Source organism: Calonectris borealis, chromosome 30, assembly GCF_964195595.1.
Source record: "Calonectris borealis chromosome 30, bCalBor7.hap1.2, whole genome shotgun sequence".
In the NCBI taxonomy this organism is placed as follows: domain Eukaryota; kingdom Metazoa; phylum Chordata; class Aves; order Procellariiformes; family Procellariidae; genus Calonectris; species Calonectris borealis.
The window spans coordinates 1,972,659-2,095,354 of NC_134341.1; the positions used below are offsets into that span (position 1 = coordinate 1,972,659).

At 55.1% G+C, this 122,696-nt stretch overlaps 3 protein-coding genes and 2 long non-coding RNA genes across 20 annotated transcripts; 3 read left to right on the forward strand and 2 right to left on the reverse strand.

The window, feature by feature from the left end:
* Nucleotides 1–34,272: 34,272 nt before the first annotated feature.
* ATP5MC2 (ATP synthase membrane subunit c locus 2) lies at nt 34,273–36,627 on the forward strand. Its single transcript, XM_075133827.1, has 5 exons — nt 34,273–34,372; nt 35,230–35,303; nt 35,828–35,905; nt 36,111–36,271; nt 36,358–36,627. Exons 2-5 carry the CDS (start codon nt 35,265–35,267, stop codon nt 36,470–36,472), a joined length of 393 nt encoding a protein of 130 aa, XP_074989928.1. The 5' UTR covers nt 34,273–34,372; nt 35,230–35,264; the 3' UTR covers nt 36,473–36,627.
* Nucleotides 36,628–37,259: 632 nt separating this feature from the next.
* Nucleotides 37,260–103,485, forward strand: LOC142073706 (cyclic AMP-dependent transcription factor ATF-7). Of its 10 annotated transcripts, XM_075133793.1 has the most exons (14): nt 38,183–38,835; nt 52,391–52,467; nt 53,633–53,819; nt 58,268–58,336; nt 83,606–83,702; nt 86,858–86,976; nt 89,655–89,789; nt 90,438–90,595; nt 93,164–93,263; nt 95,054–95,167; nt 96,305–96,451; nt 97,803–98,000; nt 99,314–99,422; nt 102,102–103,485. In XM_075133793.1, the coding sequence occupies exons 4-14, from the start codon at nt 58,289–58,291 to the stop codon at nt 102,320–102,322; spliced, it is 1,446 nt and encodes a 481-aa protein (XP_074989894.1). In that variant the 5' UTR covers nt 38,183–38,835; nt 52,391–52,467; nt 53,633–53,819; nt 58,268–58,288; the 3' UTR covers nt 102,323–103,485. The 10 variants fall into 10 exon arrangements, with proteins under 10 accessions (XP_074989893.1, XP_074989897.1, XP_074989902.1 ...); XM_075133794.1 differs by lacking the exon at nt 53,633–53,819; XM_075133792.1 differs by lacking the exons at nt 38,183–38,835; nt 52,391–52,467; nt 53,633–53,819 and adding an exon at nt 37,260–37,363.
* LOC142073713 (uncharacterized) lies at nt 75,956–78,760 on the forward strand. Its single transcript, XR_012670455.1, has 3 exons — nt 75,956–77,638; nt 78,184–78,397; nt 78,645–78,760. It is a non-coding gene; the product is annotated as an uncharacterized LOC142073713 (long non-coding RNA).
* TARBP2 (TARBP2 subunit of RISC loading complex) lies at nt 102,420–119,453 on the reverse strand. 7 transcript variants are annotated; one of them, XM_075133807.1, is made up of 9 exons: nt 119,362–119,453; nt 117,766–117,947; nt 116,002–116,107; nt 115,259–115,342; nt 114,990–115,062; nt 113,110–113,227; nt 112,836–113,020; nt 111,137–111,326; nt 102,420–107,493 (listed from the first exon to the last, which is right to left on the reverse strand). In XM_075133807.1, exons 1-9 carry the CDS (start codon nt 119,412–119,414, stop codon nt 107,429–107,431), a joined length of 1,056 nt encoding a protein of 351 aa, XP_074989908.1. In that variant the 5' UTR covers nt 119,415–119,453; the 3' UTR covers nt 102,420–107,428. The 7 variants fall into 7 exon arrangements, with proteins under 7 accessions (XP_074989908.1, XP_074989904.1, XP_074989907.1 ...); XM_075133803.1 differs by lacking the exon at nt 102,420–107,493 and adding an exon at nt 110,439–110,930 and having other exon boundaries at nt 112,893–113,020; XM_075133806.1 differs by lacking the exon at nt 102,420–107,493 and adding an exon at nt 110,439–110,959 and having other exon boundaries at nt 112,893–113,020.
* Nucleotides 112,069–112,617, reverse strand: LOC142073712 (uncharacterized). Its single transcript, XR_012670454.1, has 3 exons — nt 112,460–112,617; nt 112,297–112,397; nt 112,069–112,255 (listed from the first exon to the last, which is right to left on the reverse strand). It is a non-coding gene; the product is annotated as an uncharacterized LOC142073712 (long non-coding RNA).
* Nucleotides 119,454–122,696: the final 3,243 nt, after the last annotated feature.

Sequence of the window (122,696 nt, forward strand, 5' to 3'; positions counted from 1 at the left end):
TCCCGCCGCGTTGGCAAGGGAAGAGGGAGCGAGGCCAAAGCTGGAGCCCTGGGTTTGCAGCCAGCACCGGGCAAAGAGAAGAGCCTGGCTCCGGCCGGGGGTTTGATGCTAAAACCTGGCAGCGCCGGGGTGCTCGGGCTGCGCTGGAGGGTCCGGGGGGGGGGGGGGCGGAATTTGCAGGGTTTTTTTTTCATTTTTGGATTTTGCAAAACTTTGGAAATTGAGCCTGGAGTTTGCAAACCTCAACGTTTCGACGCGGAGAGCTCCAACATCTGCAATTACCCCGGCTACGGCGTGCGGTCCAAGTCGGACTGGTGCCAACAACCAAGAGGTTCTGGGGGGGCTGAGACCCACCTGGGGGTGCCCACCTTTTCCCTCCCGCTCTCCTGACGATGCCTCACGACGCCGGTAGAAAATTCCCTGTTCCTTTTCTGCTTGGCACCGCCATCCATCCTTCATCGAGCCCATCTATCAATTAGCTTGGCGCGCTCTCCCTCGCAACTGCCTGTGTCATCTCGCATACCCCCATGGTGTTAAATAATTAAACCGTAGCACGTTGTAAAAGAGAAAAAAAAAATCGCGATCTGTCTTACAGCTGCGGAATAAAATCATTTGGCACCGACGTCGAGATCAGATATCGTTCTGGCAGGCGACGGTGCCAAGGCTGGGCGCGGGTTGGGGCTGGTGGCCCGGCAGATTTGTGGGATTTCGGATGACCCCGGTGCTGGATTTGGCCCCCATGGCAGAAGGAAAAGCTCTCCGGCTCTGCCACGGTGGAAGGGGTTATTTTTTTTCAGGAGATGGGAAAATCTCTTCAAAAATAATTATTGCCCAACATCAGGCGATATTGTGAACTCGTAACTCAGCGTGGGAACGCGGAGTGGTTGGGTTATTGCTTTAACCAGCCTTGCGGGGTGTCGATAAGGACACGGGGTCTTATTTATTGCGGAGGTGAGAGCACGTTTCGGCTCTGGGCCGGATCCTGCAAACCTCCCGGCGGGGCAGAGCTCCACGTGCCTTCGTGGCGAGAAGCTGAGCAGCGTCTCCGAGCCCGTGGGAGATGTACGGCCACATCCAAACACCGGCGTGGGTGGAGCAGGGGACACAAGATGGGTAAAAACCCCAAGAATTTGGGATTTTTATTTTTGCTTTGCAGTTTTACCCGCTAAAGAAACTTTCTGATTTATTCTTGGCCCCCATTTTTCACGCTTAAGGGCATGACACACATTATCATTCACCACCTTCGTTTACATGTAGCAAACATAGGTCAATTTATTTCTAAATCCCCTTTTTTATGGCTCTATTGAACTATTTGCCACATTATTTATACGTTAATGCGATGAATCCCTCTGGATATCACACTGTCTAATAAATAACGCGACAAATCATTAAGCAGGGTGATAAAATCAAGCCATTTAAAAATACATCAACCTGTGTTGCTTTCGTGTAAAATAAGCTCCAGGGGCCCATCAGCGCGAGAGAGGAGGCGAGAGACGCCCGCACACGTGCGCGCACACAAAAAAAAAGGCAAAACACCTGCTTTTACCGAATACCCTGGAAAAGGAGGAGCCGGTCGGTTGGGGGTGGGTGGTTTTTTACGTAGACGATGGAAGGGGAAGGATGAAATGAGAGGGGGGATGATACGGGGTTGCGCTGGGGGACGGATGGGTGGTTGTGGGTGCAGAGTTGAAGGCAGCCGGGTGAAACTCACCCCCAAAACCACGCGAGACCCAAATCCCGCGGTCGGCGGGACGGCGCATGCGGGCACAGCCCGGCTCGGCCGTCGGCATCTTCCCGAAACGGTCACGTAGGTAACGCAGGCAAAGCCGGCTTGCTGCAACACGCCGAGGCGTTCGCAGCTCCCGGCTTTGGGCGAGGAAAGGTGCCGGGTGGGAGAGCGGACCCGCAGCGCCGGCACCGTGTCTGGGATTTTCCGGAGGAGCCGTGGCCGTGGGATCCCAAATCCCGGGCGGCCGAGGGATGCAACGGTGAGCGGGGAGGAGAAGTGGCATCTCATTCACCATCGAGCAACCGCGAGGCGGCTTAGATAGTAGGTGCTTTCGCAATCGCATCCCTGATAGCACCCAAAATCCTTCGGAGGATGAGGGAGGTGACCAAGGCCAGCGGGAAGGCAGTGTCGGAGGAAGGACAGCTCCCCTCATCTCACCTTCCTCACCCACCTCTCAACATCCCCAAGAAGAGATTTGCATCCGCAGAGGTTCCAGCCTCCCCGTGGAACGGATCTGCCGGCTCCATGTGGATCCCAAACTGGAGGTGCCTTTGCTGGGCACCATCTCACCCAAGCCCGAGGAGAAAACCCGCATAACTCGCCTGCTCGCTGCTCCAGAGCCATCGCTTGCCTCTGGCACTTACAAATGATGTAATCCACTTTATTTGTGTGACAACAAAACGGTTATTATAGTAATAAGTATAATTAGCACGAGACAATTACCATAATAATACATTTCCCTTGTTCCAGAGGTACTTTTAAAAAACAGGTTTATTTAAGATTTGGAAGAAATAAATAAAAATTGCTCAGCGAGGCGCAGCAAGAAAGTATTTTGTTGTGCTGATGCGTGGGGGAAGAAAAAGCAGCTTCTGCCAGAGGCGAGCGTGGACTCCGAGGTCATCGGGTTGCTCTTTGCCCGGAGCTCTGGAAAACCTTATCCCAAAGATCTTCTCCAAGCGGGTGATGCAGCTGGGGAGAAATGGGAAATATGTGGGATAACCTGGAAAGAGCGCTCCAGCGTCATCTCCCAATGGATGCAGCCTGTTAAGCTGGGGGATGCCCCTTGGACGTGCCACGTGCAGGTGATGGACCTCCAAAAGACCCTGGCTTGGTGGCCACCATGGGAGGAAATTCCCCGAAAACATTTTCAAGGCTCGACGCTGTCGCTTTTGAAGATGCTGCAGGGAAGTGGAGCTTGAGGAACCACCAGCTGCAGCCAGGACTTACGGCGGGATAATTACATCGGTTAAAAACCTGCTTTTTTTTTTTTTTTTTTTTAATTTAGAAAACACACCCTTCGCGTCCATCCGCAGAGCAGGGAAGCTTTTCCAGGGAGCTTGGGTCTGGAGGTGCTTCAGGGCTGGGAGTTGAGCATCACGCAAAGGGCTTAGCTGGGGTCTTTAGGCTGGGTTTTAAACCCAGAGTGGTTAAAAATAGTCCGGGAGACGTGTTGCTGCCGTGACACCCTTGTCCCCAACAGCGATGGGACGCATCCGGCTTCAGTCGGGATGAAAACGTCACCTTTGCTGGACCTCTTGTCCCTCCACTGGGTTGAATGGGAGACGATGAAGCTGTGGGAGTTGCCTGGTCCCCTGCTAACCCACCCACCCCAAAAAATCCTCCCCTGCTCAGTCCCCCGTATCCCAGTGTCTCTCCCTGCTGTGGATTCTCTGGTGGCTTGTAGGGTTGTGCAGCTTTGCCTTTGGTCAGAGCGGCCATGTCCACGGAGATGGGTCAGCAAAGGGGCATTTTTTCACCCAAAATGAATGGTGAAAAAGTATCCAGCTGGAGCTGTGGGCACAGCAGAGCCAGCTGCCAAGGATGATAGCTAACAAGCCCCTTGTTGCTGCCCCTCCTTGCCACCGCATGGCCCCATGGGCAGCATCTCCCCAGCCACCGTGCTCAAAAACCAGTTCCAGTTCAACCAGAACCAACCAGTTCAAAACCAGTCCCAGGCTCAGCCTTTTTCCCTGTTTCACCATTCCTGCCTTTTCCCCTTGGATCACCCAACGTTGCATTGGCAGGACACCTCTTCCAGAGCATCACTCCATATTTTGGGGCAGGATTTGGGGATTTTGGGTGGAGGTGGCTGCGTCGGAGCTGCCCAAGGGCTGAATCACCTTTTTCTTGGTCTCCTGGCCAAAAGGGATGGGTGTTCCACCTAGCCCAGGAGAAGTTGTTGCCACTTCAGGATGGCGTTTGTAAAACCATCCCGAATTTCCCGAGCCATTAGCATTTTTGCATTTAAACCCTTCCAGCTTGACCCGGGGCTGGGATCTGCAGGACATCCCCTTTTGCTCATCTCCTTTCCACAAAGTCTCCAGGTCGAGCTCTGACCCGAAGACGTTTTCTCTTCCTGCCTTTGAAGCAGACGGCGTCTCCCGACCGTGCAGAAAGCCTTGAGTGTAAACACAAGCCTGGCCTTGGTATTTTTAAAAGATGCTTTGAAAAATTCACTTTAGGACTATTATTCCCGCAGCCTTATTATTTTCAGATGCAAAGAGCGAGCCGTTTGGCAGCCGGCAGCCGGAGTTAATACGATGCAAATGCGGCGAATCCACCGCAGCTGAACTCCTTACATCCCGGAGTAAGGCTGCGCCCTTGATTTCTTGACAATGGCTCTTTGGAAAGACACCAAAACATCTTCTGCAAAGAATTTTCTCTTCTCAAGTCTGGTTCAACCAAAAGTTTATTAGTGGAAAGGGGGTAATGAAAATAACGTGAGCTGGCATCGTAAACACGCACACTCAGACGGAGGAGCCGAACGCAGTTTGGAACAAGCCGTGTAAGCACCACGGTATCGTATTCCTGCAATCCTCCCAGCCAGCCAAATGCCAATAATTAGCCATAAATAATACCTAGGCTCCTCACAGCAGGTTAATCCACTATAAACATGAACTGAGCTGGAGAAATAACCCGAGGATGGAAAACAGCCTAGTAGCCAAGTGAAAAGTTTTGCGCAGACGGAGCCGTTGCCAGATTTCGAGTTGCTGGATATAAACAGTTTCTTGGCTCATCCCGCGGCTGCTTGGCCACCGAGCATCCCTGCCTCCGCGGGGGGTTCGGGCTGCTCCGTGCTCCGGCAGGGACACCCGGCAGCTGCGGTCCTTCCTCACGGTGCTCCCGAAATCCCGGCGGGATGCGGGTGGGGGTTGCTGTGCCCGCAAGGGTGGGCATGTGGGGGCTGCTGGGGACCCTGTTGTGAATGAGCAGCCCAAGATCCATCCAGATGGACCAAAGCATGGAGCGGTTGGAGGGGATTTCACCTGCCACGGGCCCCGATTTCAGCCTGGGATGAGTTTCAGGAGACATCAAGGTGGTCATTTGATCTACAGCCCACCAAATTATCCAGCGGCGGTGAAGGGAGAGGAGACCCAACCCAAAACACACCTTTTCTCATGGCTCTGATGATGAAGATGATGAAGCCTGGCTGTGGGTCATGGTCATGGGTGGCTGGGAGGTGCCAGAGGTGCCACCAAGCTGCTGAGATAGAAACTCAACCTGCCCCCCTGCCCCGGACCCTCGTCTCCCACCGCCCGGACAGGCTGGGATCGGATCACCCGGGACGCCGGCTTACGCTCAATTCCCCTTCGCGGGAGCTGCCAAAACTTAGTCTAAACAGAGGACTGTTAAGTCAGACAAATTCCCATCCAGGACCTCTCAGCTGCTATTTATAAAAGCTGCTGCTTTCATTCGAGCCGAGCGGGAGGGCGAGGAGGGCTCTCACAATCTGGGAGAGGCGAGGCAGGGCGGCTGGAGCAGCGTGTCTGGTTTGAAGACAGCACCGTGTCCCTAACGCTGTGCAGATGTTTAACCCGAGCAATTTAGTCATCAGTTGCTTTCATTTTCCTAATGGGGTTTTTTCTTTTTTTTTTTCCTTTTCTTTTTCCCCCTTCCTCTTCCCTTCCCATATGCATTTTTTTTTCCCCTTTTCTTTCCAAGCTACAAACCCCACATGCTCTCTCCCCCCTCGCAGGGATAACCCCAGCCCTCCGTCGGGGATAACCTCCCTCCAGCCCTGCCCCAGGCGGTTCCCGTGGGCCAAAACGTCTTTTTAAAATGTCACGGGGGTAGAAACAAGTCAGGACCCCAAATCCACAGGTCACGGAAGTGCCCAAGGACCACGACATCCCCCAAAGGTCCCTCCATCCCAGTCCTCCCAGCATGGACAGGGGGCCCTGGGCTGCTCAGGGTGGGGGAGGCATTAGGGAGCCATCCCCTGCCAGCAACCAGCTTTTATTTTTTAAGAGAAAAAGCCTGGATCTTTCCTGCTCAGGGGTTGCTTTTCTGCTCAGATGGATTAATTGAAAGCAAAGCAAGAAATTTGTAGCAAAAAGCCCCTGGGAAGGGAATAGGGGGTGGAAAATCTCCGACGGTGGCCCCATCCTCAGAAGCAAGTGGTTCTCCATGGCCAGCGAAGGGACGTGGGGCTGGGGCTGGGGTTGGGGGCAGGAGGGGGGCTGCTGTGCGAGGACAACATGGGACAGGATGTCTGGGAGGGACGATGCTGTCCCGGAGCAAACCCATCGCCTGCAGCCGCAGAGGTGGGACCGCCCCGGGAAACGCAGGCGTTCCTCTCCTTAAAAAAAAAAAATAAAAAAATCTTGGGTGTCAGCCCTGATGTGAGCGGGGCTGGAGGGCGAAGAAAGGCCATTTTCTGTCCCGGCATAATTCCTTCTTGTCACTCGCCGCGAGGAGCCGCATTCCAGCACCACCAGCCGAGGCAAACTTTCCAAAAATATCTCTTTCACGAGGAGTTATGGTTTTCGGCTTCCTCTCTCGGGGCAAAGCCATTCCCTACCCCCACCCCTCCATCACAGCATCCCTTCCAGCCAGCAGAGAAATGAAACACATGATATTTTGCCCCAGATCTCTCCGGCTGCAGCCAAGAAAAGACACGGCTCCGTTGGAACCAAATGTGGCCCCTTTCCAGCTCCCATGAATGGGATGTTTGGAAACCAGTTGCAGTTTTTTTTAAGGGATTCTCAAAGAGCAGAAGGAGGGGCAGGAGGGCTGCGGGGTTGGTTTTTTTTTTTTAAGAGACATCTCCGACGTCATTTGTTTTAAAAGTAGAAAAAGGGAAAAGGTGAAGGGGTAAAAAATGGCTATTTATGCAACTGTTCTTTGCATGTGAGTGTGTGTGTCACCTAATAACTTCGAACCTGGAGGCCAATACCAACTGGATTAGGCAGCGATGCTCAGATCTGCCAAATTCCATTGAACCAGCAAAGAAAGATCTTCAAAGGAGGACCCTCAACCCTTTGTAGACATCAGAGAATCCACAAGGCAGCTCATCCTCCGCAGTCACTTACCGAGGACCCAGCGCTGCCCCATCTGCCATTCAGGATCCTCCTCCTTCCACCCAGGATGCCTTTTTCCGGCTGCTGAATTTCAGAGAGAATTCCCTTGCCCAATCCCCTCCGGATTAGCCCCAAATCGCTGCTCTCTTGCATAAGCCGCATACCTCGAAGATGACACCACCGCCAATTAGGGATCATGTGTTCACAATTAAGCACGTTGGTATCGTTGCGAAATAAAATAAAACTAAAATATCAAGTGGAGCCCATTATATCGGCTAATTGGCTGACGGCATGGAGAGGGTGTTAAAATGGGTCTTTTAACTGTGCGTTAATCTCCCCGAAGACAAACTGTTTGTTTTCACGTTTTTATGACTCTTACTCCCACACACATTGTATATTTTGACCCAGATGATGGACAGAGTTATGGGAGAGAACTGTAAAAAAGTAATTACAAATTATGAAAAACATATATAGCCTTTTCAGCCTGGTGGATGAGGCAGTGTGGCCGGTGTCTCGCGAAGATTTAATGCTCTCGGGCTTTATTATCTCTATCTAACCATCCATCCTTATAAAGGGATTGCGGAACAGTATGCTACTGTAATAGCCCCAAACACCACAGCCTGCAAAAGCGATAAGGCAGCCCGCGCCCGGCCAATCCTCAAGCGTCGTTTTATCCGTTAAGTCCATGTGAAATGGCCGGTTCTTCAAGGTCAAGGCATTTGGGCCGATACCAAAACCCCATCAATCCCCCCTGACGTTAACGAGGTGGGAGATTCGGGCGCTTGGCCAGGCTGCTCTTTGGCTGAGGATGAGGAGTCAGGCTCTACGCCGGGAAGCTGAGATGCGTCCCCATCGCGGGGGGCTGGCACAACCCCCTTAGGGTTCCCCAGGTCACCGAATCCACGATGATGGCTTGCGGCCACCAAGTCAACACCGTTGAGTTGACGCCGCCGTTGTGTTTGGTGCCAGGATCACCCAAAGGTGACCATGGGCGTGGTGCAACACGTGTGTGCAATGACTGCGGCACCCGGCAAGTCGTGGTCCCACCACCCGTGCACCGTCCCAAGAACTCCCCATGTCCTCGGTGGTCATAGAGGTGCTCCGGGACCATCCAGACACCACGACTCAACCTCCAGAGCCTGCCTGGGCCGTATTTCTGCAAAAAACAATAAAAAAATGGCACATGGGGGAAACCAATCAGTAGGGTAGCCCAGGCTGGGAGGTGCTCAGCAGCAGTCAGGATGATACCACCACCCACCCTGGCAGGTCTCTCCCACCCGACGCACGCTCCCCCCCCGCGGTCAGCCGCTGCCGGAGAGCCAATGAGGCCGGATGCTGGCAAGGAGCTGACAACGAAATGAAAAACATCAGGTTGGAGAGGCTCCAGCTCCTTGACAAGGCGACTACTCACACGCAGCGATGCCAGATGAGCCCCGGCCAAGAGGCGAGGGCCAGCTCCCCGCGGGGACACTGCTCCGCGCCGGCCCCAGCCGCAGCCGCGGGTGGGAAGGGGGGGTTGTAAAAACACCTCCGTGCCTGGGATTTTACGACTTGCTTCCAAAAAGATTTAGGTCCTCCAGGAGGAGGTCCGGTGGCAGGCGGCAGGATGCCAGCTCCCTGTCCGCCACGACGTGCAGGTGAGTCAGAAAACCTCCCAAAATTGGCCAATTCAAGATCAATGGTGAGGTCTGCCCCAGGCTGGAGAGAAGAGGACATTATCCAAGCCCAAGATGCATTGGTTGGGTCTCACCTCCTTGATCTTCGGCAGCGGTGTCTAGCCAAGGGCATCCTCCAACTTGTCCCATTGGAGGGGTGACATTGAAGCCAGGTCAGAGGAACCACCATGGAGGTCCTCGCACTCTCCATTGACTCTAGCCCAGCCCTAGGTGCCTGCATGGGAAAAGGAGGATGGGAGCCCTGGGGCAAATAGATGAACTCCATCCTCGGCATCTCCATCCTTGAGGTCTTCAAACCTTGGTCATCTCCAAGGGTCCAAGGTTGGCCAAGAGTCCTTCAGGGTCCCTTCCAGCCAACACCTTGCAAGCTCAGCTGAGCCCAATGCCACTGTGACACCCCAAAGAGCCTCAACTAGAGCCCAGATTTGTCTCTCAGTTGACACAGAGGGACCAGAGGTCCCTTTCTACCTCCTGCTACCCTGCGTTGGCCTTCAAACCCTGCAACCGCTCTCCAGGCAATGCCAGAGCAACGCAGCCACAGCGAGGTGGGACCATCCGTGCTCTCCAGCCAGGAACACGCAGGAAAACCTTAACTCCTCATCTCCCCTCCGGGTTGCACCTGTTTAATTCGCCGTCTGATTTTGATGCTGATTTACGGCACCCGGGCCCTGGATCTGGGTGTTTTCAGATTGATTGGAACCTGCTTTCTATTGATTTAGCTTAAGGCGGTAGACGATCGCTTTATGTTAAGCAGCCGTAAGGCGCTTTTAAATCAACGCCCCTGGCCAATGCAGCGCTGGCACTGGCAGCTTAATAGGGAGGTATTCCCGTAAAGTGTCGGTCATCTGGAAGCCAAGCGTCTGCGCCATTGCTGGGCTGGAAGCAAGCGTAATGGGATTTTTATTTAAAATTCAAGACGAAGGTGGGGTTTGGAGGCAGAGTTTTGCAGGGTGGAAGGGGTTGTGGAAGCCTTTTGAATTTAAGGGAGGGAATCTGGGGGTCCAGCCCAAGCTCCGTTGCTTCGGGGTGGGTAGGGGGGACCACTGTGGCCACACCACTGTGGTCGTTGCTGGGCTGAGAGGTGTCCCCACCGTGTCACCCTGTATATGGAAGGATGTCCCGATTGGTAAAGCTGCAATGGCCAAATGCCCAGGAGGGAAACTGAGGCACAAGGACCCACATCTCTCATGGCCAGTCACAGTCTTCTGCAAGATGCTACCAAACATCTCCGGGAGGTGATTTGGATGGGTTAAGGCTCTGTCCCTGAGCCTTTGCTTTCTCACACGGGCGGCTTCAGTGTCCCAGGTCCCTGACTCGCCTCCTGTGACATCCCCTTGCTCCCCCGCGGCTGGAAAACCTCGCGAAATCCTCTTCATTGTGCAGGCTTTATTGCGCTATAAAAAGGTGTGGACCTTCCAGTCCAGCCTGGCGAAGGAGGGAGAAAAAGATAAATAACACATCCCCGTAAATCACGCCGAGATTAATGGAGAGAGCCGAAGATAAAGCAAATAAGGGCACGTGCAGGAGCGGCAGCGCCGCGGCAGAGCCGCCGTGTCCTTCAGGGAAGGGTGGACGAGGCTCTTGGCGATGGGATGATACTGGTGATGGGATGATGCTGGTGATGGGATGATACTGGTGATGGGATGCCGTTGGTGATGGGATGTTACTGGCGAAGGGATGCCATTGGCAATGGGATGATGCTGGTGATGGGATGGTGCTGATGATGGGATGATGCTGGTGATGGGATGATGCTGATGATGGGATGATACTGGTGATGGGATGATGCTGATGATGGGATGATGCTGGTGATGGGATGATGCTGGTGATGGGATGATACTGGCAATGGGATGCTGTTGGCGATGGGATGATGCTGGTGATGGGATGATGCTGGTGACAGGATGCCGTTGGTGATGGGATGTTGCTGGCAAAGGGATGCCATTGGCAATGGGATGATGCTGGTGATGGGATGATGCTGGCGATGGGATGGTGCTGGTGATGGGATGATGCTGGTGATGGGATGATGCTGGTGATGGGATGGTGCTGGCGATGGGATGGTGCTGGCGATGGGATGCTGTTGGCGATGGGATGATGCTGGTGATGGGACGATGCTGGTGATGGGATGATGCTGGCGATGGGATGGTGCTGGCGATGGGATGCTGTTGGCGATGGGATGATGCTGGTGATGGGATGATGCTGGTGATGGGATGATGCTGGTGATGGGATGGTGCTGGCGATGGGATGGTGCTGGCGATGGGATGCTGTTGGTGATGGGATGATGCTGGCGATAGGATACTGTTGGCGATGGGAGGCCATCCAGCGCTGCCTGAACACTAACTGCTCTGTGCCTCAGTTTCCCTTCCCCACCTCCATCTGCTCCTGGGGCTCTTCCTGCTTCCTCGTCCCGCGCTGCAACACACCAGCCCCCCCCCATTCCCATCCATCCCTGTGCATCCCCCAGTTAACGAGAGCCCAAACGTCCTTTGGCTCCTTCAAAACACCAAATCCAGCTCCAGGAGCAAAACCCCGGTAACCTGGATGCTCTGACCACTGAGCCGCGCTCCCACATGCGCTGAAAGATTTATCCCTGGGTAGTTGGCTGAGTTTCTAATGAGAGCCAAGACGGATGCTCCACTCACCAGTTAATAGGCTGGGTCTTGGATTAGTCACACTAACTGGCATCAATGCACTGATTTTCTTTTTATTGCACATTATAACTCATGCCTGGGGAGGCGAGATAGAGAGGAGTCTCGTGGCGCGGGGAAGATACGGCTCCAGCCGCTTGTTCAACGCTCACCGCCAAGGATTCGCCGCTTCCCGGCTGCCGCGGGTGGATGGCAGGGAGGGCTCGGGGCCCCCATCCGGGCACCCTCATGGCCTGCGAGAAGGGGGAGATGGGGAGGAGGAGGGAGGGGAGGGTGGGGAAGGGATGCTGGGTTTGAGCATCCCGTCTGGGGTGCTGTGCAGCGGCTTCAGCATCCTCTTCGCCTCCTGGGGAGGAAGGACGCGGCACCGCGCCGCTGCTGATGGAGCCCCCATTGCATCTCCTGCAGCTGCTCCCGTTGGGTTTTGGTGTTGGGCGAGACGTTTAGGGACTGGGGGGGATCCTCCATCATCTCCCACCCCCCGGAGCAGCAGGATCCAGGTGGCCACCGGGCCCAGGACAAGCCCTGGACCACAAATCCCCATCTCAATGGACCTGGACGTGGTGGGATGAAGCTCAATGGGTCCCCATCGCATCAGTTCAGGGGTGCATCTGCAGCACCCATCCAGCTCCATGGCTGGAAATCCCAGCTCTGCGGGGCTGGAGGAGCTCCGGCAGCCAGGCAGGAGCAGGCAGCAGCTCCGCGCGCTCATGCTAAGCTGTTATCTCCCCATCTAGTGACCACAGCACGCATAGCAAGACGCACGATGCTACAAATTATTTGGGATGTTCCCAAATGATTTAGGAGCCAAATAAACACCGGACGGAGCTCCTGGAAAATACCTCCTCCAAAATCCAAACCTTTTGGGTGGACGTTTGGATGTGCCACCCGTGCAATGCCACCCAAAAGCCGGACAAAGAAGGGGGTGGGGGGGTGGGTCGCGTCCCTTGAGTGTCCCCAAACCAGGGACGCACGGGGCACGCCGAGGCATCCCCGCCCCGGGAGGCCTCGAGCACGAGGCGGCTCCAACCGCAGCCGCCGTGGGGTTTTTCCTCTGCTTTCCCCACTCAGCAGCTGGCTGTGATTTACGGCTCTCGCCTAAACGCTGCCATGTGGCCGAGCTCCCGTGGGCGCCCGCTCCGAGCCCCCGAAATCCCGGCGGATGCCGATGGGATGCTCAAGGGGGATTTTTTGGGTGGTGGGTTTTTTTTGGGGTTTTTTTTTTGTTTTTTTTTTTCATGGCGCACGGTGCTTTTTTTTGGCTTTAAAAAGCAAGCAAGAAGAAAAAAAAAAAAAGCACAAATGTGCTTGGATTGCAAGGATTGCTGCTGTATCTGGAGGGGGCAGCTGGGCTGGGAACCGGCTGGGGATGCACCCGCTGGCGCTGGGCACCCCGGGCACCCGGGTGAACTCTGATTTTAGGCTCTTTCACCTCAATTTGTCCCCTTTAGGGTGACGTGGGAATTGAGGGAGCGTTTTTGCTCTGGGTTGATTCATCCCAACCTGCTGCGGCGAGGCTTCCCCATCCCCCAGCCCATCACCAGGGCATCAGGGCACCTATTTTCCCTCCCAAACCCAAGCCTTGACTCTCTCTCCAGACAAACCTCGTCCTCCCCCTTCCCTTTCTGACCTCATGGGACATTTCAAGCTTTTACACCCCAAGACACAAAGGCTCCGGCTCTCCCCAGATGCAACGCGGCTGCCGATGCCGGTGATTCACAAATCCCTTTTTTTTCCAGACACTTCCATAACTTTCCCAACCTTTCCAGAGGCAAAACGCGGCCGATAATTGTTTTCATGCAAATTAGAGCCAATTAAACCAAGATAGAGTTTACTGGAAGACGAGACGGACTTTCCGTGGAGTGAAACCTGTTTGAATTTCATCACGGCATTAATTACAGGTTAACGCGGAGGTGATTGCACGGCCGCGGCTCGGGCGCACGTTGGCCCTTGGCGGGTTTGTTTTCATGGTTCTTTAAGGTTTTTATTCATTTTCATGCAAAAAAAAGCAAGCCACAGGACTTCTCCTGCCTGCCCGCTGCAGGGGGGGGCTCATCCCGGCTGCAAACGGGGTGTAGGATGGAGGCAGGATCCAGCCCTACTTGGGGCAGGCAGGGAAATTTGGGGCCGTCTTTTAGCAGGAATGCTGAAATCGCGGGAGCGAGGAGGGGGGTAATTGCTTTGCAACCTCTGGAGCCTCGCGGAGCCCCAAAGGGAGGCAGAATCTCACCGACGCATCCGTAAAATATGCAGGGAACAAGCCGCAACAGGTCGAGCCGCCCAGGCTACAGCCGCCCGCTGCGCCCGGCTCGCCCCGGCTCCGCTCGGGATGGAGCACAAGGAGAAACGTGCTCTCCCCACATTTTTTCTCCATTTGTTTTTTTTTTTTCCCCTTTGGCATCCCCATGCAATTCTTGCAAAGAATCGCCCAGCGGAGCTCGTGGAGAGGTTGGTGCAGAAGGGTGAGGTCTTTGCTCGGCTTTGCACCAGTGGTTGGGTGCTCCCGCGGTGTAAGAGCAAAGCCAAGGTGGGGATGGTCCCGTGGTGCAAGAGCAAAACCACGGTGGGGATGGTCCCGTGGTGCAAGAGCAAAGCCAAGATGAGGAGGTTCCCCTGGTGCAAGAGCAAAGCCAAGGTGGGGATGGTCCCGTGGTGCAAGAGCAAAGCCAAGACGAGGAGGTTCCCCTGGTGCAAGAGCAAAGCCAAGGTGGGGAAGCTCTCCTGGTGCAAGAGCAAAGCCAAGATGAGGAGGTTCCCCTGGTGCAAGAGCAAAGCTGCAACGTGGATGCTCCCTTGGTGCCAAAGCAAAACCAAGGCTGGGGTGTTCCCCCAACGCACAAATCAGGTTGGGATGGGGATGCTCCTGTGGTGCAAGAGCAAGATCAAGACGGGGATGTTCCTGCGGTGCAAAACCGAGACAGAAATGGTCCCCCCATGCAAAAGCAAAACCGAGGCGGGGATGTTCCCCCATACAAAAGCAAACCTGGAAAGGTCCCGCTGGTCTCTCCGCACCCCCAGCCCTACCCAAACCCAACCAGCGCCCACCGCCACCCGTTCCAGCATTTCCCCGGGTGCCCTCGCGCGTTTACCCTCGGCCCAGCCGCTTTGGAAGGCGTACAAAGGAGCCCAACCCGCCGCAGAGCCCGAAACGCCGGCGCGGCAGCAAGCTGGGACTAGCAGAGCCCAGACGGGAGGCGGCTGCCCAGAAAATGCACCCTGGAGAGGTAAAACCCTCGCGGATTATGCAAACCTTCAGACGCCGCCTTTTCCACCGAACGCCCTTACAAACCCCGCTCCCTCCTTGCCTGCAGCGAGTCGTTTTCCTTTTGATCAGCAAATAAAATATAATTAGTCGGGGGGGGGGTGGGTTTTTTTGGTCTTTTTTGGTTTTTTTTTCCCCACTGTCAGCACAGAGACCGAGAGGGGGATTTCAATCTTTTTCATTTTTCTTTCCCCCCCCCCCCCCCAACCTTTTTCTTGTCTTTTCTCCGCTGGGTCCTGCGTCCGCCAGCGATGCTCCTCTGCGAACGGCGGAGGATTTTGCAGGATTTGGCCCTTCGGTGAGCGCCTGCGGCAGGATTCGGCCAGGCTGCAAAGCGCCGGCGGCTGGGGTTGCCTCCCTGGGGCTCGCTGCCTTCTGCTTGGCTTCTCTGGTGTCTAATACGAGGTTGTGCTCCGGCCCTCCGCAGTATCTCCCCTTTTCCCAGCTGCCTCGTTTGGGCTAATTTAGAATTTTTCTCCCTGCTATTCACATAGAATTGGCCAAATTCGCTTTGATTTTGACGAGGGATGAGCTACCTGCAAGAACGCTTGCTCAAAGTATTAAGAAATGCTCTGAACTAAGAGCTGGGAGGGGGGGAGAGGGGAACTAGGAGCACCCCAGGGTGCTGGGTGCCACGGGGATGCTGTGGGTACCGACGGTCGCGGGATGCCGGCGGCATCCCCGCTGCGAGCAGGGACACGCAGGGCTGCGGATGCACGGACACAACGCTCCCCCTGTCGAAGACGGGCTGGAAAACCGGGATCCATCGGCGCTGCCGCAGAGCCAGGGCTGCCTTTTCCAGCCGGGAGAAAACGGGGCTGGGAAGGAGGGGGAGGAGGGGGGGTTTCACCCCTAAAACCTCATCGCCTCCATCGTGATGTGCTGGATCGGGCCCCCCCAAAGCCCTTTGCAAGCTGAGGGAAGGAAAAAGCTGAATTGCAAAAGTGCTGCTCAACCCCGGGGGCTTCGGCACGGCGTTTCCGCACCCCCAAATTTTCAGCGTTTCCACTCTGCCCCGTCTCACGGATATTTTCCCCCAAAGAAATAAAGCTTTGGGGGGAGGCTTGACCCCGGGGAAGCGGCTTCAGCCCGGGGAAAAGCGGCTGAGGGGGGATGCCGGGCTGGAAAAAGGGGATTAATTCAGCTGACGGCCCCTTTTGGGGTGCCTGGAGGGATGCAGGGCTGTTTCTCCACTGATTTGGGGTCCCCACCTCCCTATTCATGCAGCCCCACAGGTTGCATTTCATGAATTACTTAAATTTAATTAATTAATTAAATATTTTCCCCTCGATACAACCATTTCATTGCTTTTTTGCCCCAAGCAAGCCACCCTGGGGAAAACGGGGACGTCCCTCTGCCACTGCCACCACGTGCGGCCACCGTCCCCTTCCCCAGCCACCGCCACCGGGGTCCCCAAGGGGAAGGACCCTCCCAGGGGTGACATTTTTCAGCCGCTTTATCTCAAATAAGAAGCTTCTATGTCCGGGAAATCCATATTTGCCACCGTGCCATTGCCGCGCCGGCGAGGAGCATCTCATTTCCTACTTGAATTTATTTACCTGCAGCTCCCCGGCCTGATTAAAGAGCCCTGGGCTAACGGCTCCTTTCTCCCCGCGCAGCTATTTATAGACGAGGATATTTATAAACAAGCCAGAAACGCTCCGAACGGATCGAATAAGCCATAAAAATAAGGAGATTTGCAAGGTGGACGCGGCAAAGCGGGGGGGAAAAACCCACCGAGGTCTGCGGGGCATCGGGAGATGCTCCTTTTCCCTGGGGATTTGGCTTTTCAGGTTGGAAAATGATGGTTTTCCACCCAAAAATGCCCCCAAGGGTCTCAGCGGCTCTTGGTTATGGGCGTCCGGCTGTGTGGCTACTGAAAGCAGAGCGGTGGCCACCAAAACCGCCCCCGTTCTGCCACCTCCCAGTCCCCAAAAGGGCAAGTTTCACCCCAAAGGACGCCCCAGGATGCGGCAGCTGAGCCAACGGTTGGAGCCGCACGAAAAGGAGCACAAAACGCAAAATGGGGCAATTTTCAGGGATTTTGGATCATTCCTGACCAGGGCGATGGGAAAGAGCCGGTTTCTCCGTCCATCCCATCACGTACACGTGTCCAAGGTTGGCGCCGGACTGGGTGGATGGGGATGGGTTTGTACTTCGAGTAAACCCCCTGCGATTAAATCAGGTGCACAAAATCCCCCAAATCTCCATAAAATGGGGCAAAAACCATAGAAATAGGGGAAAAAATTACCCCGGGGGAGCATCGCAGGGAGCCCGGAGCCAAGCAACCGCTGGCAGCGAAGATCAGCAAGAGCCGTAGGAGGGTTACAGACCAGGGGAAAAAAAAAAAACCTCTTTTTTTTTTTTTTCCCCATTTCTTTTTAATTTTATTAACATTATTTTTTTTCCAAAGCGGCGGATTTTCAAGCGGAACGCGGCCAACGGGGTTTTTCTCCGGGGGCAAATAAATAAAGCGAAATGAAACCTGCGGGAAGGAGCGTCGCCTGACCTTTTCAAAGACAATTAAAATCCTGACGGAAACGGCGTTTTAAGGAGAATAATCAAAGCTTTGCGTGAAAAAAAAAAAAAAAATCAGTTTTCTTTTTTCCCAAGGAGGTTTTTTTTTTTTTTTTTCTTTTGCCGGCTGAAATGATGCAGCGAGCGGTGCTGGTTTATGGGGAAATAAGTGGGTTTTTGGGTGCGTTTGCACCTGCTGATGGTAATTGGGCGCAGTGCGGGGGTCGAAAATTTCCCCAGTGTTTTTTGGAGGCGATAACGGGGTTTGAGGGGGGGGATTTCTGCCCAGTGGCTTTTTATTCCCCCTCCTTCCCCATCCCTGCAGCCTTGCTCAGGTTTATAGAGCATCTCTGCGGTGCTCATTACCGCCGTATCTGTTCTTTCGGACTATTTTAACTTTTTTTTTTTATTTTATTATTTGATTTTACGACTCTTTTTTTTTTTTTTCCTTCTTCCCCCCCCCACCCCCCAGGTAATACCAAAAAAAAAAAAAAAAAAGCACATCCCGCAGCCCCTTTGCCTGGAGGGATCCGATATAAAATACAGAACAATTTGTCAGTTACAACAGGAAATAAAAATGATATATTAGAGGGACAGAGCCAACCTCCACCCCGCTCCCATCGGCAAAAGGTTTCACCTCCTCTTGTCGTGAGGAGCAGAAATGCCGGCTAAAAAGAAAAAAAAAAAAAAAGCTGAAGAAAATACGCTTTTGGGTGAATATTTGGGATTTTTGGGGGGGATTTTCCAGGTTGGGGAATGTAAAGCCATTTGCAATGGGGATATTTAAGCATGGAAAAATAACTCAAAAAGCAGCAGCCGGACCCTGAGAGGCTTCAAAAGGCTCTGGGGCAAAATCTAGGACCCAAAAATATCTTATAATTCTCTTTCTATCAATAGAAAATGTAGATTTTGGGGCTGAAAATACACCGTAGGGGTCAAGGCTGCTGTCACCGGACCTGGACCCATGGCCAAATTTTCTGAAATTTTCCACCTTGAGGCTGAAAATGGCCAAATTTGGGGTTTATTCACCAAAAATGAGTCTTCTCTCTTGGAAGCGGTGCTTCCAACATAAACACCCATGCCGAAAAATGAGGCGGAGGGAAAAAATGGTTGAAAAATGATGGAAAAAAATGTTATTTCGCTGTCGTCCTCCTGGGTTTTTTGATCCTGGCGTCTTCCCTGGGAGCGTCGCTGCGGGAGATGTGGGAAGGGAGTTGGTGCAAGGAAATAAGCTTGGGGTTTTTGGGGAGAAAATGGAGTATCCCGTCTCGGAAGAGGGGGGATCTGCCCGGGAAGTCCCGCTCCCAGGGGATGGAGCCAGGCATCCTGCCCAAAATCCATCTTGCCTCATCCAGGCCTTGCCCGTGCCTGGGGAGCACCCATGGGAGATGGTGGGTTGAGGGGGGGGGGAAAGAAGCCTCCGAGGAGCTGCTGCCTCCTGGTTTGGGCAAAATGTGATGAAATCCGAAGCCTCGGGAGGAATCGGGGTCTCTCACCCATCCCACGGCCGGGATGTGGGGGCCGCTCCACGGGCATTTTGGCCAAGCAACCATTCAGAAGCTCTCCTCTGCTGTATTTTGGGGTGTTTTTAACCCAAATTGATCCTATCGGACATTTGGTCTGGGAAAGACATGAATTGGGGGAGGGGGGTGGAGGCGGCAGGCGCCCCTCACCGTGGCGTCTGGGCTGCCTCCCCCCAACATCCCAAGGCGAAACCCCGATCCCGGTGCTTCGCATCCCCGTATCCCTGTTGTCCTCATCCCTGTTTTCCCGGGTGAAGTTGTAGGGAAAAGGAAAACCGCTGTGGGAAGATGAAAAAAAGGTTAAAACCCGGCATTTTGGGAGCGCGGGGCGGACAAAGGACGGCGGCGCCCGCGCGGAACAAAGCCCTGGGGGGGGGTCGATGCCTCCCGGGGAGCCGCCGTTCGTAAATCACGGCCGTGCCGCTGCATCTCCCGATCCCCGGGGCTGGAAGCGCAGGGGACATCTGGGGACATCCCAGCTGGGTGCCACCCCCTGCAAAGCACCCGCGGTCCCTGGGGTGGGGGGGGGTCTGTGGCATCACCCACTCCCTGGGTGGGGTTTGGTCCCTGTCCTGGCATCGCTGGGGGATGGAGGGATTAATCCAGGTCCGTGTGTCCAGGTCTGGGTGTGTCTGTCCCACCCCCCCCGGTCCCCGCCCCGGCTGGTTCAGCTCACTGAACCTGCAGGAAACTGGTTGGAAACTGGGATGGGACAAATCCACTGGGATAAGGATGGGGCGACTGGGAAGCTCAACCCTGCTGATAAGGATGGGGGACTGGGAGGCTCAGCCCCACTGGGATAAGGAGGGGGGACTGGGAGGCTCAGCCCCACTGGGATAAGGATGGGGGGACTGGGAGGCTCAGCCCCACTGGGATAAGGAGGGGGGACTGGGAGGCTCAGCCCCACTGGGATAAGGAGGGGGGACTGGGAGGCTCAGCCCCACTGGGGTAAGGAGGGGGGGACTGGGAGGCTCAGCCCCACTGGGGTAAGGAGGGGGGACTGGGAGGCTCAGCCCCACTGGGGTAAGGAGGGGGGACTGGGAGGCTCAGCCCCACTGGGGTAAGGAGGGGGGGACTGGGAGGCTCAGCCCCACTGGGATAAGGAGGGGGGACTGGGAGGCTCAGCCCCACCAGTCTGGGGCACCCTCAGGGCCATAATCTGGATTTTGCAACCCAAAGGGGGAAATCGCCCTCGGGGCCGGTGGATCCTGGTGGGGGGCCCGTGGGGGCACCCCCGGTGCTGGCCTGGGGCGTACAGGGAGGGGAAAGCACAAACTGGAGGGACGGAGAGGGAGGGAGGGAGGGCAGAGGGAGAGGGGAGGGAGGGCAGAGGGAGAGGGGAGGGATGGATGGAAAGGACAGACAGAGCGTGAGGACAGAGAGGAAGGATAGGGGGTAGGAAGGACAGAGGGATGGAGAGGAAGGACAGAGGGATGGAGAGGAAGGACAGAGGGATGGGGAGGAAGGATAGACGGAAAAGACGGATAAATGGATGGAAAGGACAGACAGACGGCTGGGTAGGCTGGAGGATGGATGGAGGGAAGGGACAGGTAGACGGATGGAAAGGGTAGAGAGACAGAAAGGATGAATAGGTGGGTAGAAAGGATAGAGAGAGAGGAAGGATGGATGGATGGGTAGGAAGGACAGACGGATAGAAAGGACAGACAGACGGATAGAAAGGACAGACGTGGGTAGGAAGGATAGGTAGGAGGGATAGGAAGGCTGTGTGGGTAAGACAGATGGAGAGAAAGGAGAGAAAGAAGAGAAAGGAGATGAAGGCAGACGGGTAGATAGGCAGGTGGAGGATATGTAGGTAGGAAGGACAGATGGGCTAGGAAGGACAGACGGCCAGAAGGATTTCTCTCTCCTCGGGCACCTCCTTGTGCATCTCCATCCTCCCCGGCACCCGTCTCCTTCACCTTGGCCTCGACTGCTCCCACACCAGCCCGGCCACAGCGCCTGGACCCCTCACACCTCTTTGCTGTCCCCATCCCTGTCCCCATCCCTGTCCCCATCCCTGTCCCCATCCCTGTCCTCCTCACCGGGGACGGCACTAAATAACAGCGGGGCCGCGCCGCTCTCCCACCTCCCGCATAATCACCCGGCAGCTACGCTCCTGCCTTCGCCTTTTTGATTTTCTGCTTGAATTTCAAAGGCGCCGCGCGCCCGCCTGCATACAAATGACAGCCTTTACCCCCAAATGGAGAAATGTAGATTTTTTTTTTTTTGGCCGTTGCCATGGAAACCTTCCCTCGGCTGCTCTTCAACTTTCCAAGCATCCCTGGCCAACGTGGCGGCCGTTCAGCTGGAAAGTGGTCCCCGTGGTACCCCGCAAGGACTCACGGGGACGGGCAAGGACGTGCCAAGCGCTGGGTGACAGATAGGGACCCAAGGGCAGCCCCGGACCCCTGGGTCCCTGACACAACCGTGACCTTGGGTGTCCCCCACCCCGAGGATGAGAAACGGGGTTCAGGGTGGAGCGGATCCCCGCAGCATTCCCAGGGGATAAACCCCTCCAGGCAGCTTTCCCGCAGGGAAGGATGAGACAGCGGCGTGGGCACCGCTCCCTATTTTGCCCGTTTTCTCCCCAAAATGGGTGTCCCCAGCCATTTTGCAGCGCTGTTCATGTCAGCTTTACGACCTGCTTCTATTACCCAAAGTCCTGATGTTCGGCATCATAAAAGTGGCCGCGGAGCCGGTGGTACCAGGGGAGCTCTGGTTTTATCGGGTTTGGGGTTCAGGCGGCACCACGGTCTCGTGGCCGTGATGTTATTGGGGTTTGGGGGAGCCATTTCCAGCCCCAAAATGCAGCTCCCGACTCCGAGGCAGCTTCATCCCCACTAACCCTGAATTTCCCCTTCGGGTGGGAAAACAGGGAGAGATGGAGGGAGCTGGGCGTCCTCCCCTGGGTTTGCACATGGGGAAACTGAGGCAGGGGAGGGAGGGAGGTGCTGGAGGGGGCCGTGTTGCCGCAGGTCTCCCCAGGGCAGAGCTGGTGGCCGAATTTGTCCCCCTTCCCAGTGCAGGGCTGTCCCCCCTTTTCGCCTCCCGCAGCCGCCCTGCCTCCGCCTGCCCCAGCGTTGATTTAATGGGCTGTAATGGGAATAAAAATGAAGCCGTTTTAATGGGTTTCCTTCTCTTTTAAATATTCATTTTCCAGCAGCTTTGGCGGCTCTTTTCCCCTCCTTTTGTCGCCGGGGCTGGTGGAACGAATCCCATTTCCCAGCTCGCGTTGAACACAGGCAGCTTTCAGAGGCAGCGCCGGGGTGGCCACGGGACCCAGGAACTCACCGCTCCCCCAAAACGCTGCCATGGGGGGGGGGGGGGGCAAAGCCTCTGCCCTGGTTTTGGGGTAACCCAATACGGAGGCAGGGCTGGGGGTGACGGCAAGGGGGGGTGCAGTGTGTGACCCAGCCAGCCCCGCTGCAACCCCCTGACCCAAAACTCAGCTTTTTTCCCCCCTTAATAATTTTTGCCCTTTTTTGGCTTTTCTCAAGCAAATTTGGGAGGGAAGAAAAAAATGCGGAGTTCACCCATTTGGCCAAATTTGGGGGGAATTAGGCAAAAAGCCGGTGTGACCCCGTGGGGAACAGCCCAGCGAGCACAACCTTTATTAGACATCAGAGAATCCACCGCAGCCGGGAACTGGAGGGGTTGCGCTGTGCCTGGGGTCACTGGGGTTTTTCTTGGGGGGGGGTGTGGGATGTTGGGGAGCTTGGCAGAGCCCTCGGCCTCCCGTGGACCCCCTCCTCCCCCCGCCACGGGTGGGTGGCAGGGCCTGGGGTGGTCCCAGGGGTGGGGGGCGGCCGCCTCGCTGCGCTCCTGGACGAGCCCGGAGGGTGGAGCAATTGTCCCGAAAATGGGAATTGCCGGATCCTTTCCCCCCCCTCCCCATTTCAGGGGACTGACTCCAGCCCAGGAGACCCGGCTGAGGGGCCTGGCGGCACCCGAAATGTCGGCTCTGCCCTGCGCTGGGTCCTTGGGTGCCACCTGAGCACCCCTGGGTGCCCCGGGGCTACCCCCCCCCAGTCCCTGTGGTGCCCCTGTCCCACATCGCTTCCCCTGAGCACCCCTGGGTGCTCTGGTCCCCCCTGAGCCCCCCATCCTGCATCGCTTCCCCCGAGCACCCCTGGGTGCTCCGGGTCCCATCCTGCATCGCTTCCCTGTGGGGCACCCATGGGTGCCTGTGTCCCATCCCGTGACACAGCCCCATCCCAAGACCTGCTGCGCTGGCCTGTGGTTCTCCTTCCCATCCTGGAATCCTGCATCCCACTGCACCCCACGGGGGCCCGTCCCACCCTATCTCACCCCGTCCCATCCCCTGGCTCTCCATACATCCCATCCCACCACCAATTTTCCCACCCTGTGACCCACCACCCCATCCCATTGCTCCCCACCCATCCCACGACCAACCACTCCATCCCATGACCCACCGCCCCATCCCATGTCCCACCACCCCATCTTATGACCCACCACATGACCCACCACCCCATCCCATGACCCACCACCCCATCCCATGACCCACCACCCCATCCCATGTCCCACCACCCCATCCCATGACCCACTACCCCATCCCATGTCCCACCGCCCCATCCCATGTCCCACCACCCCATCCCATGACCCACTACCCCATCCCATGTCCCACCACCCCATCCCATGACCCACTACCCCATCCCATGTCCCACCGCCCCATCCCATGTCCCACCACCCCATCCCATGACCCACTACCCCATCCCATGTCCCACCGCCCCATCCCATGTCCCACCACCCCATCCCGTTGCTCCCCACCCATCCCACAACCCACCGCCCATCCCTGGGCTCATCAACTCCATCTTCTCTCCACCCTCATCACGCTGCCAGGGATGGGGGCTCCAGGGGGGGACAACGGGGGAAAAAAATATCCCAGTTTAGAAGGAAACCCTTAAGGAAAAGGGGAAAAGACGAAGACCTCGCGGGCGGGGCGCTGCCCGTCCTTGCAGCGATGCTCGTTTCAAGATGCTCGTTTCAAGACCTTCGTTAGGAGAACAAAGGAACGGCAGAAAATATTGGGAGAAAAGACGCCGGATTGATTCGCCCCCCCCCGCCAAGTCTTTTGTCGCAGGTTCACGGTGCGGGGCGGGGGGGAGCTTTGTGCCTATAAATCACTGCTCCTCACTCGGCTGCTGTAATTGGGGCCTCTAACGAAGATCTCCCCCCCACGCCAGCACCCCGACACCCGGCCGTGGGCACCCGATGACACCCAAAACCAGGTCTGGTCCATGGTAGGGGGGGGATATTTATAAGGAGCTGGATTCTGCGGGGGCAGTTTTGGGGCTCTGTGGGGTTCCCAGCTGCGTGGGAGAAAAAAACAGGGGTGTGTGTGTCACGATATGGCTAAGGGAAGGACCCGACTCGTCCCCAAACGGCTCTGCCCGGAGCGGACGACCCTCCCCAGCTCTTCCGCCCCCTCCCCTCCCTCGCTCCTGGCTTTTTTTTTTTTTTTCCCCATCTTTTTTTATGTTCTCCCGCTCGGCGCTGCGGGGATGGTATTTTCCGTAGCGTGGTGGTGCAGTGCAGAGCAGCGGGGGAAGAAAGAGCCGAGGCCTCGCCCCCCCCCGCAAAGCAGCACTGGCAAAGGGACCCCCCCAAAACCCCCTTCCCCCCCCCCCAAAAAAAAAAATAAGGGGAGCAGAGCTCTGCTGGGCTGCGGTTGGGGAAAAAAATACCGGTTTGGGGGCCCCCCCGCGCACCCCCGCAGCGGGCGAGGAGGAGAAGGGGTCGTAAATTGTAAGGGCAGGCGGGGTTGCACCACCCTGTGCGTGCACACGCATGTGCATGTGCGCACACACCCGACCTGGGCGTGCGTCCGCACCTCTACACACGTGCACACACGTCAGTCCATGCAGACGTCAGTCCATGCACACACAGGTGCCTGTGCACGCACGTACATACGTGCACACACACGTACATACGTGCACACGCACATACCTGTGTAGATATGCACACCCACGCCTGCACACACCTGACCCGTGCATGCAACTCGTGGACACGCACCTCCCGGCGCACACACGCCTGCACACACCCTCCCCCCCCCCCCCACTGGCGCCCAGGTGCACGCCTGCACACGCACCCACGTGTAGGCTTGCATGGATGTACACAAGTGACTGGGCTGGCATATACACGCAAGCACGTATATGCACCAGCACAGACGCACACGCACACACGCACACATTCGTGCACACGCACGCACATGCATGCACGCACACGCGCGCGCACACGCACGCGCACGCACACGCACACACACGCGCACACACACGCACACGTACACACGCACACACACGCACACGTACACACGCACACACACGCACGCACACGCGCGCGCATACACACACGCACACGCACGCACACGCACACACACGCACGCGCACGTACACGCACACACACGCACACGCACACACGCACACACGCACACACGCACGCACACACACGCACGCGCACACACGCGCGCGCACACGCACACACGCGCACACACACGCACACGCACACACACGCACGCGCACACACGCACACGCAGACACGCACGCACACGCGCACACACGCGCGCACACACGCACACGCACACACACGCAGGCACACACACGCACACGCACACGCACACGCACACACGCACGCGCACACACGCACGCGCACACACACGCACACGCACGCACACGCACACGCACGCCCTGACCCCCCCCCCCCTCCGCCCCGCCGGGGCGCCCCCTGGCGGCCGTGACTCACCGCCCGTCCCGCCGCCCGTCCCATCAATCTCCCGGGGCCGCCGCTCCCGCTCCCGCCGCGCCGGCCCCGCCGTCGCCCCGGCAACGGTCGCCATGGAGCCCGCAGCATCCCCCGGCCCCGCCCGGCCCCGGGCGCGCCCTCGCTCCGGGACCGGAATGGGGGGGGGGGTCATTCACTTGGGGGGTCACACTGACATGGGGGGGTCACACTGACATGGGGGGGGTCACACTCACACGGGGGGGGGTCACATTCACACGGGGTCACATTCACACGGGGGGTCATTCACATGGGGGGTCACACTTGCATGGGGGGGGTCACACTCACACGGGGGGGGTCATCACATGGGGGGTCACACTGATATGGGGGGTCACACATGGGGGGGTCACGCTGACATGGGGGGGTCACATTCACACGTGGGGGGTCACACTCACATGGGGGGTCACACTTGCATGGGGGGGGTCATCACATGGGGGGTCACACTGGTATGGGGGGGTCGCATTCACATGGAGGGTTCCCGCTGACATGGGGGGGACACTCGCATGGGGGGGTCACTCTGACATGGGGGGGTCACATTCACATGGGGGGATCACAGTCGCATGGGGGGCACACTCAAATGGGGGGGTCACGTTCACATAGGGGGGGCACACTCAAATGGGGGGGTCACGTTCACATGGGGGGGGCACACTCAAATGGGGGGTCACGTTCACATGGGGGGGACGGAGGAAAAAGGAAACAGGAAAACGGGGGAAAAAAGGCAGGAAAAAGGGAAAGGGAGGAAGGGGAGAAACAAATCCTGCCGCGGTTTTAGGGAAGAGAAGCAGCAAATCCCCGTTTCCCTCCTCGCCAACACTCGTGTGACGAGCTGGCCGGCCTCAGCCTCCCGCCCCGCTGCCGCCCCAGTGGGTGTTCGGGGTGAAGACTGGGGGTCTTGCCCCATTTTGAGGGGGTTTAGCCCCAAAATTTCACCCCTGCTTCCCTGGCGCGGCTGGGAAAGTGGCGTTTGCTGCTGGGAGCCTGGGGTTATTGCCCCAATACTGGTAGCTTTTAACCCAAAATTCAGTCTGGCTTTGCTGGTGGTGCTGGGAACGAGGTGGGTGTTTGGGCTTGGAGATGGCCCAGTTTGGGGGGGTTTGTCCCCAGATTTCACCCTGTACCCCCAGGGCTCTCCCGGCCTCGCAGGGCGGGGGCAGCTCCGGCTGGGATTGGGCAGGGCTGAGGCTGGATTGGCCCAGAAACCAAATACCCTTCTTAGGATTGGGCCGGGGGGGGGCTGCTGACATCATCGACTTGCTAGAGAAAACTGATGACATCACCGAGGCAAGCGGTGACATCACTTCTTCTACCCCCCCCGACTGCAGCTCTGGACCAGACACCCCGGTGATGGGCGTTTGCCGCTTGCTTTGCCGAGCAGAAGGGGAAAGGCTGATCCCCCCCTGCTTCACAGCACCGTTAAAATCCCCCCCCTCGGAATATTTGTGCTCCAATGCAGCAAATAAAGAGGATGGCGGGGGGGGGGGGTCCCCAGGGGGGTCCCCGGGACCGCGGAGCCGGTGGTGGCCTCCCACGCAGGGGAAATCTCCTTCGTTAGGGGTGGGAAATAGCGGCGCGGGCCTGAAAAGGCGACGATAATATTTTATTTGTGCCTTTTTTTACGAGGCGGGCTCTTGAAAGCCGCCCTGGCCCGAGGAGGGGAGCGTGATATATTGGTGGCTGCTGGAGAGGTGGAGCGTGACGGTGCCGGAGGAGAAACGCGTGGCTCCTCCGTGTCCCCCCCTCCCCGTCCCCGTCACTGCAAATCCTGCCGGTGTCCCCAGCTGTGAGATGTTGTCCTCAAACGTGTGTCCCCAAAGGGTTGGAGACCCCAGCCCTGCGCCCCAGTGTGTCCCCAGGTGTGAGGTATTGTCCCCGTTCTGAGACAGCGTCCCTCACCCAAGGCATGTCCCCAGGTCTGAGACACTGTCCCCAGGTCTGAGACACTGTCCCCAGATCTGAGACACTGTCCCCAACCCAAGACACCATCCCCAGGTCCAAGACACTGTCACTCGACCCCGGACATGATCTCAGGTCCGAGGCACTGTCCCAAGACACTCTCTGAAGGTCCAAGACACTGGCCCTCAACCCAAGACACCATCCCCCATCCCCAGATATCATTCCCAGGTCCAAGACCCCATCCCTTGACCCAAGACCCCATCCCCCAAGCCAAGCCATGTCCCCAGGTCCAAGACATTGTCCCCTACCAGAGACACCATCCTCCGGTTCAAGGCTCTCCCAAGGTCTGAGACACCGTCCCTTGACCCAAGACAAGTCCCCAGCTCCAAGACATCATCCCAAGATACCAACCCCAGGTCTAAGACATGGTCCTCAACCTGAAAGACCATTCCCAGGTCCAAGATATGGTCTCCAAGTCATGTCCCCAGGTCCCCCCAGAGACCATCCCTGACCCTGGACATGTCCCCAAGCTCTAGATGCTGTCCCCAACCCAAGGCATGTCCCCAGGCAGGAGACACTGGAGAGTTGAGGGACAAGTAGGGAAGCAGGAAAGCAGCAGGCAGGGGTCTGGAGGGCAGAGAGGAGCTGCAGGGTGACATGGAAAAGCCAAATTTCTCACTTTCAAACAGCTAAACCCCTCCAGAAAGCGGCACGGTCACCCCAGCACAGCCCCGTACCTGCCGCCGGAGAATCCCCACCGGGTCGGTATGGGCCCGGGCTCTCATCACCTTCCCCACAACCCTGCTCAGGGGGACTAAAACAAGCCCCAAGCCCCCAATAAATCGCTGTCCTCTGCCTGCGGCGCGTCCCGCGGCACCGGCGTCCCGGCCGGACAGACGATATCTATAATCCTGCCGCGCTGTCGGAGTAAATCTCACGGCTCTCCCAGCATCGCCGAGACCCCAATAAATATCTCCATTTCCTGCTGTCCTGGAGGGAAGATCTGATCAGCTTTTAAATGTCAAACGTAAAGTAAAGTTTGTCATAAAAAAGCCTGTAAAAAAAAAAAAAAAAAAAAAGAAAATACCCCATCGAGGCGGGCCGGGAGCCGGCGCGAAGCGTGGCAGCGTCTGAAGGCGCCGGGGGATGTTTCGGGTACCCCGACCCCATCGTTGTGGGGTGGGGGGGGGGACCCATTTTAACCTCCTCCAGCCCAAAAAGCTCCGCCAAGCCCCTGCTCAAGGGGACGGGGACGGCTCGGGCGCGTGGCGGGGGGGCGGTTAAACATCTTTGCAACGGGATTTGACCCCAAATTCCGGGGGGATAAATTGGGCGCATCCCAACCCTTCACCAGCATCACCAGGGAGGCCAAAAAAAACCCCGAATCCCCCCCAAAGGATCCCTCCTCACCCCCCGCACCCCCCCCCCCAGGTTTTTCTCCCCGCCTGGCTCGCCAGCCGCTAATTCCCCTCCATTTTAATGCCTCCCATGACGCCATCCCATTTGGGCTCTCCTGAATCATGTCGTTTCATGTACTAATTAAGCAATAAGACACAACAGGGCATGGATTTATGGGGCCGTATTTCACGCGTAGGTGTGCGGTGGCACCGCGCGGCCGCGAGCGCTTCCCCACAGCAGCAGCACCCTCCTTGGGTGGCTGCGGCCACCCCAAGGGTCCTGGTTGTCACTCTGGGGGTCCTGGTTGCCACCCCGGAGGTCTCGGTTGCCAGCCCGGAGCTGGTTGTGCCCCGTGGTGCAAATGCAGGTGGGGAAAGTCCCACCGCGGAGGAGGCAGGAGGTGGGAGATGCAAAGGGAGGCGGTGAGCACCCAAGGGTGCTCCTCTGCTGGCAGAGGGTGGGGGTCTCGGGTGCTTCGTGGGGGTGGTGGGTGCTCTGGGGGGTGGTGGGGTGAGCGCTCCCACTCTGTTCCTGTGCAGCATCCGCCTGGCTCGGTGCGTGCTGTGTCCCCCCGCCTGGATGCCACCCTGGGGACACCGGCGGGGCACTCAGCCTGGATGCCACCCTTGGGGACACCATCTGGTCCCCTGCCTGGATGCCACCCAAATCTGGGGAAAGCAGAGCCGGGCTGGATGCAGGACCACGCACACACCATGTAGTGTCACCCGCAGCCCAATGTCACCCACAGCCCAATGTCACCCACAGCCCAATGTCACCCGCAGCCCAGTGTCACCCACTGTCCGGTGTCACCCGCTGTCCAGAAATGGGTCTGGTCCCGGTATGGCTGGACCGCCACTGCCCTCTACCCTCCCACGGCAAAACGGCAGCCGGCCCCCGGCACCGCACCCACCCCGCTGCACCCCGACACCCCGGGCCAGGCCCTGGGGACAGGGGGACCAGGGAGGGAGAGGTCCCCAGGGCTGGGGTGGGAGGTGGGAGCTGGGGGCAGTGACCACTGGGATCCAGCTGAGGGTGTGACAGTGACCCCCCCCATGATTCAGCTGTGGGTGTGATGGTGACCCCCCCAATCCAGCTGTGGGTGTAACAGTGATCCCTGGAATCCAGCTGTGGGCGTGATGGTGACCCCCCCATGATCCAACTCTCCGTGAAATGGTGACCCCCCCCGATCCAGCTGTGGGTGTGACAGTGATCCCTGGGATCCAGCTGAGGGTGTGACAGTGACCCCCCCCATGATTCAGCTGTGGGTGTGATGGTGACCCCCCCGATCCAGCTGTGCGGGTGTGGCAGGGCCGGGCGGTGCGGGGGTGCCTGTGCTCCCACCGCGGGGGTGAGCGGTTGTGCCCAGTGTGTGTGACTGTCCCTCCGCCGCCTGTCCGGGATCCCCCCGGCCCCCCAAATCCCCCCCCGGGCTCCCCTCAAACCCCTTCGGGGGGCTCCATCGGGGCGCGGAGGTGGTGGGACGCAGCCCGGCCCCATCCCTGTCCCCATCCCTGTCCCCATCCCTGTCCCCGTCCCCCGGGGTCTCCGCGGGGCCGGTCCCGTTCCCGCCGCCGCCTCATTAGGATGCAGCGCGGGAGGCGACTGCGCCAGCGCCGGGCCGGGGCCGGGGACCGGGAGGGGGGACAGGCACCGGGAGGGGGGACAGGGACGGGAGGGGGGACAGGAACCGGGAGCGGGGACAGGGACCGGGAAGGGGGACAGGGACGGGAGGGGGGGACAGGGACCGGGAGCGGGGACAGGCACTGGGAAGGGGGACAGGGACGGGAGGGGGGACAGGGACCGGGAAGGGGGACAGGCACTGGGAAGGGGGACAGGGACGGGAGGGGGGACAGGGACCGGGAAGGGGGACAGGCACTGGGAAGGGGGACAGGGACGGGAGGGGGGGCAGGGACCGGGAGCGGGGCTGGGCTGGGGGCAGCAACACCCACCCCACCCCCGGTACCCCCCACTCCACGAGCACCCCGTAACCCCCGGCCCCCCCCGGCAACTCCCGTGGCCACCCGCACCCCCCTGCACCCCCTTCCGCACCCATGTGCCACCCACTGACCCCCCCCATCCTCTAGACACCCGTTTCCCCCCCCCCCGCCCTGAGCCCCGCAGGGGAGGGGGCACCCCACGGCAGCCGCCCGGACCCCAGAGACGCCCCCCCCCTCCAGCCATACACACGCACAGGTACACGCGTGTCCAGGCACACGCGTGTCCCACCCCCCACCTTGCAACTCCCCAACACCCACCTGCAACCCCACTCCCACCGCCAGCCCCCCATCACCCTCCCACCCCCCCCAATTTACAGCATCCCTCCAATCTCCACCATTCTCCACGTGTGCCTCAGTTTCCCCACCCAGCACCAACCCCTCTCCACTCCAACCCCCCCCCAAAAAAAAATTGGGGGGCCTTTCCACCCCCCCCGGCCCCCCCAACACCGAGCGGCGGCCGCCGTCACGCCACGGTGGCTTTGCAAATCCCGCTATTAATCGCAAGGTCAAAGCCATTACGGTGATATTAAAACCATCAGAGCCCACGGGGGGGGGACGGTGGGGCGTGGGGGGGGTGGAAAGGCAGGGGGGAGTTTGGGGGGGCCCCCCCTGGATCCCCCCCCCTTCTCCTGGAGCGGCGGCTTCGGAGACGCGCACAGAACATTGCTTTTTAATTTAAGCCGTTAAGGTCAGTGGCAGCAAATGGAGCCGTGGTTTAAATCAGGGAATATATAAAAAAAAAAAAAAAAGGGAAAAGGAGGAAAAAAAAGAAGAGGGGGGAGGAAAGGCGGATAAAGACGGACGGACGGACAGGCTGCGGAGGGAGTTTTGGGGGGCTGAGGGGTTGGGGGGGACCCTTCTGGGGGTTTTAGGGGGTTAAAAGGGGTAATTGAGGGTCCTGGTTGGGATAAATAAAAGAAAATAAAAGGTTTTGGGGGGAGGATGCGGGGTGCCCCGGTGGTTTGGGGGGCCCTGGTCGGTGGTTTGGGGGGGAGGATGGCTGCGGGCTGCGGCTGGTGGTTTGGGGGGGCACCCACGGGGGGCACCCACCCACCCACGCCTGTGCAGGCACTGGCACACGCCTCGCACACGCGTTCCTGCACATCTGCACAGACGTGTGTCCCTGTGCAAACCCCGTGTGCACACACCCGCATGCACACCCATGCACACACATCCACACCCATGCACACACATGTACACACATGCACACACATGCACACACATGCACACCCCCATATGCGCACACACCCATGCACACACATGTACACACATGCACACCCATGCACACACATCCACACCCATGCACACACATGTACACACATGCACACACATGCACACACATGTACACACATCCACACCCATGCACACACATGTACACACATGCACACACATGCACACACATGCACACCCCCATATGCGCACACACCCATGCACACACATGTACACACATGCACACCCATGCACACACATCCACACCCATGCACACACATGCACACACATGCACACACATCCACACCCATGCACACACATGTACACACATGCACACCCATGCACACCCCCATATGCACACACACACCCATGCACACCCATGCACACCCATGCACACCCCCCTATGTGCACACGCACCCCGCCGCGCACACGCGTGCTCACAGCCATGTGCACATACACGCGCTCCCCCCACCCACGTGCACCCACACGTCCACGCGCCCCCCAAGATGCGTGCCCCTCGCAGGCGCCCCCGCAGCCCCCGCGCTCCCCCGCGGCGGCAGGCCTGACGGGTGCCTCCCCTCCATCCCGGCTCCTCGGTATTGATTTTCCTTTAATGAAAGTTAATTATAACAATGATTTAATTAATAGCGGCGCGCTGCCTTTATGGCTTCCCGCATTAGGGCTGCCCATAAATACGGCGGCCTGACAGCCCGCGTGGCACCGCGGCCCCGCACCCCACCTGGGGTGACACCGTCCCCCCGCACCCTGGGGGGCCCCAGCACCCTGGGGTGACACAGCCCCCCCTGCACCATGGGGGGCCCCAGCACCCTGGGGTGACACAGTGTCCCCAGCACCATGGAGTGACAGAGTCCCCCCTGTACCATGGGGGGCCCCCAGCACCCTGGGTGTCCCAGTCCCCCAGCACCCTGGGGTGACACTGTCTCCCCCACACCCTGGGAAGCTCCCAGTACCCTGGGGTGACACTGTCCCCCCTGCACCATGGGGGGCCCCAGCACCCTGAGGTGACACAGTGTCCCCAGCACCATGGAGTGACACAGTCCCCCCTGTACCATGGGGGGCCCCCAGCACCCTGGGTGTCCCAGTCCCCCAGCACCCTGGGGTGACACTGTCTCCCCCACACCCTGGGAAGCTCCCAGTACCCTGGGGTGACACTGTCCCCCCTGCACGAAGGGGGGGCCCTAGCACCATGGGGTGACACAGTGTCCCCAGCACCATGGAGTGACACAGTCCCCCCTGTACCATGGGGGGCCCCCAGCACCCTGGGTGTCCCAGTCCCCCAGCACCCTGGGGTGACACTGTCTCCCCCACACCCTGGGAAGCTCCCAGTACCCTGGGGTGACACTGTCCCCCCTGCACGAAGGGGGGGCCCTAGCACCATGGGGTGACACAGTGTCCCCAGCACCATGGAGTGACACAGTCCCCCCTGTACCATGGGGGGACCCCAGCACCCTGGGTGTCCCAGTCCCCCAGCACCCTGGGGTGACACTGTCTCCCCCACACCCTGGGAAGCTCCCAGTACCCTGGGGTGACACAGTGTCCCCAGCACCATGGGGTGACACAGACCCCCCGCACCCTGGGGAGCTCCCAGCACCCTGGGGTGTCCCAGTCCCCCAGCACCCTGGGGTGACACTGTCCTCCCTGCACCCCGGGGGGCCCCCAGCATCCTGGGATGACACTGTCTCCCCCATACCTTGGGGGTCCCCCAGCACCCTGGGATGACACAGTGTCCCCAGCACCCTGGGGTGACATTGTCCCCCCTGCATCCTGGGGGTCCCCCAGCACCCTGGGGTGACATTGCCCCCCCGCACTCTGGGGCGTCCCCCCGCACCCTGGGGTGTCCCAGTCCTCCAACACCCTGGGGTGACACAGCCCCCCCTGCATCCTGGGGGGCCGCAGCACCCTGGGGTGCCACCGTCCCCCCCGCACCCTTGGGGGTCCCCCCGCACCCGGGGGTGACACAGTGTCCCTAGCACCCTGGGGTGACATTGTCCCCCCGCACCCTGGGGGTCCCCCCGCACCCTGGGGTGACACGCCACCCCCCTGGCCTCCCACACGTGCGCACTCCTTGCACACACACGTGCACACACACGTGCCCCCCCCCCCGCGCCCCGTACACCCCCACGCACACACACACGCCCCGTTGGCCGCCAGGGGGCGCGGTGCGCGGTCCCGCCCCCTCCTTCCAGACCCCGCCCCTCCCCGCGGCCCCGCCCCCGCTACGCCCCACCTCCCCGCGGAGGTCGCGCAGCCCCCGGGCCCCGCCGCCTCCCGGCCCGCAGGCGGCGCCGCGGGGGCGGGCGGCGCTCTGGGCGGCGGCACCCGTTGCCTCTCAGTGGTGTTTCCGGGCGGTGCTTCCGGGTGCGCCTGCGCACTCGGTGCCTCCGCGACCTGCCCGCCGCCGGTAGGCCAGGTGAGCGGCGGCGGGCCGGGGCGTGAGGGGAGGCACCCCCGGGGGGGGAGAGACCCCCTCGGTGGGGGCAAGGGAAGGGGGAGAGAGACCGCCTTAGGGTGGGGGAGTGGGAGAGGGATCGCGGGGGGGGGGGGGAGGCCCCCCTCGGGGGGTAGGGGACGGCGAATAGAGACCCCCCCACCACCACTTTGGGTGGGGACAGGGACGAGCGATCCCCCCCCCCCGACCTCAAGGAGCTGGTTGGGGTTGGGGCACCCCCCCCCCGAGTTTTGGGGTGACCTCCCCCACACACACTGAGTTTTGGGGTGACCCCCCCCCACTGAGTTTTGGGGTGACCCCCCACAGACACACTGAGATGTGGGGTGACCCACACACACAGACACTGAGTTTTGGGGTGACCCCCCCACTGTTTTGGGGCGACATCCCCTCACGCTGCCTTTTGGGGTGACCTCCCTCCACGCTGGGGTCTCGCCCTCCACGCTCTGTCCCCTCCAGCCCCCCACCAGGGCTGGGGGTCCCCAGGCTGTGACCCCCCCCCCCCCCCCCGAGCTGCCCTGTTCTCTGTCCTACTGCCCCCCCGGGTGGGTGAAACCCCCTCCCCCCAGGACTCTGCGCTGGAGCAACTCCAGGATCCCAAAATTCCTGAGCCCCAAACTGTCACCATGCTGGCGCTCAGCCAGGAGCTGTCACCTGGGTGACAAAGACATATCCTCCCCCCGCCATTCCCGCATGGCTCAGACCTCCTGTGTGTCCCCAAGTCCCCTGCCTGTCCCCCGGGGACCACCACCCCGTATCCGTGAGGCCGGATCCCACGTGCTGCGGCTCCTCACGTCCCCGTCTCTGTGTGTCTCTTCCAGCCGTGTCCCACGCCTGTGGCCCGCCGTCCCTCGCCATGTACGCCTGTGCAAAGTTTGTCTCCGCTCCCGCGCTAGTGAGTAGTGACAAACCCCTCCTTCGCCCTCCGTGTCCCCTCTGCGGGACGAGGGTGGCGGGGGGGGGTAACGCGTCACCCCCCTCGGGGACACGGGGAGAGGTTTGGGGACATTTTTGCAGTTTTAGAGCCACCCTGAGCCGCACTGGAGGTGAGCGGAGCCCCGAGCGCCCAGCCGCTCTGGTTAAAGATCGTTTGCCGTCCCTTGATGGTTATTAATTACCCACGTGGAGGCGGATAACGGCGCTGGGAGCGAAGCGCCTTTGGCTGGGTGCCGGCCCCGGCGGCACGCAGGATCCGTACGCCGACGCCTGCGGCCACGGGGTGCCCAAGGAGCTCCGCTTCGGTGGCGGGTGCCGGGACAGGCTCTGCCGTTTGGGTGCTGCCGGCTCACGGGGCCGGTTTGGGGGCTACCAGAGGTGGCAGCGGTGGCTTCAGGGGACCCCAGGGTGGAATTTCGCTGCTCTGGGGGAGCGCGGGGTGGGACATCCCCCCCAAAATCTGAGGGTGGCCGTGCTTTGCAGGTGAGGAGGAGCTCGCGGGTGCTGTGCCAGCCCCTCTCGGCCTCTGTGCTGAGCAGCCCCGAGGCCCGGACGGAGCAGGTAAGGCGCCCAACGCGGACTGGGGGGACACGGCGGGGGCCGGGGGGTGCTGAGCACCGGCCCTGGGAGGGGCGTAGGGAGGAGACTGTGCCCCCTGCCCGCTCTGGGGCTCCCCGAGAGGCTGCGGGGAACTCGTTAGGGGGAAACTGAGGCCTGGGGGGGGGGGGCCGGGTGAGGTTCCCCCACCCACCCTCCCGTCCCCCAGGCGCGGCCGGGCGCCCACCGAGCCATCCAGACGAGCGCGGCCCACCGGGACATCGACACCGCCGCCAAGTTCATCGGCGCCGGCGCTGCCACCGTGGGGGTGGCCGGCTCCGGCGCCGGCATCGGCACCGTCTTCGGCAGCCTCATCATCGGCTATGCCAGGTCAGGGGGGGACACCGGGGGGGGTGGAAATGGGGGGCTCGGGGGGCGGCTGCGCCCCCGCTGACCGGCCTCTCCTCTCCCCGCAGGAACCCCTCGCTTAAACAGCAGCTTTTCTCCTACGCCATCTTGGGCTTTGCCCTCTCCGAGGCTATGGGGCTCTTCTGCCTCATGGTGGCCTTCCTCATCCTCTTTGCCATGTGATGGAGCCGGTGACGGTAACGAAGCCGGTGACGGTGACGAAGCCGGCACCCCGCTGCGCCCGGTCCCGCGCCCAGCCGTGACTGCTGGCTGGGGGGCGGGGGAGACCCCCGACGCCGCCACGGGCAGGAGGGGAATAAAGACGGTTTGATAACGGGGTCTCGGCTCCTCGGGTCTCCTTGGTGGCCCCGTCCTGTGTCACTTGCCCGTGGCTGGCACTGGGGCACGGAGGGGACCGCGCTGCCCTGGGCTCGCTTTACCCCCCCTGGGGAGGTGGCAGCGTCCCCAGAGGGGACACCAGGTGCCTGGGGCTGAGCCCTGCTGCCACCCTGAGCCCTCAGCCACGTCCCCGAGGGGACGGGGACATCGTTGATCCCTGGGGACAGCCGGGAGCCCTCGGGACTGCAGCCCGGGCTGACACCTCCATCTTGTCCCTGCCCGGGGACATCACCCCCCTTGGGGACACCTCAACCGGGACCAGCCGCCTGGCAGCCCCAGGACCAGGAGCTGGGGTTTGGGGTGTTCCTGGGTGTTGGGGTGCGGGTGTCAGGCGTGTCCCGGTGTCGGGGTGTCCCGGTGTCGGGGTGTCCCCGTCTCGTTGTCCCCGCAGAATGGAGGGCCCCCCGGGAGGCCTCTCTGTCCCCCCGGAGGCCTCCCTCTCGCTGGCCACCCCCGAGGAGGCGTGGTCAGCCCCGCCCCTCCGCAGTGAGACCCCGCCTCCGAAGCCCCCCATTGGCCCCGGCGCCGTTACCTCCCCTCGGGTCTCGCGAGAGTCTCGCGCGTGGGGAGCGGGGTGGCGGGGGGGGCTCGCGGAGGGGAGGCGGGAGCCCCAGCGCGAGAGGCAGCCAGCGCGAGGCCCCGGCGGCGGCGCGGCCCGGCCCGGCCCTCCCTCAGGTAACCGGCGGCGCCCGGGCTCGGCGGCCCGCGGGGCCGCCCCGGGCGGGGGAGGCGGCGAGAGAGGCGGCGGGGCAGCCCCCGGGGGGGCCGCGGGGAGCCCCGGCCGGCCCCTCCCCCCACAACTCTCCCCGAGTTTTCGTGAGGCAGCTTCTCTGCCGTCCCTGCCCCTTCGCTGATTGACGGCGCCCTCCGGCCAATCGGCTCGCCGTAAGGCCCGGAGTGGCGGGCGGCGCGGCCAATGGTGGCTTAGGGGGCGCCGCGATGGAGCAAGCCCCTCCCCAGGTGGGCGGGGCTGCTGGAGGCAGCGAGGGGCCCGGGCGGTGCCTGAGGGGGGGAGCCCGGAGGCCAGGGGGGCCCCGGCGTGGGGGAAACCCGGGGAAACGGGGGGTTTGGGGGGCTAGGGGTGGAGGTGTGGGGAAGTCAGCGGCATACGGGGCGTCAGGAGTATGGGGGGGGCACGAGGGGTTGGAGTCTGGGGGGCCTCTGGGGTGGGGGCCTTGAGGGGGGCTTGAGGGATTGCAAATAGGGGGGCATGGAGGGGTGGGTGTCTTGAGGGGGTTTTGGGGGTTTGCAAATATGGGGGACTTTAAAGGGAGGGGTGTCTTGTAGTGGGATTCTGGGGGGTGAACCCTGGAGAGGTATTGGGGAGTCTTGAGGGATTGTGGATGGGGGAAATTGAGGGGTGGGGGAACTTTAGAAGATGAGATATTGAGGGGGTTGTCTTTGGAGGTGGTAGATATGGAAGACCCTTCGGCGTGCAGGTCCTGGGGGACCCTGAAGAGATATGGGGTGTCATGGGGGATGGCAGATATGGGGACCTCAGGGGTTAGAGGGGATCCCGGGGGGGGGACCCCTGAGATGCAGGTGCTGGGGTAACCCCTTTAATTGGGACTCTGTCCCCCTCTGGAGGAAGAGGGGTTTGTGCTCAGTGTGGTGGCTTGTGACTCTTTTGGGGCAGCTGGGGAGGATCCAGAGCTACGTGTGGGGGGCTCCCTGTGGCCAGCAGATGTAGAAGGGATGTGGAGAGGTTGTAGGTGCCCACAGGGGGAACAGGGTGTAGGCTGGTGAGTGGCTGTGGGTCTGCAGGGTGTTGGGAGGTGGGGGGCTCTCAGCCCCATCCCACCCCATGCAGTCCCAGGGGGATCAGTGACTCCCACAGCACTGAGTAAAGGAAGACATGCAATCAGCAGAAATAAGAGAATTAAGTAGTTTCTTCCGAAGTCTGAAACGGTGGTTAATTCTCATTCGGGGACTTTGAGAGCTCAAACTTCTGAGAGCTTGGTGAAGCGGTGAGGTTTCACTGTGCTCTTGCTCACCTGCTGCTGGTGCTGTCAAATCTGTTGCCTCTCAGTAGCTCTGACTTTGCAAGCACGACCCGGGCACGTCTCAAAGCTGGTTTGTTCCTACTGCCAGAAGCGTTGGTATGGAGTCCCTCAGCCTTACTAAGGAAAAGAGATCGGCTGGTTCAGGTGTGAGGTGAAATGTGTGTGACAACAAAAACTCCTTGTTCTTGCTCAGCTTTCCCCGTCTTGCTCTTTCTGCCTCTTTCTTTGTTGCCTCCTCTTCACTGAGTCCCATCGTTATCTTTCTGTACGAAGTTATCACTTTTTTCCCTGCTCAGGTCCCTCTAAAGACAACATTTCAATTTAACGTTCAGGAGGACAACATAAAAGTGTCGTTAACACTTCGGCGGACTTCCCAATTTATTTTGCCTCACTGCAGTGCTTGTTGGGCAGGGACTTTCTTCTGCCAGCAGTGTTGAAGGGCACGGTCGGAAGAGGTTGTCTAGTTCTTTGCAAACTGCTTTAAAAATAGTTGTCACTAAAATGCAGTCATTTCTGGAGAGGAATTCAGCAGCAGTTCTGAACCACTGGCTTTGTTGGACGGTTTTTTTGGATTGGGGTTTTCTCAGCAGAGACTAAGAATAACTTCACTGCTTGAATGTGGAGGAGAAGTTTGTGGGAGGTGGATTCAACAGCCAGATTCCCGTTTGGAAAACGAGTAGGGTTAACATCCTTGCTCCTTGTTTCCTTAAAGCGAGAGATCATATTCACCTTCTGTGACATGAGCGGGGTAATTACGGTTGCCAACTGTAATCACTTTGTGGCTGGAGAGTGCTGGAGTGCTTGTTTGCTCTTAGTGTTAAAAACAAACAAACAAAAAAGGAGAGGGTTCGGCTGGTGGAAGCAGCTAGTCGGCAATCGACCTGCGAGGTTTGTAACGATTACCTGCGGCCGGCATGGTCTTTTCTCAGAAGAATGTTTTATTTCTGATCCTAGAAGTTGGTTGGGAATTGAGAAGTGGGAGACTGTTTTAGTGTCCGATAGACCTCACTGCTTTGAGAACTTTAATGCAGCCATGAATTTCCTTAATTGCGTGCCAATCCTTTGGTTATACCTAACTGTAGTATGTTAAACACTTCCTCTCCCTTTTGGCACTTGCCTGACAACTAACTGTAAAAAATTATCATGTCCACCTTACTTACCGCTTAGCCAAACTAGGCGTCTCGTTATTTTAATCTTTCCTTGTAAATCAATCCCTCCAGCTGCTTAACTATATTTTCCTGAATGCCTTCCAATTTGCCAATATCCTTCTGATACCGAATAGCTTGGAGTTGAACGTGGTTTGCATCAGAGTGCTGGAGATCGGGACTTTCCCTCCTCGCTCTCTGTCTGCTCAGATTATAAGAAGGGAAAGTTTTACCCAAACTTTGTGAATATGTTAAACCTTCCCCTTGCAATTTGTCTTTCACTCTAACTTAACTTTCTCCTGTTGAAGGGTATTTCTAACGTTAATTTCTTCTTATTCTTGCTCATATTTGTTTTCTCGAGGTTCCTTATTTTCTAGTCGTCTTCAGCATTTCCCACCGTATATATTTAATGCTCTGATTTTTTTTTTTCCCTCTGTGTGATTTACCAAGGTGTCAGGTGAAAATGAACTTGCTGTTGACACTCAGCCCACCTGGGTAGGTTGGAAGTGTTGTTACCCTTTTTAAGCTGGTCGATGGGACTGTTGTTAGTCCGAGCTAACTTGGAAGCGCCGTACAATCCGTGTGGCACGACTATGATGGTGATTGCATAGATATGCCGTGTAGGAAGATGGCAAAAATAAAAGGACGTGGCTTAAAAAAATCAAACTTCTCATTAATGTCTTTATTCCCACCTCTTCCGAAACCCCTCGGAGCCCGACTGGAGGAGACGCTGACTGGGGAGGACGTTTTCGGGGTGGCTAAAAGTCGGTTTGTGGACGTGGCATGGGGCAGGCAGGAAATTTCCCTCACCCGTTTTGAAAGGTGGGGAAGTTTTGAGAGAGGAAGCGCGAGTGGATAGGTGTGAGAGGATGGTTGTGGAGAAGAAACCGAATCCTCCTTCCGTCCTCCTTGAACACGCAGGAGCCTGCTTGCGAGGTCCACCGGTTTCACCTGATGAGGCAGCCGGCAGGAACTGGAGCTCTTCTGAGGGTGCGCAGCGGGGAGCAGGGCAACCAGGACACATCCTCGCCCAGAGCCGGTCGCTGCCTCTTTGTGGTGGAAACATTTTTAAAATGGCTTAGTAAAATACGCTCAGCTTCTGGCAGGCCTCGTGGTGCACGTGTTGTTTTTTGCAGCATGTGTTAGTAGAGGATCTCTGGGTTGGATTTTGTTTTGGACTCATTTTCTGCTGCATCACATGTGATGCTTTTTCACGTTCTGTTTGGTTTTATTTATCCTTCTGACTTTCTTGGGGGCCTTTTTTTTTCTTTTTCTTCTTTTATTTTTACGTTCCTAGCACTGAGAATTGAGGCCAGATTTCCAAAACTGTTCTTCCCCTAGTCATTTAGCACCCAACTGCCATGCATTTTGAGAGGGCTTTCCAGTGCTGGGAGAAAATATTTTTTTATAACAGACCTTCAGGATTGAGGACCTGTTGCTTCCTGTAACTTCATTATTATTTTTTTTTTTTCCCCCTTTTAATGTAATCCTGTTTCTTGGTTTTGGTTTCAAGGAACTTGTAATACAATGGGTGGATGCTGAGTAGTGTAGGCTGAGCAGCGATGTAAGCAAGGGGCCTGGGTTTCCCTGGGGAGCTAGAAATGGTTTGTTTGGTGTAGAGGTGCGTAGGAAGCTGCCTATAGAGACTAAATCAAAAGCACATTTATAGCCTCGCTTCCTTTTAAATATAAAACTGAGGTTTTAATCAGCCGCATAATGATCAGCCTTCACATCACAGTGTGTCACATCTTTTTGTCTGACTGACAAATTCCTACATTGTGTCACTTGAAGTCCTCAGCGAATCTCTTAATTCTGCTCCTTCTCCGCTTCTTTGAGTCGCTTTGCCCAGATCCGAAAAGTTAAGGCTTAACCTGCGCGCAGCCTTGCTCTGCCGGCAGAAGCAGCGGGAGCAGGAGTTTGAAGCTGGCCAAGCTGCGTCTGTGGCCTCAGCCCTCCTCCCAAGGATGCGCATGCAGGCGGGTAAGCTGCAAGACGGGGCGGTGGAGAGCACGCGCGTTGGAGGACACCAGGATTTCCTAATTTACAGCCCTTGGAGGTGGTGGTATCCACAGAGGTTCCTCTCCAAGCTGCTTGTTGATATTCGTGCACTCGGGTTTGTTCTCCCTCTGTAGAGCTGATATTTACAATGTGTTTTGCTGCAATTAGTCTTGGCTTGTTGGGAGTTTGGCTTAATTGCTTCTCTGGAGTTAATTTCATAATCTTCCAAGAGGTTCTTGCTTCTTTTTTTCCCATCTCCCAATACACCTGGTAGGGCACGTGCTGACACAGAAGTCAGCCGTACAGTAGCCTTTATATAGCACACGCTGTATTTTAATGCATGCCAAAGTTTGACATTTGTTTTTGAAACATGATAAATTCAGTGCCTTAACCAACTCCAACACAATGTGGTTTCATCGAGGCTAAACCTTATTTTAATGTTGGCTAATTATTTAGTGGAGCGGGATTTTGGGATTGCTCTTTCTTCTAAGCTCTTTGCACGCTTTGCTGGGGTGGCGGTGAGAGGCTGAGCTGGCCGGCGTGAATTTTCCTACCTCCGCGTCTTCCTTTTGCTGCTGTACGTGAGCAGGGGCTGCTGTCCTGCATCGGGACAAGCGCAGAGCTGAGCTCCCAGGCGACAGCAGCCGTTTATTGAAGTTTCCCGACGAAAGCAAGGAGTTTGGCTCATGGGGAGCAGCGCCGGGATTGCGAACGGCGCTGCCGCTCTCGTCGCAGGAGCGAGCCAGCCCGCGGAGAGCCTGCAGCGGTCTGGAATGCCGCTCTGCTGTCCCACCCTTGCGCGAGAGAATAAAGCGGCGGTGGAGACGCGGTGCCAGCCGTTGCAAGCTGGTTCATGAATAAACAAAGCTTCTCTGCCAGCTACGGGCCGTGCTACCCACTGGGGGTATTTCTCTGTGCACGCTCTGCAGAGCTAGCCTCGCTTCTGAGCGCTCTTTGTGAGGCACGGCTACCAAATAAATCCTAAAAGAGAAGCTGTACGAAGACGTTTTCCTCCCCTTCTCCCCGAAAAAAGATGTTTGAACCCCTTTAGCGTGAAACGCATGTTGTGCCTGGAGTTCAAAAGTGTGTAAAGCTGCAAAGTTCACCACTTCCCTGCCTTTTGGGGATGCGCTGCCACGCTTGCCGTGCTGCTGTGAGCAGGGCTCTTGCACAGCTTTCTTTTTTTGTGCTTATGGAGAATGTTTTCAGCCCTGGCTGGCAGAGACCTCGTTCTGAATACCATTGTTACTATTTAAAATAAGAATAATAAAAAAGCAGTCTTTCACAGACTTCAGCGTATTAAGGACTTGGCTAGACCTGGACTTGGCAGTGCTAGGGAATAAGCAATGCCCAAATGAGTGTATTTATACCTGTGTAACTAACCGTACCGAGCTGTCTTATACCCTTTAACTGCTTCCAAAGTGAGTAAACCAGACTTGGAGCAGAACATGGCTTTTGGGTTTTCTGCCAAAAAGCTCTTGTTGGTGCTGAGTCTGGTGAGATGAAGGGAACAAATCTTCAAATCGCTAAGCAGTTGATGCCTGCAATTATTTAAAACAGCCGGCGTTTAAAATAGACTTGTTTCTAGAGGTACAGCTGGTCGTGTCCACGGCTGAAGGTGCTGGAAATCCTTAGAAGTTCTGGAAGTGAGGTTGAACTGCCGCTGGTGAAGTTGAAGTAGGTCGTGTGTGGGGAGGGAAAGCTTTGCCAATTAATCTCCTTGCAGTGAAAAGTAAAATTTTCTTCTACCTCGTGCTGTTCTCATTGCAGCAGGATCTGAAGGTAGGCTCGGCAGCCATTCACGGGCCATTCTTCCGCTGTTCCTGCGGTAGGAATATTCCCTTATTTTTTCTTAAGTGTTGGTAAAATAGAGCCGGAGGAGGAGCAGCAGAGGGAGATGAGATCCAAAGGCAGATTGTCACCAGGGGTGACAGCAGCTGGGTGCCAGGTCTCCTGGGATTAACCGTTGGGTCCCGAAAATGTGAAGGCAGAGACTTAGCCGAGCATCCCGCAGCGCGGGGTAGGTTTACTGTGTGAAAACGGGGCTGAGGAAGTTTATCTACAACCTTAATCGGATTAGAAGTCTTTATATGGCAGAGTGCGCTGTTACAAACCTGGAGAGTTTATATAAGAGCAAGCGTTGCTCATCGTCCAGATCCTCACTCTGAACCATGTGCAAAGCAAACATGACGAAACGTGATTTTCTTTTAACATAATCCTGAGCGTGTTGGCAGCGTTTTAATGAGCAAGTACGTTTTCTGGTGGAGGTGGTGAGAAACTTCCTGAGGGATGCGCGCTGTTCTTCGTGTGGATGTTTTTTCGCCTTTCTGCCCCACGCTGCCTTTCCTTTGTTTTTGGAAAGCTCTCTATTTTTAAGGCATATAGAGCACCCGTTTGTATAATCCACGTTTAGGACGCTGTACCTTCATCTATGTAAGATTTCATGTTTTGAATTATGTAAACTATATATAGGAAATCATTGCTTTGTTCACCGCTAAAACGCAATCATTCCAAAGGCGGAATGCAGTTCTAGTTAAACAACTCACAATAATGTACCGGATTTCTAGACGTTGCTTATATTTGGAATATTTCTTGCTCCCCTCTGATTTTAGGGCTTGCATATCAAATAATGATGCCGTAAAATGTGTGTGCCTTTGAATGCTAAATAAATAAAAATGCCCACATGTGATGTAAATAATAACAGGTGGGACAAAATATTTTTACTTTATGACCACGCGTACATACAAGAGCGTCGTGCCTTTCTGTCCCCTGTCCCGCTGGTGCTATTTCAGTTATTTTAATTCATTGACAAGAGTTTTATCCATAGGTAGTCGCTTACATAAGAGGTTTTCCTGTTCTTAACTCCGTGCAGCCTTGACTTTGATCTTCCTTTAAAACTATTCACACACCATTGTGGGGAAAATAATGTTCAAGCTTGACTTGGGCTCTTACGTCCCATTTTCAGCAGCTTTTTTTCTCACTTTCATTGAAACAAGGGCTCTTAAGCGGCTAAATAATTTCAGGAAATGGGACTCCAGTTTCTAGGTCACTTAGGCATTTCCTAGGTAAAATAATGCATTCTCTAAGGCTTGTCATGGCTTTCTTGTAATTATCTCTACTCAGTAAGAAACAGTGGGTCTCTTAGGTTTTTCCTCCCTTTCTTAAACTTGAATTATTTCTCTCTCCTGTAGTAGATCTCTTGCAATATGTTGTCCCTGCTGTGAAGACGTATATAGCTGAAGATGTATCACCGCTAATGAAGAAGCGCAAGGCGACCCGAGAGCTGTAGTGCCAAGATCCGGAGGCTGCCTGCGTGCGTCTTGGAGTCTGCCTTTCCGAGTGTCTGTTTACTCAGTGTGCCGTCGTGCTACAAATTCGAGCCTGTTGGAAGCAATGCCAGAAAAATTTCCTATCTGGTGATCTCTGCTTAGAGCCTCTTTTTCTGCGGGCTGCAGATTGTGGCGTGAAGGAGGAAAGAAAAGCTTTTTGCTTGAGATTGCGGGGAAGGTTTGTGCCGTGTTGCTTTGGCTAGAGTTGGATACAAGTGTGCTCTCGCCTGTTGTCGCTCTGGGTTCACGCTTAGGTTGTTACCTCGCTCCTGGTGACAGATGTGCCTCTGGGTCTAGCCAAAGATGCGGTGTCTGCTCTGATCTTGGAGGTGACAGCAACGGTGGGAACTAAGTGGAAGCTTGTCTGACCTCAGTGGAGAGGCTCGGGGACTTCCATGAAGTTCCTCCCATTTTGGAGAAGCAACCAGTTGTTGATAAACCATGCCTGGGGCCTTGCTGCTCGTTGCGGTGTTGGGGCGGGATGCTGTATTTGATGGGAGCTGGCTAGGTGCTCCCATCAAATACCCTGTCTAGGTGCTGCCAGTGAGTCCTGCTCTGTCTGCTGTCGGGGTCTTGCAGTTCGGACTCTCCCTTGTGTCTTTGTGTAAATACCTTAGGGACATCCCATAGAGTCCATCTTTCCTCCAGAAATTGGGAGTGGAAGCACAACTTTGGCATATGAGTAATTGGATGATGATTTAGAGATGGTCTTTCTCCATCTTCTTGCCTGGGGAAGTTGCTGACTTGCTGGTTTACGTTGGATTTTGTCTCATGTTCATCAAAGGCTTTGAAACCCTTTGGACAGATGCCTTTTCATATTAGAAATCTGATACTTGGCACCTAACTAGAGAAACCTTGCCTGCATTAAAGCATGTTTTGCCAAGCTACGGCTGCTTCGGTGATGTTTGGCAAGGATTAGTTAAAGTAGGTATTTGAAGAGCAGCAGCTACTTCTCTCTCAGGAATCTGACCGTGATAGGAGGAGCAGGAGGATGCGTGCTGTTACTGCAATGAAATCTGACCTCCTCGCACCTCGAAAACGCCGAACCCAGAAGTGCTCACAAGGCATCTGCACACTGGTGTCCCTCAGCTCGATGTTAGAGAGCAGAAGGACCTCCTGCAGACGGTTCCAGATCACTGGAGTTTCTTGCGGTTGGTCTCACTTGTTTTTTTCACCGTGGTGTTCTGCATAGATTAAAAAAACCCAATATCCTTCCCTTTTTGCTGCCTGTGATGCGTGGGCAGCCCCGTGGCTCGGCTGGGGCCCAGCCGCACCAAGATGACACCAGACTTTCTCTAACACCTTGCTCCGAAGTCGGAGGCCAGGCCAGATCTGATCAGGAGGCTCTTGGACAATGGAGCTTCTATAATGGTTTTTATCCTGCCAGACCCTAATGTGGAGGCAACGTTAACAAATTACACTTTTTGTTATGGTAACGGTAAACTCATTACTGTTTATATGAGGGTTATAAACAGTGTAAGTTGTGTAGCTGGGAGGACTGGTGGAAGCTGTGCTGGGAAAAGCCTTCCAGCCGGGAGCTCTCAGCCAAGGGGGTTTGTGGCTCTAACTGCAGGGGAAAAGCTTTTCTGGTCTCAGCTAAGTCTCTCATGGCTGATGCACTGGTTTGGGGCCCGTGTTATTCCTTTCGCTGGAGTTTGTTTTACGTTTGACGGGACGCTGACAATGCCTCCCTATCCCATCGCTCACGCACTGAGAGGAAGAGAGCGACTCTCATCCGTGGCTGTTGCTTCATGTAAGGTTTGACCCTTTTCCCAAAGCACGTGGAAATACTCTTTGCAACCGGGCTGTTAATTTGCTCCTGTGGGAGCTGAGGAGAGCTGCTTTTTAAGTCACTTTAGGGCCAAATGTCGTGCCTGGTAGGAAAGGTTGTTCTTCTGATAGCAGCAACTGCAGCTTGCTGAGGTGGTGAAGCTCCAGGGCTGTTTTAAGGCACTTGCAAGTGAGAAGCGAGGGTGTAGTGCATCTTTGATGCTATCGAGGTGATGGTGTCCCAGCTATTTGGGGATGCTCTTGCGGATAGGGGATCCTCTACAAGCTTGAGAGCAGCGCTGAACACTCAGAAAGGTACGGTCAGATGGTAAGTGGTTGGACTTTGCTTTCACCCTGCGCTGTAGGTTAACTCGTAATGACTTGTTAAATACTGTATGTCTGTTGGAGATTTACTTCAAGCAAGTTCCTTGCCAATATTCCAGTTTATACAGTTGGGTTTGCTTTATCAAGCTTATAAAGCATAAGGGTGTTATGCCTCTAAAGCAGATTTTATAGCATCGGCTTTTGGCCTTCTTTCCCAGATGACAATTTTAAGCTCTGTTGTAGCTTTTCCGTTACAAAGCAAACATTCTCACTCCTTCCCTCACACCCCAAAATAACTTTAAAGTCAAAGCCTAGGACTAACAGCAGCCTGTGCATTTTCACTAAGCTCGGTGGTGGCCTCTCCCTGTAAAACTTAAAATCTTTCGCAATGTCTTTGGGTGTGTAATAGCTGGTGATAGTCAAACAGAGATCTGGGAACCCAAAGGTGTAGAACAAGCTCCGTTCCTAAGTCCCTGCAGGCACCTAATTTAGTTTGAGAGTCAGCAGTCATTCAGCAGTGGAAATTAGGTGCCAAATTGACTTTACAAAGCACCTAAAAGCAGGTTGGGCTCCTAGCCCTCTGTCTTGTAGAGCTAACCCTGTGACAAGGAAGCCTAAATGTTGAAGTGGCTTGTTGTCTTGGTTTTTTTTGAAGGAAGAACTTGACCTATTCGTTTTTACCCCACTTTACGATGGATTATGGTGCTCCAGATCATCTCCGCAGTGTTGTACGTTGTTCCAGGGTAGCGTGGGGAATGCCGACGCTAAAGCCCAGCCAAGCGCTGTGGAAGGACTGGGTTCCTCTCCATGCGTTTTCTGGGGGCAGCTGCCTCTTGCTGCCACCTCTGTGACCCTGCTGATCCCAACCTATTCAGAGCACAGTGTGCTGAATATTCATTTCGATGGTCAGGAAGCTCGAGGCAGAGAGCTGTTAATGACTGCACTTAGAAAAATAATAAAGAGCCTTTCCTGGAACGGTCTCAAAGCAACATGTTTCCTTCCTTGCATTTTAGTGGGAAATCTCTTACTATTTTTGAGAGCTTGGGGCAGTGCCTTATATTTCCTTCTCTTTTGGCTAGCGGAGTAGAAATGGCCGCCTTAGTCTGACTTTCTTTCCCTCGTACTTACCAAAAAGCCGTTTGGTTTTTTGTTTGCAACCAACCTCTCTTCCAGTTCCAGCTCCCAGTGGCAATTACGGATTCTGTCTCGAGTCTGCCTGCGATCTTGTATATTCTCCTGTAGTAAGATGTATGCTACAGCACAGATTCTGTGCAGCCATCTATAATAATCTAGTTTATTGTGGTTTTATCTCTTCTTCCCAGTAGCAGTGTACTGCCTGTCCTTGGGGCTTGGTCTAGTGTCTTGAGCGCTATTTGTGTTTGAATAGGCTTGTTTGTATCACGGCTCTGGTTGTTAATGCTCTTGGCATGGCTCCCAGGTCTCAACAAAGTTACCCAAATTGATCTGGGATGGCCTTGCGACTCATTAGTCTCTGAGAATTAATCCCATGTAGCTCAGTCTCATAAAAAGTTAACTCCTAGCTCTGTTTTACCTTTTGCATTAAACTGGCGTGCCAAAAGTGGGAGAGTAGCGAGGAGCACAGTGACTCGATCAAGGAGAAAACAAGCTTTGCCTGCCGTAGGTGTAGTAGTACCCAGGCTGTATCTCGCAATAATCCCAGGTGACGAAGCCTTCTGTGGGAAGACTTCTTTCTCTTTTTTTGGTAAATATGGGGATTATTAGAAGAACGCTGTTTCTGATCCAGTTCTGCCTTTGCTCCTGCTGTCAGCTAAGTACTCTAATTTTCCTACAAAAACCGCAGCCCTCCCTGGGTCCTCCACCCTTCTTGAAAACTCTTTGCCCTATTTAATAGCCCGGGACAATTGCAAACAGGTTTTCTGTATTGCCTGTTGGTAGAAAGACATCTTACCTTTAGCTGCACCTTTGCTTGGACTTGTTCCTGCACGCCTGAGGCTGGTGTTTGTGATGGGGTTTACATCTGAGTGTGAAGGGTGCTTTTTAATTTTGGAGAGTAAAACAGTTATAATCTCTGTGCCAGTACGCATCCTGCAGTGATACAGGACGGGGCAGTTGCACTGAACCATCTGGGTATCCTCTTTTTGCTCGCAGATAGCATCGCCTGTCTCGGATGAACTCCCTCGTCCTAGAGCCCCTGGTAAGAGCCTTTTTGGGGCGCTGGGTGCCACAGTCACCACGGTGTCGGCACTGATCCTGACACCGAGGCACCAACGCAGTTATCCCGTGTGATTTGTCCGCTTTTCCTCGCCACCTCTCCTTCCGTCGTTGCCATAACTCTTGGCAGACTTTTAAAACTGATGCTGAAATTCCCTAAATTGTCCCTTTTCGCAGTGCAGCGCTCGAGCAATTGTTTGTTCTTGTGGAGGCTGCAAATCTGAGGGGCAAGAGAGCGCGATGGGAGACTGAAGCCTTTTACTGGAATCTGAAAAATAACCGTAGGTAAACTCACGCAGAGACAGAATATAGAGCGAGGGAGGCTTGATCGTACCTGCAGGCATCTGTTCATCTCTTGGAAGCTAACAGCCCTTTTGTTTCTGCACCGCGCCTTTCACTGACAGTCTTCACTTACAGTCAGTTCCCTGGGTACGTCCTTTCTCTTGATGTCCCTATCTCTAGCAATTTTCTTTCTTCTAACTCATTTTGTAGCTCATTCTTCACTCGCATCTTCCTAGGCGAGTAAATTTTAGCAGAGAGAGACTTCTGTCAGCAGAGCGTGCAGTTTGCTTTTGTTTTCTGTTCTACTTTAAGCCTATTTTTAGGAGGTTGCTCTGCAGCTCTTTTGGTTTTGTTTCATAGTTGGTGCAACCTCTAGCTTTAATTTTGTGGTCATATTAATGTAAAGTTTATCCTTATGATTTATGGGAATAAACCATAAATGTGCTTGTACTGGTATACTAGTAAGCGCGTTCGTGCTGGAGAGGAGAGCTGTGCTGGCAAACTCGAAGCAGAACGATTTTTGCGTATGCCCAAGCGTTCATTGGGGTCTGAAGTATTTCAGCTTGTCTTGCAAGGCACAGATGCAAGAGTGTTGGGCACAAGCATTCCTGCAATAACAATAGTCACATGCAAGTACAACAATAGAGCTTTATTTTTAGAGCATTTTTCATACCAACTCTATCCCCCAACGTTCAGCAGAGTTAATGACCTGGGAGTTTCTTCCATCTTAACGCTGAGGTTTAAGGAAAAGGGGTTTCTTTTGATGGGGATTTAAGGTGATCCAGAAAAAAGGTGCTTTCCAGTTGGTGGGAGCTGTGTGAGGGTCCCAGTGTTGGGCGCAGGAGATGTTGGGCCACCGTTGGAGGCAGCTGGACATAGGAGGGTAAGAGACCCAGCGGCGTCCTCGGAGGGGATGAGGAGCCAGTTACTCATGACTTTCGCAAACCAGCAGAGGCATGACTCAGATTTACAAATCTTGGCTTGCGACTGCTTCCAGACCTCAGCTACTTGTCAGTAATTCAGCTGGAACAGGTCCGTAACAGCTTCACGAACACAAAAACCCACGCCGCTTGTACCTGGATCCTGACGCGTATTAGGGCAATCGAGTGTGCTTACCACCAGGGTGTGGATGTTTGTGGTAACGTGCGCTTGTGAAAGTGTGGTTCTACTAAAGACAATTAAGAGTCTGACTGTGGCCCTTTCTGTGGCATCAGGCTAATGCTGCCAATCCAAACCATGACTTGTCCTGTGGCTACAGGCATACCTCGGAAACTCTTTTCCTCTGTAAAGCTAAAATAGTGCATTTGAAAGGCTGTAGAGCATCTCGGATGAAAGGATCCGTAAGTGCCGAATGTGCTTTTGAAAACGTGTATCCTGCTTCTCGTGTCACTTCCTACACTTTTTCCAAATGGAAGTTTTTAAAATGGATTCCGTGAGGTGCCAGCACGCGTCCTGGGGGAAATCCTTTTCAGGAAGGCTGGTCTTTCATTGCTGTTGTTGATGCATGTAATATGTCTAATTCCTTTTAAGGGAGTTAAAATATTACCCCTAGGTGTCTGTCTAGACTAGGATAACGGGATTAGTTTTTTCTTAATGGGTTAGTTAACATGCTTTGGGACCACTTCGGTTTATGGACTGATATACCAGGGGGAAAGTAGCATATGGGCTGACTTTAATATCTGCAGGAAGAATTAAACTTTTAAATAAGTGGTAATTTTGATTATTGAGGTAAGCAACACCAGCTTATCCCCAGACCAGTGTCCTAGTCAAGCTCTTCGTCATAAGCAGAGGATCTGATGGGCAGTTCAGTTTATCTGGACAGGAGGGTACTGGGTACCTGCAGCCTTTTCCCCTCCAGCTCTTGCAAGTACCAAGAGCCTGTTTAGATGGGTAAAATATATATTTTAATTTTAAAGATGACAACATCATGCTGTCTGTATACGAATCCGGGCATCTCTCTTAACCTCTCTAGAGCTTCACACCTAGATTGTGGTTCATTGCCAAGTTTAAAATTATACATTTTGTTAGTGTTTAATGTACCTGCCAGCTAAGGCCCTTATCCAGGGAGGCAGTAGGGGATTGGGATGACTAAGGTGCGTGGATGGATGGTGGGGGAAAAGGGATGATTGAGAAATTCAGCTGTAATGGTGGGAAAAGGCAGAGCTTTCCTATTAGACTGGGGAGAATTGTGTGCGAGAGAGGGAGGGCCTGTGCTGGGGGAAATGAGCTGTCTGCTAAAAAGACTCTCAAGTAGAAGGTCCTAGTCGGGACCCCCTTTCTGCTTCCCAATCCCAGCAACTCATTTGCACTCTCTTGCTTCCTGGTGGACTTCTGTGAAGAGTCATAGGGAAGAATAATAGCAAAGCAACTTCCAAAGCACCCACTTGAAAAGTACGTGGAGTTTATGTTCCTAAAATGGTGGTAGTGGGAGGTTTGTGCATCTCCTCCAAATAACAATATGCTTTGTCATCGCAAAATTGGCAAAGGCTTATCCAGCTCCGACTGTGGCCTTACACAGCTCTTGGGAGACCCTTCTCTTCTCTGTCCATCGTGTAGAAGGAGGCACAGCGAACTTCGTGGCGTGTAATCTCTTCCTGTGCTGGCACTGGTGCTGCGGGCAAAACTCTTCACTTCCATCTGTCTGCCTTCCCTTTGCAGGGACTTGCCTAGATTAGGGATCCTCACGGCTACCTTGGATTACAGTTGATCCTGTCTACACCAGGCATTGCAAACAGGTTAGTTAAAACATAGATCTAAATATATTTGATCTAAGGTAATAAGTATATATTTTGAAACGCGGAGGAGACCTTCTGTTAGGTTTAAACTTTGAGAGGACAAACCAGTTCAGAAGTGGTAAGTAGTCTCCTCTTCAGTGCAGCTGTATCAAAGCCTGTAGGTTCCTAATGTCCGTTACAGGGGAGAATTGCCACCTTCTTCATCGCTGAGAGCAAGCTCTTGTGCCCAGGTTCAGCTCGTGATAGATTTTTCATTTATGAGCCTCCATGGTTCTAAGGGGATTTTCTATGGTTTGAGTTCTGCAGGTGCTAATTTGATATTTTGATTTGTTTGAGGGTTTTCTTTTTCTAATTCTCTTGACTCTTCACAAGGGAATTCTCCCAGCAAGTTTCAGGTGGGTCTGCTGACTGAATTATTTATTAAGCAATCTGCAGCATGCTTGCTGTATTGCACACAAAATTGATGTGGCGTCTACAACCACCATGTTCACGCTCTTAACTCAGATTTTCCAAAGCCCCAAAGTAAAGTAGATTGTCTCCAATTCTTTCTTCATCAGACCAATAATCGTCTCCAAAACAATGTCTTGTAGTTCTTCTGAACTTAATAGAAGCCCTCTGCTATCAGTAAGGCCTCAGGCTGCCCAAAATGCTCTCTTGTTAATGGACATTTAAAACATGCTGCCTCATAGCACACACAGCAAAAAACTTTATTACGCATCAGCTGTGACTTGATTACTTTTTCTTTTAAAAACACATGGGATCCCTCCCAGCTAGGGACCTGAATTAACAAAAGGCTTTGCGCACGAGTTCCTTGTGGAATCAAAACTTTAAATATCTTCATACCCTACAAATGCAATTCATGCAGCAATTGAATAAGCGGAGCCTACGTGGGTGTGCATTTAATCTCTAGAGGGTTCATTTTCTCTAGCTGCAAAGCAATCGTAAGTGGGTTGCCCGAGATTACGGCACAAGGCAGTGACAGAGCTGGGAATAGGGCTTGGGTGAACGTTGCTCTGGGGCTCTGCCTCAGTTCGTTTGCAGAAGAGCCCCTCGTCTCTCGGATGCTATCACAACGCTTGCCTCCTGTGTCAGCTCCATGTCAGCCCAGCATCCTGCCATGCGCTGAACCGCTCCACGTAATATTTCTCATTTATCTCCATGCCAGAAGTAGGAAGAGGCGATGTCCCTAACAAATCGAGAACGAGATTAACTTCAGGAAAAAATCGTCATTGCTGTGTCAGCGCTGACACCCTTGGATAAGCGGTGCTGGAGAAATGGTGAAGTGTGGTTGTTGTCCTGGCTACGCTTGTCCAGCTTTGCAAACATCCCCTTGCGATGCTGCAGTGGCTTTGGTGAGGAGTTAAAGTTGCGGTTGAAGGCGGGAATGAGATTCATGACAGAGCAAATGCACCTTTGGATGCAAACTCATGTTTATTCTCTTTTCTGCATGCTGTGCGTGCTCCAGAGGAGTTGCTCCTGTTGAGAGCACTGCTCTATACAAGCTAGTCTTCAGAAAATTTGTACTCTTAAATACTCTGTGCAAACTCCAAGGGGTGCCTGATTATCAGCACAACACACACTTGAGACTGCTGTGACGCGTGGCTTTGGGTTTACTTCTTTTTACAGACAGCCTATAGGTTATTTGCATGAGTTAATAAGGCAAGAGAGAGAGAGAAAAACGCGTACAGACTTGGGGAGCACAGTCTATTTTAGTTGAAAATGTCTCTTCTGTTTTCCGTGAGACGGCAGCTGCTTGTCAGGTCTGTGCTGACAGAACTTTGAAGCACGCTTCAGTAATCTGTTTGCATTTCTTCGCTTCCCCTTGCTGTTTCCAACATGCTAAAAATCATCAAAACAGTGAAATACTGTCCCGCGGCTGCAGGAAGAGGAATGAGAATGTGTTCCCAGTATCCAATCATCTGCTTATTCTGCCTGTTCTTAAGAATAGAATTTATTGAAGCAATTTATCCTGACTAAATGTGATATAAATCTGAGCACATGTATGTACATACCAGTCATATTCTGTAGTGAACGAGCCGCTAAATCTTTCTTTAAAGAATGAGTGAATCCTCCTGACACTTTGCAAGATCAAGTAAACTGGGGTTTTTGCAGTGTGTTGGTCCCGATTTTTTTTAATAGAGCTGCTTGTTATGCTATCAGAAGTAGCTGGCAGGCAGCCTGAAATGCCATTGGGTTTTTGTTTTGTTTTCCTGCTCTCCGTTTCAGTTAGTGTTATCAAAGCCCCGGGAGTGACAGCTGATCCATTTCTTTAATTTCTCAAATAGCTTTTTATATGCATCGGAAGCATAAATATGAGGTAGAGAGACCCCGAAGTTCTTCATATTGGCGAAGGCAGCAAGCCGCTTAAGTGACAGCGGTAAGGACAGATCTCTGACCTGTGTTAATTAAAAAAGCATAGGGTTGGCTGCCCTGTGAAATACAGCAGTCTCCCTCCATAATAATTATGCTGCATGTTTAACAATAAGATTTGTTTGTTGATGGAATAAACACATCCCCAACCTCATCCCACGCAACCGAGTTCAAATGCACGAGGGTGATTTAAACAGTTTTCAAACACTTCCAGCACCAGCCTGACTTTGACAGCAAGGGGCATTACGACTGTCCTTTAAAGTTTTGTGACTTTGCTGCTGTCTCAGTACCGTAGCTCTTAACTCGGAGCTGCTTAATCACTTGATAATTGCTAAATGCGGTGCTGGACTGGCAGAGGACTTCTGATTTTTGTGGTTAGTTTGAGAACAGACTGTAAAAGCTGGTGCCCCAGGCTCCCTTTGCAGGCCAGTTCACCAGCGTACCTGGCTGTGAGGACTGGAGAGGAGCTTTCAGGCTCTCCTGTGGCCACGCGCTTAGCTTCCCAGCTCTGAGGACGGTCATTCCTGGTGCTCTTTACATCCTCACAGTGCCGTTCAAACACGAACCCCTAAACCCCCACGAGTGCAAACTTGTGCCCCTCGCTTTGTAGGCAGGTAACCAACGTGTCAAAGTGTGCACAAATCATTGACTAAATAGGGATTAAGAAATCTGGAACTAATGACTCTTGTGTCTACCTTCAGCTTGATAGACAACGCAGACTGCAGCTCCCGGGAGCCTTGGCTGTGCTGAGAGCTGTGGGACAGATCCTTGTCTCTTACGGGCAAGGAAGACAGGCGCAAAGTAAGACTGTTGGGAGGGGAAAAAACAAGGTCCAGGCTGCCCACGACAGCAATTGTTGCCTTTTATTTGGTCTGTGTCCTGATATCATAGTCTTACCAGCTGCCATACTGCAAAGGTGATGGTAAAATAGCTCTGGTAGTCACCGAGTTGATGTTTCCTTTGTTCTGGTCTGATTTCTCTTACTATTTTCCTACAGCAGGAGTAGGGGCTGCCCTCTGCTAGGAGTGGGTGATGAAGGACTAAGCCCTGTGTCTTGACTCACTCAGAGCTGTAGCTTTTTGTGCAGCTAGCTGGAAGGTTTAGGTGCCATATTTTTGGACCTCAAGTGCAGGTGATAAAAAGTGTTTAATCAGTTTTGTGCTTCTCTTCTTTGCAGTGTCAGGGAGTTGATCTGAGCAGTGGTTTGGTATTACAAGAAGGTTTCACCTTCTTCATCCCTCCTTGCTAGAGACTACTTTTGCATGTTAAAACTTCCTGAGGAAGCCTGGACTTCTCTGTGTCTTCAGAGCAGGTCGTGACAGCAGCTCGTATGTCCGCTGTCAGGATGCAGCAGATGCATCCAAGTCAGCTGCTTCGGGGCCTGAAGGAGATTCCTCTTGGAGGAGGATCAGTTGGTTGTGGAGAGATGGAGGTGAGATCCCCGTTTGTTTAGCAGGCAGGAGCAATGGGTCAGAATTTCGGTTTCTCGAGTTCCCAGTTCGGAGCTTTGGTGGAAGTTCAGAAGGATGGTACGAAGACTCCTATCTTTTTAATGTGTCCTCACTCAGACTCGTCTTGCTGTCATCTGCGCCCGTGTCACCTCAAGGCTAGCCTTCGCCAGGATTTAATCTTCGATACAGAGCTGCTGTGGTCTCCTGCCGCGCCACCCTCCAGTTCTGCAAGCCCCGTTTCGCTTCTGGGGGCTTTTCTGCGGGGCTGCTGTGGTGGGTGGATGTTCCTGGCCATCTTTATTGCCTTTATTATTGTGCTTGTCCTATGCTAGGGAGCATTTTGGCTGCCCGCCCGTTCCATTTGTGAGAGGGCTATTTATCCTTTGTGAGTTTGTGTTTGCATAGGCCCTGGAGTTTTGCTTAATAAATCCAAACGCAGCCTAGTGTTGTGGATGTCTCTCTCCCCTTTTTGTGGGAGAAGAACTGGCAGCTACTTTCTCATAGCTTTTGGTTTTTGCCATTGTGTGCTGCGGCTGAGCCAGTGCTCGGGGAGGGGAATTCCACCTCTTGTAGCCACCCTTTTTAGCTGCATGCTGCCCTAGCACATGGTAATAGAAAAATAATCTTCTTTTCATATTAAACAATAATTGATTTCTGTGTCTTTTCAATAAAAGCAAAAGGGAGCTGTTTTCTGTAGCACATGCGTTCACCCTCTGCTGCTAAGTTGTGTTCTTGGAGCTCCTAGAACAGCTCATATAGCTCCTAAAAATAACAAGTCTCCCCACCCTCTCGCTGCTGCTCAGTGTGTGTGTGTGCGTGCGTGTATTAATGGTTAGAAATGCAAAAAGCTAACTAAAAGAGCCTGTGTCTTCGTGAACGCGTTTTGGCCGCGTTCTGGTTTCATTTCTGCTCTTGGCTTTAGCAAGCTGACATGCGTCGCTGAAGCCAAGTGCCGAACTTGGAGTAAGAGATGCTGGAAGCAACATGAACAGCCAGAACATGTTCGCACAGTAAACCCCCTGAAGAGATAGCATTTGCTTTATTATAGCTTTTTAAAATCCTGCTATAAAAATATCAGTGGGTGGAGGGAACCATTATTTTTTGAATTTGAGGTGGTGGGGGTTACTTTATTTACTCTTATTTTTTATTAATAAGAATAGCTTCACTTGTAGTATAATAGGACTGAGTGTTTTGTTATCCTTGGCTATAATCTGTGATAAACTACCCCTGCCATCAGCCTTGTAGTTTACCCACTAGGGAGCCAGATTATTGCCTTGTAAAACGGAGCACCACTCCTATAATCCCTTAATTAATTAAATGACAAATTTTAGTTCTCTCCCATTGAAAATATAACTTGTACATAGAGAGGACTTGGATTTATTTGATCGCTTCTTGCTTGCACTTTTTTTTTTTTTTCCTGTAGATTGTCACTGTCTTTGCTTATGCGTCTTTGCTTTCTACAGTAAATACTCCGGGAGGGTGAAGCAGGCTGTGCCCTTCCTCGACACCCGCCGTCTGGGGGATGTTTCGTAGGTCTTTGCTGCGCCAGGCACTCCTTTGCAAGAGACGAGCGTTGTCCCCGTCTCGCAGGTGGTGACACTGAGCTGCAGAAAGCCCCTTGGCCCTTCAGAGAATTGGTGGTGGGCTTTGCTGGGAGCCCAGGCGTGGAAAACTCCTGCTCCTTTCCTACCCGCTGGCCCGCACTGTCTCACTGTCACGGTTCCCAATGAGCCCTTCTAGCTGCCATGCAGCGCGCTCTCTTCGTATGTGAAAAATCGACTGGGCCCTCCAAAGTCTTATTTAAACTTGGGTTGGATTAATTTCTCTTCCCTGGTTGTGTCTAAGGCACAAAGAGATCCTCCCTCCCTGCGAGCACAGCGTTGATTAATTACGGCCCTGCAAAGGGCAGCTTCTGCTCTTGATATTTTTAATTTTTTTTAGCTTATTTAACAATTTCCTCTTCTCTCCTTTCTCCTCAGCTTAGCTCAGCTGCATGAAATATGGGAGACGACAGGCCGTTTGTGTGCAATGCCCCCGGCTGTGGACAGGTACGTTTACAGTATACTTTATTGTGAATGTGTCGTTGTGAATCAAAGTGGCTGTTTTATCACTGAGGCAAAGAGTTTAAAGCCGGTGTTTTACGTGATCACTGGAGGTAATCAGATCAGAGGATTTGCAGTGTGTAAATCCAGGTTATGAGCAAGTGCAGGCACTCCAAAGTAATGAAATCTGCCTTGCTTTGTGGCGTATTGTTATTCTGCTGGTGTTTTCCATGAGACCCACACAGCCCAGAGAAAACATGCTGATCTCCTGCTAATGTTTTCTGATAACATTGCTCATCTTCTTTCAAGGCTATTTAACCAAAGGACAGATATTCGTTCTCCGTGGGATGAGTTAGCTGCTATAGCATATTCTGTAAAGCAGCTGAGAATGTGACAGTTGATGGTTTGTGTTATGCGAACCCCAAACTGCCGTAGTCTATTTTGGGCTTCCAAAAAAAAAAAAAAAGGACCCATTGTGAATTTTTCTTCCACGGACAGCATGCTAGAATTGGCCTCAGCTTTGCAAAACTTTTGCTCACTTTCCTAGGGCAAACGATTACTGCTTTGAATGAGTCACATCCCCGTTTCAGTCATACGACCTTTCTTGTAGGCTCGCCTGGGAAGGCACCTTTCTGTTGCATTTTGCTTAGTTTTGCAATGAAGCTAGTGCTTTCCCAAAGCCGAGCTTAGGCTCTCTCTGGCGCTCGGTGGTGCAGCATCTTGGCGGCTCACACGCCGTCTTAATGGGAGGAACGGGGGGATTGTGCAATTACTGCTGGGGCTATTTTAATGGGAGCTATTGGAAACTGGGGCTTCTGTGGGAGTACAGCCCTGTGCAGGGTCCAGGGAGAATTGGGTTTGTCTGTTTTGAAGCATTTGAACCTCGAAATGCTAAGATGCTTTTTGCAGGGGAAGGGGCGTGGGGGAATCGTGGCTTTTAATTAGATATTAAGTGATGTGCACGCACTTTGTTTTCCTGGCTGCAATGGTTGGATGTCGGGTTGCCAAACTATTATGGCTGTGACGTGTTTGGGAGCTCTAACCGATCCCAGGGTACTCCCCCTGTCCCGTCCCCCCCCCAATTCTTCAATGTATTTAATATCTTAATGCCTCTTGTGGGTCTCTCAATTGAAATGAAAGATAATTCTGCATCCCCAGGGCATGTCCTTTGAGACTGCCTGTGAATTCTGTGATGCATTTATTTTTATAGTGCAGAAATGAGTCAAAAATCTCATCTGGTAACTCTTGGGGACTGGGGGTCTTTAAAAATACACAGTTAGGACTTCTCAGCTTTTTGGTCATTCTGGCACGAGTCTCATCTGAGGCATTTTCTATCCACTTGCAGGTGATCTTCCCCTTTTTTCTTTTTTTTTTTTTTTTTTGTAGGCTGCTTTTTATCTTGAACTTCTTTGCCTGTGAAATTGTGCAAGTCATTTATAAAATGTATTAGCTGTATTTGAGCACTTAATGATGTGAGGACTTCAATCATACAACCTTAAAATCGGATTCAAACAAGCAATTAAGGCAAACAACAATGTATTTAAATTTAATCTCCCACAATCTCCCACAAATGACATATAAAGGTGGTTGCTTCCTCCTTTCGCTGTTCCAGACTGCTGCTTATGGGTAATTCTGACAATTCTTCATGTTAATATTGAAATGTTAGAATCCGGGTAATTCATACCGGTATGATTCATTGTGATCTAACCTGACCTCGTGCACAGTTTCCTAGAACGTCCTTCAATACCTGTTCAAACCAGAGCATGTATTAAATAATGATGATCCAAGCTTGATTTAAAATATTTCCAGTGATGGAAAATTCACCACAGCCCTTGGTTAAGTTGTTCTAATAGTTAATTGCTCTTGCTGGTAAGGAAAAATTATGCCTTATTTCCAGTCTAAACCTATTCAGCTGCAGCTTCCAGGCTGTGGATCTTGTTAATTTTTGTTTGTTAGACAGAAGATCCTTCCTATCAAATTTCTAATGTCTGTAGGTGTTTACTGACCGATCAAGTCACCCCTTAACAGTCCTTCAGCCTACCTACATGGAGCTCCGAGCCTCCCCATGTAAGTCCTAGTGTCTTACGTGCATTTTTTGTCCTCTATTCTGTACATCGGCTTCATGTTGAAGGTTTTTAAGAGCCTTTACAAATCCTGCTCACCACTAACGCGCAGCAGTGCTGCTGTGGAAGCGCAGTGGTACCCGAGAGCCGAACAGACCGTCGTAGAAGGATCATCAGCTAAAATTAATGTTCGGTGAGCTGTGCTTTCTGGGGCAAGTGGAGTAAAATTGGATCGTTGCGATGAGCTGGACAGGGTAGCGCAATTGGTAGCTTTGAATATTAAAAATAAATCCGAATTTGAAGTCGGGGGGCTGATGGTGGCCAGCAGCTGTCTGCAGGGCTTGACCTCTGAAGCACGTGCTGCGTTGTTTCCCCAGCAGTTTGTGCTGCCTTTTGGCACTAAACCCTGACCCTTGACAAGCCACCGTGGATCATCCCATCAGAAATGGCTTCTTTGTGCGGACTCCTGTTAAAGTGAAGCCTTAATGAGGGTCAGAGGTGGCAGCACCTATCTCAGTTCATTCCCTCATTCCTAAAGATCGAGATTCCTTGTCTTCAAACATAGGGGACAAAAAGGGGGAGTCAGCTCTGTGTGATCTGCTACAGAAGCATCCTGACCTTCCCAGAGGTGCTGAGTGCCTACTGCTCCCGTCAGAGTCTGTATGATCCAGAGTTTCGAGCTTTCTGGAAGATAATCTGATTTTTTTCACCCAGGCACACAAATGCATGCCCAAGCGGTGCTGTGTTATTGCTTACAGCGCAGCAAGCTTTTTCCCAGCTCAAAACCAAGCCAGGCTGTGGCCGGCACTGGAGAGGGAGACTTCCTTGCAGGATTCAGCCTTTTCTTCTGATTCTTTAAGACCTTTGGGTGCATTTTGCTTAGGAAAGAAGCCATTTGAATGGGAGGGTGACGGTGGCTGTTGAGCCTCTTTGGTTATCAGGGTCAACATTTTTGGGCTCACTGGGTCAGTTCACTGCCGTGGCTCCGGCATCTCCGTTCCTTTCTCTCATTTCTAAACCTTTGATCCCGTGCCCAATCCATTGGCGCGTTTTTATCCCTCCAGATTCCTGCTCTTTTTGGGTATTCCCCTGTTTGAGGGGTGCACTCTGGTTTTGGTGGGCTGCTCCCGCGGGAACAGGCTGCTTTAGTCCTGGGTAAATTGGGATGGGCTTCTGGATTTCACTCTCTGCTGGGGCAGCGGGCATGGGCACAAATTGCCCGGTCCTTTTCCGCTCGCTAAAATCAGTGATCTGCCTCTTGTAAACGCTGTGTTGAGACGTGCAGTAGCATGGGAGGTCAAGGGAGAAGGAGAAGGGAGAGCAGAGCCAAACTAATTTGAGCAGGAGACTGGAGACAATTACTGTGAAGCCAGTGGTGATTTTCCCCCTTTAGTTTAAAGGGAAAAAAAAAAAATTATTTTGCTTCCCGGTGTAATTTCTTTGAACCATTAGCTGCTTCTTTCCCTCTGTAGCTGGTACCAGCCCCGTCTTTTATGCTGTATGCCCTTATTTCCTCCTTTTCCTTCACTGTTTCTATGTAGAAAAAGGCTGTAAAGCTAACTTTTCAGGGAAGTGAGGAGGGGGGAGCGGGAATGGCCACCGAAAATAGATGAGCAGATCTTGCTGTACCCCCCATATCATCACAGCTAGTGGGCTTTCAGCGGGTATGTAAACATGTTTTGGTTGCTAGGTCTTTAATGGTTGTTATTTTTGGATTCTGTACGCGATCACTTCCCAACAGTGAGTCTGCTGTGACACAGCTGACTTCTAAATGTGCCGCATATACTGCTTTTAAAAAAGATTCTTCTCAAGGTCATTGATCTAGTTTCTTCTCTAAGAGGACAGGTGACACATTTTTCCCTGACCCCCTTCCCCCTGGACCTCTCTGCGTAGTGGGAGAAGAGCTACTCTCCAGCAGGGACGTGGCCCCCTCCCCGTGCCACGGCCTGAAGGCGAGGAGGGAGGTAGAGGCAGGCCCCTGCCTCCGAAATGTCTGCAGAAGACGTAGAGCAATGCCTCAAGTAAGGCTTTCATTGAATCTGTTAAGTGAAACTAATCTGGGGGTGGTGCGCGCTGCTAATCATTATTAAAATCTTCTAATCTCATTTAAAACATACTGAGTGGTGAAAGGCAGCCTCAGCACAACCAAGTGTTAGCCGTAAACTTTAGCGTTGCCATTAAAGTTGAAAGGTATTAACTAAGTCTGCATAATGAGACAGCTCTGACTCATTAACACAAGGTAATTAAAACTTCGGCCATCCTGTCTAAGGCATCTAGAGCAAAGGTCTGGAAGGCAGGCGGGGGCTTCGGATGCCCTGGTGCTGCTTCATTACTGTGGGCTAGTGGTGGCAGAGGGAAGTCGCTCGATGTCTGGCTCTATATCCTCCCCTATAAAACGGTGTTAAACCCTCCTCAGGGTGCCTGATGGCTGATTTGGGCAGGCAAGCTGGCAGCGTGAAATGTGGGTTGGTGGATAGACATGCCTCTCCGACAGTCGTGCCTCTTCTGCTCCTCTCCTGAAGGCTTCGGGAGCGCTGGATGCTTGAGGCTTTATGAAGTGTCGTAACGGAGGAACATCTTTATTAATAAAACTGTTTTGTCCACTCCTGTTGCCCAAACTAATGGAGGGGGCCATAATATTGAATATATTCTACTGGGACCAAGACTTTCCCTAGCCCCTGCCTCCCCACTCCACACCATTTCACTTTTTATAAGTGACACAAATCATCACTCAGGTCCTAATTCCAGCGCTACAGTTATACAGGCCATTTCCTCAAACAATCGTTTGCTTTTTAAACCCACCCTTAATTTAACAATTTATTCCCCTTAAACCCATGCCACTGAGGTGATGCTCGTGCAGTGTCCGAGAAACGTGAAGCCCAGAACTTTCATGAGGCCAGAAAATGATTTTTCTTCTTTGTGGTTTATTGTATCCTCTTATCTTGTCATATAATAGAAATAATGTTTATGGCATTGAGGCCTCAGCATCACTTGGCATTTAACCAACCTCAAAAGCAGTTTATTGCTTTGTATACTCTGCCGCCATGACCATTATCCCTTAAATCTCTATCACTTTGTAATATACGAGGCAACAAATGGCTTCTGCGATTGCTTAAATGTGGAACTGAAGCTAAGGTGTGTTTTGTAGCTTGTATAATCCAAACGAATATAGATTATTCCTTTTATATGAGTCCTGGTGTAGAGAGGGAAAAATGGCCCTCTTCTCTTTCCAAGAAGCGGCGAGCTCTCCTTGTCACGCTTCAAACTTTGCAGTGGCCCAGGACGTGCACGGTGCCTTGGGCGCTGGGAGGTTTGTCGTGGGATTTCCAGCCGTGGAGTTGTCGCTGTCGGCAGCCTGAGCTGCGGGTTCTACCCGTATATCTTCATCCCAGTTTCAGGTAGGGACCAGCTCCACCAGTACAAGGAATGAGTCTTGTCCCCATCTCTGCAGGTCTGTCGCTGGCCGAACGTCCTCAGTGGAAGCAGATCGTTCAAGACAAGCTATAGTGATTAAAAGAGGCAGAATAATGTAGTGAAGCAAGTAGGTAGGTGTGTAGAGCAGCCCCGAGGGGAGAGGCAGAAAGTGCCCATGCCCGTTTGCTTTACAACAAAGCATCTTTCTTTTGCTATAATTTCAAAGGTTTGCTTTGTTACCGTCCTTCTCTCCCTCCGGTTATGGGCTAAAGCAAAAGGTAAGAACATATTCCCCGTCTCGAAGCTGCCAGGAGCCACCTTTATTAATACGAGAAAATCCAAAGGGATGTCTCAGCCCTGCTGGAGCTTGCTGCCAGCCCTGGCCAGGACCACGCGTGCGCAGGACACGAATGTGTTGGGTTTGAATATGAGCATGTACAGAAAGAAATACTTGTGTGTTGATTTAACAGCCTCCTTAGGGTCTGCCTCTTGAGACTTTGTTCCTGAACCTGATGAAGGGAAGCCAGACAAACTGCCTAAGAAATTCAGAGAGTTAAAATCGAATCTTTGAGAAACTTCAGCCCAATTGGCTACCTGCTGTTAGAGCAAACAGGAATTTAAATGGTTATTAAGGAGAGTTATGACACCCTGTCCTCCAGTAGAAATTGTTACTGTCCTGGCACTGGTAACTGAGTGGGACTGGACTTGGACACAGGCGCAGGGTGTTTTTCCTAAAGAATTCAGGTTCCTAACACCCACTGATTTAATGAGGTAGGAGCTGTTATGTCTTTGGAAATCTGAGCCTTATTAATCAGGAGAATGGCTTCTGTGGAGCAGGGCGGATAATGTCAGTCACCAAAGTCGGAGCGGCAAGCCAAGAGCAGGACTCGCAACTGCCCCTTCCAGGGTTACGTGGCACGATCGGCGTCGGGTCTCAGCTCCAGGGGCCCCCAGCTGAGCCGGACACCAGGATGCCGTGGGGCTGGATGCCGCGTGTCACCGGGGGACCCAAGCAGAGGGCTGGATCACACGGGAAGCGGTTCCCATCCGCCTGCAAGCCCTTGCAGGTGGCCCCAGGCAGTACAAAGACTTCCCCTGTGTGCCCGAAAGGGTCGCTCCCCCTTGGGGTCAAGCTGCGGCTGACGCCCCCCCCTCTACCAGTCAAATATTAAAATGAAAAATTGTGGATGTTAACGATGGAGTGAGAATAAAATCCTTCTCCGAGCTTTTTGTTATGCTTGGGCACAGATACCCCTTGTCTGTAGTTAGCATGCAAAGTCACGTATATGTTGTGTCCCTACTGCACCCAAGTGATTTGAAGAGCTGAGCCATAAACTAGAGTTTCTTTTCTGTTTTTTAAATGGAAGGAAACGTCTGAAGCTCTGTGGCGAGGAATTCCTAGCTGTATACGCCTGCTTGCTTCACATCTGCAGCTTTTTATTTGAAGCTGCCACAGCTGAAATAAAATTCTACAGAGAAACATCTTGGTTAAAGGTCTTCTATTATTTTACAGGAATGCAGGTTTCCAGAGTTAATTATTTATTTCAAATTAAGGCCTTTACAGCTGCAGTACCTGTACATCAAGCACAAAATGGCAGATGCTACACAAATCTCCAAGCGTTTACAGTATGTAATGGGTCCGCGTAAAAGTAGTGGTTGGTTATAGTAACTCTTTAGGTTGTTAGCATCAAAAGAAGTGAATTAATTTGAATTGTAACTCATGTGTTGTCAGCAGAGTAAAATGATATCTCCCACCTCTTGCTGAAGGTATTTTTGGAGGTGGGGAGGAGAAAGCTAATTTTGAATAATAATAAGCTTGAGAAGGCATCTGAAACCAGTAAACGTTTATTTTTTACACTCCTATAACTTAAAAAACGGCCAAACCAATTTAAACCAAATTGGATAATAAAAAATATTGCTCCTAGGCTGAGCCCCTGTATGCCAAGTTCCAGTCTAGAATGAATTTTTATGACCAAATTATAAACCCCCTAGAAATGAAGGTTTAAAATGGAAATGTTGACAGACCTTTAACTACAAAAGCACTATAATAGAACTTCTTTTTTTATAAAATGGCTGTTTTAAAATATAATTAAGACTTAAATATTATTTAATAGCAGCATTTCCTGTAAGTTAAAATCTTTATCATTCCTATGGCTGGGATTCATTGCCAGTTCTGAGAATGCCAGCTCTGCTTTGCATTTGAAGCACGTGTGCGGTGCTGAACCGACACAGACACTTGTCTGTCAAATGGAAATGGGTCTGGACAGCTTTCCAAATTCCCCTTTTCTAAATAAAAGCCTGGATGCCAAAGGACTCGCTGGACCTCCGCACAAATCCTGCGGCTCTAGGAAGAAACTGCCGCCTAAGCCTCTGCCAAAGACTCAACTTTTAATAACGTGAAACGCCGGTGGTTCGTTCTTTGCAGGAAAACATGTTTGCGTCCCCTCTGGCTGATTAGGTATTAATTAGGAGTTGTGCTTTTAGCGTGATGGCTGCTTTGGTGTTCTCAGCACATGCTGACAGCCTTTCAGGGCACTTTGGAAAGCCGTGGACGGAGCAGCCGGTCCGGCCGTGATGAATCTAGAAGCCCCCTCGTGCTGCAGAGCGGCGGCTCGTCCTTGCAGGAAAAAGAAAAGGCTTTTCTTTTGCAAGGGCTTTGCGCAGGCTTCTCCCCCCTCCCGCAGGGGTTGCGCTTGCTGTCGCAGCTCCGGACTGCAGTCCTCCCCGATGCCCTTTTTCTTAGCGCCGGTGCCAGGCTATGGCCTCGTGCCACGGGGCAGGACAGTGCTGCGCAGCTGTCACACCCCACCCAGCGCGGGGCTTGGTTTTCATCCCTGCCCCCTTTCTCGGACTTGCTAATTCCTCTATTTTGCTGCCGTTCTCCCCCCCTCCTCCCCACGTGAAATGCTGCTGTTTAAAAATAACCCCTGGATGGTTGCTGCAGTGCCAGAGATGCAGGGATTGTTGCAACACTCGGTTCCCGTGCTGCCGTGTGGCCGGCTTGAAAGTGGAACTAGCAGTGGGAGAGTCACGGTTACGGCATGGGGTCCTCTCCGATTTCCTGCTGCCTTTCTTGCTCTCTGCTGCTCTTTTTGCAGGTTCCTGGCTTTAACCCTGCTGCCAAATACCTTCTCGGGACAGCCTTTGTTACCGGGGATGCTGATAGCAGGAGGCAGAGAGAGATCTTCACCTTAATCCGTTGGGGTGATGTGTTTTGTATAGGGTTGTTTTTTGTTTTTTTTTGAAAGTCCTCATTGGAAAATGACACTGGGTAGAGAGCAACATAACCTGCAAATTGGGAATGTTTATAGGTGAAACTCTGCGACGCTACAAGCACGCTTGTACGTGCACACCCTGTTGCTAGCCCTCCTTCTCCTTCCTCCTGGGAGCCGCAGGAGCTGCTCTCCCTTCTGCAGCCACGTGTGAAGGGCTGGGTGTGTAAGAGCAGCTTTTCCCTCCTACGCCCTGACAGCCACAAGCTGGGACATCCATCCCTAGGGCCGTTCTGGGAGGGGGCTGCTTTAAAGGGCAGGCATTGAAGCAAAATTTATCCGGTAACTGTTATTATATGTATTTTAGGCTATTGCAGTGTCCTCCTCCTGTGTGTACTGCGCGTGCAGCGCTAGAATTCGACAGGCAAAAGGTCTCTGGAAGCCGCAGTGGACATGCTTGATAAGGCTCTGCTGCATATTTCACTAGAAACCTCCCAGATCTGGTTGATGAAATATGTCTGTGGGGTTTTTTGTGTGAAGTAATTGCTTACTAGCACGACTTGGTTTAATGTGTATGTCGAGGAGATAAGTAACTTCAACTCATGTTAGTTCCTTTCTAGTTCGGATTTTCTCGGAAACATCTGGGCTGTGACTTTGGCTTCTTGCTCTGGAGTTGCAGTGAGGTTTGGCAATAGCTTTTTCATTTCTGTTCCGGTGAATGCCTATTCTAGAACAAGCCCTCGTTAGGATTTCTTAGCCATATTGGCTGCTGCAGCAATTAAAATGAAGAAATAGCACCTCTGGATTTGAAGAAATAGCTGCATGGTTTTCTCCTTTATCGTCTTAGAGATGCTGTGCCGAGGCTGCAGAATACCTAATAACGCCTTAAAATATGCAGAAGCCAGCTTTAATGCAGGTCCTGTCAAAGAAAACGCTATCAGAGGATGAGCCGTGCTGCAAAGCATCGGCTCGCCGTCCGCCGCCGCCGTATCAGGCACGCTCTCCAATCGCTTCATTAGCATACTTGTTCATTTTGGCGTAAAAATGGAGTATATGAGGCGGCACACAACCAGTAAACCTATTTCATGTGGCAATAGAATAGCCAGTAATAGATCTAATTGCCCTTTTGGAGCACCTCTTGTCCCAAAGGGTTCTTCAACCGGTCACAAATCACATCAGAAATGCACCTACCGCTGAGCTGCGGCGCTGGGGAAGGTGCGTTTCTGGTCTCCCGTGCGAAGGGAGCCCCTCCTGCCAGCGAGACGGGGGCTGAGAGCTCGGAGGCAGCGGCAAGGTTTTCTTCGGAGCCGCTGAAAACTTCGTTTAACCTTCCTCGTTTCAGAGGAAGGGCGCTGAGAAGCGCTGCGGGGCATCAAGCATTATTTCCAGGGAAAGCTGGACTGTTAAGCCATCTGCTTTTCGATGGGTGACTTGCAGACTCAGCAACTATAAATATAGAGAGAGAGAGCGAGCGCGCACGCCAGGATACGTTCCTATATAAACAGTCATATAAGTATATCTACATATATGTTTATACGAATATGAACATATCCTGGCTACCAGTCCCCCTTTACTGGGGCTATTGATGCCCCGTACTTGAGGGCAGCGGGAAGGAAAGTCAGCAGCACTCGTTACTCTGGACGTCGATGCATCCCCAGCTGGAAAAGCGGCCCCTGCACGGCGCCAGGGCTGCCGGTTTTGCAGGGTTGATGCGTGTGCTTTACTCGGGGCTTGCTGTTTCCAGGCGGGCATTGCCGTTCTCGCCTCCCCTCTCGCAGAGCCCGGGAGAGCCCCCGTGCGCATCTCGCCCCTGCAGCACCAGTCGGTCGTGCCGCTCGCAGGCCAGCGAAGCCCGTCGAACTGGGTCTGGAGTTTCTCAGACACTGCCAGGTTTCTGATGATTTAAATTTCTGTTTTGTTTTTGTTTTTTTTTTTAACTGAGCCATATCCTCATCGTTCCCTGATCATGGGATGGTTTCCACTTTCTAAAGTGGGGAGGTGGGGGGCGAGGAGGGAGAGTTTCCCCTTTCTTCGGAACGTGATCAGGGCTGCAGAAATACCCACAAAGGAACATGGCCGTGCACTTGCAGGGAATGGTTTCTTCTCTTTTTGATTTAAGGGAGTTTCACAACCATGGGGTTTCTGCTTGGAACGAACTAATCTCAGCCCAGTCCTTACCTAAAGCTCTTGCTCTATATCAAAAATGCAAACTGCGTGTGCTGCTAGCACGAAGCCATAAATTGAGCCAGGCTCTTTTATTAACTTGAAATTAGACTGATCTAAAAGCTTGCTTGTGGTCTTGAGTTTAATGGGAGCAGAAAGCTGCCGGTGGCTGCATGCTCTCGCAGCCAAATGCGAGCCTGCGAGTGTTGCCATGTTGACCGTGGCTTGTGAGTTTAACCTCATGTGATCTTATCTCAAGAACTGCAAAACCTGTTTTTCATCCGTGCTGTATGGCAGCCGCCGTCCCTCGTAAAGCAAATGAGAAATAGGGCACTGGGTTTGGAGGTTTTAGAGGGAGGAGGGTTGGTTAGGAAACGAGAGAGAGATCTTAAGGTACAAATCAAAGCCTGCCTTACGCTCAGTATTGAATTTTTCCTGCTCTGGGGTTTTTTCTTGGCCAGTAAAATATTTCCTTCTGTTAAAAACAGCCTTTTGAAGACAAGGCTGTTTGGTTTTTTGGAATTTTTTTGTTGTTGTTGTTCAAAGCCTCACTTGCTACCTGTCTGCTAATCTCTGAGAAAATTATGAATGCTTTGTATTTTATTGCACGAACAGATAACTTATTCCCCAAGCGCGGATGCAGCGCGTACCTTTGACAAAGGCCTCGTTATCATGCCATCACGGATACGTTTAATTTTCAAAAAGGTGCGTGAGTTTGCAGGATATTCTGTGAACTTCTTGCATAAAATCCAGCCAAGGACAAAAAAACAAGTAGGGGGGACTCTGCCTGGGACTTCCCTCTCCTTCCCCAGCAGAGACGATGCGGAGGAGGCTGCTTTGGGTCGCAAGGAGAAAGACAGGCGTGTTTTCCTTCAGCTCCTTAGACCCTGCGTGGAGTTATTAGTAACCAACAAGCCTGTGACCTGGTTTTATTTCAATATCTAAATAACCGGGGGATTTTTTATTTCATAAGCCCGTTTCCCCCGTTCAGTTCTCTAATCCCAGAAAGACACAACCGAGCTTTGCCAAGACATTAGGAGGCAGCTAGAGACGGCTCTTGGTAATTGGAAAGGCAGCTAAAATCCTCTCTTTTTCTCCCAAGGATGCTCGCCGGGCTGGAGCTGGGCATTGTTGGATGGCGGAGGCCGCTCCGCCCCTCTGCGGCAGCCGGGCCGGCACGGCTGCTGGCGCAGAGCAGCGCGTCGGGCGATCGATGCGGCTCTCCCCGGCGGTAGCGGTGATGCCGGAGCACAGGCGAGCGGGAGATGCCGTGTCCTTATGCACTTGGTGGGGAGAAAACCCCCGAGCATCTCATTGTTGGAGAGCAGGGAGGAAAAAAAGCCTTTAGGTCACAATATCTCAGGTGCTTTCTAGAGATTTCATGTGAGATCTGAGAATGAAAACGGAGCTATTCATAGAAGCGATTTCTAGTCATGCTTTTTTTTAAGCTTTAGGGGGTTTTTGGCTAACACTTCTCTCCCCTCGGTGGTTGCTGCTTTGCATGAGAACCTTCCTTAAAGAGTCAGTTCTTGGGTTGAGGTGTAAAAGCTCACAATAAAGACATTTATTTCTGGTAGCTCTTTTGAGGCGGGAGGAAACGTGAGATTTGTAAAGGACTGATGGAGTTGCTGGGCAAACACTGCATTACCCTGCCGCTGGGGGGTTGCGATGCTGTAGCCGCACAAAGGACTGGCGTGTGCGTGTCGGGAAGAAAAAAGTACCTTTTGGGCTTTTTCTTCTCAGTGCATAAAGAAGAGAGCACGTGGCCGACCTGCAGAAATCCCCTTTGTGTAGAGAAGGTAGCAAGCGGGGTTTTTTTTCTTTGCCACGGTTCACCCCTTCCCTGGGTTAGTGGTACTGTCTGGAGGAATTTAGGCTAAAGCAGGTCCCGGGTGTGTTGGCAGAAAAGCAAAGGTCCGTGCAGGAGATCAGCTGCCGTTCTTAAAAGATCCCCTGCAAATCTCCTGCCGTGGTAAATCTCGGGAGGAGCGTGGCATCGTGTTTATTTAACACCTGCTTAATGATGCAAGCTGAGAAACTGCACCACCACTTTCCAAGCACTTGTACCAGCTGTTTTGCTCAAATAATTTTTTTATATGCCGGATTAAAACAATAAAAACATTAAAGTCCTAAAATTCCCCCTGAGAGTAAACATCTAGACAATAAAGAATTGTGTGTGTATAGGGAATGGGGTGGGAGAGTTTTGCAGCAGTGCAAAACAAGCTATAAATTAATCTCAGCAGTAAAGCCTGCTAAATTAAACCATTTCATAAAATGAAGTTCTTGCAAAATGTTGAATTAGTCTGTCTTTGGGGCAGTTAAAGATTTTTGGTTTCTAAACTTCTTCAGGTTATTTATAAATGGTAAATGTGTCTTGTGTAGCTGTGTCAGTCGCTGCTTTTAGGCGGAGAAGCGGGGTTTAGACGGGGAGGGTTTTATGGTCACTAGAATAATCGACAGGAATTCAAAGCATCACCTGTCTGTTTATCTCTTGTACCCCCTTAACGTGGGCTTTGGACAGGGAGACGAGTGGTTCAGTCTCAAAAAAGCTCATTTATAAGAATAAATATTCAAAGGACCGGATTTTAAGCAATCTAAACTAGACTTAAAAGTAAGGAGCAGATCATTCCACTGATGTCTTGCTCGTGTGTATCTTGCTGGCTCTTTTCTTTGCTTTTTTTGTTGCAAGACTCCTGCCTTCCCCACTGCTTCTGCTACCCCAGGCATCTGCAAAGTCACTGTGCGATGTGTTACCGGATACTTGCAGTGCTGAAGATTCAGGTGCGAGCTCTTCATTGCACAGCATCGCTGTCGACATCTTAATTCTGCCTTCTGCACTTGTAAAATCTGCTAATTCACCTACTCGCTGGGGTATTAATCCAAGCTTTTGTTTCTGTGGCTGGGGGAGGTGTTTCCTGCACACGTTTTAGGTATTAAAAACAATTTGCACTTGCTGTGTTAGCTTGTCTCCCTTTTAAGAGGCTTGTGTGATGTTTGCTATAAACCTCAAACGTTTGTAAGCTTTAGAAGAAAATTTAAATGCATTTTACTTTGACTGCATGTGAAATTTTATTATCTGCAGCCCATAATGTAGGCGGAAAAATTGTTAAGACCCTAAGGATGCGAGTAAAGCGATTTTGGTGACCTCAGCTGTATATTTCTACATCGCTGAATCATCACCCAGTTGGCACCTCAGCGGGGGTAATCTCTGCTCGCGAGGCTGGGAGCGCAGACGGGGCTGGGGAGGAGGGCTATAGATCAAACGACGCGGGGAAAAGCTTATGGGAAAGCTGCTTGCGTTATGCTTGGCTCTATCTTGTCTGATTTTTCTTGCACTTAAGAGTTTATCCACTTAATTTTTATTAAGGGCTGCAGGTGGAAAGTAATGTTAAAAGGGTTTACCATTAGCCAGGAGTGGCTAAGGAGGCAATTAGAAGTGAGCGAGAGCCCTGGGCTGGTGCGAATTGCAGCTGGGGAGTCCGCTTCAGACGCAGAAAAGCTTTTTCTGGGGATTTTGTCGGGTCACTAAGTACACAGACAAGCGCCGGAGAGCTGAGAGCGTGCTAATGCGCTCCTCGAACGTAATCCTGTTGTGTAGACAGCTGAAACCTCCCCGTCGTGAGCTCCTGTAATGGCAGGCGTTGCGAGGCGTTTGGAAACGAATGTGAGAAGAGCAAGGAGACTTGCTTCCCCGTAAACCTGACCTGACTTGCTGGGGAAAACTTGGCACCTTTTGAAAGACGGTGCAGTTGCATAATGATTACAGATGATTTGGGGGGGGAAGGATCCAGATCTTTGGTGCGGGAGATCTCCCGGCACTCTGGGTGCAGGATGGAGTCAGGCAAAGAGCTTGGAGTTAGACCCCTCTGCAATAGTCTGCTCTGAGAAATCATAAATCTCGAGAGAGAAGAGGGTCACTGAGAACCTCATCAGGGTGGGAGCAGCAGCGCCGCGTTAATATGCCCATAAATCTACCTGTTACGATAAAACAGGTGGCTCTTCCAGGAGGCAAAAATAGTCAAACGCCCGGAATTTTTTTTCTGCTGCTGCCTATCTCCTTTTAAAAGCTTAATTACCGCGGTGTGCTGACATCTGACAACTTATCACGGGCAATCATGGTCTGTATAGAATGCAGGACTTAGTTCTGCATCTGTGTCTAGAAAGCAGGCGTGGAAAAGGAGCGAAGGGGCTCTGCAGGTTGGCCAAAATCTCCGGGAGAAAGAGAGGCACAAAGAAAGGATGCGTTATGCGTTTTCGTAAGTGGTGTTCGGTGGGAGAGGTGCTGGAAAGATTTTTGTGCTTTAAGGCTCCTTGGAATAAATAAGATGAAGGGAGCTACAGAGTGGGTTGGTCGTGGGGGGAAATCATGCCCTCAGCTAAGATCGGGGATGGGTGGAAGGGATGCGAGGGCAGGACTGGCTCTGGCCTGAGTCGCCGCAGGGGTTTGGTGAATTCCTCGCTCTCTCGTTTCACACCTCGCACTGGGATATCTGTGGAAACCGGAGCTGGCCGAAGCCATCTCTGCTGAGCAGAGCGCTCGTACCTCTTGGTATAGACGAAGGGGGCCAGACCCCTCTTATTTCTACGGCTCTTTTCCAAAATGCCCCAGTTGCTTCTCAAGGTGGCCAAGGATCCCTAAATCGCAAGTTGCCTCCTGCGTTCTGTCCCTCTCCGTTTGGTGATACCCCATCTACCACCCTCAGTAATGACCCTCCCCATTTTTAGACTGCGTGAGTGTATTTAAGTCGTGCCCATGCACCTCCGGTTATGTGGGTCCACGCTTCCTTACAGCTTGTTCCCTCTAACTAGCAAATGCCAACATTAAAGGGGAAAAAACCCAAGCCTCTAAGCCACTTGTCTCCATTTAACGTGATGTCCTCTCCAGACTGTTGCTGTTGGAGCTTCCCCAGGAGATACCCTAGCTCAGGTCCACAAAAAACACCCCTTTTTTCAGGCAATAAAGCCTGTAAGGAGAGGCTCGCACACCATGAATGGGTGGGCGCCTACCCAATATTGCAAATGAATTGAAGGAAATCAACCTTCCAGTGCATTAAAAAACTGAATGGGGACCATGGCATCCTTTTTCTAATTGTAGTGTTGTTCAAAGGTCAAGGCTGAGTCACATCGACTTTTTCAAGCTGCAGCATACTGGCACAATGAGTGCTTTTTTCCATTGGAGCTAACTTCGTTTTTTTAGGATCGGCTTTCTTGTAGCCCTGAAACAATAGTGCAGCGGAGAGGATCGTGTTAGCCTGGTGCAGGGCATCTTCCGAGAGGACAACCACCAAACCTCTCGGGGGAGACCAAATTTAACCTCTGCTCCCTCAGCCCTTGAGAATTTGCTTTGGAAATGACCGAAAGGGGGTTGGATTGGAGTTGAGGGATCGGCTGTTCGGAGCAGAGTCCGCTGCCGGAGTCCTGCTTTCCCAGCACGGCTTTCTCTTATGCTCTTCCAGGGTAAGTACAGAAGGGGAGATACCACACGCGTGGGCACGGCAGCTCTCTGCTCAAGGACCCGACCGCAGACACGACTGCGTTGGGTATCTTGGGTCCAAGGGAGATGTCCGAGTCCTGGTTTTGGCTCAGTTCTGCTGGCTCAAACCACTCGGTTTCCCTTTACCTACATTTCTAAGCTCGCCTCCTTGGTGCCGATAGCGCTGCCTTGCTGGGGGAGCGTCGCAGCGTCCCCGCCAGGTGCAGGGACGTGCAGGCTGCAAGACTCCCCGTTGTCACCCCGGGCTTAAGGGCTGCGTTGCCAACGAGGCCGAGCGCTCGGCTGCGATGTATGGTTTGGCAGGGAGCAGGGAAGCCGGAGAGGCTTGTACCACGGCGCTGCCGGAGCTGCATGTGCTCCGGCACCTGCTGCCAAAGCCTCTCCTCGCCCGTGCGGTATTGACAGACTTGGCCGCCGTCCAGAGACTTTTTAAGATCCCCGTGCAGCCTCCCAAAGCACAAATCCTCAGCCCTGTAGACAAATTAATCGACTCCAGTTCGGATTTAATTATTTTTACACATACATTCTTGTTTCTCGGGGTATGCAGAGAAGGAGTTTCCTGTTATTCTTTTCTTTTCACTCTATAAATTATCTCTCGCATGCATGCGTCGCGCGGGACTTGCTGCCGATGCTGTTTGTTTGCCGAGAAAGTCTTTGCTCCCAGATTATTCATTCAGGAGCTGTCAAGCGTTCAAGGCAGGAAGGGTGACTCATTTAGTAAACAGCAGAGGCTTGGAGGGGAAGGCAGGAGCCCAGATTGGGTTTCTGTGGTAGATCTGAAATCTTTGGGGGGGTGGGGTTTTTTTTTTTTTTTCCTTTTTCACCCTTTCTTCTCTACCACCAGCACTAGGGGCTCACGATTCTTTTTCTGCATTGCACGAGGGCAGGGCCCCACGAATAACCCAACAGCGCAGCTGCATAATTCACCCCTTTCCTCCCTCAATGCCACATAACTTCCTAAACTGCTCAGCCCGAGCAGCTCTCTGCGGTAGGGCAGGGCAGGAATTTCACTTAGCCCGAGCTCCCTGCCCTCTGCCGTGCCTCTGCCCGTTTTCCTTGGTCTCTGTTCCCCAGCTCTTGTGACGGGAAGAGATGCTGAGCTCCTAATGAATCACCGAGCGCCCCGCGCTTGAAATACGGTTAGGGAAACACAGCTGTAATTGCCTTTGTTAATTTTTTTTTTTTTTTTTTCCCCCTGCAGTGCTTCTCACATGGCTCCTGGTACTTGCATGCGCGGTCGGCTTCCTCTCCTAACGCCCTCGTGAAGTATGGTGCCTTTTCCCTTTTTATTTGCTCTGTCTGGTAGGTAGGGGAAGAATTGATGGCTTGCCCAAGGTCACACTGAAAACCTGTGGTGCTGCTGGGATTCGAGCCGGGGACGTAATAATGATTCACATCCACACTGGAGCTATCTGGGGGTTCCCATGGGGCAGGCGCGTATCCATAGCACAAGCTGTGGAGTTGCTGACGCTCTGCAACTCCACCCCCTCGCTCACCTCCGTTAATTACCGCTGTGCCTCTCCTCTTAAGTTATGTGGCAGCGGTAATTAATACATGTATTTTAATAACCTTCACTTCTATCGAAACAAGGCTAAAAATGCTCCACCCTGTGGAAGTAAATAATTATTGCATTGCCAGGTTCTAACCGAGCGCCGCAGGCTTTGTGCGACTGCGGGCAGGTCCCCGCGTCGCTCGTCTGCGTCTGGCTGCAGAGATCTGCTGCCGACGGGATGGAGCAGCCGATGCCTGCGGACAGAGAGCTCAGGAGGAGCGGACTGACTCCGCGAGGTGTCCGTCCCCCTCGAGCATCGCTCGAGCAGAGGAGGAGGGTATCGGTGTCGTACAAAATCCTGCCTGCTCTCACGTAGCGTAGACCCGTTGGAGATTTAGGAGCCTGATCTTCCCAGCTTAGGTTTGCGTCCCGGGGTTTGGGCTGTAATTCCAGCGGCCATCCCGGAGGAGCTGTGCCTACGAGGATGTAGGCTCCTTGTCTGTGGGACCGGGTGTACTTTGAGCAAAACAAGGGGCTGCTTTATGGGTGCTCCATAAACCACCTCAACCTTCTGCTATTTTTCTACATATGCCCCTTTTTAAGAAGGAGAGGAGGTTGGTTCATGGTCCTTTGGTGCGCTGCAGAGAAATTCCTCGGTGGCTGGAGGGTTGGGTTTGGCAGCTGAAGCACCCGGTGTCCAACCCGGGTTAAATCCAGCTGGGATGAATGCCTTCCTGGCCGAGCAGGTCGGCTGCTGGCTGCTCCGGAGGGTTGGCAGTTGGTTTTGTCTGCACCCAGACGTGCTGATGCTGAACTCGGGTGCGCTGGAGATGAAGGAGAGGCTGTGTCTACCATATGAGACTTTATTAAAATTAAAAAAAAAAAAAAAAAAGGAAGAAAAGTTGAATACAGAGTTTATTAAAGAGTTTGCCCCATATGTCCTTGGCCGAATGCTTCCCTCCTCACCGCTACGTGGTGTGCTGTAGGCCAGATGGTTGCTGCCTTCCCCCCTGCTGAAACACCTGCATTTCAGTGGAGGGGCATGTGTATGAGAAGCCCTCTGGGATAAGTGAAGCTATAGAAATGTAAATTAAATTATTTACCTACTCCGAGTTAAATGCTCTGCCCTTCTGGCCAAGGAGGAACGGGATGGGACGGGCTCCAGAACCTGGTTAACTCTTTGTTTAAATCGCAGGGAAGTTTGTGGAGCAACCTGAGTATCTCGGCACTAATTACCAGTGATTTGGTAGGAGCCGAATACTGAACTGCCCATAAAAATCTGCTCCCTCTGGCCTGGTCCTCGCTGCCTTATAAAAAACATAGCTCGTCTCTCACCTCCCGGGTGCTGATCTCAGGGAAACCAAAGTGTCCCGTGTCGCGCGTTGGCATCATAACCTTGCTGCTGCTCTCCCTCGGCTCGCTGGAGATGGGAGAAGCCTGACGTGGAGCCGTCTGCATTTAGAGGGCAGAGTATGTGACACAGAGAAGATGCTGCTGTGCAGCGCCGATCTGTGATAAAATAGCTTAAAAACAAAACACACAGTCCCCCAGAAAAACAAAATCTGAAGGCAGATGGTTGTCTCTGAGCAAAAAAAAAAAAAAAAAAAAAAAATTAAAAAGGCGAATTTTTGTGGTTTGCACAATGTTCATCCCAAACAAAGTGCTTGTTAAAGGGCTTTTTGGCTGTTTGGTCGTGGCTTCCTGACACCAGCCCTGAATGCTGCCTGTGAACAGGCTGAAGTTTCTGATTATTATTCTTATTCTTTCTTTTTTTTTTTAAACAAGGAAAGGAACGTGAATTAATCACAGGGCAGGATGTAAGCGGATTTTTAAAGCAAAAGGCATAGCCACATGGGTCCCTGGAGTTGCGTGAGCCAAAAATAACATTTCAAGGTTTAATCTCGATGCAGTTTTGGGGCGGGGGGAGAGCTGCAGGGGGTCATTGCACAAAATGCATCCAAGCCCCCACCTCTCCGAAGTGGTTGAGCTGGTTTCGACCTTTCTGATTTTCACAGGACCTGAGTGAGTAGAAATAAGCTTTTCCTGCCGCCTCCAACCTGAGAAGGGCACCGGGTACTTAGCACCCGAACATTTTGCAGACGAGCATCCCGCTGCAATGCAAGAAACGGCCCCGCTGCGGCAGCGACAAAGCAAAGCCCTGAAGCAGGTGCTGAGCTGACATCCCCCGGCTGCTGCGGCCGTGGAGATTACCTCTCGCCCCTCTTTCAGGTTTTAGTTTCTCCCCCACACGGGCTGGGGTGAAATGACCTTGGCTCAGGGGCGTTCTCGGTATAAAGCCTGCGCTGCGCTCGCAGCCCACTGAGCAGCCGCTCCCCCTCCTGCAAAAGGCTTTGTGCTCGAGCAGGAGCGGCAAAGCTCTCTGAATACCTATACGTGCAATACACGATCCGGTTTTTTTGTTCTTGAGCTGATTGCTCGTAAACCTTCGCTCTTCTTCTCATTTATCCTCATTCAGGCTCGCAGAGGTGCTGTCTCTTCCCTCCTCTAGCGGAAGGATGCTGCCACTGAAACCAGCTTTCCAGAAGCGCTCGGTAACCATAGCTGCTGTGGCCACCTTCGAGCTGCACGGACTCGGTGCCTTGGCTGCTTTCGAAAACGTAGCCACCAGCTTTCCAGCGGGAGCAACTGGGCTCCGAGCTCTTCTGAAACCTGGCCCGGTGTGCACCGCCTTACGGGGAACCCTCCAAGAGGAAGCGGGTCCTAAATCTTTGCGTGTCGTCTCTCGTAAGTGTAAAAATAAGACAACTTGGCCGTGCTATTGTTGCATTCTTTCAAACCAACAAGTCTTTGCGGCGTTATCTCCTCGTCGTCTCGTGACACCTCCTTTCCTATGGAAATGGGCCCATCTGGGGATTCACGTGGTCCCGGGCAGATAATTGTAATGGTCCCCCCGGCCTTTAAAATCTATGAATCACTCCAGTATCGGGGCACTTTATGCACATTAGCGAATTAATCCTTACAGCCTCTCTGCAAGGGAGGGAATTATCGTTGTCATTGCTCAGATGGGAAATGGGTGAGATGGAGCCCAGATCTGCGCAAGAACTGGGGGGTCACATCACTCACAGCCGTAACAGCTAACCTTTGGGCACCCAGCCCTCGGGGGCATCCGTGACCCTGCATTAGTTACTTCTGCAGTTGTGCCGAGTGAAGAGGGAATATCTATCCAGCCTGCCATGCGGCTAGAAATCCATCTGAGCCCTGTCACGGCGAGATGTATGGATGGGGCGTAGGCAGCGGGTCTGCCGCAGCCGGGAAACGCGGGGAGGATGCGCTGCGTCGGACGCTGGGTGGGCTGGGACGCGTGCGGGAGGTCCAGCATCTCCCCGCGGCGTTGGCCTTGCTCTCCGCACGCCGCGTCTCCCGGCTCCTGTGGGTGTCCTGCCCGCCGGGAGGTCCCCAGACGAAGGAGGTCGGTGCCCCTCGCCCGAGGCAGTGCCAGGAGAGCAAGGCAGACCCCAGGACGTCCCCCAGCCCCCTCGTCCTGGGCTGATGCTTGCTGTAGGGCATCACAGCAACCGGACGGACTTTGGAAGTAAAACCTGTGGTGGCTCCTTTTAAAGTCGGTGACTTTGAGCTCAGCTTATCCGCGCCAGAGCGCTTAGTGCAGTCGTTTGCCTCTAGCACTGCAGTTGCAAGACACGTGCTGATTTCTTTTGTTTCCCCTGGCATCCAGGTGTGTTTCAGCCATGTCACGGCAGTACCGTGGTGTCCGTGGGCAGAATAACACACGGCTGTGCTGGAGTTAAGGTTGGAGCAGCGGTTTGGCTCCCCCGTATTAATGACGGCTTATTAATTCAGCCGTGTGATGAGTTTGATGGAGGCAGGTTTGGCTCCTCACCCCTTTCAGCTCTGATAAGAACTGTACCAGGGCTTGTGCTTTCGGCAAGGTAAAGTCTCCTTTTTGCAAGCGTGTGCCCGTGGAACCGTTTCTGCTGTTGCAGCCTACACTTGGTCTATATTAAAACTGAATTTTGGCCAGGCGACTGGCTCGGTGTGCGCAGCCGGTGTTTATGTTCTCTGAAAATTACTGTCAAGGTTAAAAAATAGCCGTGCAGCTTGTGCGCTGGAGCTGCTGGGAGAGCCAGCGAGCGCCTGGGCTCCTGCACGGCCCGAGGGTTGGATGCGGTGGGTTCGGCGCACGCCTGACCCTCCTTTTGCATCAAACGCAGTTGTAGGCTTTACAAAAGCAAGGAAAAACCCTGAGCAACCCCTTGTTTTTCATGTTGTGCTTATTAAACCGATGGAAAAAGTCTCCTTCTGACTAAAGATCCAGGCGTCAGCCTACTGCATTTATTCTCTGGCTCTTGCTCTAATGGAGATGGTGTGTTGGTCCAGCTGGAAGTATTGTGTCCTATTAAATAAAGATTTTTAAATGAGCACATTTATTCATCGAGCTGTCACAGCCTGTTGGGTAAAGAATGCAGACTGGCCAGCCTTAGTCTGCCTCAAATCTGTTTTTCTCCAAAAAGCTGTTACCGTCTCTGGGGTAAATAAACCCAGCCCTGTGTTTACCCGAACCCCAAATGCCGACCGCCTGCTCCGTCCCCTGCCCCAAAGGCAGCCGTAGGGCCATCGTGGGGAGAGAGAAAAGCAGAAATCGGGGCTGCGTGCGGTGTTTAAACTCTTATTTTACACAACCCTTTGCCATTGCAGCGTGAAGGGTCGCCGCCGCTTTCGGGGCCGATTTGCGGCGCGGAGGCAGCGGCGTTATCTCAACGCCTGTCCCTCGCCCCAAAGAGTTTACAGTCTACATCTTCTTTTTAATTCAGACACCCGCAAAATAGCAGGCTGAAATAACACTGCTATATGTCAGCTGCTGATGGAAGGAGATTAAATATTAAAGCCAGTGCTGTGGCTTTAACTCATTCGATTTTTTTTCTTTTCCCCCCCCTTACTCTTCCCCCTTTCTCCCCCCCTGCTTTCTTCTCTGTGTAAAATGACATGATTTAGAACTGAAGTGCCAGACTCAGCCTCTAGGTTTCGGCGTTTGGAAATGTATGTAGAAAGATATATTGTGTCTGTGAGCATTTCTGTGCAGAGAAAGAGAGAGCTCCCAAGCTAGTGAGACCACATAAAGATGTTAAATAGAGCTGTAACGCACACCGAAAGCAGGAAAAGTGCCCTAGGAAAAAAAAAAAAGTAAAAAAAAAAAAAAAAATCCTACGATAGAGCAAAATGAAAGATTAAAATAAATTCAGAGGTACCGAGGCCAAGCTGGAACGTGCCCCTTGCGGAGCTGGGGCTGGCGGGGAGAGCATGGGGGGGCCAGAAATGTGACCCCCCTTCCCTACCTTGTCCTCTTGCTGCTTCCCACATTGACCTAAAAATCTCCCATGTCTTTACCCAGTACAAAACGGAGTCAGAGAATTGGGAATTTTCTTCCTTTTTCCTTTTTTTCACTGTCTCTGCATGTTTAGTATTTCGAGATGCCGCTGGAACAGCGGCCGCCTGCCTGCTAAATATTCATCTGAAACTGGCTGCTCCTCTGTCCTCACAAAAAAACTGATTTATTTTTCTCCGCTTACCGTAACCCACCTATTTTCCTCCGCTAACGGCTCGTCACCGCGTCGCAAGGGGCGAGCGGTGTTGGCAGCCGAGTACGTTAAAAGCCGGGGTGGTTTTGGGCCAGAAACATGACAAAGTGTCGGTGCCCACCCTTTCTCCCCGGTCCCCCCTTTCTCGAGCGCTTTATGGTACGATGCAAAACGATGCTGCAAATTTTGTCTCCTTCGGAAAACGGCGGCGGTTCGCTCGCGTCTCCTTTGTTCGGTGGCATTTTGGCGTCACCGAGATTTGTAATGCTGTTTGGAAGTGAGTCACGTTTGGGCTGGAGCGGAGCTGAGGGTTTCGGAAGCTGCGGGGAGGAAAGAACCCCAGAACACGTGTATCTTTAGCAAAACCGTTGAGAAATTTTATTTAAGGTTTAGTTTGGACCGGATCGGGGAGCGGTGGCTGGGAAAGCCGGAGTGTGTGTGCCCGGAGTTACGCGGGCAAAAACCTCTTTGTTTTTTCCCCTGCAAGTGTGTTGAAACCCACCAGCTCTAATTTCTTTTAATTTGAGCCCCAGTTACGAGTCACCGTCAAAAGCACCTTCTGATACCACGTCTTTGGAGGACGCTTTGCATAATACACTTGTTATTGCGCCGAAGGGGAAGATCGATGGGACGTGTGCGGATGCGCCCGTTGTCTCAGCAGTGCGGTCCCTTGCCTCTGCTAACGTCCCCCCCGCCGCTCGGCTCCCGGGAAGGCGCCGCGGCGGCTTCCAGCCTGGAAAACGCAGCTTTGCTCGATTAAAAAAATTGAGTCGTAAATAAGCATCGGAAAGAGCAAGCGAACCCGGGGTGTCACGCTTGAGCTAATGCGCAGAAACAGGTGGCTTTGGGTTGGTTTGTTTGTTGGTTGGTTTAAAAGAGAGAGAAAAAAAGGAAGGGGAAAAGGGCAGAAATCCTTTGCTGCAGCAGCAGCTCTTTCTAGAAACAAGAAGCCTGATGCTGCGCGGCTCCTGGATGCATAAAAATCCTGCAGTACGGCCCGTGCAATGCCCTCAGCCGCCCGGTTTGTCGCAGTCTATTAGGAGAGGCGCAATCCATCCTCGGGTCTTTATGATTATTTGCTTTAACCCCGTCCCTGCCTCTCCCCCCGCTTTCCTCAATCTCGAGGCTCGGGGCTGGCGCAGCCGTTCAAAGCAGCCCCGCAGCAGGCGATGCTGCCCTTTCCTCTGGGTGTCAACGATGGCCCCGCGCACCCAGCCCTTCCTTGTGGGGTGGGTGCCAGCCCCCCACCCAGCACCTCCCTAAAGCCATCACGGGTGGGTTTTTATCCTGTGATTCTCCCGCAGGTGGCATTTCAGACAGCATCTTTACGGCACGTGAAATGCATCCCCCGCCGGGTTCGACGGCAGCCGTGCTTCGGGCTGCTCCGTGCCGTCGCAAACCGCCACGAGCAGGGACGTCGGGCAGCCGCCTCCGTCCTGCTCCATAAAGCCACGGCCTGAATTGCCGGGCGGGTGCCAGCTCTGTCGCACGCCATCCAAAAAAAGTTGCCTGACCCCTAATAGCGCCTAATTCATCCCTCCATTAGCCAGCAATAAAGCGGCGCATCTCACCGAGCGGGGCGGGTTTGCATTTCCTAGATCGGTTGCAGCCACCGCGTGGCCCCGCCGCTTAAAATAATGGATTATTAAAAATATTTGTCCCCCGTTCCCCAGAAGCCCCGTGTAATGGCTTTTTCATTTTGAGCAATGTGTTCACACACCGCTTCTCAAACAATCTGTCCCGCTCTGGTTTTGCTTAACGCTCGGCAGCGATTGTGTTACAGTTGCTCTCCGGGCGGCTTTCTCCCCCCACCCTGCTGCAGGATGTACCCGTAAAACACAAAATGCATTTATTCACGATTTTCTAAATTGTTTCATTTCAGAGGTTTACAAACGAGGACCACCTGGCGGTTCATAAACACAAGCATGAGATGACATTGAAATTCGGCCCTGCTCGAACTGACTCAGTCATCATAGCAGGTATGTGGCGTTCAATCCAGGCCAGCTCTGAAAACGCTGCACATTAATATAGCATGACTGCAAGATTAATACCAGGGACCAGATGCACTGAAAAACGTCTCTACCTCCCATAAAAAGCTCTTGTGATCTGCATTTAATCAGGAGGAAAGGAAAGCCAGAGGCTTCCAAGTTTCTTTTTTTTTTCTTTTTTTATGGTAGTATCAGGTTTTGTGGGGGGTTTTGGTTTTTTTTTTTTTTTTTTTTTTTTAGCTCTCACCCTTTTTATTAAGACTGGAAGATTTATGGACAAAAGGTCTTTCACGTTTCTGCATGTGCTTTGAGGACGATGAACAAAATCTGACAAACCCAGCTTCCTCTCCTCAGCCCAGGTGTCAATTTTCTTGAGCTTTTAGGCTAGCAGTTAATAAATTAAAACGCCATCGAGTGCACTGGCTACTGCCGAGAGTGCATTTACAGAGCCCAAATGAGGCGCTCTGGCAGCGCACGGTCAATGCAGTCTTTATAAGATTGGGGGGAGGAAAAAAAAAACCCATGTATATTGTTGTCTGGCAGCAGATCATTGCCGCTTACGGATACTCTCCTGCCTTGTCAGTCCCCTTTCGTTCAGGCTTCTTAAAAGGGCGTGAGGTTTGTGTTACCGCAGGATGAAAAGGCTGTTGCTGAGAACAAGAAGAGAGGAGGAGATGCTTTCTGAAGCCTTGAGAGTTCATAAGGGGAAACGAAGCGTCTGCTGCAAGAGCCTGGCAGCCTTTTCCCAGGTTCATCTCCAGCCCAAATTCGGCGTTGAAGTAGGAAATAGCAATTCAGTTGGTTTCTTAAAGCCTTCAAGTTAATTGTAGCTGTGGGTAGGATTGTAAGAGAGCTCGCGCAGCCTTTGCTGGAAGGGCAAAAAGCTTCTCCCAGGGGAGGGCTCGCAGAGACGAAACAGGCTCCCGGAGGGAGAATTAATTTCAAATGGGATCAGGCTAATGGGAGTTGCTGGCGAAGAATTTGGGGCAGGGGCTGAAAGAAGCCTCAGATTCTTAAAGGTTGTTTTTCCTTCAGTTCACCCCCTTTCTAAACAGGGTGCGCAGCAGGAGGGTTAGCTATTGCTTAATAAACCCAGGGTGTAAATTGGCCAGGCGGTGATGGGGGAGCAGAAATGGGGTACGGTCCTATCTCCAGCTGAAGTCCCACCTGCCCTAACAGGGATGCAGCATTAAAAGTCCTCGTCTTTGCTGCTCCCAGAGGTGTATATTCCTCCTGTGCACAAACTCTCACAGGTAAAACCGTGGGTGGGATGAAACACTTCAGTTTTAGCACAAGGAACAGCAGCGAGGGCGGGTCTAGCCCCCTCTCCCAGCTCCTCTGGGCTGATGCTCGGTGGGTTGCTCCGGGGTAAGCCACAAAGCAAAAAAACCCCAAACTTATTTAGCTGTGGTCAGTGCAAGACCAGCCTATTTAACACAGGCTTTCCCTGGCTGAGATCTTGATGGCAGACGGAGCTGCCGGGGGGTTTGCGAGGGCTATAAAGCATGCTGGCTTTGAGCAGCGAGATCTAGGGCGTTATTGCCCTACATTCCTAATGTCCTTTTTTTTTTTTTTAAGCCCCCATTTTGTCTCTGGGTTTTCTTGTTCTCTCTCTCCCTCTTGCTTTGTGCCGAGACCAGGGCAGCAGCCCGTGTGTTAATGAGCAGAAGGATTCAGCGTACATCTCTTGCCGTAACTCCGCGGTTAAGCTAAAGAGAGTCGTAAAGAATTGTTCTCTCTCTGCCGGTTATAGCTGGCAGCAGAGAGACTTATTTAAATGGGAACGTGTACTTCTGGGGTGATGCTGTGGGTGGAAGAGCTGCTGCAATTCCTGGAGGTAGGAATTGGGGAAGGGTAGGACGAGAGAGGCTTTGCTTTGTGGCATTGTGAAAACTTCTGCTGGAGATTTGGGCCCCGGGCTGGCGTGTGCAGCTCGGAAGGACATTGCTAAATGGGGAATGGTCCGAAAAGAGCCCTGAGAGCCCTTAAAGCCCTGGAAAAACAGCCTCCTGCTGAGATCGTTAGTTGACAAAGTTTCTTGGTTTAATGAAGAGAGATTTGGGGGGGAACCGAAGTGTGCTCAGAGGAGGCCTTCGCTTTATTAACAAAACCAATAGGTAGGGTTTGAAGTCAGGCTGGAAATAAAGCGTAGTTCTGCGACAGCAGGGTGAAGTAATCGCCCGAGTCGCTTCCTGAGGGCTGCGGGACACCCTCCACCACTGGCCGGTTTGAAATCAAATGGGATGTTTGCCGTAGACACTTCGGCTCGAGCGCAGCTACTGCGCTCAAACGGGGAGCATCCGTGCCAAACAGCCGATGTTTTATGCAGGAGGTCAGGCTAAACTATCCCAGGGATCCCCTTTGTGCTTAAAAATCTATGTAGTTTTCTGCCAGATGGATTCTTTCGGTGTAATGTGCTCGTGCCGGGCTCCCGCTAGTACCTGGACTCCTGACCTAACGTCACGCAGAAAAACGAGGCTCACTGGAAGCGGGGAGATTTCTTTCTGCTTTATAGCCTGGGTGATGGCCAGAGAGATCATGACTCAACGTGTTAATATGGTGGAAAACGGGCCCCAGAGGGATTGCTTTGGACAGTGGTGGTAATTATTAGCACTCCCACGTAGCCGTCTGTCCTAGGATGCGCATTAATGTACGGAGCCGGCACAGGGAGGGAGGCGACTCTGCCCAGCTCTATTCCACATTAGCGATGGAGCTGCTCCGATCAGCCGTTTTCCTTCTCATCACTCCATATTTTTAAGATCTGCTGTTTCAGGGAGATCAAACCCCACTGTTTTTCCTTTCTTGCAGCAGCAATTCAGATAAGGACAAGCAAAACCCTGGGGTGGGAGGGACAGGACATAACCCAAAGGCAGGAATTTCATAGAAATCACTGCATGCCTCTCACTGCAATGATTTTCTTTTTTTAAAACAGCATTTACCAGAGAAACAAAATCAACACGAAATTATTTTCTGCTGTCTGAATTGTCACTTGCTTTGCAAACACGACACACACCTTAGTGATAAAGCATCCAGACTTTCACAAAACAGAGGCCACGTTTGCTAGGAGTCCCTGGAGCGGACTAAGGTGGTTAAAATGAATTTCCTAGCCTCTCTTTAACCGGTGCTTGGTGTTACAACCCGAACAGATCAGACCCCGACCCCAACTAGGTTCCTGAAGAACTGCGAAGAAGTGGGACTCTTCAATGAACTGGCCAGCTCCTTTGAGCACGAGTTCAAGAAAGCCGCGGAGGATGACGAGAAAAAGGCAAGAGGCAAAGGCCACCATTGCCGTAAAACTGAGGCGGGTGCATATTGTGGGGGCTGGAGGGGGGACGGTGCTGCTCTGATGAAAGGCATATGTTGTAGGGTAACTAAGTGTGGTCTCGGATTTAATATGCTGGCTTACACGGGACTTTATTTTTTTAACTTGGGTGACTTTGGCCGGCTATCCTGCAATCCGAGGCCTGTTGAGAGTGGATTTTAATGGTTTATTATTCCTTTGGCTTTTCATTTCAAAAAAGGAAAAAAAAAAAAAAAAAAGGCAGTACCCGAAATACCTCGCACCTTGGGAATGAGATGCAGGAAGAGAGCAGGACTCTGTTAAGTGCTCAGGATCTGAGCAAAAATTCACTCAGAGCCTCCTTGGGGATCACGATCCTTAACGATGATGCCGTTAAGGTGCAATCGGCAGGGAAGGGACCGGGCTCAGCCGTGTGCCTTTAGTATTTGAACGGTGTCACGGTACATGCAAATAGAGAGAGGGGCTCCGTGGAGGAGTGAGGCTTTTTCTAACAAAGAGCTCCCTCATATGCAAGCGGTATCGATTCAGGCTGCCCCTGCCAACCTCAGGAGCGCAAGGGTCTGAAGGACAACGGGATCTCGTCAGATAGCAGCTAATTAAGGACATTTTCTCCTCCTCCCCCCCCTTCCCAGGGTCTGAGGAGCAGCAGATGCGTATTGGGCTCTTAGACTGGCACATACATTTACTAAATTGATATATGTATGTACATACGCTCACAGTCAGCGGCGCTGCTCGGAAATAAACTGCAGGAGCACAGCCGCGTAAATCTTCGCCGAGATGGGGAACGGAGGAATTCAGAATTAAAACTGAAAACTGTCTTTCACCCGCTCTCCTAATAACAGGGCTCTTTAAAGCATAAATTGATCTCTCTCATTGGTATGCTGCAGGGCCTTGTCGGGGCTGCGTGGCATTTTATGCTCTGAATTCCCTGCCTTTTGTTCTCTGCAGCCCAGTCCCCGAGCGCTGGGAGAAGGTAGCTTTTTCGTTTGTGGTTTCACGTATAAATGGTTGAGCAGCCCACAGTCTAGCCAGTTGTTTTATATGTAAGACCACCCGTCTCCTGGGCTGCGCTACCTAATAGCTGCAGCTAAGGTCCTTAGGCTGTTAGATGTTTTCGTTTTTTTGCTTTAGGATGACTGCAATCTAAATATTTCTGCCGGCAGCCAGGCGAACGGGGCGGCCTGAAGCTTGGGGTGGTTTCAGGCGTTAGGGAAAGCATTATCCCTCCTAGAAAATCTCTGCACAGGCGAGGTCCCCGGCCCCAGATGGCTTGTCACTCACCGAACCTGGCCGGAGCTGCCTGCTGCATTTCTGAGATGCTTTCAGCATTTGGCTGCGTTGAGCGCAGTTGCTGCTGTTGTGTTTTGTCCTCCAGTTCCAAGGGTGGTCTCGACACCAGCATGTTAATTAAAAACATAGGCACAGCAGGAGCTCCCCTGGAGGCACTTTAAGTGGTTTGAAACTTTCCTGCCTGTTAATCCCTTCTCCTTTGTGATTCCCAGTGCAACATCTCTGCTTAAGAGGGCAGGTAAACGGTTACTGCACGTACCGCAAGCAAAAACTCCTGCGTAAATCAGTGCAGAGCGGAGGCGCCGGAGCCGCACCCCACTCGAGAGCAGCGAGAGCATCCGTAGATGCCCGGATTTACCCTCTTGCCGCAATTTTCCCTCCCTTGAGAGGACTTAAAATGCAGCAAAGGAGGAGGTTTAGGTTAGATGCTAGGACAAACTGTCAGCGGTCGGGCGAGTGAAGGAAAGCGCAGCGATTGATTGTGGAGGGAGGGAGAGCAGGTTGGACAAACAGCCGTCAGGACTGATTTAGGGAGAGTTTCTCCTGCCCCAGACAGAGGGAGGGACCGGGTGATTTGCGAGGTCTGTTGGAGCCCAACTGAATGCAGCATCCTGCAGTCAGAGTCTCGCTCCGTTGCGTCTTCCTCCGGTGCTCCCGTACGCCATCTTCTCCCAGGTCTTCTCTTCCTCCGGGTCTGGGGAGGGGAGAGGTGGCCACTCAGTTTGGTTCCCCTCCCTTGTTGTCACCCAGCCCTTTTTCCGTCCCCAGCAAGTCATTAACTGGTTAAAATGGGGCACGTGGCACTGCTGGAACCCAGGGTGGTGGCAAGTTGCCAGGTTCAGGCATATGGTTGGGTTTTATTTTAATGGGGCGCTCATAGATATTTAATAACTTGCATGGCTCTTTGTTTGCTTTTGATAATCGGGTAATAAAATAATTCAGGCTGATTTATACAATGCTTTACAGCTCTTCTGTGAATGAAAGTGCCTTCTGTAACTCGCAGGCATTTGGCTTTGTTACCTGTTCTCCTTAGCAGAGCCCTTTTATGAAAAAAAAAAACCACCAAAAACCTAACTCGTGGAAAGAATTGTGTGTGTGTTACTGAGAAACCACAAAATGGTGCCATCTGGGGCAGAGACCGTCTTTCCTAGGCCTCCGTCTCTGTTTGGACGGGGCCGGCGCGGCGCGGCACCGCTCTCCGCCTCGGGCTCCCAGATGCTACTTCAGTACAAATAAATAATAATAATTTGGCAAGAGCTCAGAGCTGTAGCTCTTCCTCTGGGAGCAGCCGAATGTTTCACAAACAATATGAGCTAATTGTCCTTTCAATCCATGGCTGGTTTTTCCTGTAGAGTGCCGGAGCCCTGGACATGTCTCTGCCTTCCACCCCGGACATCAAGATAAAGGAGGAAGAGCCGGTGGAGGTGGACTCTTCCCCGCCGGACAGCCCTGTGTCTAACCCACAGACGCCACAGAACAAGGAGAAGGTAGGTCTCCCCGACCGTGCCCTGTGGAGGTGTTGGTCTCTCCTTCTCTGGATGAAAACAAGCTTTTTCTCCGCTTGGGTGCCAAGGCTTGATTTGGGCTTGTGAGGTTCCCCTCGTTTTAGAAAGAAAGAGAAAAGCTGGTTCGCTAAAATACACATTTGCTGCCCTTAAGTCTCCACGTGGATACGGCGAATGCAGAAAGCCTTGCTGTTCGCCTCAGCAATGCTTTTCTGGCAGGGCGAAAGTGCCAAACAAGTAACCCATCTTCTCCGAGACCGGCTCCCTGTGTCCTGGCGGGGCTGGCTGGTGATTCAGAGCAGATTAGTCCAGGTGACACAGTCTCCGTCTGAATAACTTCCCGCTCCAGAGACGCTAGCTGGGGCTGGAGCGGTGATTCGGAGAGGGGGATTATTTCCCAGTGGCTGCTGCAGGCAGCAGGAGTCTGAATTTCTGTGTCCCGTTCCCTGCACTGACATCAGATCAGTGTGGCTTTGGGTAAGTCGCTCCCCTCCGTGCCTCAGTTTCTGTGGCGAAGGTGCCTTAATTTTCACTAAATTGCTTTTAAGCCCTCAGAAGGAAGAGACAGCCAGGTGATTATGAAGCTAATAAGTAACTGCGTGTCTCCTTTTGTCTGTTGATCCTCTTCAGGAGATCACCTCCAAGCCTGTAATCATTTCCACGCCTACTCCAACCATCGTGCGTCCAGGCTCGCTGCCACTACACTTGGGTTACGACCCGCTCCACCCTACGCTGCCTTCCCCAACCTCTGTCATTACCCAGGCTCCCCCTTCCAACAGACAGCTTGGGTAAGTACGGAGGAGGGACGCGTGCGCTGAGGTTTTTCTCCCGTACCGTCAGGCTTCCTGGGCAGTAATTAGGTACCTAAATAAGTTCCTTGATTGTCAGAACAACTGAGGTGCCGCGATTCCGGCTGCGGCTGCTTGGGCATAAGGGCCTCGTTGCAGCACTGTCTACAAAAGCAGAATGGGGTGTAAGTGCAGAAAGCAGGAACTAATTGTCGTAGTGTAACGAAACGAGGCAAAACTCACCGCGGGGAGAAATTAAACCCAATCCCCAAACACGTTGACATGACACTCACTGTCTACGACGGGAGCGTGGCCTGACTGGGGACTCCCAAGTTGCTTTTGCAGCCTGATGCGGTGGAGAGAGCTCAGCTAAACCGACGGTAGGAAATTGTCTGGATCTTTAATGGCTTTGGGATTTTCTCAGACAGCTGTTGCCTCTGAAGTGTAACCTCTTCTGCAACCTGCTGGCCTCCTGCATGGTCAGCTTCTGCCTCGGGAGCTGTTTGTTTCAGCAGATCTAACGACCTGCTCCTTTTTGCTCCTTTAACAATCTGGATCGGAGGCTCCAGAGCACTCGCTGCGGCGGTTATGAGCCTGCCACACCGTTAGGTAGCTCTGGCCCTGCACATAAAAGGAAGGAGCCTGAAGGATGCAGGAAACACATTACAATGAGCCCTCAGGAGACGTGTATGTAGCCCCACTTCTATTCTTTGGTGTCAGGATGCTTCTTTTTTGCTGTGGTCCTGGCCTCTTTCTAATTACCCTTGTTGGCTGGCTCCTTACATTAACCAGGCCATTCTTTTCGGCTGTCAGTTCATATTTTTGTGTGTGTTTTTGCTTTGACCCTCTGGCACCATCAATCCAGACTTCCTGACGGAAAGTTTTAAATCCTGTCTTGCGGCATTAAGGGGTTAAGTGATTGTCCTGGGGTTTTGAAAGGGCATTATATTCCTTCTGTAACCCTGCACAGGCAGAGACTCGCGGGGCTGTTTGGAACCGAGTCCCCTCGCGCTTGGAGGCATGAAAAAATCAGAACTGGAGTAAGCTAGTCTTTAATAGGATTTTATGTGCCCTTTGCAGCCCCCGGGGGTAGATCCCTCCTAGGGCTTGAGAGTTGAACGCGCTCTACGGAGAGGTCGGGCTGCAGCTTTAACGAGGGTCCCTGTGTTAGGGCCGTAGCGGACGTGGTGGGGTTGTCAGCGTGACAGAGATGGAGGGGAGGCTGTGACCTCCCTGTAACTCGGCTTGTTAGGCTGGGATTTTCAAAGCAGCCTGGAGGATTTGGGATGCCCAATAGAAATGAATGAGAGTCGAGCATTTGCGTTCCCAAGGCAGCCTTAAAAATTCCAGCCTGAGTTATTGGCACGATGAACTCCCCCCTCTGACCCACATCCCCTGCTTCTCCCCACCCTGCCGTTATTCTATGCCAGCGCGGCTTCCTCCGAGGATCCCAGCCTCGTCCGTCCCCTTCCCTGGGCTCGGCAGAGGAGGCAGCAGCAAATTTTTTTTCTCCCTCCCCCAAAGTCAGAGCAGCTCTGCTCTTCTCTTCCCGGCTCGTCTCTGCCTCCACTCGGCTCCCGGCTGCGCTGTCACGAGCTGAGGAGGAGCAGGAGATCAGCCCTTGCTGGCAGGGACGGTTTCCTTCCTCTCCCTGAGCAGATCAGCTCCGGCTTTTCCTCTGCTCTCCTAGGAAGGCTGAGTCCGGAGGGTCAGAGCTGGAGCACGGTGAGGTTTGTGACCCTCCAAAATGGAGGCAGGGGTGCCTGTGCCTGTTTGTCACCACATGCAGAAACGCCGCCTTTCGCTGCAAAACGATCTGCAGTGGAAAAAAGTTCTTGGTATTTTTAATTTGTCACAATTAGGCTCTGGCGCGATCGCCTCCTCCCCCAGCCTGCAGTCAGCGGGGCCGTTCCCGTCTCCCAGAGCCATTGTCTGGGCAGACACAAACCAGCCCTGCATCGACTCCATATTTAGGAGATTTTCTCTGGAGTCAGAGTCAGAAGCGCTTGTTAATGGAAAGCTAAATCCTTGCAAACCCTCTCGTGGGAGCTCAGCAGATGTGGCTCACAGGCCAAGAAGTTACTGGTAGGCAGGAGCCGCTGCCCAGGTCCCCCATCTGCCTGGTGCCAGGCTCAGCCCAGGAGGGCACTTTTAATCTCCCCAAGAAGTCGCAGCAGCCCCTGGATGTGCTTTTCTGTCCATTCAGGTGGGCATCGTGTCTCGGGGCTTTGGCAGTCATGGTGTTTTGGCCAGCCGGCGTACGCCCAGGAGTTAACCAGGGCACATCGTAACGCTGGCCGTCAGCGTCGCTGCCAGCCCCGAGCGAGGAGCGGCAGCCCGGGTCGCCTCGGCGTGACGTTGGCACGTGCCGGCGGCCGTGCAGTGAGTGTGCGGGAGGCCGAGTTACCTTAACACGTGCTCAGCTGGGCGTTGCACCCACCCATTCAGAACGTGCCATTCAGAAATGGGAAAACGAGAATTGATTCGTGCTTCTGCCCTTGAGCTCATGGGGCAGCTGGGACAGCATAAACTTGAAATAATCCATGAGAGCTTGAATTGTTTCTGCAGGTCTCCCACAGGTTCCCTTCCACTTGTCGTGCAGCTTGCAAACGGACAGACCATGCCCGTCCTCCCAGGCCCTCCCGTACAGATGCCTTCTGTTATATCGGTGAGAGAAACTTCCAACACAGCTCTGCGCGGCAGAGGAGGGGACACTGTTTTTCCCCTGCCAAATATATGCAGACGCTTCCATTTTGTAAAAATTAAAATATATCTCCCCCTCTGTGCAAGATACGACTGGAAGAGGAGGAGGAGGAGGGGGCCCAGCTCTGGCAAGGTAGTAATAACATGTCGATCACACTAGAGGGCAATAAGTCTGGAAAAAAACAAAGCCTTGCCTGGACAGATGGCTCATGCCATTGATCCAGGGCTGGGAACTGTAGGATCCCTGATTAGCTGCTTCCATTTGGAACAGCGTGCCTCAATTGAAACCATTCGAGCTTGCAGAGAACATGTTGGTCTTTGCAGGCCAGGAAAGCCACCCTAACCTCGCCAGTGTGCTAAAGAGCTCTTTGAATATCAGCCTTGCGGGTTGTGCTTTTTGCATACGGAGAATTTTCCGTGGTGCAGAACTCACGAGCAGATTTGCCCGGTGGGTGGCTTGTACGTCTTCGCAGCGCTTCAGCTCCCGACCAAGCAGCCCGTGTGAATCCTGTCTGTCCTGCTGGGCACATCTTCTGGGTTTGTCGTGGTTTAACCCCAGCCGGCGACTCAGCCCCACCCAGCCGCTCGCTCGCTCCTCCCCGGAGGGATGGGGGAGAGAATCGGAAGACTAAAAGTGAGAAAACGCGTGGGTTGAGATAAAGACAGTTTAATAGGTAAAGCAAAAGCCACACATGCAAGCAAAGCAAAACGAGGAATTCGGCAGGCAGGTGTTCAGCCATCTCCAGGCAAGCAGGGCTCCATCACGCGTAACGGTGACAAACGCCATCGCTCTGAACGTCCCCCCCTTCCTTCTTCTTCCCCCAGCTTTATATGCTGAGCGTGATGTCGTATGGTATGGAATATCCCCGTGGTCAGTTGGGGTCAGCTGTCCCAGCCGTGTCCCCTCCTGACTTCTGGTGCCCCCCCAGCCTCCTCGCTGGTGGGGTGGGGTGAGGAGCAGAAAAGGCTTTGACTGTGTGTAGGCACTGCTCAGCAGTAACGAAAACATCCCGGTGTTATCGACACTGTTTTCAGCACAAATCCAAACCACAGCCCCGTGCTAGCTACTACGAAGAAAATTAACTCTACGCCAGCCAAAACCAGCACGGGGTTTTGAGTGAGTAACGGCCAAAACCTTCTGCCTCAGGTAACAGCGATGTTGACGTCAAAGTAGGCAGACCGCAGGCAGCTCCGCGTCGCTTGTGGGCACGGAAACAGCTTTGTACCTTCCTGATTGTTTGAAACACGACTTGCGTTTGTAGTGCTTTGCAACAGCGTACCTGAGTGGCTTCTAAAAGCAAGCGCAAATTCTGTTTTTTCCCCTTTTTGGTGAGGGAGAAAGCTCTCCGTGTTTAGGAGGGGATGCTGTGACTTACCCTTGGTGTTGTGGCAGCTTTGCAATTGAGAACCGGAGAGGATCTCCTACCCTCCCGCTCCATCCGCTCTCCTGTACTGGTGGGGAAAAGCCCTCTGGGAGGGAAGGGAAGGAGGGAGGCTTCGGGGCTGCCCTCCTCCCTGTCCTCAGCAAGGCTGGTATGGCTGGGTGATTCCGAAGCAGCCACCGTGGCCACCAAAGGAGTGGCTGCTGGCCTTCAGTGACGGCAGGCATAATTGATGGCAGTAGTTAAACGCTGAACGTTTGTCAAAGATTTATAAATGTGCTTGGTCGGGGAATTATTACAGAGCCGCTTCGCGGAGCGCGCTTGCGAAAGCACCTCAGCTTCCAAAACCCATGCGTTGCTTCCTCCCCGATAGCTGGCTCGGCCGATGTCCATGGTGCCGAACATTCCCGGTATTCCTGGGCCGCCCATCAACAGCAGCGGGTCCATTTCACCGTCAGGACTTCCAGTGCACTCTGAAGCCAAAATGGTAAGTGTCCAAATACATGCCGGGGAGGGTGTCACGTCCACAGCATTGTCCCTAAGTCTTCACTAGCTCCTCCAGAAGAGACTCCGTCTGGAGGCTTTTTCCCTGCAGCCTTCGCGAAGAGCCACTGCTGCTCCGAAATCCTGCGCTGCGCCTCCCCGCACCGAGAGCAGGTGTTGCAAATGCCACCAGGAATATTAGACTAATCAGCGCTGCGGCTCTGGCAGGCAGAGCAGGCACGCTATTGTCAAGACAAACCTCAGCCCCATCCTAAACGCGGCTGTTTTGTAAAGCTGGTGCATCTAGTTCCAAGATAACAGATGGGTTGGAGGTGGGCTTGAGGAAGGCAGAGCCAAGAGAAGAGATGTTGTGCTGTAATCCAAGGATCCCGGTAATGGTTTTCACGTAGACCTCTTTAACTAAAAGTTTATGAAAGAATTTTCCTCTCCTGGCTCTTCATGGCTCAAACTAGGTGCACGCAGAGGCGGGGGAGCAAACCTAAGTTTGCGAACAAAGAGCAGCGAAACCCCCTGGTTTTTTGGCTGAGACGGATTGGAGACGTTTGCAAACCCACCTCTTATAGCTGCGCCGCTCACCGTTGCGGGTGCGTTGTCACTGCTCCCGTTGCACCCTGTTCAGGTGTCTGGAGGATTCCTGGGCAGATCAGAGCTACAAGTGGGATGAGAGAGCTTAAACTCTGAGGTATGAAAGAGCCATCCTGCCCCGCTGGCCTGTGGCTGGCTGTCCGGAGAAGGAACTTGCAAGACATGGTCTTGATCACGCGTAGGTCCTTCTCCATCCCAGAAGGACCCTTCTTGTGGGTGCTTGAGGACAGTTGGGCTCTGCAGCCTGTTCAGTCCGTGGTCTTTCTGCGGAGCCTGCCAGCTGGGGAGCGGATCGGTGCCAGTTGCAGTAGCAATTTTGGGATGCGGACACCTGTCCGCTTGGGCCCAAGTTGGAAGCCGCTCTCTGTCTTTGGGTAGACCAGATGGTGATGGCTTTCGGTTGGATTTGAATCAGCCGCAGTCCCTGAAGAGCCTGTTCCCCAGCGGCCTGGCTCCTTGGATGATAGAGGAGCTGCTTAAAGCTTTAACAGCACGGAGAACAGGTCCACTGACGTCCTTTTTTCTCCTTTAACAGAGGCTGAAGGCCAGTTTGACGGCATCTTCCTCACTGAATGGCAGCAACCTGGTGGTGGGTTCAGCCAGCACGATGGTGACCGCACGTCCAGAGCAGAGTCAGATCCTTGTCCAGCACCCTGACGCCCCTTCCCCAGCTCAGCCACAGGTCTGCTGCTTGCGTAGCCCACGAGGCTGGGCTGGAGGTGCTGCGGGTTTCTGGGACTCGGGGAAAGAGGAGGAAAATCTTGCAGCTTCCTGGTTTGCAGAATGGGTTAAAACCCTTGTTTTTTCAGTGCCGCTTCAGCACTAATGCTCTCAAACACCGCCAGGCAGAAAACTTCAGCAACGTGTTAATTTGCTTGACAAGGTCTGGAGTTTCGAAAGAATATTTCGCTCTCTTCTCCCTGCTCAATTACTGGGGTTAAACGCTCCCCTCTTAGGCAATCAACTCCACTGGCTCCTGCCAGCTAACCAAATGCCAGCCTTCCATCAGGATCGCCACCTGCTCCGTCAGTTAGATAGGCTTCCAAAAGTTTAATATCCATATGCTGCCTGACAGCGAGTACCGAAGTGTAACTGCACTCCCCGATTGTGGCAGTGTAATTACAGAGCCCTCGCAGAAGCGCCGGCAAGGCTGTGTCTGCAGGACTGTTTGCCCTCGCTGACTTTTCCTTTGTTCTCCCGAAATAAAACTGGGAAATGTGGTGGCGTTACAAAATCTTTTTGTACCAGTTGCCTCTGAGAGCTTGTTTAGCTGAAGGCATTCAGGGAAAATTTAACCCAAATTAATTTTTAAAGCAAATCACCCACTCAAAAACTGTAATTTGTGCTCCGCGAGTGAGTTACTGAACCCAGATGGAGTTACTGAACCCAAATGGAGACGGCGCTTTGACCACGTGTGGTTACGTGCGTCAGAGCGGGATCGAGCACTCCCAACCCTGCGGCTGGAAGTTACCCTCCGTCAGCTGATACGTGGTCGCTGGCCGTGTGGGAATCTCCTAAGTCGTTGCAGCGTGAAGTGCTTTTTAAAGTCTCTTAAGTGAAATTAAAAGGAAGACTGTTCTCCCTGCGTTGCCCGTGGTCATTTACCACGTTAGCTCCTCGTCATGGAGGGGAGGAAACTCCTGCTGTCAGCTATGTGCCGTTAGCTGACTTAGGAGTTTGGGATTTAACTGATTCCCCTGACATTCACACGTTCACGGGGTTCAGGATCTCACAGAGTTCATGTGGATTCGCACCTTAAGTTTGCAGGGTGCTTCAGACTCAGCTGGGGCAGGGCTGCCAGAAACGCCTGGGAAAGGGGCTTTGTCCCCAGCTCCCCCATCACAGCCAGGGCTGCCCTTGGTCCACCCCCCCAGCGTGTACAGTTCTGGCTGCTCTGCAAAAGCAAATCCCTTTTTGCCCCCGCCGCAAGAGCTGGCATCTCCGCTGCCAAACCCTGGTTACGCCGGTGTGTGTCTGCCTGCCTGCACCAGAGCTTCTTCTCAGTATCTCTCTTTCGCGTGCCCCATCTCCAGGTTTCCCCTGCCCAGCCCACCCCCAGCACCGGCGGGCGACGGAGGCGCACGGTTGACGAAGACCCGGACGAGCGTCGGCAGCGGTTCCTGGAGCGGAACCGCGCTGCTGCGTCCCGCTGCCGTCAGAAACGCAAGCTCTGGGTTTCTTCTTTGGAGAAGAAAGCCGAGGAGCTCACGACCCAGAACATCCAGCTGAGCGTAAGTATGTAACCGTGGAGGCTGAGCACAGCCCTTTGCCAGCGTTAGGACCGTCGCTCCGGAGGGAACATCTTCCCCGTGCTGCAGAGACAACGTGCATTTGGATGCTGCTCTCTGGAGCAGGATTGCTGCCTCCGTGCCTAGATTTCACTCCCTGCTTTCTATCCTGATCCTCTGCCTCGAGCAGGCCACGGAGGAAGAGCGTTTCAGTGCTCTTATTTCTCTCCCTGTCCCCCTCGAAAGGGCTCTCGCTCTGCCCATCGAGGCAGGAGCTCAAGGACCAACGCCAGCCTCGGGAGCAGAGCGCAGAGGCCCCAGGAAGCAGCTGTATTTGCAGAGTGGAAACCTCCCCTACGTGAGGGAGAGCTCTCTGCTGGCACGGGGTCAGCAGAAGCAGTCCCAGTTCCCTTCCCTGCATGGTGGACCTGGCGCCGGGGTGAGCAGGGAGGCTCTGCAGCTGCGGCCCGCAGCCATACCGATTTTTCTGGAGAATTGGGTTTCCCTGGCTCTCTGGCAGCACCCCCTGTGTACCTAACAGAAGTGCAACACGTCTAAAAAGACTTTGCTTCCGTTGCCATTAGCCCCCTTGTTAATGCTCTCAGAATTGGCCGAGGATTGAAGGGTCTGCAAAGAATGAACTCGTGCCGTTTTGGGCTTTTTCTTTCGCTGGTGGCTAGTGACTCATGCGGTGGGATTTTTTCAGTAGCACTGATCATGGTATTTTTATTCTCTTCCCAAGATAATTATAGAAACTGTTTCCTCGGGCAGTTTTGAAATACAATTGACTGGTTTTCAGCTGTTCCTCCAAACGTTTCAATAGAGGAACGGTATGCTGCACGAAGTTTTCAGGGGAGTAGACCTGGTTTACAGAAGAAGCTCACAGAGGTACCGAGAGCTTGGAGGAGCTCTGACGTTCCCCACGGCCCGGCGTGGGCTGAGCTGGTTGTACACTCAGCTTCTCGCTCTATTTAGTTTTCCGTCGGAGCCTGCAGCACGCCGGAGTGTCTGACTCAAGCAGTTGGCATTAGCAGGAGGGCTCAGGCAAATGTATGTCCAGGATCAGATGATTAACGTAGCGAGGGGCTTTCCAGCCAGCGGTGGGGGCTGCTGGAGGGAAATGCTGCCGTCCACGTCTTGCACACTAAGTTCCCCAAACCCAGAAACTTTGTTTGGTGGTCTTGGGCCAGAGGCATCTCAAATTAGACAACACGTTGTAAGTTTGCAGGGCACATAAATTAACGTCCTGCCGTTGCTAGAGGCTGCTGTCAAGAGCGTGAGTGATGCATACGTGCGTGTTTGTTTTTCAATCTCAGAATGAAGTTACGCTACTGAGGAACGAAGTTGCTCAACTTAAACAGCTCCTGCTGGCTCACAAGGACTGCCCCGTCACTGCACTACAGAAGAAAACACAGGGCTATCTCGGTGAGTGGTGACTCTTCCTGGTCCTTACTACCCTTTAAGTAGGTCTAAGCAGATGAAACCTGCGTAAGACGTAAAGGAAAGGAGTCTTCGTCTTAGTCTCTGCTCCATCACCCTCCAGCGACTGCACCTGGCAGGACAGGACAGACCTTGGTCCTGTGTCCTCTGCTGATACGGCCTCCACAGTGAGGAGGATCTCCCAGGCTGGACCTGCAAATTTGCACTGCAAATTGGCACTTTAACCCCGTTTATAAGATCTTGCAGCCAGGCAGTGAGGGCAACCGCGGTGTGAAAGCGCCAAGGGAAGGAGGTAGCGCATCTCCCTCCGCGTCTCTGTAGTGCGGAATATTTGACAGAGATCCAGATCTCCGCTTCTCCCTGGAGTGCGGGCCAGCGTCTCTCCACCCGCTCCCAGGCAGCGTGCCAAGCACTTGATAATTCTCTTTGAAGTTAAAAACTATTGCTGCTCTGGAAGCGAAGCCAGAGTCAGAAAAGGCCAGACTCTATAAATGACATCATGGGGCTCTATATCTCATTCTCTGCAATTCACATCAAATTGGCTCAGGTTTGGAACTAAGGAGGCCTCTTTTTTATCTTCTTTTCTTTCTTTCATTTTTTTTTTAATGCTGCCTATTTCATTATAATCAACCTGGGAGCTAAACATTATGTCTGGATTCTTATGTCATCTCTGCAATAACAATTCCACGCTGTGGTATTTGTACAAAGACTTTGGGAGGATGCTGGAGTCCCCTAGCGTTGCCGAGATTAACGGGACGAGAGGCAGGGGTGGATGGAGATAAGAAAAGCAAAGGGGAGAAAACAAAAGCCAAGAAAGCAGGCAGTGTCCTTCCTGATGGCCCCCCGCTTCCCACCTCCGGGGTCCCTGAAACGCTCTTCGCCTGCGCGGCGAGGCAGATACGTAGCTGTACAGGGCCTGGCACAGCCAGTTTATTTTCACTCATTACGGTGACTCAGAGCTTGAGTAATGTGGTCGTGAAAATCCTCGCTGTCCCCCAGCCCTTGCAGACAGGTGTTCGCCCTGTGTCTAATGCAGAGAGGCGACATGATTTTTCCTGTTAACTTCCAAAGTTTACAGTTCCTATTATTATTCCTCACAGTCTGTCTACTCCAATAATAGGAATTCATCACACATCTGAATAATAAAAATGAAATTCACACCTCCCTCCCCATGCCCCCCCTCCCCGGCTGCCTTTTTTATTATTGAGATTTGTGACTAAGCAGGTCCTTAAACAAAAATGCCAGATTCCCTCGATGGAATTACAGCTGCCTCATGTACAGTTGGGTTGTTTTATTTGTAATACCTTGTAAATCTCCTTTTTGGGATGCCAAACTATTATATTGCTCTGCTCGACCTTCCCTCTCACCGCCAAGGCAGTTTTCAAATCTGCTGTGCTAGCCGCATCTTTCAATATGCTGGCGAAGGCCAAGCCAAGGTTTCACAAGGGAAGGTAAAACCCGTTCGGGAAAGGGGTACAATATTCAAGCACCTGGTAGAAAACTGAGCCCTAAAATATGTTTGCCGGTGCCCAGGAAAGTTGTAAACCTCTTCTGTGATTTTTCCCCCCTCCCCTCCCCGGTGTCATGGGGTTTACCCTCTCGACGTGGAAGAAGTATCCCAGCTCATGCCATTATTTTGCTCTTTTAAAGGAAGGTGACCGCATCTTACCCGTAATTCATCTAGCCAAGTGCACAGGAGGGAATTTCCTCCTGACATCTGTAGATAATGAGTGTATACCCCCAAAGAGAGAGGTCTGATTGCTCTCGCCTTGGCATTTGATAGGTCACAAATTATCCTCTGTGTTAGAAGCTCTGCCTGGGCGCAGTGGGCTGTTTGTGGGAGAGAATCCAAAGTTTTGGAAACCAATCTGCGTCGCTCAGAAAAGAGCGCGGAAGAAGCTCTCTGCCTTTGTTTGCCTCCCATCCCTTCAATCGTACTGCTTCAAGTTACCGAAAGAAATCGAGCAAGCAAACAGTTTGTAATGGGCTGTAATTGATTTTAATGTTCTAGAGAACAATAAAGAGCAAACCAGGTAATTTATATTAAAAAAATGGCAAAAACCCCTGCCTTTGCAGAAGGGTTTCTGTGGCACGCTTTCCTGTGTGCTCACCCACCAGATGGTAAGGACTCTGAAGGAACTGTTCCGTCTCTGGGCTAAATGGCCTTGAACCAAGTACCATGCCAGGAAACAACATGTAGGAAAGTTCATTTGTTATAATGAGGAAACAGATTTATTACGATAAAGGTTATGCTGGGTCTGCCATCCTTGGTGCGAAGCCTGCGCTTTATGCCTTCCTGGCGTGAATTCTCTGAGATTCGGTGGTGTTTCTCCAAGGGATGGGGCCAGCCGGACCCGGTGGGTCGTTATGTCCCAGCTCTAATCAGCTTTATTTCCAGTCCTCACTTGCTTTTGCCAAACAGCTGCTTGAGGGGGGCCCAGCTTGGTGGGGGGAGCGGTGATTCCTGTAGGGATCAGCCTCTCCGCTCCAGGCTGCTTTGGCTGGAAAGGTGAGCATTAAGTAACTACCCGACTAATTTCTGCACGCCCTCCGAGGCAGAAGCCGTCTCCCGTCCCGCTGTCTCCCTGCTAACGCCGGTGGCAACACGCACAGCCTCTCTCTAACCTTGTTTTCTTCTTTTTTCCATCTCCTTCTCTGGTCAAGCAGAAAGCCCAAAGGAGAGCTCGGAGCCCACCGGCTCCCCCGCTCCCGTCATCCAGCACAGCTCCGTGACGGCCTCCCCCAACGGGCTCAGCGTCCGCTCGGCGGCAGAAGCGGTCGCCACTTCGGTGCTCACTCAGATGGCGAGCCAAAGGACAGAACTGAGCATGCCGATACCGTCACACGTCATCATGGCTCCACAGTCGCAGTCTGCTGGCAGATGATGTCACAGCCTGTGCGTGTGACACGGAGCTAACCGCGAACTCGCAGCCGGAGAGACTGACCATAACTAAGTCCCTGACGACTGGGGGCCGATAAGGATTTTTATTTCTCTTTTTTTTTTTTTTTTTTTTCCAAGTGAGTTAAGGGCAGCTATGGCGCTTCTTACACTGCATAGCCTGTACAGATCCTGGCCCCCAACCGCTGCCCTGCCGTCGCCCGTCCCCGCGGGACGGCCGCGGATTGAGCGCTTTTCTCCATCCTTCAGTTGACGATCCGTCAACTCGCAGAGTCATCCGAACGCGCAGAGCCTCACTTTTGAAAAGCACCTTGAAAGGTTCACTTTCAGGTATCGGTTACATTAACACTAAACCTCCGTGCTTGGTGGATCCCCTTGGCGCTTTCACTCTTCCAAGTCCCCCCCCCCCTTCCCTCCTCCTCCACTCTCAGCAAAGGAAAACATAGCTCTTGGGAGGCTGTGACATTTAGTCGTGCTGTCAATGTATTTTATTTTTAACAGCATGCTGCTTCCAGGCATCTGCTCCCCCCTCTGCTCTAGCTACCTGAAATGTTGCACCTTCGCACAAGAAGCCTCCTTGAGCTCTGAGGTTAAAGGGATCGAGGTTACACGCCAACTCCCAAGATACCAGCGACAGATTTTGGACACGATGGGAGTGTAATCGCTGTAAATTGGTTTGTGCCCAAGGGTTGGGAGAGGGGGAAGTGGGGCTGGGGGGGGCACACGCGTGTTCCCGGTCACTTGTGCCGCACCGGGAGCTGCAGACGTTCACGTGCTGCTCTCGGAACGGGACGCTGTGGTTGCTGGAGAAGAGGTACCGTCTGTCCTAGCAGCGGAGGGGCTGCTCTCAGTCTTCCTTACAATAAATTGGTGCTGATCTGCGTCGGCTGGGACCGGTGCAAAGGCGCTCTGGGAGGTACATGAAAGGATGAGCCGCCCCAGCAGGCGATAATAATGTGAGTCCCAGAATTCATCATCTGCTCCCAACTCCGCTGCACGCCTTAGCAAACACATCCCTCCCTTTCCAAGGATCATCTCCTTTACACATAACCTCGATGACCTTAATAATGGTGGCCTTAAATCATGAATTAGTTGCCTGTTCCAAGGGGAGGGAGCACCAAGTCGTGTTTCTATTTGCCCGGTCCTTTACCTCTTCTTCAGGATTATCTTCCGCTCTCGGTGATGGAGCATCCGTTGCTTCCCAGCCAGAGCAAACGAAGGATTCACAGAGCTTCCACTTTCATAGGGCAGGTTAAAAACCCAGCCTCGGTGTTGAAAGACGCTTGGAATCGGGTCCGCTTTCCCGCCGGGCGGGCGTAGCATGCGTGTGTGTCCGTGTGTGCTTCCCGAGGCTGCCGCTGGCCCCGGGCAAGCGATTGGAGTTGATAGTTTGGAAATGAGAAGGGGTGTCGTGTGCGTTCGGGCTCTTAGAAGGCACCGCGTCAAAGTCCGTGGAGCTGCATCGGCCCTTGGTCTTCCTCTCCTTCCTCCTCACCTGAGCTCTCGCCCACCTCAGGTTGCACTCGCCACTTTTGAGCCAAGTTTGTTTGTCAAAGTGATGTTGTTTGGCTTATCCAGACTTGGAAGGTTTCCAGGGACAGCAAAACCCAAAGCAAAGTCTGAGCAAGGAACGGGCTCCCGTTATGGACAGGGAAGTTCAGCGGTTTGGTTTTTCTATCGATGGGGTTTGTCCTCTCCCCCTCTTTTTCAGGTTTTCCTCGACTTCTCGGCAGTATCGACCGCGGCGTTTCCTGGGTTTGCTTTCTCTCGACGCGGTGCCGCTCTCGTGCTCTCCTGGTTTCTCTTGCTCATCTCGAGTCGTCTTGTGCGTAATCGGGGTCACTTCTGGCCTCGGCAGTTTGCCCTTCTCCTTCGGATCCTGCGTAGCCCCCCCAGACCCGCCTTTTGTTTCTGCGAAGCTGTTTCTGCAGGGTCTGTGTGTAGGCAGGCGTTTCGGCTCTTCCTATCCCGACACGGGGGGTGTTTCTGCAGCGAGGGCGAGCTGTGAAAGAGGACACGGGGGGGGGTCGGCGTGTCTTAAAGCCGAGCAACCTGGACAAAAAGGGGGTTCAGCTGAGGCACAGTGGGGGATCAGGACCTTTTTGGGGGGCCAGGATCTAAGGCAGAGGGTTGGCAGGAGGTAGAAGATCCAGCCCGGCTCTGCTTCCTTTCTCGGAGCTGCTGCAGGTTGTAGAGCTGCGACAGGGAACGGCAGAAAACCCTGCGCTCCTTCGCGTGGTCCAAAAAGGGGTAAAAATGACCCGTCTTGCAGCAAAGGGATTTGCTCCGGTCTTCAAATCTGCTCGGTTTGCTTCAGGGGGCTTGGAAACAGGCGTCTCTCTTTCTTTCTTCATCCGGGAATAGCAGGAATGACAAAAATGTGTTGTAAACATATTTGCTTCATCGTCTGGCAGCCGTTGGGTCCCTGTCCCTTGGTGCGTCGTGCTCGGAGCCCGGAGCTGGGACAGCGTGCGAGAGCGAGCGGTTGCGTGTCCGGCGGCACCGACAACAGCTCACCAGCTCCTCCTAGGCTCACCAAAATGGAAAAAAACCCGTCTGTTGAGGAAAAACGTTCGTTGAAAGAAGAGGAAAGGAGGAATTGAGCTCTGGGCTGATCCCAACACTGGTTCCTTGTTTGCTTCGTGCCGTCGGGGTCCGGTGGATGAGGCGGAGGCGAGGAGCAGCCGGGGGCTTTGCTGGCAGGGTTGGAAGGAAGGAGCGAAGGGCGACAGTGGAGAGGCAGCAAATCTGGGACGGAGAGACACACGGCAGCGTTAGCATCGCATGCAGCACCTTCCCCGCCCCCTTATTTTTACCCTTAGGGACTAAAAGTGACCCGGTTTTGTGCGATCGGAGAGCCGAGATCCCCCCGCCTGCGTCCCACAAAAGGACTTTCCCTGCCCTGACCGCTCCGAGCCGTGAAACCTCGTAGCACCGTCGGGCATCGCGAGGTGGCTCAGGCCTTGCCGGTGACGAGCCGGGGGGATGCAGAGAGCGGCTTTTCTCCCCGTCCCTCCGTGCCTCGGTGCTCCTGATGCCATCGGTGCTGCCCCCTCCAGCATCTCCCCGTCTCCGCTCTCCTCCGCCTGCGAGTGCTTAGTGCCTTGAAAAATCCGCAAACCCATGAAAACGCAGTTGTAAAGCTCCAAACCCGGGCAGCAATAATCAGGGAACAAGTGTTTAACCATATCTTAACATTTTATTTTTTTTTTAAATCGACAGGGTTGCGGCTTTCCCGTGTCCCCTTCGGGTGTGTTTTACCCCAACAGCGTTCGATACCTGCACCGCTGCTGCGAAAGCAGGTCCTGGAGAAGGTTTCAGGTCCCGGAGAAGGTTTCAGGTCCCGGAGAAGGTTTCAGGTCCCCGTTTCTCTTGCCGACAGCGTCCCTGCTTGCAAGGGAGGGAGACGGGTGGAGCGAAGCAGGAATCCTCCCGCCCCGGGCAGGCTGAGCCCGCGATGAGGAAGGTAGCCAAAAACCCCAGCGTGACCCTTAGCAAACGCACCCCCCCCCGCCGGCCTCGGGCAACGGGGGAATTCTCCAGTCCCACCCGGTGCGACGGAGGGACGTCCCAAGCCCTAAATGTCACTTTGGGGCACATGGGTGAGGTTCATCCCTCGTTGGTGCCCGGCAGAGACGATCCTGAGTCGGTCTTAAACGGAGCTGACGGTCACACCGCCGGGGGGTTCTCACTTTTCCAGCGGGAGGGACAGGTTTGGTTTTTAAGAGGTGACTCCTTCAGCTTTTCGGAGAGGAGGGTACGTAGGGAGGCGCGTTTCCACCAGCGCTTTTTCCAGCACCTCCACGCCGATGGAGCGGCCGCGCGGGGATGCGTCGGGCTGCCCAGGTAATTAAAAGCCGGGGTCGGTGCGGTCTCCTCTCCCGGAGCCAAGGTGCCCGCGCCGCTCCCGGGCAGCCTTTGGGCTCCGAGGCGTGGAAATCCCCGCTGAGCATTCCAAAGGGCTTGGAAGAGCCGAACGGCTGCTGGGTTTTTGCCCCACATCATCTTCTTCCTCGTCGCCTCTGGTGGAGGCGGTTTCTGCGCGGCAGTAGCTGTAGGGACCTGCGTCGGTTTGGGTGGCAGTTAGGGGGTTGGGTTTGGGTAACCGGCCTTTCCGGCAGGGTCCCCCCCAGACCCGTGAGGACGAGCGAGGGTGAAGGGTGGCGGCTTCTCCTCCTTCCCGTGCTGGTTCGACTCTTGCTTGAAGACTTTGCGGACGTCTTTGGGTAGGGTTAAAAAAACCTCATTTCAGCTCTAGGATGATTTCTCCTGCTTTTCGAAGGCTCCGGGGGGATGGCAGCCGCCCGGTCGGCTCCGCTCGGCAGCTCGCCGGGCTCCTGCGCTTTCCTCTGCCAGCCCTCGGGCCTCGGCCGCGATGCCTTAACCAAAACCCCGGTTAGTGCCGGTGTCGGTCCTGTGGCTTCCCAGGCGTCTTCCCCCAAAACCCCTCTGTGCGGTAGCGGCGTTTGGATCGCCGGGGGTCTCCTTCCCTCCTCCGTGACCTAATCGATGGGGGGAGAGAGATACCCGGGCTCCTCGCGGGAGCGTGGAAAAGCCCCACAGGGTTTAAGGGTCGCGTTTAGGTTGGGATGGAGTCGGGGAGAGCCCGAGCGGTGGCATCGGCCGACGGGAGTCGGGGTTTTTATCGATCCGTCTTCGCTGTAATGTGGAATAGAAACAAATGGCTGAAAAACACGTCCCGGGGCAGCTCGTGATGGAGGGGAGCTCTCCCTCCCCTCCCTCCCCTCCCTCCTCTCCCTCCGGCGGAGATGAAGATCTCCTCGCCGGCCTCCCAATCCCTCAGGACTGGGGGGACTGGGGCAGTTTGGTGCCACCTTTCCCCCCCCAAACTGGCTCCTTGGTTCTGGATTTCGATGGCTCAGCCGGGAAATTTGTCATTTTTTGGACTTGCGGACCCGTTTCTGTTTGGTTGCCCCCCGCTTTCGTGCCCACGCGCGCTCTGGCAGCGGTGATGCTCTCCGGCCCCGAACCGAGCCCAGGAGGTGACAGAGGGACCCGACGGTCTCCGGGGACACGGGACCCTGTGTCCCCCCCCCCACCCCCAGCTGCTTTGTAGGGCGAGCTTTGACGATCAATAACGGAAGAAGCCAAGAAAAAGGAAATCCCCCGAAAAGCGTAACCACGAGGGTGTAGTATCTATAAAAAAAAAAACCACATATCTATGAGTATATACAGACCTATATAGACATATATCAACTTCCTGAACGGATGCGCAGCTCCTTACGCAACGAAATGGTTTTCTAGCTGTAACCCCTTCCCGCGGCCCCCCCCGGGCCCCGAGGGACCCCCCCTCCTCCTCCGCACGGGCTCCTGTGAGCGGGTCCTCACAGCCCCCGCGGGGGCCCGGGGACACGGGGGGACGCGGGGGGGGGAACACACGTCCCAGCGCCCCCCCCCCGCCGCGTCGTACCAAACATGTAATGTGCCTTTTATTTATGCTGCAAATATAACATTAAAATATTACCCAGGAGATGGTGGCTGCCGCCCTTCTGCTGCGCCGGGGGGGGGGGGACAACCCCGGAGTTGGCTCGGTTGGGGACAACCCTGGTGTCACTTGTCCCAGGGACCCCCTTGGGTGTCACCTGCCTGGGGGAGATGGTGTCACTGGGCAGGGGGTGACAGCGCTGGCTGTGACAACCCTCGGCCATCACCTGGGGGACACCGGCCACCAGCCCTGCCTGGGGACAGTGCGGGGCTGTCACCTCGCCTGGGTGACACAGCGGGTGAGCCTGCTGGGGGGGGGGGGGCGACGCACCCTCGGGCTGAGCGTTTGGGGCGATTTCAGCTGGTTTGGGGTCGGAGGGGGCGGGTGAAAGCCGGGGGGGTCCCGTCGGGGCTGCAGGAGCGCAGCGCGGCCACGGGATGGCGGCAACGAGCCGCGGCGGAGCGGCCGAGGGGGGCCGGGGTCCCGGTGCGGGACGGGGGGTCCCGGGGATCGGGGGGACCGGTGCAGGGGAGGGGTCCCTGTATCAGGGCGTCCTGGCCGGGGAGGGGGATCCCGGGGGGGTGTCCGATGCGGGGCAGGGGTCCTGGTTTCGGGGAGTCCCAGTCCAGGACGTGGGGGTCCCGGGGACGGGCACGGGGAGGGGGGAGGGGTCTAGCTCCGACGGTGCGGGCAGCCCCGGTGGTGCCGGTTGAGGGTCCCGGGCGGGGCGGGGGTGCGGGGCCGCCCCGGTCCGTCCGTCCGTCCCCGGGGGCGGCTGTCGCGGCTGGTAAATGCGTTTCATTAGCGGCGCCCGGCGGCGGCGGGGCCGGGATTGATCCCCGCCATCTCCCGCTCCCCCGGGACCCCCCCGGCGGCCCGGCCCGGCCCGGCCCGGCTATAAGAGGCGGCGGAGGCGGCGGGCGGCGGGGGCGATGGCGGTGCGGCTGGCGCTGCTGCTGCTGCTGGCGGGGGCCCTGCGCGCCGCCCGCTGCTGCCCCGGAGCCCCCGACCCCGGTACCGGCCCCGGTCCTGCCCCGGTGAGCCCCGGCCCGCGCCGCGCCGTCGGGGCGGGGGAGCGGGCTGCTCGGTTTTGGGCGGGGGGGGGCGCCCCCCGGGCCCGGGGCTGCCGTGACCTCCCCCCCTCCCATCCGGCCCCTCCACAGGCCGCCGCTGCCCCCCCGGGGCCGCCCCCCGCCGCCGCCGCCGCCGCCCTGGGCGCGCTGCTCCGCTCCCTGGAGCGCCCCGGCCGCAGCCCGGGCCCCCGCCTCCAGCCGCAGCGGTGAGCGGGACCGGGGGACTCGGGGGGGGCCGGGGCACCGGAGGGGGCCAGGGGGGCCGGGGACCGTCGGGGCCGGGGAGGGACCCGGGTGTTTGCGGGGACCCGGGGGTGGGGAAGGACCCGGGTGTTTGGGGGAACCCGGGGGTGGGGAAGGACCCGGGTGGTTTGGGGGGACCCAGGGGGGACAAGTGGGTGGCCTGGCCGGTGCCGGGATGGGGGGGGGTCCCTGCTGGTGTCCGTCTGTCCGTGTCCGTCCCGCGTGTGTCTGTCCCGGTCTGTCCGTGTCCCTCGGTCCGTTCCCATCTGTCCCGTCTAGCCATCCGTCTGTCTGTCCGTCCCCGCTGTCCCCTTCCTCTGTCTGTCCCCATCACCCAGCCCTCTCTGTCCGTTTGTCCATCCCCTTCCGTCCCTCTGGATCCCCCTCTGTCCCCTTTTGTCCCTCTGTCCCCATCCGTCCGTGCCCGTCCGTCCCCATCCCCGTGCATCCTTGTCCAGCCGTCCCTGTCCGTCCGTCCGTCCCCGTCCGTCCGTCGGCGGGTGTCAGCGGTGCGGTGTCCCCGGTGTCAGTGGTGCGGGGTCCCGGGTGTCAGGGGTGCGGTGTCCCCAGTGTCAGGGGTGCGGTGTCCCGGGTGTCAGGGGTGCGGGGTCCCGGGTGTCAGGGGTGCGGTGTCCCGGGTGTCAGGGGTGCGGGGTCCCGGGTGTCAGGGGTGCGGGGTCCCGGGCGTCAGCGGTGCGGTGTCCCGGGTGTCAGGGGTGCGGTGTCCCCGGTGTCAGGGGTGCGGGGTCCCGGGTGTCAGGGGTGCGGTGTCCCGGGTGTCAGCAGTGCGGTGTCCCTGGGTGTCAGGGGTGCGGTGTCCCCGGGTGTCAGGGGTGCGGTGTCCCCGGTGTCAGGGGTGCGGTGTCCCGGGTGTCAGGGGTGCGGTGTCCCCGGTGTCAGCGGTGCGGTGTCCCCGGTGCGGTGTCCCCAGTGTCAGGGGTGCGGGGTCCCGGGTGTCAGCGGTGCGGTGTCCCCATGGCAGGTTCGGGCGGGGGCCGCGGGGGGGGGCCCAGGCCCAGCACAGCCCCCGCAGCTGGGACCCTCCGGCCGCCCCGTTCTGGACCATGGCGACGCCGCAGCGCTTCGGCCGCCGCCGCTGAGCGTCCGTCTGTCCGTCCCGCCGCCCGTCCCGGGAGCCGTCTCTCTGGAAAGCCGTCCGTGAGTCCGTCCTTCAGTCCGTCTGTCCGTGGGTCCCTCCGTCACCCAATAAACTGGTGCTGCTCGCCCCTCAACGCTCGCTCTGGTTTTGCCCCTGGCGGATGGGGGGGACCTGCCCCCCCCCCAACACCCCCCAAGTGCCCCCCCCCAAGTGCCCCCCAAAAAGACACCGACGCGGGGAGTTTACAAACCCCCCCCCAGCTTTATTCCCGGGGGCCGGTTGGCGCCCAGGGACCCTCCTCACCCCCCCCCCGGGGGGGCCTGGCCGGAGGGTGCCCCCCGGGCCCTGAGGTCTGTCCGGGCTCCGTCTGGGGGCTGGCCGCGTGTCCGTCCGTCTGTCCGTCAGCAGGTCCGGGTGCCCACAGGGTGTGTCAGTGGGGCCGGGCGCCTGTCTGGGTGTCGGTGGGTGGGTCTGAGTGTCCACCAGTGGGTCCAGGCATCCGTCCAGAGCTCCGCGTGTCGGTCGGTGGGTCCGTCTGTGGGTCCGTCAGAGTGTCCGTGGGTCCGTCGGGGTGTCGGTAGGTGGGTGGGTGGGTGGGTGAGGCTCACTTGCCCCCCGCCATGATGCGGAGGTACTGGAGGGCGTTGCGGGCGGCCTGGGAGCGGGCGCCGTCGCGGGAGGGGGCTGCGCCGTGGCACACCGTGGCCGGCTGCGTCGACAGCTCCACCAGGCACTGGTGCAGCCCGCTGAGGCTCAACGCATCTGGGGGTGGGGTGGGGGGGACACGGGGACGGGCCACTGTCACCCCACACACCCCCCAAAACCACCCACAACACCCCTGAGCCCGGGCTGGGGCACCCATGGGGGCTGGGGCACCCATGGGGGCTGGGGATGCCCAGAGAAGGGGGGGGGGGGGATGCCCATGGGGCGGGGGCTCACCGATGTCGAGGTAGCTGATGGCGAAGCTCTGCTCCTCGGAGAGCTCCTGCAGGAGGGCGCAGGCCCCCGCACCCATGGGTGCCAGCGGGTGACTCCGCAGCTGCACGATCTTCTCGCCCGCCGAGTTGCGCAGGGAGTCCCAGGTGCAGCCGGGCGCTCGGCCCCGCAGCCCCTCCAGCCTGGGGCCCGCCTGCAGGGACAGGGGGCTCGGGGACCGTCCTGACCCCCCCCCACGGGGACGTGGGGACCATCCGGACCCCCCGCATGGGGGCATGGGGGCTCAGGGACCGCCCGGAGTCCCATGCAGGGACACCCAAGGGACACGGGGACCCTCCAGACTCCCCACGCAGGGACGCGGGGACTCAGGAACTGCGGGGACCCCGACATGGGGACACCCATGGGGGCTCGGGGACCACCAGGACCCCCGTGCAGGGACACCCTTGAGGGACAGGGGCTCAGGAACCATAGGGACCCTACGTGGGGACACCCTGGGGACACCACCAGGACCCCCATACGGGGCCACCCTGGGGACAAGGGGACTTAGGGACCCCCAGGTGGGGCCACGCCAAGAATGTGGGGGCTGTTGGGACCCCCACACAGGGTACCCCAGGGGACATGGGGGCTGGGGGACCACACCCACCCACCCAAGGACCCTCAATCCAGAGGGTCCCCCCCACCCAGGGAGCACCTGGGGGTCCCTTGGGTGTCCCCCTGCCCTACTGCCCCCCAACTTTAATCACTGGGGGCCATAAGCCCTGAAATAGGGGGTACAGAGGTGCCCGTGTCCCCCATTGACCCCCTGGGGTGACCTTGGGGTGCCCGTGTCTCCCGTTAACCCCTCGGGCTGACCTTGGGGTGCCCGTGTGCCTGTTAACCCCCTGGGGTGACCCTGGGGTGCCCCGTGTCCCCCCTTAACCCCTGGGGTGACCATGTCTCCCGTTAACCACTCGGGGTGACCTTGGGGTGCCCTGTGTCCCCCGTTAACCCCTCGGGGTGACCTTGGGGTGCCCGTGTCTGCTGTTAACCCCTCGGGGTGACCTTGGGGTGCCCTGTGTCCCCCGTTAACCCCTCGGGGTGACCTTGGGGTGCCCGTGTCTGCTGTTAACCCCTCAGGGTGACCTTGGGGTGCCCTGTGTCCCCCGTTAACCCCTCAGGGTGACCTCGGGGTGCCCGTGTCCCCCATTAACCCCCCGGGGTGACATTGGGGTGCCCGTGTCCTCTATTAACTCCCTGGGGTGACCTTGGGGTGCCCGTGTCCCCCCTGTTAACCCCTCAGGGTAACCTCACGGTGCCCAGGTCCCCTGTTAACACTCTCAGGGTGACCTTGGGGTGCCCGTGTTCCCCGTTAACCTCTCGGGGTGACGCTGGGGTGCCCGTGTCCCCTGTTAACTCCCTGGGGTGACCCTGGGGTGCCCGTGTCCCCCATTAACCTCTCGGGGTGACGCTGGGGTGCCCGTGTCCCCTGTTAACTCCCTGGGGTGCCCGTGTCCCCCATTAACCTCTTGGGGTGACGCTGGGGTGCCCGTGTCCCCCGTTAACTCCCTGGGGTGACCCTGGGGTGCCCGTGTCCCCCATTAACCTCTCGGGGTGACGCTGGGGTGCCCGTGTCCCCCATTAACCTCTCGGGGTGACGCTGGGGTGCCCATGTCCCCTGTTAACTCCCTGGCGTGACCGTGGGGTGCCCGTGTCCCCCATTAACCTCTCGGGGTGACGCTGGGGTGCCCGTGTCCCCCGTTAACCCCTCGCTGGCCGGTACCATGGAGAACTGGTCCTCCTCCACCTCGGCCTCGCTGCCCTCCCGCGGCTCCATGGGGACGTTGTGGATCCGCACCAGCATCTTGGCGGCCGCGTTGCGCTTCGCCAGCTTCTTGGAGGTGCCGCTGCCTGCGGGGAGGGGACAAGGGACACCGAGGTGAGCCTGGCACCCTGTCACGTGTCCCCAACTACACCCGGGGGGTGCCCCGGCCCCGTACCGATCTCCACGAAGCGCTCCACGCGGCAGGTCATGGTGAACTCCTTGCGATGCGCCGGCCCCGACTCCTGCGTCACCGTGTACTCGGGCAGGCGCCAGCCCTTCTGCACCACCAGCTCCTGGGGGGGTGGGACACAAATTGGGGGGGCTGGGGAGGGCAGGGCCACGGCTGTCCCCCCCCAAAATGGGAAGAGCTGCCCTCAGAAAGGAGCTAGCATCTCCAAAATGGGCAGGGCCAGCCCCAAAATGGGTCCACTGCCCCCAAAATAGGGATAACCGTCCCCAAAATAGGGATAACCATCCCTAAAACAGAGAGAACTGTCCCCAAAATGGGGATAACCGTCCCCAAAATGGGTCCACTGTCACCAAAAGAGGGATAACCATCCCCAAAACAAGGATAACCATCCCTGAAATGGGGATAACTGTCCCCAAAACAGGGATAACCGTCCCCAAATGGGGATAACTGTCCCCAAAACAGGGATAACCATCACCAAATGGGGATAATTGTCCCCAAAACAGGGATAACCATCCCCAAAATAGGGATAACCGTCCCCGAAATGGGGATAACTGTCCCCAAAACAGGGATAACCATCCCCAAAACAGGGATAACCGTCCCCAAAACAGGGATAACTATCCCTAAAACAGAGAGAACTGTCCCCAAAATGGGGATAACCGTCCCCAAAATGGGTCCACCGTCACCAAAACAGGGATAACCATCCCCAAAACAGGGATAACCATCCCTGAAATGGGGATAACTGTCCCCAAAACAGGGATAACCGTCCCCAAATGGGGATAATTGTCCCCAAAACAGGGATAACCGTCCCCAAAATGGGGATAATTGTCCCCAAAACAGGGATAACCGTCCCCAAAATGGGGATAACTGTCCCCGAAATGAGTCCACCATCCCCAAAACAGGGATAACCGTCCCTGAAATGGGGATAACTGTCCCCAAAACAGGGATAACTGTCCCCAAATGGGGATAATTGTCCCCAAAACAGGGATAACCATCCCCAAAATGGAGATAACTGTCCCCAAAATGGGGATAACCGTCCCCAAAATGGGGATAACTGTCCCCGAAATGAGTCCACCATCCCCAAAACAGGGATAACCGTCCCTGAAATGGGGATAACTGTCCCCAAAACAGGGATAACTGTCCGCAAATGGGGATAATTGTCCCCAAAACAGGGATAACCATCCCCAAAATGGGGATAACTGTCCCCAAAATGGGGATAACCGTCCCCAAAATGGGGATAACTGTCCCCAAAATGAGTCCGCCATCCCCAAAACAGGGATAGCCATCCCTGAAATGGGGATAATTGTCCCCAAAACAGGGATAACCATCCCCAAAATGGGGATAACTGTCCCCAAAACAGGGATAACTGTCCCCAAATGGGGATAATTGTCCCCAAAAGAGGGATAACCATCCCCAAAATGGAGATAACCATCCCCAAAACAACGTAACTGTCCCCCAAATGGGTCCCCCATCCCCAAAACAGGGATAACCATCCCCAAAACAGGGATAACCATCCCCAAAATGGGGATAACCGTCCCCAAAACGGGGATAACTGTCCCCAAAACAGGGATAACTGTCCCCAAAACGGGGATAACCGTCCCCAAAACAGGGATAACTGTCCCCAAAATAGGTCCCCCATCCCCAAAACAAGGACAACCATCCCCAAAATGGGGATAATTCTCCCCAAAAGGGGCAAGAGCCCCCCTCCAGCTGGGGAGAGGCAGCCCCTAAAGATCACCGCCACCCGCAAACTGGGTAAGGTCACCCCCAAAAAGGGCATGCCCCCCCCCCCCCAGATTGGGATGGCCATCCCCAAACCAGGTTTGTCACCCCCAAACCAGGGACGGCCACCGAGCCGGGGCACCCACCTGCAGAGCCCCCACGGGGTTACACTCCGACTGGGGGGGGGACACGGGCGTCTTCATCTCCAGGGGGGTGCCCCTGCGTGGGGCAGACGGGCACAGCGTGAGGGGGGGCACAGTGGGGGGGACAGCTCTGAGCCCCCCCACGCCAGGACCCCCGAGTTGGGGAGGCAAGGAGGTATAACGGGGTGCTGGGAACTGAGGGGTTGGGGGGGGGGATCGATGTCCCCCCTCCCTGCCCAGCCCCGGCACCTGGGTGCCCCCCACTCTGTTACCTGGGTGAGGGTGGGGGCACGGCGGGTGCTGGGGGGGGGGCCGTGGGGCCGAGCTCAGCCGGGGGCTCTGGGGGGAAAGGAGAGCTTGGGGATAAAAGGTGAGACGTTAACGCCCGAGCCGGCCCCCCCAAACCTCCCTCCCTGGCACCCCCAGCCCCCCAGGTGCCCCAATCCTACCAGGCACCCCCCCCCCAATTCCCTTGGGACCCCCAGACCCTCTGGCATTCCCAACCCCCCCTCCGGCATCCTCAATTGTCTTGGCTCCCCTAAGACACCCCTAATCCCCCCTATGCACCCCTGGACCCACCCTGGGCACCCCCAGATCTGCCTGGGTACCCTCAACCCCCTCCCCGGGCACCCCAAACCCAACTGAGCTCCCCAAACCCCCCCAAATCTCTTGGGATGCCCAAGCCCCCCAGCATCCCCAATCACCCTGGGTACCCCCAAACTCCCCTGGATGCCCTCAACCCCCCGCAGATCCCCCAAACCCACCAGGCCTGGGTGCCCAGCACCCCGGGATACTCCCGACCCCCTGGGTACCCCCAGACCGCCTGGCCACCCCCCCACCCAGCATCCCAGAGCACCCCAAACTCCCCCCAGCACCTCCTGGACACGCTCAGTGCCCTCCCCCATGCACCCAGCACCCCCCCAGACCCCCTCCCAGCTCCCTCCAACCCTATTCAGTGCTGCACCCTGACCCCCCCCCCGAACCCCAGCACCCTGGGGACCCCGTCCCCCCTCACCTGGGCTCCTCGGGGGCGGTGGGTTCCAACATGTCCCCCCCTTTGAGCAGCTTCAGGGCCACCTCCGCCGCTTTGTGCTTCGCCGCCTTCTTGCTGGGCCCCTGCCCTGGGGGAGACACCAGCTGAGCGGGGTGGGGGGACACCTGGGGCCCCCCCAGATCCCTCACGGACCACGGGCTGTGGTTAGGACTGCCACAGCCCCCGTGTCAGGATCCCGGGGGATCCCTCTGCCGTAACCCCAGCAGTGAGGTGCCAGGGGGTCCCCCGGTGTCCCAGGCATTGGGGTCCTGGGTGATCCCCCACCACAACCCACTTTTTGGGGTCCCAGAGGATCCCTGTGTCACATCCTAGATGTCAGGGTCCCCAGGAGGATCCCTGTGTCACAGCCTGGGCATCAGGGTCTCAGGGGATCCCTGTGTGTCCCAGGGATCAGGGTCCCAGGCGATCCCCCACCAGACCCTGCTTTTTAGGGATCCCAGTAGATCCCCAGCCAGGACCCACTTTTTGAGGGTCCCAAGGGATCCCTGAGTGTCCCAGGCATCAGGGTCCCAGGTGATCCCCCACCACAACCCACTTTTTGGGATCCCAAAGGATCCCTGAGTGTCCCAGACATCGGAGTCCCCGGCGATTCTCCCCCCAGGACCCACTTTTTTGGGAGGCCCAAGGGATCCCCTGAGTGTCCCAAGCATCGGGATCCCAGGCGATCCTCCTACCACAACCCACTTTTGGGGGATCCCTGAATGCCCCCCCAGGGCCTCAGGATCCACTCAGGACCCATTTTTGGGGGGATCCCAAGGGGATCACCTCACCACAAGCCACTTTTAGGGCTCCCCCAGCACATCCCCACCATCCCGGGGACAATCCCTGTGTCCTCGCATCCCAAGCAAGCGAGATCCATCCCAGGTTGTCCCCAGGCGGTCCCCGTCCCTCACCCCCCCACCCCGGCGCGGGGGGTTCCCTGTGTGTCCCAGGGATCGAGGTCCCAGGCGATCCCCCACCAGACCCTGCTTTTTAGGGATCCCAGCAGATCCCCAGCCAGGACCCACTTTTTGGGGGTCCCAAGGGATCCCCGAGTGTCCCAAGCATCGGGGTCCCAGGCGATTCTCCCCCCAGGGCCCACTTTTTTGGGGGACCCAAGGGATCCCCTGAGTATCCCAAGCATCGGGGTCCCAGGCGATCCCCCACCAGACCCTGCTTTTTGGGGATCCGAGGGGTTCCCAAGGGATCCCCTGAGTATCCCAAGCATTGGGATCCTAGGCGATCCCCCACCAGACCCTGCTTTTTAGGGATCCCAGCAGATCCCCAGCCAGGACCCACTTTTTGGGGGTCCCAAGGGATCCCTGAGTGTCCCAAGCATTGGGATCCTAGGCGATCCCCCACCAGACCCTGCTTTTTGGGGATCCGAGGGGTTCCCAAGGGATCCCCTGAGTATCCCAAGCATTGGGATCTCAGGCGACGCTCCTACCACAACCCACTTTTTAGGGATCCCCGAGTGTCCCCCCAGGGCCTCAGGATCCACTCAGGACCCATTTTTGGGGGGATCCCAAGGGGATCACCTCACCACAAGCCACTTTTAGGGCTCCCCCAGCACATCCCCACCATCCCGGGGACAATCCCTGTGTCCTCGCATCCCAAGCAAGCGAGATCCATCCCAGGTTGTCCCCAGGCAGTCCCCGTCCCTCCCCCCCCCCCACCCCGGCGCGCCGGGGTGGGGGGGGGTGAGGGACGGGGACCACCTGGAGACAAAGGGTGTCGGGGACCCACCGGTGCAGCTGATGTCCCCAACGGTGACACGGAAGGTGAAATTGGGCTGGTGGGCTTGTCCCTCGGCCTTCAGGAGGTCGTAGCCGGGGGTCTTGCCTATGCGAGTGCCATATTCCTGCAGCAGGCTGATGGGCGTCTTCCCGGGGTTGGCGGCCAGCATCTGCTCCAGGCTGGGGACAGGGCTGTCACCAGCCCGAGAAGGGGTCAGAGGGGACAGGTGGGGGTGCGGATTGGGGGGAGTGGGGTGGTGGGAGAGGGTGGCATTGAGATGGGGACATGGGGACAGCGTGGCCCTGACGTGTAGCGTGGGGACATGGGGACAGCGTGGCACTGACATGTAGAGTGGGGACATGGGGACAGGGGTGTCACCAGCACGAGAAGGGGTCAGAGGGGACTAGTGGGGGTGCGGACTGGGGGGAGTGGGGTGGTGGGAGAGGGTGGCATTGAGATGGGGACATGGGGACAGTGTGGCACTGACGTGTAGTGTGGGGACATGGAGACAGCATGGCACTGACATGTAGCATGGGGACAGCGTGGCACAGACATGTAGCATGGGGACATGAGGATAGAGGTGGCACTGCCACATGGCATGGGGACACGGGGGACTGGGGTGGCACCACCAGGCAGTGTGCGGGCATGGGGAAAGGGGTGGCATCGCCACACCACATGGGGACACAGGGACAGGGGTGGCACTGACATGTAGCATGGGGACAAGGGCATCACCACACGGTGTGGGGACAGGGGTGGCATGGCCATATGGTACGGGGACACGGGGGACACGGGGGACACTGATATGTAGTGTGGGGATGTGGGGAAAGGGGTGGCATCACCACAAACAGTGTGGGGACATGGGGACAGGGGTGGCATCGCCACGCAGCCATGGGGACAGGGCTGGAACCACCACACAGCGTGGGGACATGGGGACAGGGCTGGCACCGCCACGCAGCCATGGGGACAGGGGTGGCACTGCCATGCGGCATGGGGACATGGGGACAGGGTTGGGACCACCAGACAGTGTGGGACAGGGCCTGGCACTGTCACATGGCACCAACAAGCGGCATGGGGACACGGGGACAGGGGTGGCATCACCACATGGCGTGGGGACAGGGCTGGAGCCCCCACGCGGCGTGGGGACCCACCACAGGGGTGACACCGCCACGCAGCCTGGGGACAAAGGGACAGGGCTGGAGCCCCCACGCGGCGTGGGGACCCACCACAGGGGTGACACCGCCACGCAGCCTGGGGACAAAGGGACAGGGCTGGAGCCCCCACGCGGCGTGGGGACACGAGTGGAGCTCCCGTGCTGCCTGGGGACACGGTCACAGGGGTGGCACCGCCACGCAGCGTGGGGACACGTCTGGAGCCCCCACGTAGGGGACAGACCTGTAGCCCCCCCCCCTCCTCCCCCTCCCCACGCAGCCCCGGTAACCGAGGGGCAGGCCCGGGGGGCCTGGACTAGGCCTCAACCTCCCCCTCTCCGTCTGGAAGGGGATAACCCCGGTTTAGGGGAGGGTAGACCGGGCCGGGGGGGTACCCCTGGGTGGGTGGGGGTGTCCCGGTGTAGGGTAGGGGGGGGTTTGGGGAGGTGTCCGGTACCTGGGGAAGCCGCCGCTCCGCCTGGCCCCGCCGCCCGCCCCCTCCTCGCTCATCCCCGCCGCGCTCCGTCCCGCCGCCGCGCCGCCCGCGCCGCCAGGGGGCGCTCGCTCCGCCCCGCCGCGCCGCGGGGCACGATGGGAAACGGGCGTCGCGGGGGGTTGTGGGAAGCGTAGTCCGCTGGAGGGGGGGGAGCGGCAGCGGAGCTGCCGCTCCCCCCCCGCCAGCGGACTACGCTTCCCACAACCCCCCGCGTGGGGAATGCTGGGAAGGTGGAGGACGCGGCGGGGGGGGGGGGGTCCTGCCTCAGTTTCCCCCCGCCCCGGACAGGGGGGAGTTAATGGCGGGGGACAGTGGGGACAGACGGGGTGGGGACAGACGGACAGGGTGGGACAGGGATGGAGAGGGGTCAATGGATGGGGACAATGGGGACAGGGGGTGGGACAGGGACAGAGGGGGGACAGGGACAGGAGGGATGGGACAGGGACAGAGAAGGGGGGACAGGGACAGACGGACGGGGTGGGACAGGGACAGACAGAGTGGGACAGGGACAGAAGGGGTGGGACAGGGATGGACAGGGTGGGACAGGGACAGGGACAGGGACAGGGACAGAAGGGGTGGGACAGGGATGGACAGGGTGGGACAGGGTCAGGGACAGGGACAGGGACAGGGACAGAAGGGGTGGGACAGGGACAGACAGGGTGGGACAGGGATGGACAGATGGCCATGGGACAGGGACAGGAGGGATGGGACAGGGACAGACGGACGGGATGGGACAGGGGTGGACGGGGACAATGGGGACAGGTGGGGTGGGATAAGGACAGACAGACAGCGTAGGACAAGGACAGGGGGACAGTGGGGACAGGGAGGGATGGGGGTGGTGGGGACAGACATGGGGTGATGGGGCCAGACAGATGGGGACAGCGGGGATGGGGACGGACAGGGTGGGACGGGGACAGATGGGGATCGATGGTGACTGCTGAAAGGGGGACCGTGGGGACAGCCGTGGGGACAGCCGTGGGACAGCCGTGGGGACAGGCGTGGGGACAGCCGTGGGGACAGCCGTGGGACAGCCATGGTGCGATGGGACAGATGGACAGGGAGGGACAGGGAGCGATGGGGACAGACAGACAGGGAGGGGGACAGGCCAGTGGTGACAAGGTCAGACTGGGACCAGCTGGGACAGGCAGGGTGTGACAGGGACAGACAAGGGGCCATGGGGGCAAACGGACGCCTGCACTGGGAGCACTGGGAATAGGCTGGGAGCAGTGGGGACAGGAACACCTGGACTGGGAGCACTGGAAGCAAACTGGAAGTACTGGGGACAGAATCACACTGGACTGGGAGCACTGGGGACAAGGACACCCAGACTGGGAGCACTGGGGACAGACTGGGAGCACTGGGGGTGACTCCCATACTGGGGAGGGACTCCCAGATTGGGAGCACTGGGGTCAGACTGGGAGCATTAGGACAGGGACAGACATCCATACTGGGAGCACTGGGGTCAGACTGGAAGCACTGGGGACAGGGACACCCAGATTGGGACCACTGGGGACAGAGGGACACCCATACTGGGAGCTTTGGGGACAGACTGGGAGCACTGGGGACAGGAATACCCATACTGGGAGCACTGTGGTCACACTGGAAGCACTGGGGACAGGGACACCCAGACTGGGACCACTGGGGACAGAGGGACACCCATAGTGGGAGCTTTGGGGACAGGCTGGGAGCACTGGGGGTGACTCCCATACTGGGGAGGGACTCCCATACTGGGAGCACTGGGATCAGACTGGGAGCACTAGGACAGGGGCACCCATACTGGGAGCTCTGGGGACAGTGTGGGAGCACTGGGGGTGACTCCCATACTGGGGAGGGACACGCATACTGGGAGCTCTGGGGACAGACTGGGAGCACTGGGGACAAGTACACCTATACTGGGACAGTGGGGGGGACAGAAGCACACCCGCACTGGGAGCACTGGGATTGCACTGGACCCCCCGTCTGGTGCTGGGGCTGGCGGGTGATACCGGGGGGGGGGGGAGGTGTCCCAGTCCCGGGATCGGGGGGGGTCCCGGGGGCACCGGGGGGTCCCGATCCTGGTCCTGGGGGGGTCCCGGGGCCAGTCGGGGGGTCCCAGTCCCGGTGCTGGTGCCGGTGGGGAGTCCCAGTGCCGGTGGTCCCGGTGCCAGCAGGGGGGGTCCCGGTGCCAGTCCGGGTGCCGGTATAGGGGTCTCGGCACCGGTTGGGGGGTCCCGGTGCTGTTCGGGGTCCCCAGTGCCAGTGCCGGTGCCAGCACAGGGGTCCCGGTGCCGGTAGGGGGGTCCCGGTCCCGGTATAGGGGTCCCAGTGCCGGTGGTCCTGGGTGCCAGTATAGGGGTCCTGGTCCCGGTGCCAGTACTGGTGTCGATATGGGGGTCCTGGTGTGATTCGGGGTCCCGGTGCCGGTAGGGGGGTCCCGGTCCCGGTATAGGGGTCCCAGTGCCGGTGGTTCTGGGTGCCAGTATAGGGGTCCTGGTCCCGGTGCCGGTAGGGGGGTCCCTCTGCTGGTCCGGGTGCCGGTATAGGGGTTCCTGGTCCTGGTATAGGGGTCCCAGTGCCGGTGGTCCCAGGTCCCGGTACAGGGGTCCCCGGTGCCGGTGGTCCCGGGTGCCGGTATAGGGGTCACGGTGCCGGTGCCGGTCGGGGGTCCCGGTCCCGATGCCGGTGGGGGGTCCCTGTTCCGGTGCCGGTAGGGGGGTCCCAGGTCCCGGTATAGGGGTCCCGGGTGCCGGTGGTCCCGGGTGCCGCTATAGGGGTCCAGGTGCCGGTGCCGGTAGGGGGGTCCCGGTGCCCGCGGGCTGCCGGTGCCGGCGGGGCCGGGGCGGGGCGGGCGGGGCGGGGCCGCGCCGAGCGCCGGGCGGGGCCGTTCCGCTCCGCTCTCCCTGACCGCGGCACCGGCCCCCGGTACCGGCCCCGCCCGCCCGCGCCCCGGCCCCCACCGGGCCCAGCCCCGGTCCCGGCATCACCCCCGGCATCACCCCCGCTATCACCGGCACCACCGGCATCACCCCCACCGGCACCCCCGGCCGCGGGGCCCGGACCCCCCCAGGTACCGGCACCGGCTACGGGGCCGCGGCGGGGAGGCCCTGGGGGGGGCGGGCGGGCACCGGAGGGGCGGGGGGGGGCACCGAGGAGGGGGGGGATGGGTAGGACCAGGGATGCGGCCGGGATGGGGGTGGGGGCACGTGCTCCCATCCCCCACCCCCGGACACCGGGGCCCCCCCGCCAGGCCGGGCCCGTGGAGGGGGGGGCCCGCACCCTCCCCTCCTCCCCTCCCGGACGCGTGGGTCCCCCCGTGG

What these genes read in the sequence shown, in the direction of transcription:
- ATP5MC2 (XM_075133827.1), top strand. Translation starts at nt 35,265, where the DNA reads ATGTACGCCTGTGCAAAGTTTGTCTCCGCTCCCGCGCTA. An exon ending in TTGTCTCCGCTCCCGCGCTA is followed by an intron (nt 35,304 to 35,827) that starts GTGAGTAGTGAC and finishes CGTGCTTTGCAG; the next exon opens with GTGAGGAGGAGCTCGCGGGT. An exon ending in CTCATCATCGGCTATGCCAG is followed by an intron (nt 36,272 to 36,357) that starts GTCAGGGGGGGA and finishes CTCTCCCCGCAG; the next exon opens with GAACCCCTCGCTTAAACAGC.
- LOC142073706 (XM_075133792.1), top strand. Translation starts at nt 58,289, where the DNA reads ATGGGAGACGACAGGCCGTTTGTGTGCAATGCCCCCGGCTGTGGACAG. An exon ending in ATGCCCCCGGCTGTGGACAG is followed by an intron (nt 58,337 to 83,605) that starts GTACGTTTACAG and finishes GTTTCATTTCAG; the next exon opens with AGGTTTACAAACGAGGACCA. An exon ending in CCTTCCAACAGACAGCTTGG is followed by an intron (nt 90,596 to 93,163) that starts GTAAGTACGGAG and finishes TTGTTTCTGCAG; the next exon opens with GTCTCCCACAGGTTCCCTTC.
- TARBP2 (XM_075133802.1), bottom strand. Translation starts at nt 119,414, where the DNA reads ATGAGCGAGGAGGGGGCGGGCGGCGGGGCCAGGCGGAGCGGCGGCTTC. An exon ending in CGGAGCGGCGGCTTCCCCAG is followed by an intron (nt 117,948 to 119,361) that starts GTACCGGACACC and finishes GGCTGGTGACAG; the next exon opens with CCCTGTCCCCAGCCTGGAGC. An exon ending in CATCAGCTACCTCGACATCG is followed by an intron (nt 110,931 to 111,136) that starts GTGAGCCCCCGC and finishes GGGCTGCACCAG; the next exon opens with TGCCTGGTGGAGCTGTCGAC.